Source organism: Mus musculus, chromosome X, assembly GCF_000001635.26.
Source record: "Mus musculus strain C57BL/6J chromosome X, GRCm38.p6 C57BL/6J".
Taxonomy (NCBI): Eukaryota; Metazoa; Chordata; class Mammalia; order Rodentia; family Muridae; genus Mus; species Mus musculus.
The window spans coordinates 134,398,903-134,535,050 of record NC_000086.7 but is presented as its reverse complement, the minus strand read 5'-3'; the positions used below and the strand labels follow the sequence as shown (position 1 = coordinate 134,535,050).

Sequence of the window (136,148 nt, the reverse complement as noted above, 5' to 3'; positions counted from 1 at the left end):
AACCCTAGATAGTACCAATAAAATCCCTAAGCCCATAGGTTGCTATTGCTTGAGTTGGGAAAAGAACAACAAAGGAAAGACCATAGACTTACTGAGCATATTTAAGCCCTGATTTGGGCAGTTCATTTTTATGGTCACAAATCTCACAGGACAGATCCAGCACATCCAGGCCAGGGCTGTGCACTTAATTGGTTTTCCTAAACAGCAAGTACTTTCAAGGTAATGCCTAACTTTTTGACACTTAAATGAAAGGGGGTCCTCTAAAGAGGACATGAGAATATTCAAAGGGGTTAGGTTAGTTACTCGGTCCATAGGAATGTCTCACTAAGGACATGTAATACAGAAGTGGCTACTACACCCAGGGCCAAGATGGCTCCTGGGATAAAGGACTTGAATTACTCTTTTAATTCTTAAATTAAAAAAAAAAAAAAACTAAAGCGATTTTGCAAATTCCTTAGTGCCTTAACCAATAAACATTATTTCAACACTTAGACCATTCACACAAGAAATTATCTAAAAAGAAAAAAGCCTGCATAACTAAACCTTTGTCTTGCAAAAAAATCAGTCTCACAAATGGAAGGCCTATCCAGCATATTCCTGACAGTCTCTTCTGTACATTAATTTATAAAAAGGACAATAGGATATGACAAGTCAAGGCTCCTCAAGTATTAGTCAAGTACCCCAAAATAAAGGGCTGGTGAGATGACTCAGTAGGTAACCAATCCTAAAGACCTGAATATGATCCCTAGGACCTATGTGGTGGAAGGAGGGAGAGAGCAGACTCCTAGAAGCTAGCTTTCAAACATAGACTTGTGTGATGATTTGAATGAGAAAGGCCCCCATAGACTTATAGATTTGAATAGTCACCAGGGAGTGGAACTATATGAAAGGATTAGGAGGTGTGGCATTGTTGAAGTGTGTCACTAGAGGTGGGCTTTGAGGTTTTAGAAAGCCCATTCTAAGCCCAGAGTCTCTCTTTCTGCTCTCTGCAGAACCTGGTAGAGATCGCTCAGCTACTCCTCCAGCACCTTGTCTTCCTGTGTGATATGATGCTTCCCAGAATGGACTAAGCATCTAAAACTGGGAGAATGTGCGATTACATGTTTTCCTTTATAAGAGTCGCTGTGGTCAGGGTGTCTGTTCACAACAGAACACCGATTAAGACACCATGGCATGTGTGCACCTGTTCTCTAGCCTGTGCTCACTCGCTCCATCACTCTGCCCCTTCCTACCCCACCCCATCTCTCTAAACTCAAATGAAAGCTGGCTTGTCCAGTGCTGGCAATGGAACTGAAAACTTTCTGCATGCAAGGCAATGATTCTATAAGGCTCCATCATTAGCTCAACTCTGGTGTGTGTGTGTGTGTGTGTGTAGGTATAACAAATTCAGTACTTTGTGAATACTTACTACCTAGTTATTAATTTGAAAATTTTAAAAACGATTTATCTATTTTTATGTATATGAGTACATTGTCGCTATCTTCAGACATACCAGAAGAGGGCATCAGATCCCATTACAGATGGTTGTGAGCCACCATGTGGCTGCTGGGAATTAAACTCAAGACCTGTGGAAGAGCAGTCAGTGCTCTTAACTGCTGAGCCATCTCTCTGGCCCCTGAAAGCTTTTTTTGTATAGTATCTGCTCTGGTATTCACTATGAAGCTCAGTCTAGCTTTAAATTTAAGGCAGTCCTTTGGCTTCAATCCCTCAGTGCTCAGATCACAAACAAACACTCTTTCTTAGCTCTTAATCTGACACCTGTTCTTTGGTGTTTTTGAGACAGTCTCTCTGTGTGGTTTTGACTATCTTAGAACTCACTATATAGTCTAGGCTGGCTTTGAACTCACAAAGATCCTCCAGCCTCTGCCTCCTGAGTGCTGGGATTAAAGGTGTATATAATATGAAACATTTTGAGCTTTATATTAGCACCCCAAAATTTTCATATTTGAGATTTCTGGATTGGGTATTTCTGTGTATATACTTATGTGTATTGAAACGATAACATTTGAAACATCTGGAAGAATTTTGAAACATTTCTGGTTTCAAATATATCGGATAAATTAATACTCAATCTATATGTTGGAATCTATATGTTGGAAAAAGCACAATTGTGTTTTCTTTTTATTTTTTGAGACAGGGTTTCTCCGTGTAGCCCTGACTGTCCTGGAACTCACTCTGTAGACCAGGCTGGCCTCGAACTCAGAAATCTGCCTGCCTCTGCCTCCCAAGTGCTGGGATTAAAGGCATGCGCCACCACTACCTGGTAGAAAACACATACATTTTACTGTAAGACAAAAACTGGGTTCAAATCTACTCAACATCTGTGCGACCTCAGGCAAGTCATTTATCCTCTTTCACAGGAACATGCATGCAGGTGTGTGTGTCCGTGTGTCCTTGAGTGTGTACACATATGGAGGCTAGAGTTTAAAATTATGTTTCTGTATCATTCTCTAGCTTATTTTGGAGGCAGGGTCTCTCACGGAACCCAGTCCTTCATCTTGGCTAGACTGGGTGGGATCTGCATGTGTCTGTTGCCCAGCACTGGGGTAACAGGCACACACTTCCATGCCGGGTGTTTATGCTCACACTAGGGATCCAGACTCAGATCCTCATGGTTGGGCAGCAGGCAGTTTACTGAGTTATTGCCCAGGCCTCATTTAACCTCAGTCATCATCAATTCTGTCCATCACCTATAAGTCTGAGCTAATTATACCTACCTCACTTCAGTGTTGTAAAATGAGATGGCTTAAAAAGCACTTGGCATGCTGATTATTATCTGTTGTTCGGAACTGAGCATCTTTTAAAATTACTTTTATTATTATTTTTTAATTGGATCTTTTCTTTTCTTTTTTTTCTTTTGCTTTTTGAGACAGGGTTTCTCTGTGTAGCCCTGACTGTCCTGGAACTCACTCTGTAGACCAGGCTGGCCTCGAACTCAGAAATCTGCCTGCCTCTGCCTCCCAAGTGCTGGGATTAAAGGCATGTGCCACCACCGCCCGGCTTGGATATTTTCTTTATTTGCATTTCAAATGTTATCCCCTTTCCTGGTCCCCCCCCCAAAAAAAAACCCATTCCCTATCCCATTCCCCCTCCCCCTGCTTCTATGAAGGTTTTTGTTCCCTTACCCATCCACCCATTCCTGCCTTTCCCTGCCCTCGAATTCCCCTACACCGGGACATCTATTGACCCTTCACAGGACCAAGGGCCTCTCCTCCCTCTGCTATGTATGTGGCTGGAGCCATGACTCCCATCATGGGTACTCTTTGGTTGTGGTTTAGTCTCTGGGAGCTCTGGGGAGTCTGGGTGGTTGATATTGTTGTTCTTCCTATGGGGCTGCAAACCACTTTAACTCCTTGGGTCCTTTCTCTAACTCCTCCATTGGGGACCCTGTGCTCAGTCCTATGGTTGGCTGTGAACTTCTGTATTTGTCAGGCTCTGGCAGAGCCTCAGAGGAGAGAGCTATATCTGGTTCCTGTCACCAAGCACTTCTTGGCATCTACAATACTGTCTGGGTTTGGTGACTGTATGTGGGATGGATCCCCAGGTGGGACAGTCACTGGATGGCCTTTCCTTCAGTCTCTGCTCCACACTTTGTCTCTGTAACTCCTCCCATGGGTATTTTGTTCCCTCTTCTAAGAAGGACCGAAGTACTCACACTTTGGTCTTCCTTCTTCTTGAGCTTCTTGTGGTTTGTGAATGGTACCTTGGGTATTCTGAGCTTTTGGGCTAATACCCACTTATGAGTGACTGCATACCATGTGTGTTCTTTTGTAATTGGATTACCTCATTCAGGATGATATTTTCTAGTTCCATCCATTTGCCTAAGAATTTCACAAATTCCACTGTGTAAATGTACCACATGTTCTGTATCCATTTCTCTGTTGAGGGACATCTGGGTTCTTTCCAGCTTCTAGCTATTATAAATGAGGCTGCTATGAACATAGTGGAGTATGTGTCCATGCTATATGTTGGAGAATCTTTTGGGTATATGCCCAGGAGTGGTATAGCTGGGTCCTCAAGTAGTACAATGTCTATTTTTCTGAGGAACTGCCAAATTGATTTCCAGAGTGGTTGTACCAGCTTGCAATCCCACCAGCAATGGAGGAGTGTTCCTCTTTCTCCACATCCTCACCAGCATCTGTTGCACCTGAGTTTTTGATCCTAGCCATTCTGACTGGTGTGAGGTGGAATCTCAGGGTTGTTTTGATTTGCATTTCCCTGATGATTAAGGATGTTGAACATTTTTTCAGGTGCTTTTCAGCCATTTGGTATTCCTCAGTTGAGAATTCTCTGTTTAGCCCTGTACCCCATTTTTAATAGGGTTATTTGGTTTTCTGGAGTCTAACTTCTTGATTTCTCTGTATATATTGGATATTAGTCCCCTATCTGATTTAGGATGGGTAAAGATCCTTTCCCAATCTGTTGGTGGCCTTGTTGTCTTATTGACAGTGTCCTTTGCCTTACAGAAGCTTTGCAATTTTCTGAGATCCCATTTGTCGATTCTTGATCTTAGAACGTAAGCCATTGGTGTTCTAGAACTGAGCACCTTAAGATTATTTATTGTATATGTGTAGAGGGGTGTGTGTGTGCACATACACATCTCTTGTTGAGGCCTGCCCCTCTCTAGCATAGCTGTAGCCATTTTTGTTCCATTACCTCTTGCTATTTCGTATTGTTTCTGTAATATGCCTGCCAGTCATTGACACAGAAAAATAACTTGACTCAGAGCAGGGTCATACTGCCCACATACCCTGTTATATTCTCTTGTGTTATGAGGTTTTTTAATCTTAAGAAATTCTACAACTATAAGCTTCATGTAGGATCCATCAAACTAAAGGTCAAGAAAAACTGTTTAAAATAGCTTGAGTCAGGGCTGACCACCAGGCATTTGCATCTGAGCCCATCGTGGTTTGTGAAGTTTTAGCCCTTAAAAGCCCTGAGAAGTGTCCAGTGTGTGTGTTCAATAAACCATCCCTCTCTGGCTTAGATCAATGTTCATCGGGTTTGCAGGGCAACTCCTGAACCACAACACTTTCTCTACATGTGTGTAGATCAGAGGACACAAGAGTCATTACTTATTTTAGGTATATGAGTAGCCATCTCCAGACACACCACAAGAGGGCATCCTATCCCATTACAGATGCCAGCATGTGGCAGGCAGAACTCCATAAATTCAAGTCCAGCCTGGTCTATGGTTCATTCCAGGATAGCTGGGGCTGTTACATAGAGAAATCTTGTCTTGAAACAAAACAAAACAAAACAAAAATTATCTTTTTTAAAAAAAAGATTGTATTTATTTATTATATGTAAGTATACTATAGCTGTCTTCAGACACACCAGAAGAGGGCATCAGATCTCATTACAGATGGTTGTGAGCCACTATATCATTGCTGAGAATTGAACTCAGGACCTCTGGAAGAGCAGTCAGTGCTCTTAACCTCTGAGCCATCTCTCCAGCCCCCAAAATTATCTTGAGATACTAGAGAGATTTCTCAGTTATTAAGACTACTTGTTGTTCCTACAAAGGACCTAAATTCAATTCCAACTATCCACATGGTGACTCACAGCTATCTACAATTCCAGTTCCAGGGAATGCAACACCCTTAGTGTGTAGAAGAATTTTAATCCAGCAACATGACTGTTGCTGTGATCCAACTGGAATGACACACTTTTAATCCTGGTTGGAATATAGACACCCTTAGTATACACCTTAAACCCATTCTTAGTGATCTAAGTGACAAATCAGAGAAAGATTTGACAGAATAAGCCAGAGATTGGATATGCTCAACTCCTGTGAGAACAGAAAGGAAAGAGAGGCTACTTAAGAGCAGTGCCAGGACAGAGTTAGAGTTGATGAGTTCAGTGCAGTTCAGTTGAATGCAGTGGAGTTCAAGTGAGTTCAGCTGAATTTGGTGCCATTCAGTTGAATGCAGTTCAGTTGAGTTCAGTGCAGTTCTTTCTGTTCAGTTCCGTGGAGTTCAGAGGCAGTTTCCCAAGCAGAGAAATGCAATTAGAAGCCAAAGGAAGGTATTTGAATCAGACAGCTTGGAGAGGAGTTTGAGCCAGAACAGCTGAGTTAAAAAAGAGTGAGTTTATTCAGCAATAAGTCTAGGAGGCTGAAACATTCTAGGCTTAGGTTAGTAGACAGAGGTTGGAAGCTGAAGCCTTTAGGGTCCAGGTTTACAGAAGATTAGATTGTACAGAGGCTAGAAGCTTCCAAGCCTAGGCCTAGGGATAGATAGAAATGCTCTGGGCTCAGCCCAAGCCATGTATTCATAAAGCTTCAGCACAGCTCTCATCTCATCCCTTCCTCTAAGAAAATGAAACCAAAGTTTACATTGGTGGGTACCAGGTACACAGGAGGTGCACATACCTACATGCAGGCAACCCTCCCATACATATATAATGATCAATGGAGAGTTATTGGAAGAATTTAGACAGTGGAGAAATACATAATATTTCCATTTCAATGATTATGCAAAATTATATATATGTATATATGTGTATATATATATACACACACACATAATTTTTATCCATTCTTCACTGCTGCTGAACCCCCTTCCAACTTCATTACCTCTTTTTTCCCATTATTAGTATTAGTATTATTAGCATTAATATAGCAGTAAACCCTTTAATTTGTGCTAATCATACGAGTATGGGTATGGGGCCATACACTGGGGCCTGAAAAACTATCAATAATGGATGTAATTCATGCTTTTGGCTTGTTTTTTTTTCTTTTTTGTTTTTTGAGACAAGGTCTCATGTAGTTCTAGACTGACCAGAAACGTGCTCTGTAACCCTAGGCTGATCATGAATTCCAGATTCTCCTTTCTCTATCCCTCAAGTGCTGAGAATACAGGTGGATGCCACCATACCTGGCGCCATGAAGGTTTTTAGGACTTGCTAGAGACATCTAACTTGAAGTAAATGAAAGTTCCCCAGGAGCCCTTATGTATCCATTAAGAAAGATCACTTTAGCAGTAATACAGAGGTCGGAGTGGAGAAGAAATAGTAATAAGAGTATTTTACAGGGCTGGTGAGATGGCTCAGCGGGTAAGAGCACTGACTGCTCTTCCGAAGGTCCTGAGTTCAAATCCCAGCAAACACAAAGTGACTCACAACCATCTGTAATGAGATCTGACACCCTCTTCTGCTGAGTCTGAAGTCAGCAACAGTGCACTTATGTATAATAGTAAATAAATCTTTGGACTGGAGCAAGCAGGGATTGCGTGGAGTGAGCAGGGTTGACCAGAGTGAGCAGAGGTCCTAAATTCAATTCCCAACAACCACATGAAGGCACACAACCATCTGTACAGCTACAGTGTACTAACATTAATTAATTAATTAATTAATTAATAATTTTTATTAGATATTTTCTTCATTTACATTTCAAATACTATCCGGAAAATACCCTATACCATCCCTCCGCCCTGCTCCTCAACCCACTCACTCCAGCTTCCTGGCCCTGGCATTCCCCTGTACTGGGCCATATAAAGTTTGCTAGACCAAGGGGCCTCTCTTTCCAGGATGGCCGACTTGGCCATCTTCTGCTACATATGCAGCAACAGACATGAGCTCTGGGGGTACTGGTTAGTTCATATATAGTGGTTCCTCCTATAGGGTTACAGACCCCTTCAGCTCCTTGAGTACTTTCTCTAGCTCCTCCATTGGAGGCCCTGTGTTCCATCTAATAGCTGACTGTGAGCATCCACTTCTGTGTTTGCTCGGCCCCGGCATAGTCTCACAAGAGACAGCTATATCAGGGTCCTTTCAGCAAAATCTTTCTGGCATATGCAATAGTGTCTGAGTTTGGTTGTTGTTTATGGGATGGATCCCCGGGTGGGGCAGTCTCTGGATGGTCCTTTCTTCCGTCTCAGCTCCAAACTTTGTATCTGTAACTCCTTCCATGGGTATTTTGTTTCCCATTCTAAGAAGGAATGAAGTATCCACACTTTGGTCTTCCTTCTTCTTGAGTTTCATGTGTTTTGCAAATTGTATCTTGGGTAGTCTAAGTTTCTGGGTTAATACCCACTTATCAGTGAGTGCATATCATGTGTGTTGTTTTGTGATTGGGTTACCTCACTCAGGATGATATCCTCCAGGTCCATCCATTTGCCTAGGAATTTCATAAATTCATTCCTTTTAATAGCTGAGTAGTACTCCATTGTGTAAATGTACCACATTTTCTGTATCCATTCCTCTGTTGAGGGACATCTGTTTTTTTGGTTTTTTGTTTTAAAGAGTATTTCACTAGTTGAGGGAAGAAACTGCTGGAAAGGATTATGGTAGAGGTGAGGATGTAGAAGAGAGGCAGTACCAGGAAGAGAAAGCAGTTCTGAGAGAGAGACATTTGGAGTGAGGTAGAATGGGGAGTGGGGATAGAAAAGGAAATAGGAGCTGGGAAGTAAACACAGCCACCCAGGAACCTGATGCAGGAAGGTTGCACATTCAAGGTCAGCTTGAGCAATGTAATGTAAGCCTGTCGCAAAATAAACAATTTAAAAATGGCTGTGGATATAGCTCAGCGGTCAAACAAGTGCCTTTCAAGAGCATATGCACTGGTTTCAATCCCTACTGCTGTGAGAAAGAAAGTGGAGGAAGAGATAGCTGGAGAATAGTGTGCCTACATGAATGGCTAGACAGGGAGATAATAACCTGATTAGTTAATCAGGCTGAATGGGCCACATGGAGTTTCCTCAGTTCTACTCACTGGGTAGCCCCTGAAGTTCTTTAGTGCCTCCTCCAAATTAAGAAACATGCAAACACCTACATTGAGAAATACTTAATGGGTAACTCCCAATGGTTTATAAAATATTTATTTATTTATTTATTACGTATTTTCCTCAATGACATTTCCAATGCTATCCCCAAAGTCCCCCATATCCCCCCCCCCCCCACTTCCCTACCCACCCATTCTCATTTTTTTGGCCCTGGCGTTCCCCTGTACTGGGGCATATAAAGTTTGTGTGTCCAATGGGTTTATAAAATTTTAACTGGAAAAATTAACAAACAAGCCAAGAACAAAAATGGTGAACTATCAATCACTGAATTTTTGTTTTGTTTTGTTTTGTTTTGAGACTGCCTCTTCTATGTCCCAGGCTGGCCAAGGAAAACCATGAATTGCTAATCCTCCTGTCTTGATGGCTCAAGTGTTTGGATTACAGGCTGGCATCACCACACCTGATTCATTTGACTTTTAGCATTTTATTTTGATAAAGAAGGAAGACTAAAAAGAAAAATAAACAGTTCAAAGTATGCAGGAGACCTTGGCATTGGTTCTCAGTGCAACAGACAGAATGTTTTAGAGTATTTCAGATTCTCAAATTTCAAAGTAGATATATATGTTCAACCTGTGTCATGCTGTCTTCAGCTATTTGTTTGGCTGTAATTCCTCCTGTAGTTGTATTTTTTAAAAAAGTTTTAGACTACTTGATACACACTGTGCCTGGTCTGACTTACTAATGTAGTAGTGTCCTACTTTAAATCCAATGTGGCCTGGCATTGCTAGACACACATTGCTGCTATGAAGCAAAGATTATCAACACCCAGCCTACTTATCTTTGGAACAGCTTCTTCTTTTTTTTTTTCCATCCTCATGTAGATGGAAACACCCTGTCTTTAAGGGTTTAATGTTTCCACGTGCTTTCTGATTTTTCCTTCCCTCCGGCAGGTCTTAAGGCCATTTGCTTTTCTTCAAAGCTGCCAACGCTTTCAGGTTCTTCTTCCCATTGTACCATTACCCACACTTCCTCCTGTTCTCTAAGAATCAGTGACTCTTAGCACTTTCGTCCCAAGTCCATTTCCCTTCATAAGGGAAATCTCCAAGGTTTTGCAAACACTTCTAATAGACAACTCTGGTTCACATTCAATTAATAGGAATCCTTCTCTGGAGCCAAACTTGGTGGCACATCCCTGAAATCTAAACACAAGGAGGCAAGAGGATCTGGTGTTCAAGCCTAGTCTGGCTCACACAGCTTTGATGTCAAGCTTGGCTACAGAGTGAGACCCTGTCTTTAAAAGACAAGCAGGGCAGGCTAGATGGCTCAGAGGGCAAAGGCACTTGCCATACCAGCCATGACAATCCAAGTTCAATCCCTGGATCCTACTTAAAGGTAAACAGACACAACTGACAACTACAAATTTGTCCTCTGACCACCAAGTGCCCATGGGGGGGGGCATGATGCCCCCTTACAGTAATAATAAGAATTTTAAAAGCAAAACAAGACAACAACAGGAACCCAGATCCTGAGTAGCCCTTTTCAGTCTTTTTCTTTGTATGGGTTGTCATTAGAATTTCCCACTAAAATCCGAAGTCAGAAACGGAGGGAATTCCTGCTCACACTGATAAATATGAGTCTTTTTGGCTCCATCTACTGGTTTGAAGTGTTATCTCTTTTGAAAACACTCTCAACAGGCACATCCAGAAATAGTGTTTGTTGGGGTCTGGGAATTGCCACTCAAACCATATGTATATCAATCTCAGTTAAGCAAGAATGGTTTCTTGAATGCACACCATGATATTGGACGTCCAGGACCACAAGAAGGAAAAACCTAATTATGGCATCAGTCTGCCTCAGGGCAGGTTTCTTATTTGAAGTACCTCCCAGGTTCAAAAGTTGGAAGGCAAGCAGGGAAGTTGTACAACATTTTTTGACTAACTGGACAAAGTATTGTCAGCTGTTAAGCTGATTGGTCCTGCATGAGGTAGGAGGGTGGTGGACAGGTGGTGAACGGGGATTTCAGAACATAGAGATATCAGGTTAAGAGTAATTCAACCAAAAATTTTTGGCTCATTAGTAGCATTCTTCAGTGTCAGTTAGAGTACTAACTATGAACTTAATTCACCTTGTGAGTAACGTGGAGTCTGAATACAAAATGGCTGCAGTCATGTTAAAAGGAGCAGGCCTTAACAGTTTTTCTATGCTCTTGATACTCCTTAACCTAATTAAGTCAACATAAAATCAACCACAATACTCGAAACAGTTTAAAGACATGGAAACCATTGCAAAAAGACTGGAGCCAGGAAGTAAAAGTTCCTGGCTTTATCTCAGATTTGCAGCTGCTTATAGAAGACCTGCCATGTTGACTGTTTCTCCTTGCTGTAAATGTGCTTGCTTCTGCAATTTGAAAAGCCTTATCTTCTGTCACACAGGTGAAGTTCTCACTCACAGTCCTTGGTTAAGGAGGCTATAATTTGAACCCACCAACGGCCAAAGAGGTCAGAAATGATGTCGACTAGTCCAAGAGACCGTGGACCAATGCTCAGGGTTGCTTTTGGAGGTTATTCACTTAAGTTCCTGCCAAAGTGAATGCGTTCTTTCAAGCATCCATTCAGTCCCTGATGCCTGTTCTGAGTATGGCCTTTTCCATTCCCGTTTTCCCATAACAAAGAGAAAAGTCATTTATATTTAAAAGAAGTAAAAATGATATATGTCACTTTTTATTCTCACCAATTAGAATGTACCGCCAAGATTTTGATATCATCCTGTTATGCATGGATCTGAGGAAACAGGTACTTTTCTTCTATTACTGGTGGGATTGTTATTGGTACTCTCCATGGTCAGTATATCAACTGCATTTGACAGGTTACAAAGGTACACTTTACATTCTAGAATCTAACCTCTAGGAATTCATCCTGTTAGTGTACCCATGTGTGAAAACTGACATATAGTAAAGTTTATAATGCAAAGGAATTGTACCTAACTCCTGGGACTTTAAAAAAAGTAGTACTTAAATAATCTTTGTCTTAGTTTGCTTTCTGTGGCTGTGATAGGGACCCTGAACAAAAGAAACTTCAGTAGGAAGAAGTTTATTTTGCTAATATATCTTGAGTCACAGTCCATTGAACAGGAATTCAAGGCTAGAACCTGGAGTCAGAAAACTTGAGAAGGACCACCAGCCAAAGGATATCAACATACATAGTGGAGAGGGACCCTCCACATCAATCATTAATCAAGAAATTTTCTGTAGAATTGTTCATAGTCTAGTCTGATGGGGACATTGTCTCAATTGAGATTCCCTATTCTTGGATGACTCTAGCTTGTGTCAAATTGACAAAAACCAATCAGAACAATCCTGTATTGAAATACTGAGATGTTATACAGTAACAAACATATTTAGGAATCTCTTTATATATTAATATAGAATAAACTCTAGTATACCAGTACATATTTTACATTAAAATGCTAGGGATCAATGTCTTGGTAAGTTACTATTTTGTATAAAAATGAAGACTAAAATATATATCCATTTTCATGAATAATCATAAATGATCTCTTGAAAGGTATTAATATTGTTTGCAAATGGAGAAAGGAACCTAGCTGGTTGAGGGTAGCAATGTAAAGTCCACTTTATTATATGGTTTTTGTCATACTTCAGTTTTTAAAAAAGATTTATTTATTGTTATATGTAAGTACACTGTAGCTGTCTTCAGACACACCAGAAAAGGACGTCAGACCTCATTACAGATGGTTGTGAGCCACCATGTGGTTGCTGGGATTTGAACTCAATACCTTTGGAAGAGCAGTCAGTGCTCTTACCCGCTGAGCCATCTCTCCAGCCCCCCATACTTCAGTTTTTTAATAATGTAATTGAATTAACTATTCAAATTAATATAATAATTATTCTTACTTTCATTATTTGTGGTACTGGGATTAAACCCAGGGGTCACCATGCAAGGAACACACTGAGCACTAAACTACACCCAAAGACCATGAAGACGTATAAATTAGGGAGGGGTAAATGCCTCAGTCCATAAAGTACCTATTGTGTAAGCTCAAAGACCTGGGTTGCAGTTCCTGGCACCCCCATAAAGACCCAGATGTGGCCATGCACATCTATAACCCTAGCAAGGTTGGGAGGAGGCAGGTGGATCCCTGGAGATCATTAGTCAGTAGGTAAGCACTCGGTTCAGTGAGAGATTCTTGTCTCAGATGATAAGGGATCCAGCTGCCTTTACCTCCTGAGTGTTGGGATCAAAGGTGAGATACAGCATGCCAGGCCATTAAAGCAGTTTTTAAACCAATATTCATATAAATAGAATCACAAAAATCTAATCCTTCTGAATACTGTGTTATAATATAAATCAGTTTTGCGTGCTTTATCACATAGTTTGGTTATAGGAGTTTTGTGCATTGCAAACATATATATCATGGAACAGGCTAAGTACCTGTGTTCAGATTTTAAGCAGCAATCCAGACTTATTGTGTATGTTTAATGGAAAAATGATTCTGCTGTATTATGGTCATGTGATCTTACATATGAAAAACAGACAAATAATTTGGTTTGGGGAGGGGGGATTGAAAAATATTGAAAAATAGACATGTTAAGGCTTGCTATGCACACTCCAGTGGAGTTTGCTTGGCAGGCCGAGAGGCCTGGGAGCACTCACAAGGCAAAGAGTTTCATGGAAACTCACCTCCTGGAACTTTGGCGTTCTCATAGCCCGTATACTCATACCCTATCCCTGCGTTAGTCTGGTGTATGGATCCACGTGCTCTCTTTTAGTATTATTTTATTATAAGTGCCTTTTAAGATTGAATTCTGACATAGCTAAGCCTTCACCAGTGTTTCAATGTCCTAGAAAATGCTTGAAGCCAAGGAGCTTGGAAGAGATGGTGAAACTAATTAGGCATTACAAAGAACAGAGCTAGAATAGCTCAGGGCTGGTCTGCAGAGTGATTACTTAGGACAGTAGCCAGTCTCACCCAAAATAGGTGGGTTTACCATGTAAAAGTTAGGGAATCCCACTGAGACAGGAATCTTCACTACAGCCAGGTATAGCAGACTACATTGCATATTAGAAGCAAATTGGTGAATTCTTCTGACAAATGGAGATTCTCCACAGATACTTAAAAGAACAGACAAGTTACACTCATACAAGAATTTATCAGGGCCTAGGAAATAGGGGGGTTGCGGTATTGCATTATTCATGAGAAGGTGTGCTAGAGCAGAACCCCTGGTGCTAGCTTTCACAAGGCTCAAAGGAGTAGCACTAATTGTGCTTAGGGTGTGAAATCTTTACCTGTCACTAAGCTGACCCTAGGCAGGACTGCTTTATCTTTACTGTAAACATTTACCTGGTTCCTGTAAGTCCTTTTGAAGTCATTCCTTTGTTTTGTGTCAGGCAACTTCAATGTACTTTGCCTGCTGTGGCATCCTATCCCCTTTATTTTCTGTATTATATAAGACTGGTGTTCACTTTGTGACAATGCATTCAGATTCTACACAACCTCGCATGTTGAATTTGTCTGTCATTTTCGCCAACTCCTTGCCCATCTGTACCCAGAGACCTGTCCTAGCAGACAAGGGACCGAGAGGGTCTGCAGCAAAGACTAACAGAATTTAATTTTAAAAAAATTTCAATTATCAACTATATGAAATGTTTTCTAATTAAATTGTCAGTTTTAACATAGATCAGCTCTAAAACCATATAAATTCACATAGACTCAGTAGGTTGTATTTATACATTTAATCAGTGTGTGTGTGTGTGTGTGTGTGTGTGTGTGTGTGTATGTGTGTGTGTGTATAGCAATAATAATTAAGGAAAAAGGCAATGAATTTGAGAGGGAGGGGAAAAGATGGAGAGGAGTTGGATGAAGGAGAGGGAGGGGAAATAATAGATTAAAATTTAAGTAAAAAAGTTATGCCGAGAGACTGCCTTGGCCTTTAGATGCAACAGTACTGGGTGGGATGAAGGCTAAAGACTGATGATCCCTGGCCTTATAATCTTACTCTTTGTGCTTTTATAAGTGCTGCTATCCTTTCTCTTACTATTTTGGGCTTTTTATAAGGGCTGGTTTCTTTCTTTGTAGCTCTTATTATTTTTTTATATTTTTTTAATGTTATTTTTCTAATAAGCACAGGTTTCCTTTCTCTCTCACTCAAGAACCTCTCCCTGGCCAGGCAAGAGGCTTGGAACTCATTAACTCTGTGAACCAGAGAGAAAAGAAAAAAAGAAAAGAAAAGCATTAAAATACTTTACACAGGCAATATGCACACTCAGACACACACACACACACACACACACACACACACACACACACATACACACACACACACACACACACACACACACACCCTCTCACTCATGCACACACTCTGGTCGGGCCCAACCACCTGTCTCATCAGCTCCACTTGTCTTCATGCATACCTGTCTACATAGACATATACCTACACATGTATGTATAGACAAACAGACATATACATTTGGTGGATGGGGCAGAGCCCCAAAGCCACATTTGATTCCTTCACTCTGGCCTTCTTACACCGTTGTAGACAAAGGTTCTTTAGAAGATTCCCTCATAGATAAAATGTTTACAGAAAAGGGGAGTTACAGAAAGACGTTGATATTAAGTTCAAAGCAGTGTTTCATTCTATAAGCCCATTATAATTTCAAAGCAACAGTTTCAAATGTTCTTGCTTTATCACAGTACACACCTGTGGCTTCATCCTTGGATCTGAGGTAGAGTGAAATGTTTTTCCTTGATCACAAATTTGCCCCAAGCCTATTTCTCCTTTTAGTGTAATTGTGGAAGTGCACTGTATTCCTGATCAGGCAGCCTTTACTTACCATTGTATGATGGGTGGGTACATTCTACTTTGATTCTAACTTTATTATATCTTTCTGGCTAAACAACTAAAACCATCTCTTAAGACTGTCTCCTAAAATGATTTGAACTAACTCAGAAGTTCTATAAAATCATTAGTTCATCTAAACAGTATTAATTTTGAAAGCTCGTCTTCATACCAATCTGCAGGAGATTTGCTCAACAGGGTGGGCTGATGCCCAGGATCGTTAGGTTATGCAATAGTGACAGAGAAAGGCACATCAGCAACACAAAGCACTCCTGGGATAAAAATCTCTGAATGCCCTGCAATTCAGACCTTACCCATCACAACCATGCAAAGTGGTGGGGTGGGCCATCTCCTACATGACCTTTTAAAAGGGCAATTATAACTAGTTGGACAGTTTTTTATTACTTACTTGTTTTTTTTTGTTTTTGTTTGTTTGTTTGTTTGTTTTTTGTTTTTTTCGAGACAGGGTTTCTCTGTATAGCCCTGGCTGTCCTGGAACTCACTCTGTAGACCAGGCTGGCCTCGAACTCAGAAATCCACCTGCCTCTGACTCCCAAGTGCTGGGACTAAAGGCGTGCACCACCATGCTCAGCTTTGTTTACTTATTTCTTGAGTCAGGCTCTCACCCTCACAGATCCCAGATTGGTCTTGAAATCTTGATTCTCCCAGTCCCAGATATTGACCACTATGCCTGCTTCAGAATTTACTAAATTTACTAAATTTTACTTTCCTGACTTCAATGGGGGCAAACACATCAAATATATTTTATGAATATAAAAACTTAGGTCTAGGTAGAATTCAGGATAAATTCCAGCAATTTGATATGATTTTAAAAATATTTTTTATGTGTATGAGTGTTTTGCTTTCATGTATGTATACCATGTATGTGCCTAAGGGCTACAGAGGCCAGAAGAAGGCATTAGATCTCTTGGATCAGGGGTTACAGTTAGTTGTGAGTCACCATGTGGGTGCTGAGATTTTAACAGTTTGTCTGCAGCAGCGGGCAGGACTCTTCCCTGCTAGGCCATCTCTTCCCCCTTCCTCTTCCTTTTCTCCCTCCTCCCCCTCCTCCCCTCCTCCTCTTCTTTCTCTTCCTCCTTATCCTTGTCCTCCTCCTCTTCCTCCTTCTCCCCTTACTCATCCTCTTCTCTTTTTTTGTGAAATAAGTTCTTGCTATGTATCTGCAGTTGGCCTGAGACTCTCTATATAGACCAGGCTGGCCTTGAATTCAGAGAAATCTGCTGACCTCTACCTCTGGGGTGTTGGGTTAAAGGCATGTACTACCTCACCCAGCCTGGTACAATTTTAATGCAAGTTGAACTCCAGAGAATCTAGAGAATCATGGGGTTGAGGATGGGGTAGGCAGAGACAGGTGGGTCCCAGGAACTCACTAACCACTCTCCAGCCAGCCAGCCTAGCTGAAATGAGAAAGTTCAGGTTTAGTGAAAGCCTCTGTCTGAAAAATAATACAACACAGAGAGCCAATAGAGGCATGTAGACATAGACCATACCATTATGTTATGATAAGGAGTGTTTGCTTTGCTGGCAGTTGAAACCTTGTGAATTCATACATGGTAGGTACTCTACCACTGAGCTTTACCTTCCACCCTTGATTTTATTTTTAAGGTGATAGGAAAATAGACATCAAAGTATTTAAAGTGTTTTTAGATAGATTATAATTATATAGGTTCTGATCACTGAAAAAGGGAAAGATCTGGTAGATTAAAATGTGCTTTACTGTTTATTTATTTTTTATGTAAGAGGGATTGAGCATGGGTGGTGGTTTGAATATGTTTGGTCTCCATAGGTTTATGGGTTTCAATGCTTGGCCTTAGGGAGAAGCACTATTAGGAGTTGTGGTCTTATTGGAGTGGGTGAGGCCTTGTTGGAGGAAGTGCATCCTTTTGTAGGCTGGTTTTGAGGTCTCCTATACTCAAGCTCCACCCAACGTGGAATCAGAGCTTCCTCCTGGTTGTTTGCCTTCTGTTGTCTGTGGATCAAGATGTAAAACTCTCAGTTCCTTCTCCAGCACCATACCTGCCTACATGCTGCCATGCTTCCCACCATGATGATAATGGACTGAACTTTGAACCAGTAAGGTAGAGGTACAATTTCCAGATACACAGGGTAGGATCTCGAGGCTAAATGTAAGTATTAGGAAGAAACAAATGAGTATGACCAATCACTGAAACTTCACATACAACCTGCTCATTTCCATTTTACATTACAGATTCATTTCCTAGAAAGGAAATAAACCAGTCATTGTTTAGTCTCCATTATCAACTTAAGACAGCACAAATTCAGAAAGGGTTAAATGAACAAAAGGGAGTATTTATTATATAAAATGATGGTTATATTACTAAGAAAAATAACATGCTTTTTATGTAATTAATAAGACAATCTCAAAATATGATGCACAACTGTTCCTCTGTGCTCATGGAAGATTGGCTGTTATCCTTTGTAAATAGTAAAATCCATGATGCACATATGGTTGTCATACTATATTATACTATAGGCAGGAGGCAGGTAGAGGCAGGAGAATGAAGCATTCAAAGCCATCTTTAGATAAATAATGAGTTTGGAGTTAGATGAAATCCTGTGTCAAAAAAATAGGAAAGAAAGAAAGGAAAGAAAGAAAGGAAGGAAGGAAGGAAGGAAGGAAGGAAGGAAGGAAGGAAGACATATAGACAGACAGACTACATAGTCTTGAAAACTAGTTTTAGAAATGAAAACAAATATTTAAAATTAAAAACTCATCAAGTATGGTGGTCAGTGCCTTAATCCTAGCAAACTTGAGGCTGAGGCAGAAGGATTGCAAGTCCAAGGTCACCCTGAGTTATACATAACAAGTTCCAGACTGACATTGCAAGAACTTTGCAAAAAAAAAAAAAAAAAAAAAAAAAAAAAGACAAGAAAAATAACAGCAAACAAAACCTGTTAGAAACCCAGTGGTTATAGTAAGTTACATAGCAAGTGTGGCCAATCAGATACAAAATGCGGCATCGATAGGAAACTTAAAAAATATGAAGGAAAAGTAAAGAGAGGACTGTGAGAGGACACATGAGAGAAAAGAGTGATATACAATGAAGTGATAGCTGAGGTTGTACCAGAAGTATTAAATTCATAATGCTAATGTTCAAATTCAAGTATGAACCCTGAGCACAGAAAATACAATTAAATCCACATTTGGGCAATTTGGTGTGTCTTCAAGACATCAAAACAAATTAGTATGATAATAATTGATATTTTCTGTGTGCCACCATTCAAAGATTGTTATTATTACTACTACTACTACTATTATTTCTCACTGTGGTTAGTTTTGTGTGTGTGTACACCACAATGTGTGTGTGTGTGTGTGTGTTATATGTGTGGAGATCAGAGAACAACTTTTGGGAATCAGTTCTTTCCTTTTAATCTGGGTTCTTAGATTCAAACTCAGTTTGATGGCTTGTGTGGAAAGTGCTTTCATCCAGTGAACCAACTCACTAGCCCAAAAGACAATGATTTTTTAAAAGTATATTTATCTATTAATTTTATGTATAGCACCAAAATTTCAAAGCAAAAGCAGAATAGTCTTATATATACAGCCCTGTGTCCTCCTTCTCTCTTAACTCCTCATTTTCGTTAGAAGCATTTCCCTCATGATAGTCAGCAGGAGCAGCAGCGAAAGCATCAACATAAACAACAGCAGCTAATAGAGCAGTGCAATTATGAGCTTGCAATTTCACATTAAGCTTGGTTTGAATCCAAGATCATCACTTCCTAGAGGGATGGAATTGGGCTAGTGACTTGCCCTTCCTTGCTCTGATTCCATTTCTAAATAGAAAACCACTCCATTCTAAAGTTATTGGGAATCACTATTTATAAGACTATCTCTTTTGCACTTTGCTAAATACACATATTATCTCATTTAATTGTCATAGAAGCTAAGAAAAAAGTGTTCTTGCGCTTACTTAACAGATGAGAAATATGAGTCTTAGAAAGACTGTTAGGCCACAGCAATAATCTTGATTTCAGATCTGTCTCTAAAATCTATGTTGTTTCTGGGCATAAGAGCACACACTTGGGCTGGTGAGATGGCTCAGTGGGTAAGAGCACCCGACTGCTCTTCCGAAGGTCCGAAGTTCAAATCCCAGCAACCACATGGTGGCTCACAACCACCCGTAATGAGATCTGATGCCCTCTTCTGGTGTGTCTGAGGACAGCTACAGTGTACTGACATATAATAAATAAATAAATCTTTAAAAAAAAAAAAAAGAGCACACACTTGTTATTCCAGTACTTAGGCAGAAGTGGGAGGGTATCCAGTCCTAGGCCAGCCAAAAACAAGCAATTTAATAAAAACTTATGAATTTATTTATTTATTTATGTGTATGAGCATATTTGTTTGAATACATGTCTGTACCACATGTGTGCTTAGTGCCCACAGATTGCCAGAAGGTGGCATCTCTCCAGCCCCAATATATATGTATGATATATTATATATGAATATAATATATACTATTATATGTTATATAATATGTTATATATGTACAGTATATTACATACATGCACACATCCATCTATATGTATATCTATATATATTTGGGAACAGGGCCTCTCTACATAGCTGCGGCTGTACTGGAACTCACTCTGTAGACCAGGCTGGCCATCCTACTACTAAGGTCTAGCTGTTACATTCTTCACAGGCCTTAGCAAATGAGTCGAATTATGGACTCATCCTGCTCTAAAGAGGTGTAGTTGTTTTTAAGGACTTAGTAGTATTGAGTTTCCATTTCTGAATTAAAACAGTGGCTAGATTCCTTTACAGAAATGGTCCTACAAATCATAGAGGCTTAGTCTTACTTCTCATGAGGCAAAGGGGGACTATGTATGGTTTTCTTGATCCCCCTGGCTAACTAGTCTGCTGTTGGTACTGGCTGGACCTTTAACTCTCATTAGGGTGGGTGTGGCCTTGTTGAAAGAAGTGTGTCCCTGGTGGTGGACTTTGAGGTTTCAAATGCTCAATTCAGGCCCATTGTCACTTTGTCTTTCTGCTGCTTGTGGATCCAGATGTAGAACCCTCAGCTCTTTCTCCAGCACCACGTCTGCCTGGACGCTGCCATGGTAGTGACTCTTCAACCACTAATCACAAGTGTATGAAAGTTAGGTTGATGTTTTCTTTGTAAACAATCACCTATTGATACCTTTTTTTTTTTTTGCTTTCTTTTTCAAGCAGAGTTTCTCTGTGTAGCCCTGGCCATTCCAGACCTTGCTCTGTAGACCAGACTGGCCTTGAACTCAGAAATCCACATGCATCTGTATCTAGAATGTTGGGGTTAAAGGCATGTGTCAGGACGCCCAGCTCCCTTTACACATCATTTTCGTTAAAGATGTTTGGTTTCCTTTTTGTATATCACAGTTCTATATTATGTTTATTAGATGTCATGTTATATATGATACATTATATGTTACATGTTTATAGAGACATCAATATTATATTTATTTATGGGGATGTTAAGCAACTTTGTCACAGACATTTTAGATGAAGATTTTATTTTCAAACCGCTTGAGAGTTGCAGAAAAAAAATGAAGATATCAGAGATGTAGCTCAGTGGTATGATCCTTGCTTAGCATATACAAGGCCCTATGTTAGATTCACAGCACTGAGATTTAAAGAAGAAAGGAACTTTGTGGTGATACAATTGCTAATCCTGACTATCAAGTTGATTGGATTGAGGGGTAACTCCAAGGTTAGAAAAGTACATATCTGGGTATCTATGTATGGTTATTATAGGGATGGGGAACAGAGGGGGAAAGAGCCACCCTAAATGTGGATGGCTGTGCCCAACAGGCTGGAGACTTGGATGGAACAAACATGGTTCAAGAGGAAGCTAGTTGGCACACAGGCTCCAGCAGTCCTCAGCTCTACAACTTGCTTTCTGCCCTTGCCCACGGCATCCAGTGCTAGTTTCTTCAGCTTTTCACTGCAGACTTTTCCAGTGCAGTGGTAATCCTGCTGTGGAGTATTCACCGGAAAAGACTGCTTGGACATGTGTTTAAACCAACAGTCTTTATTAGTTGAGACCCCAGTGGAGCCCCAAACCTTTCTCAAGGTGAGCATTTTGGAAATTGGCATAATTCAGTTAATAAGAACAGGTATTCCGAAGCAGAATTACAGAAGCCGGGAAAAGCAAGGTTTGAACATTCAGATATTTTCCCAGAATTAAGGACTTTGATAGATTAGGTTTTTTGTTTTTGTTTTGGCTAACGGTGTGTGGCGTGTAGTTCCTACTACCTGGCTTTAAACTCCGAGTGGACTGTATTACTAGACCTGTGTATGCAGATCTGCATACCCACGGATCCATAGATGAAAGACACACACACACACACACACATACACACACACACAGACACACACACACACACACACACACACACACGCTTATTTTTAATATGCATTAGCTCAATGGCCAGGCTCGTTTAAGCCTTCCTTGGCTCCTGTGCCTTTCTGTTCACTCCCAGCTCAATACCCTAAATCTGCCCTCAGCTTTAGTTGCTCCTAGCTCAGCACCCTAAATCTGCCCTCAGCTTTAGTTGCTCCTAGCTCAGCACCCTAAATCTGCCCTCAGTTTAGTTATGTTTCTAACCTGCCTGCTCACCCAGGTCCAGCTGGGGAAGTGGCCAATGGCTACTCCACCCTTGATCTCATATGGCTGGTGGCTTTTTCTTCCTCCAAAGCATGGCAAATCTTCTTCTTCTTTTTTTTTTTTTGTATCTCTAGCCTGACTGAGGGAAAACTGGAAGTCCCTCCTTATTCTGCCCAGCTCATTGGCTGCTAGCATCTTTATTGCTCGATCAAGAACCAATTGGGGAACAGGACATGCATATTCTTGATCAAGGCATCAGAACCACTCCCTAAAGTGGTGTTCTCTGCATGCTGTGTTCTACAGCCTGAATGGTTCTTCCATCATGGAGTCAGTTGTGCTAATATCTGAGGGCCTGTGACAATTCTTAGGGAGGTTTTCAAGCCCTCAGCCTCAGATTGTGACTGTGTGATTGGTTTCCTTGTCTTGAGACTTCAAGCTTTTTAGCCTGAACATTCACTGGATTTTCTGGCCCTTCCAAACATACAGATAGCCATGGTTGGGCCCTCTGGAATTAAATCATGCAAAACGAATGTGCTGGCAGTTGTGGGGAGACCATCGCAATGAATACATCCCTGTTATTTTAAGGCATAGGAGTTTGACTAAACTTGGTAAGATACATCTTCAAAGACAAAAAGAGTCATAAATCTGAAGTTACATTTAATAATATGTATTAGTAGTAATACTGAAATTGTTATTTAAAAATAAGTAAATGCACACTTACGATGAAATAAATAGGTTAATATCATGAGCAACTAATATTGTCAACATAAAGAAGAGATACAAATGTAATATTAAGTTGGACAAGTGTAATCCCGGCACACAAAAAGAGTTGAATCCAAATGTATAATTTTAAAGCCAAGAATTACAGCTTGTTATCTGAGTACCTGTGGAGGAAGACCAGGAGGATCTTGAGGCCAGTCTGGGCTACATAGGAAAAATTAAATTCCGTACGTTTACTCTGAATGAGAAGTAGCATTATGAAGTGTCTCATACCTCCCCTACTCAATTTTCTCTTTCTGCATCTATTCGGTTTTGGAGACAGCTTTGTTACATAGGCCAGTCTGGTCTTGAACTTGATCTAATCCTCCTTCCTCAGCCTGCAGAATGATAGGATTACAGATGTGCACTACTATACTTGCCTCTTTAGTTTCTCTTTCTTTTAAAATTTTATTTACTATTTTGTGTACTTACATGTGTGTATGCCTGATGTGTGTGTTTGAGAAAGAGATGATAGATAGATAAATAATAGATAGATAGCCCACTTGAGCCATGGAATATATGTAGAGTTTAAGGCCAACTACATCAGTAGATAGATGATAGATAGACAAATAGATAAATAGATTGATGGATGGATGGATGGATGGATGGATGGGTGGATGGATGGATGGATGGATGGGTGGATGGATGGATGGATGGATGGATGGATAGGTAGCCCACATGAACCATGGAATACATGTAGAGGTTAAGGCTAACTCTCCGGAGTTGTGTCTCTCCTTTCCCGATTACATGGGTTCTGGGAATTAAACCCAAGTCACTAGGCTTGCTGCGCAAGTGCTTTTACCCCCTAAACCATCTCTGTTTTACCTGCTGTGCCATCTTGGTGGCCTTTATTTTCTCTTTCTAAATTTATGCTTGCTTAGATTTCTTTCTTCTTTAATGTAACTGGATTTCCTTGTTCTCTGCACTATAATAACCACAGATCTACAAAGGTTTCACTGTGACCATTTGGGATTGGAATACTGAATGGCTGAGAAGCACCTGAAGAAATGTTCAGTATCCTTAGTCATCAGGAAAGTGCAAATCAAAACAACCCTGAGATTCCACCTCACACCAATCAGAATGGCTAAGATAAAAAACTCAGGTGACAGCAGATGCTGGCAAGGATGTGGAGAAAGAGAAACACTCTTGGAAGAATCAGCATATTATCATGGTGTGTCTTCCTTTTTATTAGATATTTTCTTTTTTTACATTTCAAATGTTATCCTCTTTCCTAGTTTCCCCTGCAAAAATCCCCTCCCCCCCAACCCACCCACTTCTGCTTCCCTGTCCTGTCCTTCCCCTGTACTAGGACATAGAGCCTTCACAGGACTATTGATGATGACTAGGCCATCCTCGGCTACATATGCAGCTAGAGCCATGATTCTCACCATGTGTACTTTTTAGTCCCTGAGAGCTCTGGGGGTACTGGTTAGTTTATATTGTCCCTCCTATGGAAGTGCAAAACCCTTCAGCTCCTTGGGTACTTTCTCTAGCTCCTTCACTGGGACCCTGTGCTCTGTACAATGGATGGCTGTGAGCATCCACTTCCATATTTGTCAGGCACTGGCAGAGAGCCTCTCAGGAGACAGCTTTATCAGGCTCCTGTCAGCAAGCACTTGTTGGCATCCACAATAGTGTCTGGGTTTTGACCCTTCTTAGAAGTGGGAACAAAATACCCATGGAAGGAGTTACAGAGACAAAGTTCAGAGCATAGACTGAAGAAATGATCACCCAGAGACTGCCCCAGGTGGGGATCTGTCCCATAAACAACCACCAAACCCACACACTATTGCAGATGGTGTGTCTTCTTATTTCAGAGCAGTACATGTCGTGGTATGCAATAGGCTATACCTGCAATTCCAGCACTCCGGAGCTGAGGCAGAGGATAGCAAGATACTGGCCAACTTGGGCTATGTAGATAACTCCAAGTCACCCCAAAGCTTTGACTACACAGTGAGACATTATTTCTAAAAAAGTCAAAACCCAAGTAAAAATGAACATTTCTTTTCATGAGTTTAGAAATTATTTTTATTTTTATAAAACCCTTATAGTGAGATTTTTATGGTTTTCTATATACAGGCTTCTCCCTTTTCAGCTCAATTCATTTCAAGGCATTGCTATTGTTGTTTTTGATATGGATTGTCACATAGTCCAGGATTGTCTTGAATTTTCTATAGAACTAAAGATGTCATTCAATTTTTAATATCCTGGCTCCACCATATCAGGCTATAAGGCACTTTATTTTATTATTTTTGAATATTTATTTTATTACTTTAAGTTTTAGGTCTGGAGAGATGGATCAGTTACTAAAGGCTAGGCTCACAACCAAAAATATTTAAAATTATATGCTTGTGTGTGTGTGTGTGAGGCATTGGGCTGCCTGGAGCTACAGGTGGTTGTAAGCCACCTAGTGGTAGGTGCAAGGAACTGAATTTGGGTCCTCTGGAAGAATAGCATCGATTTTAGTCTCTGGTCTCTCTCCAGTCCCCTACGAAGCTTTTTTTTTTTTTTTTTTTTTTTTTCCTGCTTTATAGTGTAGTAGTTTGGGGGGAGGGTTGCAGGTGTGAATAGTTCTAATACAGAAGACTACTGTATTTGGTTTTTAAGTGTATTTGGTTTTCTATGTATATAGCTATGCACAATCAAAATTGAAATAGGGAGTAGAGATGGATTACCAGTTATGAACGCTTGCTCTTGCAGAGGACCCAGTATCCATAAGGTGGAGTATATCCTCCAGTTCCGGAGGCTCTTGAGTCCTGTTTGGCCTTCATGTGCACCAAACATGCAAGCGATCAATTGGTACAGAATTCACATTTTAAAAAGAAATAGGTAGCAACTCAGCAGTTCCAGTGTCCCACACTGGTTGCGTGTGGGTCTGGAGCAGCTGTGGCCAGATGCAGACTTGGCACCCAGTTCCATAGAGATTGTGTGGTTCCCGAGGACAAGGGTGTCTGCTCAACACAGTGCTAAATCCAAGCCACCTCCTATACCAGTCAAACCAGGGCAAAAGTTAAAGTCTTCAGAGTTCTGAATACTCTTGGACCCCAAATTCCAAATGAATTGTACTTTGAAGTAGGAGTTTGTATTTAGGGACAGAGATACTATCTCCATCTCTGACAGGAATAACACCAGATGGCAGAGAGACCTGCAAAGGTAGGCAGGATCCATTGACAATCATGTGGGTGTGGACAGTTTCCACAAAGCCACTGAAGACACTGCCCTGTATTGGGCCTGACACAGGGGTCACAGAGATACGGAGGGGAGTGTTGTTTACTCAGCCAAATGTCGGGCTGAACCAACAAAACAAGCCGGGAGGCACAGCTCTGCAAGGGGCTGCCGGGAAGGAGTAGACAGACATTGTCTCGTTGCTATTGGGGAAAGGGGGAAAGGGACAGACTTAAGCAATAAGAAGCTGGCCTCTGACTCGGCCAGCAATGCTGCCTGTGCATCAGTTATGCAGACAGAAGAATCAGGGGCAGTTGGGGTTTGACGTGAAGCTACACTGAGTGCTGCCTTCCCTCCCAACATAAATCTTTATTAATTATTTGGGAATTTCATACAGTGTATCCAGACCACCCTTGCTTTCCATTCCTCCCAGGTCCACTCTCCTACCCTTGTGCTTCCTCACTCCTCAATATCCCCCGAAGTCCTGTTTCTATTGCCCACATACTCACTGGAGCATGGCCAAACTCTCACAGGTCAGCCCCTTAAAAAAAAGGAGGAAACTTGAATCGTGCACCGCCTCTGCCCCCTATTCCTCCTGGAAGGCCACCAACTGTGAAGAACTCAGACTGATTCCTTCTAGAGCTGCTTTGATTTCTAAACTTCTTTTGCTTTTGCCATTCCAAAACCTTGGTTGGTTTGCCCGAAGATTTCTCGATAGCTGTTCTTTTTAGAGTCTGTCTGAAGGGGGCACTGTTACGGCATGATCTGTGATGAGTTAGCGCCTATGTAAGGGGATTCTTGCCTGTGGCTAGCCAATAAGCAGTGGCTTACTTCTATGTTCATCACAACATAACAAGAACAGATTATTTCTATTTGCCAAGCTAAAGAAAATTTAATAGTTTTTTTTTTTTAATCAGGATTTTGCCTGGTTGGTAGCTCAGTATCTGGGAGCTCCCTGGGGTCCAGGTTAGTTGAGACTGCTGGTCTTTCTATGCGGTTGCCCTCCCCTTTAGCTTCTTTAAGCCTTCCCCTAATTCAACCATGGGGGTTCCCAACTTCAGTCCAATGGTTGGGTGTAAGTATCTGTCTCTGTCTCAGTCAGCTGCTTGTTGGGCCTCTCAGAGGACAGCCATACAAGGCTCCCATCTATAAGCACAATATAGCCTCAGTAATAGCATCAGGCCTTGGTGCACCTCCCCCCTCCAATGAGATGGATTCCAAGTTGGGCTGGTCATTAGACCGCCTTTCCTTCAGTATCTTCTCCTTTTCTTGTCCCTGTGGTTCTTTTAGACAGGAACAATTCTGCGTCAGAAATTTTGGCTGTGGGTTAGTAACAGGTCCCTACACTTGAGGCCCTGTCTATCTACTGGAGGTGGACTCTGAGTTCTCTCTCCCCATTGTTGGGCATTTTGGATAAGGTCACCCCCATTAAGTCCTGAGAGTCACTTCCCGAATCTCTGGTACTTTCTAGAGGGTCCCTCCCACCCCTGAGGTTGCATATTTCCATTCATTCTCCTGGCCCTCTGGGCTTCTCTTCTGTTCCTCCCCAATACCTGATCCTGTTCCCTCCTCTTCCCCTCTCCTATCCAGGTCCTTCCCTCCCTCTGCCTCCAATGAATACTTACTTCCCCCTTCTAAGTGGCATTGAAACATCCTCACTTGGACCTTTCTACTTGTTACACTTCTTACGGACCGTGGGTTGTATCTTAAGTATTCTTTACTTTTGGCTAATATCCAGTTATCAGTGAGTACATACTATGCATGTCCTTTGAGGTCTGGGTTACCTCACTCAGGATGGTATTTTCTGGTTCCATCTATTTGCCTGCAAAATTTGTGAAGTCATTGTTTTTAATGGCTGAATAGTATTCCACTGTGTAAATGAACTACATTTTCTGTATCCATTCTTTGGTTGAGGGGCATCTGGTTTCTTTCCAGCTTCAGGCTATTACAAATAAGGCTGCTATAAACATGGTGTAGTGTGTGTCCTTGTGGTATGGTGGGGTGTCTTTTGGATATATGCCCAGGAGTGGTATACCTGGGTCTTCAGGTAGATGTATTTACAATTTTCTGAGGAACGTCCACATTGATTTCCAGAGTGGTTGTACCGGTTTGCAATCTCACCAGCAATGGAGGAGTGTTCCTCTTTCTCCACATCCTTGCCAGCATGTGCTGAGTTTTTGATCTTAGTCATTCTTATTGGTGTGAAGTGGAATCTCAGGGTCATTTTGATTTCCATTTCTCTGATGGCTAAGGACTTTGAGCATTTCTACTTTTAAATTCAATTTTATTATTATCTTTTTAACTGTTTTCTTTTTATTAGTTATTTTATTTATTTACATTTCCAATGTTATCCCCCTTCCTGCTTTCCCCTTCGAAAACCTCTTATCCCATCTCCCCTCCCCCTGCTTCTATGAGGGTGCTCCCCCACCTGCCCACCCACTTCTGCCTCCCCACCCTGGCATTCCTCTAGGCTGGGGCATCAAGCCCTCACAGGACCAAGGGGCTCCCCTCCCATTGATGTCAATAAGGCCATCCTCTGCTACATATGTAGCTGGAGCCATGGGTCCCTCCACGTGTACTCTTTGGTTGGCAGCTTAGTCCCTGGGAATTCTGGGTGGTCTGGTTGGTTCATATTGTTGTTCTTCCTATGGGGTTGCAAACCCCTTCAGCTCCTTGGGTCCTCTCTCTAACTCCTCCATTGGGGACCCTGTGCTCAGTCCAATGGTTGGCTGCAAGCATCCACCTTTGTATTTGTCAGGCTCTGGCAGAGCCTCTCAGGAGACAGCTATATCAGGCTCTTGTCAGCAACCACTTCTTGGCATCCACAATAGTGTCTGGGTTTGGTGGTTGCATATGGGATGGGTTCCCAGGTGGGGCAGTCTCTGGATGGCCTTTCCTTCAGTCTCTGCTCTGCTCTTTGTCCCTATATTTCCTTCCTTAGCCATTTGAGATTCTTCTGTTGTGAATTCTTTGTTTAGCTCTTTACCCCATTTTTAAATTGGGTTATTTGGCTCTTTGGAGGTTAACTTCTTGAGTTCTTTATATATTTTGGATATCAACCCTCTATTCGATGTAGGGTTAGTGAAGATATTTTTCCCAGCCTGTAGGTTGGTGATTTGTTCTATTGACGGTGTCCTTTGCCATACAGAAGCTTTTCAGTTTCATGAGGTTCTGTTTATCAATTGTTGATCTTAGAGCCTAAACCGTTGGCATTCTATTCAGGGAACTTCCCCCTGTGCCAATATACAGGCTGGTCTAAGGCCCCTGGCATATAGGTAGCAGAGGACTGCCTGGTGTGGCCTCAGTGGGAAAAGATGTGCCTAATCCTGGAGAGACTTGATGCCCCAGGGAAGGGAGAGGCCTGGTGAGGGGGCACCCTCTTGGAGCCAAGGGGGAGTAGGAATGGGATAAGGAACTGGGGGGGGGCAATAGCTGGCATGAAAATAAATAAAAATTTAAAAAGATATAAGATAAAATGGTTAAAATGAAGTATAACTATCATTGAGCTGAGCAGAAGGCATGATTGGCTGCTGTCTAGTTGATCACCAAGGCTTCTGCTCAGACAGACTGACATTAATTCAGGCTAGTAAGTGAACTTGATTTGAATACATTCTTAAGTATTTTAACAGAATCTGTACCAGGGATAGCACAAACTCTAGGCTGCTTCTTAAGATAAGTGTGAAGTAAATGCATATTGTGTCTGAATAATCCTGGCTATTATAATAAATATTTGGGACCAGTAAAGAACAACAAATTGGGGCTGGAGAGATGGCTCAGCAGTTAAGAGAATTGACTGCTCTTTCAAAGGTCCTGAGTTCAAATTCCAGCAATCACATGGTGGCTCACAACTATCTGAGATCTGACACCCTCTTCTGGTGTGTCTGAAGACAGCTACAGTGTACTCACATATAATAAATAAATCTTTTTGAAAAAAAAAAGAACAACAAATCAGAAAGGAATCTTGTACATTAGGGTTCAAAACTATGACCAAATTCTCTGATTAAATCAATAAAACACGATTAAGGTATAAGAAAAAAATTAGGATAAAAAGTTCTTTAACTTGGAAGCTGGTATTGGGACTGGGGGAGCAAGGGATGCAACATGGTGCATCTCGGAGGCCTGCTGACTGGCTACCTTCTCCGGCGTTCCTCCCGGCCGAGGCGTGGGCACAGAGTGGCGCCGACGCCTGCGAGGCCCAGGCAATATGTCAATATTGAGTGATCCCAGACATCAGAGCTCTGTAAGGCATGCTGATATTGATTGCTTCTTTGCCTCGGGGATTATAAGAAATATAACAGACCTCAAAGGAAAAACAGTGGCTCTTACAAGTAACCGTGGCACAGGAAAGCCACCTTTTCGTCCTGGTGCTGACACCCAGCTGGAGTGGCAGTATCACCGGAATAAAATCCTGAAAGGAAAAGCAGTTGTTCAGTGTAGCAGCAACACAATTGGACACAGTGAATGATGTCATCAAGAAATTGTGACCATTGCTGGGAATACCTAATGCTGAGGACGAGTATCAACTGTGGTTCTCTTCTTACCAAGAAAAACCACCATGGCTACTCCTGGGTAATAATTAGAAATCTACAGAGGCATTGACTGGTTCAAAAAGTTGTAACTCTAAATTATTAAAGTATTTGTTGTTGTTGTTCTTTTAATTTCTTTAACTTAAGGACTGGGATATTTTTGAGTGGGATTTTCAAGGAGAAATGAATAGTATAACAACAAATCAAAATTCTGAACAGAAAATTGTCAGCTATTTGGACAAAAATAAAAATAAAAAAAATTAACATTCGCAGGGGGCGAGCACTTTAGCAGGGGGAGATGACAGGCTTCTGTGCTCCCTGACAATGGCCTAGTCACCTGAACCTGTGTGGTAGTGAGGGGGTGCCCCATCCTTGTGGTCCTCTGCTAGGAAGTGCCACGGAGTTCCTCGATACCCACAGCACCATGGCCTCTATTACCTCGCTGTCCATGTGCCCATTATGGTGAAGACTGAGAAATCCTGCCAGCAGAACCTGGCAGAGCAGAGCTCTTCATCTACAGCCCAAACAGTGGAGAGTTCCAGGGACACAAGCCACGAGGAGGCTCTGACCTTGCTCTTCTATCCAGTGTTTTGGTTTTTAGTAGGATTTGATTGCACTTTTCTCTTTCATAGTGTCAGCCCATGCTACAGGCTCTGAGTGTTGACATTCCGTAAAACTGAGAACAGATTTCTAGTCCAAGACTTAGGAGTTTTCTAAAATCCTTTTCTACCTTGGAATATACAGATAGCATTTCTGAAGCACTTACACATCCAGGGTTCACTGAAGCCATTCAGGATTTCCTAAAGCCACATCATTTAAAAGAACAGAAAGTTTGGAGCTGAGACGAAAGGATGGACCATCTAGAGACTGCCATATCCAGGGATCCATCCCATAATCAGCTTCCAAACGCTGACACCATTGCATACACTAGCAAGATTTTGCTGAAAGGACCCAGATATGGCTGTCTCTTCTGAGACTATGCCCGGGCCTAGCAAACACAGAAGTGGATGCTCACAGTCAGCTATTGGATGGGTCACACGGCCCCCAATGGAGGAGCTAGAGAAAGTACCCAAGGAGCTAAAGGGAACTGCAACCCTATAGGTGGAACAACAATATGAACTAACCAGTACCCCGGAGCTCTTGACTCTAGCTGCATATGTATCAAAAGATGGCCTAGTCGGCCATCAGTGGAAAGAGAGGCCCATTGGTCGTGCAAAATTTATATGCCTCAGTACAGGGGAACGTTAGGGCCAAGAAGTGGGAATGGGAGGGTGGGGGAGTGGGTGGGAGAGCGTGTGGGGGACTTTTGGGATAGCATTGGAAATGTAACTGAAATAAATACCTAATAAAAAAATAAAAAATAAAAATAAAAAAAGAAATGTGTGTTGAGAAGAAAAAAAATGACATGAAAGAAAAGTAATAGATTATTACCTCTGATTTCCTATTATGCATATCTTATTATCCACTTTCTTGAAAAAAGCATTGCCCTACAGAATTTTCTGTTCTAATGGAATATTCTATAGCTTTGCTGTCTCACATAGTAGATATTAGACACATGCGGTTATTGGGCACCTGCATGTATCCACAAAGTTTCTCTCATGGAGGAAGATAGTTGTCTTTAGTACAGGTTTCCATTCATGTAATAAAACCCCATGACCAAAATCAACTTGTGGAAGATGGGGTTTATTTCAGGGCAGGAGATCAAGGTAGGAACCTGGAGGCAGGAACTGATGCAGAGGCCAAGAAGGAGTACTTGTACTTCAAAGTTTTTTTCAGCCTGTTTTCATATACAACCCAGTACCTCCTGCCCAGGGGTGGCATGGCCCCCAGGTAGCTGGACCCTCTCCCATCCATCATTAATCAACACACTACACTTCTGTTTACTAGGCTCTTGCAGTGTTGGCTTGATCCACCCTTTTCTTTGTCTCCATGTCTTCTACCCAGCCCACAGATCTGCCATCTTTTTACATGATGCTCCCACATAAAACACAGTCTGTCTCCAAGGCCTTGAAGATGGGGCCTGGGAGATCAGTGACTTAACACTGTCACTGAACTTTGCCATTTCTCTCTTGGGCATTTTTCACCAGCCTGGTGGTGCACTCTAGAATGATCCTCTGTCATAATCACGCTCCCACAGTCATCCCACTTTCTTTTTTGTTTGTTTGTTTCTTTTATATATATATATATATAAAATTAGGTATTTTCCTCATTTACATTTCCAATGCTATCCCAAAAGTCCCCCATACCCTCTCCCCCACTCCCCTACCCACCCACTCCCACTTTTTGGCCCTGGCATTCCCCTGTACTGGGGCATATAAAGTTTGCAAATCCAATGGGCCTCTCTTTCCAGTGATGGCCAACTAGGCCATCTTTTGATACATATGCAACTAAAGACAAGAGCTCCCGGGTACTGGTTAGTTCATATTGTTGTTCCACCTATAGGGTTGCAGTTCCCTTTAGCTCCTTGGGTACTTTCTCTAGCTCCTCCATTGGGGGCCCTGTGATCCATCCAATAGCTGATTGTGAGCATCCACTTCTGTATTTGCAAGGCCCCGGCATAGTCTCACAAGAGACAGCTATATCAGGGTCCTTTCAGCAAAATCTTGCTAGTGTGTGCAATGGTGTCAGCGTTTGGAAGCTGATTATGGGATGGATCCCCGGATATGGCAGTCTCTAGAAGTCATCCCACTTTCATGGAGCTTATCATTTTGTTGTTGACTGGATTTCTGTACTGTCTCCACTTGAGCCTCTGATGCCATTGTTCCGAGGCCAGCTTTGCACAACCTGACTAACCTGTCCAAAGTCTCCCCAAAAGACATAGTTTCCTGTATCTCTTCAGCTCTGCAAGCCATTAGTCCTGCCCAGACTGTCACCAGCAGAACGCCTGCTTCCCAGGATACCCTTCGGAGAAGGGAAGTGTGATTGTTTATCAGATGAAATGGAGACCAGACTCTGGATTACCTAAGAGGGCTTTATTTTAAAAAAAATTCCTTAACCTCAAGAAGGCAGCAGAAAAGTTGGTGGGAAAGAGACTTAAAAAACATCTAAGAGCCACCTGGCAAAGAAAAGTTCACAAGCCGAGCCTAAGGAGCACAGGAAGCTTCCAGAAGCTGCACAATACTTCTTCTGCCAGACCATTCCCAACGGAGCTTAGTCTTGAGGACCCCTTGGCCTAGCCCAGAGGCTCTAGTGCAAGTTAAGACCCGCAACTGTCAGACAGGAAAACCATATGAAACCACAAGGTAGAAGCAGAACCAGAGAGTGGGGACATGGAAGCTTCCCCCATCTCTCGTTTCCTAAAACTCTTTGTCTTCACCATATGTCCTTCCTAGTGCAAGAACATGCTATTCTGTGGAGACTGGGTTCCAGAAAGCAACCTGTCAGTAACGGGCAAGGGAAAGTGTTCTAGGCCAAGCTTCTTCCCCGGTTGGCTCCATGGTTAAGATGTCCTATGTATGGTGTGAATGCTGAGTGTGAGGCTAAGCTGAGCTTAACATAGGAGCACTAGGAGTTTTCAGGGCCGAGAGTGGAAGCTGCTGCCAAGTTGGGCAAGGTCAAGGCCGGACGATGACTTCCAAAGCACAGTCTGTTCATGGCCAGTTACTTTTCACAGAATTAGCACGGTCGTGTACCTAGCATATAAAAGAAAATTTAAGTGGAAACAATTTTGTGAAATAAAAGACACGTGGGAGTATTTGAACATTTTAAAAAGAAGAACAAGGAGGAGGAGGAGGAGGAGGAGGAGGAGGAGGAAGAAAGAAAGAAGGAAAGAAAATGAGCCACAGAGTTGCCTGAAGACCAATCTTATGGAGGCATTTTCTCACTTGAGAGCTCCTCTCCCCAAATGACTCGAGTTTGTGTCAAATCGACAGAAAACTCTCCAGCACAATATTAGAATACAGGCAACAAGGAATCACCTCTTCCACAAAACTGAAATAGTGGAACAGCTGCATGCAGTAGTTAGTGGTCGTTGAATTCAGCAACAGAGACATGGAGACCCAGTGAATTCCAGAGCTCTGGGACACAACACAGCAAGAGAGAGTGTAATGTGATAGGACTTGTCATCTGGCACCCTGGTTAAGAAGGGGAAATATCTTCCATTGGCAGAAGGGAAAGTCAGAGGAAACAGGGTTCCAGAAAGCTCTGCTAGTGCAGTAGCTGGCATCCCAGCTAGGGAATTTGGGCTCACTCAGCTGGATATCTTTAGGGCAGGATATGGTACAATTCCCATGTTGAAAAGGCTACTATTATCTGTACTGCTTTGAGGGTCAGAAATCTCTGCATCGTCTCATCTCCAGGATAACCCAGTGACATCAGTGGTTGGTTGACTTCCTCTTGAAACAGTCTTGTCTTCAGGTAGTGACACGAGTATAAACTGGCTGGAAATTCTGTGCTGTAAGGGATGTGACTGGTGATAGAGAGGGATGTAGAACCACTGGTTTCCTGGGTGTGCCAGCCTGGAGGAAATAGGATCAGTATTCAGATTGTCCCACCCCCAACACGGAAAGCCTCAACAGTACTTTGGGAGCACTTTGCAACTCTTTTTTGTTTTCCCTGTCTTTGGTTTGAACAGCTTAATAAGCTCCAGAGAGAATCTCTGTCTGCTGCAAGCCAGATAAATAGAATTTTAACTAGATTTAGCCACATTCCTTTCTGCCGGATACTAGGCAGTTTTGAAATAGAATAGGAATTGCCACAGTCAACTTTCAAGTGACCTATGGTGAAGCAGTGCCTGGCATGTACCATGCTTGCCTTCCTTCCCTTGCTGATTTACCCACCTTGGCTGGGAAGAAGATCTTTCTTTCTTTCTTTCTTTCTTTCTTTCTTTCTTTCTTTCTTTCTTTCTTTCTTTCTTTCTTCCTTCCTTCCTTCCTTCCTTCCTTCCTTCCCTCCCTCCCTCCCTCCCTCCCTCCCTCCCTCCTTCCTTCCTTCCTTCCGTCCTTTCTTCCTTCCTTTTTCTTTTTAAAAGATTTTTATTTATTTTCTATATGTGAATACACTGTCACTGTCTTCAGACACACCAGAAGAAGGCATCAAATTCCATCACAGATGGTTGTGAGCCACCATGTGGTTGCTGGGAATTGAACTCAGAACCTCTGGAAGAGCAGACATTGCTCTTAACCGCTGAGCCATCTCTCCAAGCCCGAAGATGTTTTTGTTTTTGTTTTTGTTTTGTTTTGTTTTTTAAAATATCATTCCCCCATTTTTTGTGTATTTTATTTTACTTTTATCCCTTTCTGCCATTCTCCTGCCTTTGTATTTAAATCTTTTCTGCGGTGTTACAGACCAAGCCTAGGACCTTCTGTGCACTGAACAGGCTTTTTTTCTAACGAGGTATATACTACTAGCTCATTAGAGAGGAATTATAGCAAACTCTATACTCAACCCATTTCTGCTCAAACACTGGTAGATACTTCAGCTTAAATAATAGGAAGGCAAACTCCCTCACTCATGGATTCTTTTACAGGTAAGGTCAACTATGAGGAAATTGGGTATAACTGTAAAGCAGAAATCAATGTAAAGCAGCAGAGAGAAATTGCACACTTTTTTTTTCAGTGATACCTTAAATTCCTTTTCCAAAGATTTTAAATTAGCATATGTTAATTATATATAACAGCATTGAACTATGGGACAGTTGTTATTTCTTTTCTTGTTTGTTTGTTTGTTTGAGCTTCTCTGTGTATCCCTGGCTGTCCTGGAGCTTGCTCTGTAGACCAGGCTGGCCTTGAACTCAGAGATCTACCTGCTTCCACCTCCTGAGTGCTGAGATTCAAAGCAAGTACCTGAAAGGCCATCCTCACTTTACATTTTTTTATGTTTTGTCAATTTTTATTACATAAAAATTTAGCAGTATAATATATTGACTTTTTATTTTTTTAATTTTTAAATTATTTTTATTACCTAATTTTAAGGTATTTTCTTCATTTACATTTCCAATGCTATCCCAAAAGTCCCCCATACCCCCCTCCACTCCCCTACCCACTTCTTGGCCCTGGAGTTCCCCTGTACTGAGGCATATAAAGTTTGCAAGACCAAGGGGTCTCTCTTTCCACTGATGGCCGACTAAGCCATCTTCTGCTACATATGCAGCTAGAGACACGAGCTCCGGGGGTACTGGTTAGTTAATATTGTTGTTCCACCTATAGGGTTGCAGACCCCTTTAGCTCCTTGGGTACTTTCTCTAGCTCCTCCATTGGGGGCCCTGTGTTCCATCCAATAGCTGACTGTGAGCATCGACTTCTGTGTTTGCCAGGCACCGGCATAGCCTCACCAGAGACAGCTATATTAGGGTCCTTTCAGCAAAATCTTGCTGGTGTATGCAATGGTGTCTGCGTTTGGAGGCTGATTATGGGATGGGTCCCCGGGTGCAGCAGTCTCTAGATGGTCCATCCTTTCATCTCAGCTCCAAACTTTGTCTCTGTAACTCCTTCCATGGTTGTTTTGTTCCCAATTCTAAGAAGGGGCAAAGTGTCCACACTTTGGTCTTCGTTCTTCTTGAGTTTCATGTGTTTTGCAAATTGTATCTTATATCTTGGGTATTCTAAGTTTCTGGGCTAATATCCACTTATCAGTGAGTACATATCATTTGAGTTCTTTTGTGATTGGGTTACCTCACTCTGGATGATGCCCTCCAGGTCCATCCATTTGGCTAGGAATTTCATAAATTCATTCCTTTTAATAGCTGAGTAGTACTCCATTGTGTAAATGTACCACATTTTCTGTATCCATTCCTCTGTTGAGGGGCATCTGGGTTCTTTCCAGCTTCTGGCTATTATAAATAAGGCTGCTATGAACATAGTGGAGCATGTGTCCTCCTTACCAGTTTACATTACACTTTACATTTTTTTTTAAAGATTTATTTATTTATTATATGTAAGTACACTGTAGCTGTCTTCAGACACTCCAGAAGAGGGCATCAGATCTTGTTACAGATGGTTGTGAGCCACCATGTGGTTGCTGGGATTTGAACTCCTGACCTTCGGGAGAGCAGTCGGGTGCTCTTACCCACTGAGCCATCTCACCAGCCCTTTACATTTTTTTAAAACAAAAATATTTTAAGTTTTTATTCTTTAAAAAAAATCCAAACATGTATTTTCCAAAAATACACCATGATTAGCTTAGAAAAGTGGGTACCTATCAACAAAGTATTTTCTTTTAACAGAAATTTACCCTCATAGTATCTAAACACTAAAGATTTTTTTAAAAGTCAGAATCTAGGGTAAGTCAAGGAAATTTATTCCTAATGCATGCTCTTCTCCTCTGCATTACTCCTGTTTGGTAACATTTGATCTAGTGTAATTTCAAACTCTGACATCTTTTAGCACCATTTTGACAAGGTCATCAGATCCTAGAAGTGTACCATTAATGTCTTTCTCACGCTTCATCACAGAGTGAGTTCTTGATCCTGTACACGTACCCACAAGCTCTAGTGGCAAGAACAGCCGTAAGTTAGTGGTTGAGTTAGCCACCATGGCCATTCCAGAAGCCCACTTCACAAGTGTGTGTGTCATCCTCACATAAGGATCATGCCATTCTTCTCTGTGTTATTCCAGTTTTAGCATATGTGCCGCCAAAGCAGGCTCAAATTGTACATTTTTGTTTCTTTGCTTGTTTGAAATACATTCTGGTTGGGCTTGAACTTGCGGCGATCTGCCGGCTGCTGCTTCTCCACTGCTGGCATTAAAAATGTGCACTACTGAGCTTGGCTCAGATTACATACCTTCTGATTGCACTATATTTGTGTGGGCATTTCCATTGGCTAAATCTACATCCCATAACATTGTATTGTTGACAAGAGTAATGTATGTGCCAGGATGGTGTCTGGGATTCAGACTCCAGACTTCCAACTTTGCATAGGAATATTTGTGTGTGTGTGTGTGTGTGTGTGTGTGTATGTGTGTGTGTGTGTGTGTGTATCATCAGAGGACAAGTGCTTAAATCCTTCACTATAACTGGTACATTTTATATCAGAAACTCAATTATCAATGCCAATATCAATAGTCTTTGGAAACTCCTATTACCTATTAGAGGCTGCCACTTCTCTAATTAAAGAACTCATAGAGGGTACACCCCACAAGCACTGTTGTACTTGCTTGAGTAATGAGAGTATATCCATTCTTGCAAGACCTACATAGAAAGTGGTCTTGTAGACTTCAGAATGGTGCATATTATTTTCAAATTTCTAATCACAATCAAAGATGCCATGAGGAATTATACTAGAATACCCAGATAGGAATCATTTCAGCATTATACAACAAACCAATATCCCAGATACATTGTCTAGGAGAAAAACACTTACTCGGAAGTCGGCCACATAAGATCGGAAATGGGAGCTCAGCTGGTGCACAGAGTTCAACATGTAAGCACCAGAAATAATAAGAAGAAAGCAATGTGGAAATTCCTAATGTTTACTCTTCTCTAGTAAATGACTTGAAAGATGTTGAAGCAGTTGAAGTACCTGATACAATTTTCAAAAGAATGATTATTTTAAAACTAATTGAAATCCAAGAAAGTATGTATATGTAGATTAATGAAGTAAGGATGATAAGGCAGGGTATGAATGAGGAATTCATCAAAGAGAAAGAGATATTGACAGAAATCTTGGAAATAAAGAACTCATTAAGTAACCGAGAAATTCAGTTTAGGGGCTGGCAAGACAGTTGAGTAGATAAAAGCACTTGCTGTAGACTCTGGAAACCTGAGGTGGATTCTCAGAACCCACATAGGGGTAGAAAGGAGAATGGAGTCCAAGAGTTACCTTCGAACCTCCACATTTCTGTTCTGCTATGCGTGTGCACCACTGTACAGGCCCCGGGTGCGAGCAACCCTTAAGTAGGGCCACTCAGGCAGGTCCGTGCTAGAAGCAAGCCCAAGATGACCACCAGATTGGTACCATGGGGACTGGACAGGGATAGCCTGAAATGATCATCTCTCGGGAGTCTTATAGGCCCCAGGTGGGGCAGATCATGTCCAAGATGACCCCTGTCTGGTGCCATAATGCATGAGCAATAGTATTCCTGAGGGTGTGAGCATGGGAGAGCTGGCCCCACCACTTGTCTGCCCTGGGACAGCATCAGTGTGGGTGAGGGAGAAATGCGCTCCCTTCTCACTTACAACAGGCAAAAAAGCTGGCCCTGGGATCATGAGAGCAGGGTAGCAGGCCCTGCACTTCACATGGGCAGCACAGTAGGACTGGCCCTGGAAATGGGGTTTGAAGGTAAGCTTGTCCCCACCGGTGTGAGAGCAGGAGAGCTATGCCTGCCTCTTCTGTGCTACTCAGTGGTGCAGAGCAGGGAGAGCGGCCCTCCTCCCACCTATGGCAGGTGGAAGACCTGGCCCTGATGAGGTCATAAGACTGGGAGGACTGGCCATGGCTCGCTCTCTCCAGATGCATCATTTGGGAGAGCAGTCCCTCGACCTCTCCTGAGCAGCAAGTTAGAGATAGCTCTGGTTTAAAGGACGTTTCTGAGGAAACGGCCCTAAGGGCCTGACAGCTAGAAAGCCTGTGGGCTGATGAACTCAGGTACTTCTGAGGCCCAGATCCTGGGTTTTGAGGTAGCCCACCCCAACATTGACCCCATCAATGAACTGCTGCACTGAATGAAGAAGGGATCGGTCCTACAGATTCAAAACTACTGGATCTCTATGACACAGGGCAACAACAGGATAACTGAGAGGCATCTCAGTGAGGTTCCAGTCTCCATAGAGAAGCAGAAGCCAGAGGCTTCAAACCAGACCAGTGACTCATTGCAATGAGCATTTGCAAGCAGAGTATGGATACAAGGGTAGACTGTGGGACACACTGTGATAGCTACAGCTTCCACAATGAGATTTTGTTTTCTCTGTTGAGGGGGGATTGCAAGGGTGGGGGGGTGGGTGTGAGGAGATGGGGAGACGAGTAGGATTGAGGTGCATGATGTGAAATTCACAACCAATTAAAAGGTTTTTTGCCAGGGACTCCGGTGGAGTCAGCTTGACAGATGAAAGTCTGAAAGCTTTCTCATGAGGAAAAAGTTTCAAGGAAACTTACTCCCGGATCTTTGGCTATTTCCCTAACCCATAAAATTAATTTTCCAAATCCACTTTAGTCTAGTGTATGGATCCACGTGCACTCTATATAGCTTTACCTTATAGTAAATGCCTTTTAAGGTTGTATTCTAACATAGCTAAAGCCTTTTCCCAGTGTTCTTAGATTCCAGATAGCAGCAAGGAGCTTAACCCATTCAGTAAACTATTAAGCACTTGCCATTTTACTCAGCTGTTTACAGATAGAGACTAAAATTCTCACTGAGATAGAAATTCTTATTACAGACTACATTCCATGCCAAGAGCAAATTAGTATACTATACTGAAAATGGACAGTCTTCAGATATAGATAAGAATTAACGAGGCCTAGAGAATTTTGGGGTCAGTGACACTACATTATTCTTGAGGCGTGTCAAGAGTTAACTACCCTGGGGCTATTAACAATTAGTGTAAAACTCTTGCCTGGCAGAAAGTGCTAATCTCTAATGTAAACATTTATCTGGTCCCTACAAATTCCCTTTGTAGTCACTCCCCTTGCATCTGTGCTAATCTCTAGTGTTATACATTTATCTGGTTCCTTTTGAAGTCACTCCTTTTGCACCTGGAAAAATTCAATGTGCCTTGTTCTGCAATTTATTCTGTATTATAAAAGTCTGATGCTCGACTGGAAAATTACATTCAGATCCAACACCATTCTAGCGTGTTTGACTGCTTGTCACTACATCTTATCTTGCCCATCTACTCTAGAGACTCTTTCCTACGCAGGCACAAGGGACCAGAGGGCTTGCGGCAGTTTTTTAAGAGTTATTTATTTATTTTATGGATATGAGTACACTGTAGTCCTACAGATGGTTGTGAGCCTTCATGTGGTTGTTGGGAATTGAATTTAGGAACTCTGCTTGCTCCGTTACAGTTGGCCCCGCTTGCTCCTGCCCAAAGATTTATTTGTTGTTATACATAAGTACACTGCATCTATCTTCATACGTACCAGAAGAGGGCCTCAGATCTCATTACAGGTGGTTGTGAGCCACCATGTGATTGCTGGGATTTGAACTCAGGACGTCTGGAAGAGCAGTCAGTGCTCTTATCCGCTGAGCCATCTTGCCAGCCCAAACATTATTTCTTTTTCTTTTTCTTTTTCTTTTCTTTCTTTCTTTTTTTCTTTTTTTCTTTTTTTGGTCTTTAGAGACAGGCTGGCTGTCCTGGAACTCACTCTGTAGACCAGGCTGGCCTTGAACTCAGAAATCTGCCTGTCTCTAGGGTTTCTTTTTTTAAATTAATCATTCCATTCGTTTATATCTGAAATGATATCTCACTTCCCAGTTACCCCCTTCACTGACCCCCCCATCTCACATCCACCCTCTCCTCCATCCCCTTTGCCTCTGTGAGAGTACTCCCCCACCCACTCACACTCTCCCGCCCCACCGCTCCAGCATCCCCCTATACTGGGGCATCAAACCTCCACAGGACCGAAGGACTCCCCTCCCATTGATGTCAGACAAGGACATCCTCTGCTACATATGTATCTGGAGCCATGGATCCCTCCCAGTACACTCCTTGGTTGGTGGTCTAGTCCCTGGGAGTTCTGGGTGGTTGCAATGTTCTTCCTATGGGGTTGCAATACCCCCTGCTCCAGTCCTTCCTCCAGCTCTCCTACCAGGTTCCCTGAGCTCAGTCTGATGGTTGGCTCCAAACATCCACATCTGCATTGGTCAGTTGCTGGCTGATCCTACCAAGGATAGAACCTGTAGAGACCACTGCCAGTAGATAGGCACGGGCCCCCAGTCGAGGGATGAGACTACCCACCCATCTCAAAATTTCCTTCAGTCTTTGTTCCATTTTTTTTTTTTTTTCGTCCTGGTTCTTCCCTTGGACAAGAACATTTCTGGATTAAAAGCTTTGAGATGGGTGGATGGCCCCACCACTAGACCAGGGGCCACGCCTATCTACTGGGGGTAGTCTTTACAGGTTCTATCTCCCCTTTCTCTGCGCATTTCAGCTAAAGTCATATCCACTGGGTCCTGGGAGTCTCTCGTTTCCCTGGAGTCTGGGACCTCCAGTGGCTATCCCAGTTCCTCATCCCTCACTGCTGCATATTGTTATTTGATTTCCTGACCCTCTGTACCTCTCTCCGTTCCTTCCAGTACCTGATACTGCCCCCTTGTTTCCACCTGCTCCTCTCTCCCTTCCAGGTCCCCCCCTCCACCTACCATGATCATCCTGTTCCCCCCTCAATGCGGGACTGAAGCATCCACACCCTGGTCTTCCTTCCTCCTAAGCTCCATATGACCTGTGGGTTGCATCATGGGCATTGTGAGCTTTTGGGCTAATATCCACTTATCAGTGAGTACATATCATGAGTGTTCTTTTGTGTCTGGGTTACCTCACTCAGGATGAGATATATATATATATATATATATCTCAAATAAAATATCCAATAAAAAAGAAAAAGAAAATTATATATTATATATATATAATTTTCTTTTTCTTTTTTATTGGATATTTTATTTATTTACATTTCAAATGTTATCTCCTTTCCCAGTTCCCTTCCAGAAACCCCCTATTCCATCCTCCTTCCCCTTGCTTCTGTGAGGGTGCTCACCACCCGCTTACCTACTCCTGCCTTCCCACCCTGGAATTCCCCTAAACTGGGACATTGAGCCTTCACTGGACCAAGGGCCTCTCCTCCCATTGATGTCCGACAAGGCCATCCTCTGTTACATATGCAGCTGGAGCCATGGGACCCTCCATGTGTACTCTTTGATTGGTGGTTTAACCAATCCTGGAAATTCTGGGAGATGAGGTTGGTTGATATTGTTGTTCTTCCTATGAGTTGCAAACCTCTTCATCTTTTTTCAGTCCTTTCTCTAACTCTTCCACTGGGGACCCCATGATCAGTTCAATGGTTGGCTGTGAGCATTCACCTCTGTACTTGCCAGGCTCTGGCAGAGCCTCTCAGGAGACAGCCATATTAGTCTCCTGTCAACAAGCACTTTTTGGCATCGGCAATAGTGTCTGGGTTTGGTGTCTGCATATAGGATGGGTCCCCAGGTGTGGCAGTCTCTGGATGGCCTTTCCTTTAGTCTCTGTTCCACTCTTTGCTCCTGTATTTCCTCCGGTGAGTATTTTGTTCCCCCTTCTAAGAAGTACCGAAGTATCCATACTTTGGTCTTCCTTCTTCTTGAGCTTCACGTGGTCTGTGAATTGAATCTTGGGTATTCTGAGCTTTTAGGGTAATACCCACTTATCAATGAGTACATACCATGTGTGTTCTTTTGTGACTGAGTTACCTCACTCAAGATGATATTTTCTAGTTTCATCCATTTGCTTACGAATTTTATGAAGTCATTGTTTTTTTTTCCCCAAAATACTAAAATAGCCCATGGCATAGTAATTTAGGACACAATATAAATGACATATACAGTCAGGTTCCCCAACTCTCCCATGGCTGTTTTTAACTCTGTCTTGGGTAGGGAGGCTTTAAAATGTCCACTCTTTAAATGACCTTTATTAAAGTTACCAAACCACAGAGGGAGGGAGGGTCACTTTGGAAGAAAAACTTAATGTAAAAGAAATCACAAGTCCTGGGCCGGTGTAAAGGAAAACGCTTCATTGCTTCGTTTGCCGTCTGTGTTCTGTCGGCAGGAAAGCCTCAAACTCTTCTGTAATTGTAAATTATCCTAAATTTAATATTGCAACTTCTCCAAAGTGCCCCCATTAAAAACTGCAACTCAGGCGGAAGGAGGGAGGTATGTGAGAAGGGACCTCTGGCTGCAGGTCACCGAGTCAGTACAGTGCAGAAATGGCAAGCAAGACTCTTCATGACCGAAGCAAGGCTTACAAGAAGTGGAGGACATAACCTACAGGCCTCCACTTCCATCAGATGGCCAGAGGTGAGCTGAGGCAGGCGGCACCCGGACACTAGCCCTTAAGGATGGGTCTCCATGATTTAGAACTCTGTGATAAAGGTTCCTGTCTGATCTGATACTGAGCAGATCAATCATTTTCCCGGGGAGGGGGTTCCCAGTTCTGGGCATCTTTCCGAAACGATTGAGAACATGCTCGAAGACGTCCCTCTGCATCAACCACCGAGGTGCGTCTGGTTCACAGGAAACAACAGGAACTGAACGGCTGCAGCATACGCCAGACTTAATGCAAAAGAAACTGTAAGACAATCTTTATTAAAGTTAATCTGCTATTTTTATTGTTCTGCTTGAACCTTAACTATGGCATCAGAGACTTGCTACTCTGGAAGATTGCGGAGCCAGTGACCCTACGACTATCTGCGGACCATCTGAATTACTCGAGAGTTTTCTCATCTTCTACTGTTTCCTCTGAAAGCACGGGATTGAAACAGTCAAGGGACACACGCCTCAGCTCGTCTTCTGGGAGAACTTTATAATAGAGGTAAGCATATGGCAGCTGGCACAGCTCAGAGTATCGCTGAGACAGTTCTGACCAGGTGCCTAGCCCCTTGGGGACAGCACTTAGTGGTTCACCTCTTAGGAATCCCACTTCCCTCGGTTTTGGATGGCCTGGCCATCCTGACACCCAGGACTCTCCTTTGAGGTACTGTCCACGGTTGTCTGTGGCTCTGGGCTCTCTTCCTGGCCAGTCACTTCCTAGTGCATCCCCGATGCCACGGGACATCCCGGCTAGTTGTTCTTCTGAAGGAGCAGGGGACAGAGCCACAGCCTTGCCGAGGGAGGCTGCTGGGGTTGAATTTCTCCCCATTGATCCCTTCAGAGACTGAAGCACTTTGAAGCCACCATAACGCAGGAGGCTGGCCTTGCTCTGACCATGCTTCATTTCTGAGGCTGCCGCCGCGGTGGCCCATGGCTATCTGCTACAGGCTGGTCTGTCCAAGAAGGCACAACTGATGGGCTGGGGTTCCTCTTCTGACTTCTTTTCTTAAGGCCACATGCTAGTTTGTCCGGGTCACCTCCTTGTGACTGCTTGGCCAGGCAGACATCCAGGGTCCCTCTCCCAGCCTTCATGCTCTGTGCCCTTTGATGCAGTGAGTTGGGGTGAGGCCTATCAGTCAAGGATGGCCTTCAGTGGATCTCAGTGTGAACCTGCAGACGCACGTTGAGCATCATGGAAGCCAGGATGTAGAGGTAAGGAAAGTTGATGCGCAGCCACCAAGCCAAGTCAAAGAAGATGAGCAGCGTGCAGGTCAGCCCCTTGCAGAAGACCCCATTGGAGCGGGCGGCGGCCTAGCGCGACAGCCAGACCCGACAGAGCCATCATCATATAGAGATCCGTGGCGCCCCCACTGCCCGCCCGCCCTCCCTCTTCGCGCTCCGTCGCCCAAGGCCTCCTCCCCAGGGCCGCTGCTCAGCGCTCAGCGATCTCAGGGAGCAAGGGAGACCACGGCAAGGCTGGCAGGAGGGCGGGGGAGCCGAGTCTGCGCGTCACTCTCCGGAGGCGACTCCGCCAGCTACCTAAGTCATTGTTTTTAATAGCTGAGTAAGTAGTACTCCATTGTGTAAATGTACCACATTTGCTGTATCCATTCCTTTGTTGAGGGACATCTGGGTTCTTTCTAGCTTCTGGCTATTATAAATAAGGCTGCTATGAACATAGTGGAGCATGTGTCCTTGCTATATGTTGGGACATCTTTTGAATAGATGCTTAGAAGTGGTATAGCTGGGTGTTCAGGTAGAACTACTTCCAGTCTTCTCAGGAAAGGCTATATTGATTTCCTAAGTGGTTTTACCAGCTTGCAGTCCCTAAAAGTTTTTTTTTAAAGAAGTCTGCTGACCATTTCAGCAGAACAGCTTGACCACCAGCTATCCTCACAGCCAGAGGCCCGCTCCTTGTAAAATTTTGCTTCTCGAAGTCCATTTTGCCTGTGACAGTTCCTTTTTCCTTTGTGTTCTCCCACCACTCTCTTGCCCTATAAAACCTCAAACTCCCATTCTGGTGGGATTGTTCTTCCTCTCTTAGAGACAGCCTGGCAGTTCGTACCCTCAATAAAGCTCTGCCTTTTATTCTCAGTGTGGCTCTCATGGTCTTGTTATTTCAGTAAACCTTACGAACAGCTCATGATTTTGTTCTGTAATAGGACACATATTTAGCCACAAAACAAGCTTTAACAACAACAAAAATGATTAGTGAAATAGTACCCTATACATTGAAACTGATCAACACACTTGAGACAATAGTGGGTCATTTAAAAACATAGGCAGAATATATCCATACTAACAGGGTACATGAAAACAGTACTAAAAGGGAAGTTTATAGTAAAGAATGTCTACATTTAAAATGCAAGTAATAACCTAATGATGTGTCTCATGGACTTAGAAAAGAAGGAACTAATCAAACACAAAGTCAGTAGAAAAAAAACCAGATAATAAACATAGGTAGAAATAAATGAAGTAGAGACTAAAATACTAATATAAAAGATCAGTGAGCCGGGCGGTGGTGGCGCACGCCTTTAATACCAGCACTTGGGAGGCAGAGGCAGAGGCAGGCGGATTTCTGAGTTCGAGGCCAGCTTGGTCTACAAAGTGAGTTTCAGGACAGCCAGGGCTATACAGAGAAACCCTGTCTCGAAAAAACTAAACAAAAAAAAATCAGTGAAACAAATATTGGTTATTTGAAAAGATAAATGAGGTTGGTAAACTATTTTCTATAGTAACCACAAGAAAGTGAGAGGAAAGATCTAGATGAATAAGATTAGAGGTGAAAAGGAAACATCACAAATGACAACTCCCCTGGACCCCTAGGAAAAATAAAAAAAAATACTGGACACACAAAAGCCACGCATAAAAGCCACTAGAACTCAACCAAGAGATGACATTTTATACACCTAAATAGATTAATAAAGAGCAGCAAGAATGAGTAAGTTATAAAGTCCCCCCTCCAAATCCAGGACCAGATGGCTCCACTATTGAATTTTACCAACCTTAAAAAAATTTTTATGCATGTGTATATTCGTGTGTCTCTCTGTGGGTGCTCACACATTTATGAGGGTACCTATGCAAGTCAGAAGACTGTACCAATTAAACTTCAGTTATAAATGTATCACGTAAATAGAATCAAGGAGAAAAATCACATGGTCATCACGGGTGCAGAAAAAGAATTTGATAAAATTCAATATCCTTTCATGATAAAGACTCTGGGCAAATTACATATGGAAGGATTATAGATCAAAGTAATAAAGTATACAGCCATACAGCAAAAGTGCATAGCTGGTACTATTCTGAGGGGGGGGGGAATGGGAAACATTTCCTCTTAATCAGGAACAAAGTAAATGTGATACTGTCACCAATCAGCTCCTACTCAAAAATAGTAAGAGAAACCGTAGATAGGTAAATTAGCAAATGAAACTAAATAAAAGGCATTCAAATAGGAAAAGGAAAGTAAAATGACCTGTTTTCAGATGATATGATGCTATATTTAAAGCACCCAGAAAACTCCAGTAAGCGATTTTTAGAACTGATAATAGTTTGAGTGAAGTAGCACAATGTAAGGTCAGTCACACAATAAGCAGCAGCTTTTCCATTCACTAGCATGATTTCAGAGGGAATGAAATCAAGAAAGCGATTCTATTCACAACAAACGCAAACACATCAAAATATTTAGGATGTGAAAGATGGCTACAGTGAACATTTATAAAAACATGAAAAACACAATTGAAGAAGACACTTGAATGGCTGCTAGGGTTCATGTGTTGGAGTTTCAATACAGATCAAATAGACGTACCTCAAAAGCACATATTCTTTCATATGTGGACTATAGAAAAGAATGAATGAGTGAGAGAGTGAATGAATACATTACTTTCATACAGAACATACCTTGAGGGGCAAAACTCAAGTGTAGCTCTAGGCCCAGCAACAGAATCTGAAGTTATTATTATTATTTTAATTTAGCCTAACAGAAACTGACCAGAATATGGTATGTATATGTTTGTATTCTTATTTATAATCTTGGGGTGAGTGTAGTGACACATACCTTTAATCCCAGCACTAAGGAGGCCAAGGCAGGCAGATCTGAGTTCGAGGCCAGCCTGGTCTGCAGAGTGAGTTCCGGGTTAGTGGGTGACTCATAGCAAGAACTTGTCTCAACAAAACAAAAACATCTTAGGGCAGGGATTGGGGCTAAAACAGGACAACAAAGAGGAGACTGATCTAAGGAGTGATTCCATAGAACAGAAAGATGCCCCGGAGTGAAAAAGTAGATAACTCTTTAAATCTCCAAGTTTAGCAGGATGTGATGGGTTTGCTAACTGACTTCTATTGCACATGAGTCCAGCATGAAGGAAAAAATCCATTACACCATTTCCTATATTTTGGAGTACTTTATAACTGGGCCATTTTGAGAGGAAATCTATTGTCTGAGCAACTGAGAGCGCCTAAAAGCAAGGAGGGAATCACATGTCTGAGAGCCTTGGGCCATCCTTCTGCTGGTGTCTGGATGGGAGATGGTCACAAAAAGAAGTCATGAGGAGAATATCATCCTCGTGTGGGATCCTGCTGAGTTTGAGCAGCACGGAGCAGAGGCTGTGGCAGACAAGGAAGGAGACAGACTTTGTCAGTGACTATGGAGCCTGAGGGGATAAGCCTGGGCCTGGGAGACTGCTGTCTGCAGAGCTGACCTCCCTGTCCTATGTGACTTGCTGCTAGTAGCACTGAGATCTATGATCTCAGATCAGGCCAATTCCTTGATTCTGCATTCCTCTGCCTCTTACAGGCTGGTTTACTGTTGGGTCTGATAGCATGGACACCAGCAGATAGAGTTCTCAGTTGCTTGGATTCTCTGCAGGGCTTGGTGGGCTTGTTTCTTCCTTACCCCCTCTATACTATACCTCCTATAGCACGGAACATCAACATTTGTTACTCCTGGTAGCACAAATTTGGGCGGGGTGGTGGTGGTTCTTGAGCAAGTGGGGAAAAAGTTGGGGCTGTGTGTGTTAGATGTGGCTCTAGTTTCCCATAAAAGAAAAGCTTCTAAACTGACTGTAGACACATCTTTGTCTGCTCAGGCACTCAATCTGTAAACATTACCAACATGTGAAGTGGGAAAACAAAAGAAATAGAAAGGACTTCAGCTATGAATCACTACACCACTAATAGACTCTAACATAAGAAGACTCGAGAAGGCTCCTGACCGCCTGGAGCTCCTGGGGCCTGAACCACCAACCAAAGAGTACACATGGAGGGACCCATGGCGCTGGCCACATATGTGGCAGAGGATGGTCTTGTTGGACATCAGTGGGAGGAGAGGCCCTTGGGTTTGAGGGTGTTTGATGCCCCAGTCTAGGGGAATGCCAGGGTGGGAAGACAGGAGTGAGTGGATGGGTAGAGGAGCACCCTCATAGAGGCAGGGGATGGGGGATGGGGGATGGGATAGGGGATTTCCTAAGGGGAGACCTGGAAAGGGAAAAACATTTGAAATGTAAATAAAGAAAATATCCAATAAAAAAGAGTCAAAAAGAACTGTCTTCAGTGACTTGTGGGGTTTTTCCTCATTCATTCATTCATTCATTCATTCACTCATTGTAATATTATATTCAGTTTCTAAAAGTATCCTTTTATGTTTCTCTTTTGGTAGCCTGCAGAGTACTGTCCCATAACAAAGGCATTAGAACATAGGAGTGAAGGTTCTATGTAGGCCCCAGATAGTCTTCTCCATGTTCAATGAGTTGTGTGGGTGTTGCCTTTAGCAACAGGACCTGAACAAAATCTTTAATATATAATCTGTCCTGCCTGCAAAACATACTAGAGCAATGGTGGCCCAAAGCTTGCGGGAGTGACCAGCCAATGTCTGACTTGACTTGAGGCCCACTCCATGAGGTGGAATCCATACATAACACTGCCTGAGTGGCCAAGAACCAGAGAATTGGTATCCCAGAGACCTAGGGAAAAATCAAATAATGCTGATCTTTTTTAAAAAAATGGTAATAGTGAAATGACTCCTGATGATATTTGGCTATACTCATAGATCAGGGGTTGATTCAGACATCATCAGGGAAGCTTCCTGCAGGGAAGACCCATAGCAGGAGAGGGAGAGGGAGAGGGAGAGGGAGAGGGAGAGGGAGAGGGAGAGAGGGAGAGGGATGAGGGAGAGGGAGAGGGAGAGGGAGAGGGAGAGGGAGAGGGAGAGGGAGAGGGAGAGGGAGAGGGAGAGGGAGAGGGAGAGGGAGAGGGAGAGGGAGAGGGAGAGGGAGAGGGAGAGGGAGAGGGAGAGGGAGAGGGAGAGGGAGAGGGAGAGGTTAAAATACATAGCTCTAAATGAATGTCTCCATCAATTCTCTCCACTCAGATCTCAGAGAAGCCCATGGAAAAGAAAGATAGGGTGTAAGAGCCAGAGGTGATGAAGGTTACCAGGAAAACACAGCCCTCTGAAGCAATGGAACAAGGCTCATATGAACTCACAGAGACTGAAGCAGCAAGAACAGCTTACACAGGTCTGAACCAGGTCCTCTGCATGTGTATTCTAACTCTCAGCGTAGTATTTTTAGGGGACTCCTAATTGTGTGAAGGAGCAAGTCTCTGATTCTTGTGCCTAACCTTGGGGCTCTTTTCCTTCTGTTAGTTTGCCTTGTCTCCCTTTGATGTGATGGTTTTTGGCTTATTTTATAGTTTATTTTGTTATGCCTTGTTATTATTTCTTAGAAATCTGTTCCTTTCGAAGGAGAGACAGAAACGGAGTGAATTGGGATGTGTGTGTGTGTGGGGGGGGAGGTTGGGAGAATTGGTAGAGGAAACTGTAATTAGGATATATTGTATGTGAAAAGAATATATTTTTAATTATAGGGGAAATCTTTTAAAATTTTTATTCTCTTATTACCTTTATCTAATTTTCCTTATATATTTCCTTACTTTGTAAGAAGACTTTCAAATCTCTTTCTGTTTTCTCTCCCTTGCTTTTCCCTTTTCCCTTTTTCCTTTAATCTTGCCTTTCTCTTTCTGTATTCTCTCTGTGTCCCTCCTTCAGCTTACTTTTAAAAAAATGTCAGTACTTTACCTTTGTTGATCTTAACTTTCCAGCTTATTCTACATAATTACTGCTTCTTGCTTTTCTACGGCTAATAGTGAGGTACTAGTTATCCCTCAAGGATATTTATTTATTCCATTTGTGTGTGTGTGCTCATGGTGGTGTTATAGAAGTTCCCGTCTTATGTTTGGAGCAGTCCTGAGGATTGAATGCATAAAAGAAAGCTGGCCACCAAGGAGATTCACATAAACAACCAAGGAAATAGTCATTCCAACAGACACACAAAGTAGAGCAAGTAAACAAGAAATACAGGAGCAAGAGACTATGACCCACCCCACCTTTCATACTCTGAGAGATGAGTCCAAAGGCAGTGAAATCGGTGAGATTCAGACAAAGAGCTGCAAAGCCTGGTTTCCAAATGACCAGTGTGGGGCTAGACAGCTGTCTTGGTATTTGGTTAGAGGCACTTGCTACTCTTATTGAAGACCATGGTTTGTTTTCCAACACTCAACAGGAACCTCGTAATCATCTGTAACTTCAGTTCCAGGGGATCTAATGCCTTCTAGTCTCCATGGGCCCTGCATATATGCGGTGCATTTCTATAGATTCAGGCAAAACATTCTTACACATATAATAAAATTTTTGAAAAATAATAATGAATAATTCTTCACACAGAATTCATATAAATAAAAGGATGAAGGGAATATATTAGTTGAAGAATTAGATGAGAGTTAGTCATGTAATTCAGTAAAGGTAGATGCTGATAAAACAGAGGACATAAGAAATGAAATCATAATATATCAAATAAAACCTTAATGTTTATCACCACTGATAAGCCAAGCCAGAAAAAAGAGAAAAAAAGCCAAGCCAGGCAGGAGAAAAATACATCAGCGAATGAAAACAGAGTTGAATTATTTTATTTTTATGGTAGTGTCGTGTGACAGACTCTTCTTGTGAAGAAAACACACACGTCACGAGTGCACGTCACGAGTGCACACAGACACACACTCCACACACACACCCCTACTCAGCCTGGAAAGGGAGCTCACCCACCACAGACAAAAGTTAGGGTTGTACCAATGTTTAGTTTGGTGAACCATGAGGTAGGTGTGTGTGTGTGTGTGTGTGTGTGTGTGTGTGTGTGTGTGTGTGTGTGTGTGTGTTTGAGAGCAAGTTTGGGCATGCAGCCTGCATGCCAGCAGTATAGGTGAGGGATCAGGGATAATTCAAAAACAGCTGCCTCACTGAAAAGCCCACCCAGACATAGATGACCACTTGGGAAAAAAATGCAAACCTCCTCTACAATCTAAACATTCTATTTTTCTTTCTGCAGTTTGGCAGCTCAAAGTCTCCATCCCTAGTAACTGTTTACTTCGCTATTGTTGATAAGATTCCTCCAGAATCGTCCAAGCTTTTGTTCACCAAGACTTGTGACCTTTGGTTTATCTCCTGTTTTCCCGGTGAGGTAAGGTCTGTGAGCCTCATGATCTTCTGGATCAAATGTTGCAATCTGGAGGAAATGTTGCAATCCCTAGCAAATACCATACAAAAAGCATCAAACTAAAGGAAAAAACAATTTGCTATCCCAACATCCAACACCTGGCATGCAAGAGATCAGACAGGGGTGCCAGGGTACAGACTAAAGGCATAGAAAAGTGATTCAATAAAATCATAGAAGAAAATTCCCCAGACCTAGGACAAGAAAGTATTGCAGGAATTTAGAACCCCCAAATGGCATGACCAGAAGAAACCCTCTCTGCCTCACATGATAACTGAAAATGTTGAGACTATTGGAAAAATAGAATACTGAGTGTGGCAAGAGAAATGTGGCAAGTGCCTTACAAAGGAATTACAACTGATTTCTAAACCCAAAGTCTCAAAGTCAGTAAAGCAGGGACTGATGTATTTCAATCTCTGAGAGAAAAGAAATGTCAGTCGATCATATTATAACCAGGAAAGCGACCCTTAGGTGGATTGAGAAATAGGGACTTTCCAGGTTAAGCACAAAGTGATGTGGCACAGAACAGCTAACCTCACACTGCAGGATTAATTTGAAGAAACATCACCCAGAGAATGGGGGGGGGGGATGCACACAGACACGCAAGCACTTCACAAAGAATACATCTCACTAGAAGAGCCAACAAATGAGAGATAGAAAGAATCAAACTTTATTAACTCGGTGAACCAAATAAATCACCAGGATGAAGGGGGATTATTAGTTCATAACATTTAATTAAATCAACATGAAAAGTCTCAACTCTCTGGTTAAAATGAAAAGATGCGTGGGGCTGGAGAGATGGCTCAGCGGTGAAAAGCACTGACTGCTCTCCCAGAGGTCCTGAGTTCAATTCCTAGCAACCACATGGTGGCTCACAACCATCTGTAATGGGATCCGATGCCCTCTTCTGGGGTGTCTGAAGACAGCTACAGTATACTCATAAATACAAATAAATAAATATTTTTTAAAAATCTAAAAGACGCAGACTGCAGGCTGGGGCCTGGCAAGATTGGTTAGTGGTTAAGAGCACTGACTGTTCTTCTAGAGGGCCTGGGTTCAAATCCCAGTACCCACATGGTGGCTCATGAACAACTGTAACTCTGGTTTCAAGGGATCCTGCACCCTTCTCTGATCTCCACTGGCACCAGGCACATATGTATGCACACACATACAATCCTGGAAGTTTGAAACTACTTGAGGGAAATGGAAGATTTGTAATATAGACACAGGAAAGAACTTTCTAAAAAAGACTCAAATAGCCAACAAAATAATGTCAAGAGTTGACAAATGACTAACATAAAAATCCAAAACAGCCAGGCGTGGTGGCGCATGCCTTTAATCCCATCACTTAGGAGGCAGAGGCAGGCGAATTTCTGAGTTCGAGGCCAGCCTGGTCTACAGAGTGAGTTCCAGGACAGCCAGGGCTACACAGAGAAACCCTGTCTGGGGGGAAAAAAAACCAACAAAAAAAAATCCAAAACAATTAGTAGAGTGAAGTGATAGCTTTAAAACGGGAGAAAAAAATTGTCAGCCATTATCCAGTATATGGAAGGAACTCAAGACTTTAAATACTACAAGAAAAGCAACAACAACAAAAACAGAAACCAATAAATAGCAAAGGAACTAAACCGATACTTTTAAAAATGAGCACATTGAAATGGCCAGCCAATAAATACATGAAAAGAGCACATAATCTTTAATTGCCAGGGAAATGCAAATCTAAACCACATTGCATCTCAGTGAGAGTGCCTAGCAACAAAAGAAAATATATACTGGCCAACTCAGGAGGCTGTCAAAACAATTTAAGTTCAAAGCTTTCCCAAGGTACAGAGCGAGTTCAGTATCAGCTTAGCAACTTGGTTAGACCATGTCTCAAAGAAGAAAGTAAAAAGCAGCCGGGACAAGCAGTTGCATGTATGACGACCTAGGTTCAATTCCTCTGCACTGCAATAACAAGGAAGTGCCAAATAAAAACTCAGCTTCAAGTCAGGCAGTTGTGACACATACCTTTAATACTAGTGTCCAGGAGGCAGAGGCTGGTGGATTTCTCTGAGTTCAAGTTCAAAATCAGCCTGCTCTACAGAGACAGTTCCAGAACAGTCAGGGTTACACAGGGAAACCCTGTCTCAAAACAAACAAAACAAACAAACAAGAAGATTCAGCTCTGCTGAGCAGAAGTAGAAGAACTGAATTCAAAGTCAGCCTGAGCTTCACAGCAAGTCTGAAATCCATGTGAGCTATATAGTTAGTGAAATTATGGCTCAAAATGAGAACACACACACACACACACACACAAACAGGAACAGCAAATGTTGGAAAGGATGTAGGGGAAAATGAACCAAAACCCTTATATACTATTGGTGGACATGTAAATTAGTATAGCCTACAACATAGAATTTAGTATGTAGATTCATCAAAAATTCAGAATATAATTATCATATGAGCCAGCTATATAGTTTGAGGTAAATACCCCCTAAATTCAGGTCACTTTACTATGGCTTTACCTGTATGTTCATGTTACTGCTATTCATAGTATCCAAGTGTTAGAGTCAGCCCATAAACAGATGTATGCATAAAGAATGATAATACAATATAGAATTTTATTCATTCTTTTTGTTCACTTTTAAAAAGAACAAAATTACCTTTTTCACATAAAAAATGTACAGAAATGGAGATATCATGTTGCACAAGATAACAGCCTGATAGACAAGTATCTTGTGTTTATGTGCTTATTTGCATATATGGAATTTAGGAGAGAAAAGGGATGTGGAAGGAAAAGGGGGAGTGCCGGGGTAGTAGCCCAATGGCACTTGCCTGGCATGTGCAAGGCCCTGGTTTACTCCCCAACACTGCAAAAAATAAGAAAGGAGTTATTTTAAAATAGCTTAGAATAGAAGTAACAAGCTCAGCAGTTATAAGCACTTGCTGCTAAGTCCAATGACCTGAATTTGATCCCAGAACCCACACAATGGAGCAAGACTACCAGTTCTCAGCAGTTATCATCTGACCATATGAGCACCATGGTACACATGCTACCCAACCATTACATAAATGTAAAATTTAAAAAACACACACACACCACAGTATCTAGGGTATATAAGGAACTGCAAAAATTAAATACCCAAAATGAAATCACCCAATCAATAAGGACCAATGCACTGAACAGGTAATTCTCAAAAGAAGGAATACAAATAATCAATATTTGATAAAGTGTTCAACATCCTTGGCCATCAGGAAAACACAAATTAAGACTGCACTGAGAATCCATGTCACCTCATTCCAAATGGCTGCCACCAAGGAGACAAACGTTGCAGAGAAACCCTTTAATTCACTGTTAGGGAGATGAACTAGTGTGGTCACTACAGAAATCAGTAAGGATGTATCTGTAAACACCTAAACCAGAAATGCCATATCATTTGACTATCGTCCTCTCGGATCTATTCCTGAAAGACTAAGTCAACAGATCATAGAGATCCTTGCATATCCATGATTACTGTTGCATTATTCAAAACGGCCAGGATATGGAATCAACCTAGATGCCCATCAAGAGATAAGTGGATAAAAATGTGGTACATACACATGAAATGGAATTTTATTCAGTCATTATAGAATGAAATATATTTTAATAAAAATGAGATCATGGGATAATAAAATGAAGTCACAACATTTACAGGAAAATGAATGTGACTGGAGATCATTAAGTGAAATCATCCATACTCAGACAAATATCTCATTTTCTCTTATAGGCAGAAAACATAGATTTAAATTTGTATATAAAGGGGCTGGAAAGATGGCTCAGCAATTAAGAGCACTTGCAGAGGACCTCGGTTCAGTTTCCAGAACTCACATGGTGACTAACAACTGTCTGGAACTTCAGCTCCAGGGAATCTGGCAGGCGCCAGACATACACGTGGTGTACACACATGCAAGCAAAACACTCATATACACATAAAAGAAAAGAAAATTAAAATTGCATACATGTATTTTGTGTTTGGATATGCATTGGGAGTCATTAAAGTGGAAAGGGGAAGAAGAGATCTTAAGAGAGGAGAACAAAGAGTAATGGAGTATATGAACTAATGGAGGGAGAGACTATATTGGGCCAAAGAAGGGAGCCAATGGGGGGTATGGGGGAAGTCAGAGGGGAATGAGCTAATGGAAACAATGCATAGTGACACACACTTATGGAAATGTCAATATGCTAGCCAAAAATTTATTTTTTAAAAAGCTCAATAAAACTTACATTCTGCTCTGAAAAAAGTAAAGGGGAAAAAACAGGAGAGGTGAGATGGGTGAGGATACTAGAGAGGGAGAATATGATCAATGTAGAGAAACTCACATTCAAACTATTAGAATGCAACCCATTACACCATGGACAATTACTGTGTTACCAAAATAAATTCTCACTTAACACTTTCTGGAGTATTAAACTTCTAAAGAAGCTGCTACTGCAATCTCTTCTACCCAAGTCTATTTCATCAGACATTTTTGCTAGAGCACTATTCATCTAATATTTATAGCGAATTGTCTTTTTTTTAAAGAAAACTTTTGAGCAGTTTTCAGTGTAATTTAGTGTACATAAAAATAGGAACAAGGAGCTGGGCAGTGGTGGCACATACCTGTAATCCCAGCATTTGGGAGGCAGAGGCAGGCAGATTTCTGAGTTCGAGGCCAGCCTGGTCTACAGAGTGAGTTCCAGGACAGCCAGAACTGCCCGGAGAAACCCTGTCTCGAAAAACCAAAATAAATAAATAAATAAATAAAATAATAATAATAAAAAGAGAATAAAGTATAGGAACAAGGAAAGAGAAGGGTTGACACGCTGCAATAAGGTCAGTACTTCTATTTTAAGACTAATTGTGTATTAGTGTGTGTCTGTGTGCATATAAATGCAGGTGCCCTAGAGACCAGAGGTATCAGAGTCCACCATGGAGCTGGAGTTAGAGAAAGTTGTGCACAACCTGATGTGGGTGCTGCAATGTCCTTTCCAAAACCTATCTTTGCTCTTAATTGGTAAGCCATCTCTCCAGCCCCGGGTTTAGTATTTTAGAGGTAGGTTGCAAATTAGGTTTTCAGAGTTCTAGCAGCCTCCATAAAGTACATTGGTGGATTCCCAAATGCGTCAAAAGTTTCTTTTGAACTTTTAAAGATCTGAAATGTAGCTTCATTGAACATAAAAAAAAAAAACCCAACAAGTATACTTCTAGAGGAAATGATTGTACAAGTCTCGGAAAAACCGCACCCTTTAAAATTAAGCATCGATTAGTGTTTAAGCAGTTGAGAGTTTATAAAAATCTTTGCGAGGCGACGTGTCTCGTTAGTGTTGCTGTCTCTTTAAGGGAACTATTTTGCATAACGCTCGAGCATTCTGGAACCCTCTTATACCACGTGACAGAACTCGCCGCCATTTTGCACCCCCCACCGGACTCGCCCCAAGTATTCTGAGTCATGGAGCGCGGCGAGGAAGCACCCACTGAGGGAGCTCCGCCTGAGGGGGCTTTGGTGGAGGCCAAAGCCCCCGTTATTCCTGAAGCCCCCGCTACAGATGTTTCGACAACCGAAGAAGCGGGCTCCAAAGAGCCCCAGGTCCCTTCCGGCCCTCGTCCCGAAGGTGCTGGGGACACTTGTGACACCCGAGGGGCTCGAGGCCCACCGACTCCCGGCAGGGCCAAGTCTCAGAAGACCCCCCGCCAGGGCACTGCTCGCTGCCAGACCCTCGAGAGTGCCATGCGATGTGAGTGGTTTTGAACTTCTTTCTACACCGGGGAACTTGGGAGCGTCAAAAGGTCCTCGGAGGTGGGACACTTAGGGGACAAGGTAGGGCGGCAGCCCAGAAGTAATGGCCGACCGTGCTGAGAAAGGCCTGGGCCCGACCTTAGGCCTGAGGTGGCCGAGGCGGGTGGGGGGCACGGGGTGGAGGATGAGTGAGGTGACGGGGACGATGACACCCCCACAGCACCGTCGGTGGCCGTTTGGGGCCTTGGCAGGGTGGCACGTTTGTCCCCCTGTGAGCCTCGAGCAGTCGAACGTCGTCTGAGGCGGGCGGACGGGGCCGCAGCGTCCATCATGGCCGCAAGGGTCGGCCTTGCTGAGGAGGGCGCGGCCATGGCCAGGGAGTCGGGGGGGGGGGGCGCGGCACGGGGTGTGGGGGTGAAGGAGACCGGGACGCGCCGGGACGCGCCGGGGAGACGCTCGGGGAGGGGCAGTGGTGGTGGCGGACCATAGCCGCAGCCTCGCTCGGGGCAGTTTGCGGCCTGGTGGCAGTTTGAGGCCTGGTGGCAGCTTGAGGCCTGGTGCCCCCTGCCCCCCGCTCGCTCGTGGCGGTTTGGCGCCCCGACTCTCGGAGAGACCTGGGAGCCTCGCGAGGTGGAAAGGTCCGCGGCCACGAAGGCGCAGGAAGGCCCGCCCCCTCCCCGGTCGTGGCCCCAAGGGTCGGCCTTGCTGAGGTGACTCGGTCGTGGCCAGGGAGTGGGGGCCTGGGGCGCCGAGTGTTTAACATCAGAGGTGGCCTCGTCAGGCGACAGTTCTGGGACTGGAGGGCTGAGCAAGTGCTGCGCCATCTGTTTGCTGTGCGTCGCCCCCCCCTCCCCCGCGCGCGCCTCCGCCCCCCGCCCCGGGTCCCACAGGTGGCCTCAGGCCCCGCCCCGCCTCGCCCCCTGTTCTCGTGGATGACTCAGTGGTTGCGGTGGACTAGCCATCCGCTCCCGGGCTGTGAGAGCATGGGGGCCGCAGCGCGCATGCGCGCCCGGTCAGGCGCCTGCAAGGCAGGCAGCTCAGAGCCTGGAGGCTACGCGCATGGCCCGGAGACTTCGAGGCCTCAGCCCTCTGATTGACGGGCAGCCCCACGGGGGGAGGCGGGGCGAGGGGCGGGGCCTGGACGTCCGCTACCTGTAAAGCGGGGCTTTATCCGGTGCTCGGACCTCTCTGCGACTGATTCTAAGCTCCTGAGTTAGGATCTCAGCCAGCAGAGATGTCCAAGAAGCCCCGGCCAGCAGCGGCAGGTGAGTCAGAGGACCACCAGGCCCCGGGAGTGTGGGAAGTGTCTCCGCGGCATCTTGCCATGGCCAGGGCCACCAACTGGAAGGTGTGAAGGCTCTCATGGCTTTGCGGGGGGGGGGGGGATATATTTTCAGCGTAAATGAGCAAAAGCGGGAGGAGCGGAACTTTTCCGTTGGGTTTCCCCAAGAAAAAAAGATGGGACCGGGCAGTCTCCAAAGGGTAGCACATGGTTGTGCGCTTTAAAATAATGCAGAACCAAGTTTGTGTTGCCTGGAGCTTTTGGGCTCCCTGACTACACCATTCCAATTGTCCCGCTGAAGGGAGATAAGCCAGATGTGAGAGGTGGACATTGATTCTGTTCATTTAGTTAGGCATCTGAGAGTGCCTCGTGGAATTTTCAAAAACAAATTAAGAAAAATGAATATTTCTAGGGGAGGGAAGTGGATTTGTGTTCTTTAACATATAGTTCTTTCTGGTTTTTTAAACTACTAAAACTCTTCTCAGCGAGGCTCTTTTTTCCCCTTCTCTCCCTTTAAACCTTTTTGCTGGGGCTATCAACAAGGAGATACTTTAAAATCATTTTTAAAGAATTCATAGTTTAATAAAGTTTTTATTCTGTAAAAGAGGAGTTGCCAAAAAGGCATTAAGATGAACGAAAATCCCTAATCTTAGTTCGGCTGAGAAGTCTGAAAGATAGGACTGACCTGATAAAATCTTGCTTAGCTAGCTCCTTTATTACATTCTGTGTTTGCATTCCCAGTCTTAAGTATTTTCTGTTTTCTCTGCTTTAGTGGTATATTCAGCCCCAAGGGTTATTTCATTTACTGTATACTTCTAAATTGTGCCCAAGTATGTATTAATTGTGCAAAAGTTTTTCATTGACATTTTCACATATGTATCAGCAGGGGAGCTCTTGAGCTAGCTGTGAACTGTGCACGCATGCCTGCAGGTACTGCAGGCATGCAACCTAGAGGCTGTGCACATGGCCTAGAGGCTTCGAACATGGCCTAAAGGCTTTAAGGCTGGAGTTTGACTGGCAGCCTCAGAGAGTCATACTGCTTTTGTTTTTCATTGCTTATATATATGCATATATATATGTATGTAAGCAATAAAAACAAATAACTATCAAGAATAATGCATTCTCTAGCCTCTTCCTGGGTGTCTTTCTGCACTCTGTACTTTCTAATAACTTCTAAAATTATATACTAAGGGATTGACTTTTAAAATATTTTTATTAATTGAGCATTCCACATAATGTATTTTGATCATATTCATACACCTCCCTCAACAACTCTGAGATCCTTCCTTACTTTCTTACAGACCTAAATTTTTGATCTATTTTTCTTTGCATAACAGTAGGTGGTAGTAATGAATAAATAAAATCAGATTTTTAGGTTCTATTCATACCACTCTTTCAAGGAGTTTATGCCATAAAGCTAGTGTCCGTGGTCTGGATATGGAAGGATGGAACTCCTTTCTCCCAAGGGAGGGCTGAGCCACTGCAGTTGAGCCATAAAAAAGCTTCTTGCTATCCCAGGATCAGTCTGATTACTACTGTTGGTCTATTTGGGTGACTTAAATATTGAAAATTAAATCTTTGTTCACTTCAAATCAGTATCTACATATAGGTTCTGGGTTAATTTCATTCTTTAGTTTGCATTCAGCCCCACAGAGGTCATTTAGTTTGCTGAAATTTACTATTTTATTTGATAGTTGTTTCACAATAGCTTAGTTATTTGTTCATCAAATAACATCGTGTAATTTGGGTTGACTTTAGAAATGATAACACTTAGAAGTCAGGATGGCAAATAAAGTATATGCACATTTGTTTTCCATGAGAATCATGGGTAAGTTCTTATGGAGTATTATTAGTAATACCAGAGATGACTATCAGAGTGAGAAAGAGTTTTTAATGACTTGTTTGTTTTCTTTGTGTTTTTTATGAACTAAAAAACAAGCCATGAGTGTAAGGCTTGAATGTCATGACGTTGAGGAACAGTTTATATTGCGTCTGCCTCCGGTAAGTAACTTTTATATCCCAGAATACATATCTTCAGTGCAAAAGTATAGTTCTGCATAGATAACATTTGTATTTCAGGCTATAAAAGATCAGAATATTTGCTCTCCATAAATCATCTTCTATCAAGCAGTCCTATTATAGTGCATATTCTTCTCACAATATTTCTTTTTTCCTGTACATACCGTCAATCATGTGGGTTAATTCCTTGCCAAAACAACTATGACAATTATGGATCATCCAGTCACTTACTATAAACATTAACAAGCAATTTTTTGCACAGCCAAGGTAAGACTGCTCTAAAACTCTTTCTGTCATCTCAGAAGAGGTGGTTGGAGGCATTACCACTATGTCACCTGCAAGTTCATCACCAGGCCAGCTTATCACACTCATTTCAGTATTGTGCTCGAGTCTCTTTCCCCACTGATAACCATGGTCCAGCATTATTTCATTTATGAGATTATGATAGAGATGGCCAGGAAGATATTATTCAATTATAGTTAATTAATATAGCTAGTAAACCATAGCTAAGCCTTTCCAACAGAAGGATAGCAGGAAGAAGTGAAACTGAAAAGCTAGGAGAAAGAAAGCCCCAACTGTAGTTCCTAAAAGATAATGTGCAACTTCAATTGACTACATCTACCTTGACTTATACAATGTATGGTCTTTCATGGTACACAACATAATTAATATTTGGGAAGTGTAAGGCTTTATTTAAGGGAAGACTTGCCTTGAAATGTCTGTCCTATTAGCTATCACTTACACAATCTTTCTGATTTTTAATTTACCTCCCTTTTAGGAACAAGCTTATGCTGTCAGGAAAATTATACATTCTAGAAATGCTGCTTGGAAGGATAAACTAAAAATTGACTTTTCTCGTAAGTAGTTAATATTAATTCACAATATATTAAACAATAATTTGCTACAGATTGTTATGCGCCAGACACTGTACTAGGCATTAGAGTTCTGAAAAAAGAATAAAATATGTTATTTTTCCAAAAGGACTAGGTGCATCTTCTCCTTATTGAGGCTAGACAAGGTTTTTTGTTTTGTTTTGTTTTTTTGTTTTTGTTTTTTAAAGGAATGTATTTAAATGAACGAAATTTACTTTTGGTGATGACAAGAAAACAGTTGCTATCTTATTCACCTTTGCTATCATTAGAAAGAAATTTACTTTTTAACTAGTAACGTACAATATGGAAAAACAAGCTATAGATACTCTTCTTTTTCTAGAAGTTGCTAATCGAATATTGATTTGTAGCCTTTAAAGAAATAGTAAGTTTCATTGAAGAGATTGCCTGTCTCACATAAGTCTTCATTATTCAAATTCTTGGAGATCAAAGAGTCCACTGAAATGTCAATCTTTTCTCTCCTTTCTCTTAGCTGATGGCCACCATGCGGTTGTTCAAGTAGACAACGTCTCACTGCCTGCTAAACTGGTTAATCTGCCTTGTGTTATCGGAAGCCTGAAAACTATTGACAGAAAGACATTTTATAAGACCGCGGATGTTTCTCAGGTATGATTTTGTGAGATGTGGTCTCATCTATCCCAGGTTAGCCTTAAACTCAGTATGTAGTTGACTATGACTTTAAACTTAAAATCATTTTGTCTTCAACTACCAGATGCTGGGCTTCCATGCATGCCTCTCTATACTCTTGGGTTGTACTGAGGATCAAAGCTAGGGCTTTGTGCATGCTAGACAAGCACTCTACCGACGGAGTGATTTCCCGAGATCCACAAAGCCTTGTTTGCTTTGCTTTTTAGTGCTCATGCATGCTAGGCAAGTGTTCCACCTGATTTTAAGCTATATCGCCACCACTGGGTGTGATTTTTAAAAATCTTTTCGTTCTTATAGCTTTTGTGGAAATCTTAAGTCTCTGTCATGATTCCTACTGCATGGTAAATGCTCTGGTTTGGTATCTGTTATTTAACGTTTCATTCCTTTACTTTTACAGACTGATGCTCCCCATTTGCCATTTATAATGACTCTCATTAATTTAAAAATAGGAATGGCTAAGATCCTTTTCTGCACTTTCTACTAAAGCAGTATGTTCACTGAAGAACAGCCGGTTCTTACTCATCATCTCTGATGCTGCTTTCTGATTTGCTCTCTAATCAAAATGCATCTTATACTATACCTTCTGCAGTGGTAAACTCTAGGTCAAAGTTGAATCTACATATCATGCTGCAGGGAGAGAGGGAGAGAAGAGGGGGCGGGAAGGAGGAGAGGATGGGCAAGGGATATAGTACAGAGAATCTGAGTGCACAGTGCTTAGAACTTGGCTCTGGGAAATGCTTGGAGAGACTTCGGGGCTCCAGATTGATGGTGGTATGATCGTGATTTACTACTAACCCATATTTGGACAATAATCAAATTCTTTGTCTTTGCTCAATGTAGATGCTTGTATGCAGTCCTGAAGGTGAGCCTCATTCTCCTCCTGAAGAACCAGTTGTCTCTACTGGTCCTACTGTAATTGGAATTAGTGAAGGGAAGGCAGAGAGAAAAAAATATAACTGGAAGCATGGCAGTAAGTCACCGTTGCTCATTCTGGCTGACTACAATGACCTCTTGCATTGCAATTCCCTGTTAACCAGGGACCTTTTACCTGGTTCATTAAACTCTTATTTTTAAAGAAAGAAGTCATTCCACAAGGAGGACATAGTTCTTTGAGGAATTTGTATAGGTATAGGACAGTGTTCAGTTATATGGTCTGTTTCATCATGTTTTTATTTTAGTTACTCCACCACTTAAGAATGTCAGAAAGAAAAGGTTCCGGAAAACAACAAAAAAGGTTAGTCTCATGCCATTTATGATTCTGTGGGGTGGATTAGAGGAGGACTGTGAGAGGGAAAGAAAGGAAGCGAATCGCTTGGGAACTCATCAATTCATTTATATGTTCAGTAAACAGTTCCTGCCAGATGAGGTGCTTCCTACCTTTAATCTCTAATAGCACCTGGGAGGCTAAAAGAGGAGGGTTGTGAGTTTAAGGCAATCCTTGGCTATAGAATGAGACCGTGTCTCAAAACTGTAAAAAAAAAAAAAAAAGACTTAAAAATATGCAAAATCCACAGCATTATGAGCTAGCAGTTGGGGCAACAGCAGTGAATAAAAAGAGACCCAGTTCTTTAGGTTGCAGGCTCATTGCTAGGGATTTAGAAGAATGGTCAACTTGACATTTCAGCTCCTGCGTTCAGTTTAAAGTCTTATAAAGTCTATAAAGCCAGGCAGGTTGTTTCTCAGCACTTGGGAGGCAGGGGCAGGCAAATCTCTGAGTTCAAGGCCAGCCTGGTCTACAGAGAGAGTTGCAGGACATCCAGGACTGTTACACAGATAAACCCTGTCTTGAACATAAATCTTAATTTCTCTAAGATAAATGCCCAGGAGTACTGGTAAATCATATTTTAAAATTTTTAGATTTGCATTCATTTAACTTAATGCACACAAATATTTTGCCTGAGTGCACATATATGCACCACATGCGTGTCTGTTGGATGTCATGGAACTTGAGTTACGGGTAGTTGTGAGGCACAATAAATGCTTGCTGGGAATTAAACCCAGGTCCTCTGTAAGAGCAACAAGTGCCTTTAACCACTGACCCATCTCTTTAGAGGGTTTTTTTGTTTTTGGTTTTGTTTTTGTTTTTTTTATACAATCCCCCAAGTGGAGTGTTTGGGGAAAAATACTCTTCAGTTAGGGGTTTGTAAAAATGTATTTTTGAGACAGGATTTTTCTCATGTAGTACAGGCTGGCGTTGAACTTGCTGTGTGGTCACAGAGACTTGAGCTTCCTCTACCACCTCTCCAGTGCTGGGATTACAGGCATGCACCACTCCACCTTGTTGTCCATATTATTAGGGATTAATACCAGAGTCTTGTGGATGTTAACCAAGTCTCTTACCAACTGATGCATTGCATGTCTCTTGCCAAAGTGCATGCACACATACTTGCATGCATGTGTGTGAGACAAATGGGGGTCACAGAACAACTTTTGAGAATCCATTTTAAGTATCAAACTCAGGTCATCATTGATAGCAAGCATCTTAATGCTGAGCCACCTCACTAGCCACATACATTTTTAGCTTTATGGGAAACTGCCATACTGTTTTCAGAGGAAATACCATTTTATATTTAATATATGAGTGGTCCAAATTCTCCACCTCTCCTACCGGTGTTAGGTCTTCTCATTATGTTATTTTATTCGTTCTGATAACTGTATAATAATTTAATTGTGGTATTCTCATTGTACATGCATAGTTTATTAATACCTTCACAGTTGACAGCTTGGATTTTTAGTCCTCTTTACAAGATATAACAGATTTTTAGTTTTGCTGAGACTTAAAAACAAGTATCCTGCCTTTTTGGTTAATTCTAAGGAGTCTTTGTTTACCCTAGATACTGAAGATTTTCTCATTCATTATTCAAAAGTTTTACATTTTATATTTATGCCTGCAATCCGTATTTCAGGTTTAGAAAAGCATGGGCTTTAAGTCAAGATTATCCTTCTGTTCTTCCTTCTCTACTCTATCACTCTCCTCTTCCACTTATTTCTTGGGAATATATGTATGCTATTGCTTATGGGTTCCTTATTCTTTTTTACTGATCCATGCATCCATCTCTCCATGGATACTATAATGTGGTAAGTCTTGAAATTGGAAAGTTGATTGCTACTACTTCATTTTCCCTCAATAGTGTTTTAAACACTTTAGAATCTGTATCCTTCCATATGAATTTTAGAATAAACTTGTGTATTTCGACAGAAAACCTTGCTAGAATTCTGAAAGAAAGTGTGTTAAATTTGTAGATGAACTTTTCTAATTTATGTGTTAACGTTGGCTTAATAATCTGTCAGTGAATGAAATTTATTTTCTACTAAATAAAGTAGTTAAATATAGTTGTAGAGCGCTTTAAGCTTCACTTAAATAGAACAATCAAAATATAACATTGTTCTTTGTTGTGTTTACTACATAGCTCCCAGATGTGAAACAAGTGGATGAAATCAACTTTAGTGAGGTACAGCGTTGGTCATAATCTTCGTTGTTTACTTTAATATGATACACACATATACATACATCTGCTGGATTTTATTCATTGAGTAATGATTTAATATTCAATAATAACTTCTATGTGAAAAGAGAAACCGTTTTGCTAGTGATACCATGACTCACAGACTTCTTTTTCACCCTTATTTTCATTTCAAAAGGTATTCCTTGGAGTTCAAGATTCAATTGTCCAACAATTGGTTGAACTAATGGGATATGTCATCAAAAGCCTTGTTTTATATTTGTGTCATGCTGAATTAATTGCTATAGAGTACTTGCTTAAAATTGTATTCAAGGGAGAACATGTAGATAGGTTCTAGTTTTTACAGGAACATTTTCATAATAAAGATGGGACAAGGAAGTCTGGGAGATTTGATTTTAAACCAAATCATTTATAAGTAACTAATATTGAATTATTGCTCTTTTCTAATATGAGTCAAGATAAATAATAAAACATAAGTGCTTGGAATCTTTCCCACAGAGTTATAGAAAGATAAGATTAAACATCTCAAGTGATTTAATTGTGAAAAATGAACTTATTCTACAAAAACAAATTTTGAGTAGATTCCTTGCTAAATAGCACTATTTAAGTAGGTCTTGAATTGGATAAGCATCTTATAAGGCCCAATATATATATAGGAAAATATATAGGAAAAGGGTATTTACATAAAATAGCATGCTAAATGACATTACTGGTATTTTTCCTCCACTTTGCTTCAGTACACTCAATCTCCAAGTGTGGAAAAAGAAGTGAAGAGACTGCTCTACTCAGATGCTGAAGCTGTCAGTGTCCGTATCCTTTATAGCAAATACTTTTCTTACAGTCTATTTCATCATGTGTAAATGTGCTGACAAATCGCACCCCTGGTTGGTATTTTTGCTTTGTGTGATGCTGCAGATCCAATTCAGAGCCTTGATATGCATGCCAGGTGAGCCCTGTTCTACTAAGAAGCATGAGATGTTTAATCTTATCTTACTTCAAGTATTTGAGCACCAGTTTTGATGTTTATAACTTAGGATTTTTGAAATGTGATTTTCTAGCTAGAAATGGTAAATACAGACAACTGAAGTATTTATGTGTGTAATTTAATATAAGGAAGTTCTCCACACTAGAAATGCAGCGACAATAATCCAAATTTGGCCTAGAGTAAATATTAAGAGCACTTTTTAGTTAAGGAGCACTTCCCTTTCTACTGTGTTCTTTCTCTCCCTTCTTCATTTTCCTTGACTACTATCGTCTCAGGCTGGGAAGTCGTTGATGATGATGATGCTAAGGAAATAGAAAGTCAAGGGTCCATGCCAACCACTCCAGGAATCTCACAGATGGGTGGTGCTAGTTTATCAGGTAATTTATTGAAACAGAGGAGGAGCTTCAGATAGGGCAAGTGTTAACTGTGTGAAATATCCAATCACAAAAAATGCCTTTGTCCTTCATCCCTATTGGTCCTCCTGTGCTTTTAGGGTTTTTAGGTTGGAATTCTAATCTCCTATATACCCTGGTATTCTATTTCCTATGAGCCCTTAGATTCTCTAGGGATCTTGATAATTGAATATATGAATGACTGTTAGTGTCTGATATTCCTTGTCCTTATTTTATGAAGGTAATGATCTTTCCATAGGAACATAATTTATAAAATTCACTGGTTGCCCAGTGAATTTGATGATAAGGTTATGATCATTTGAAAAGTGTCAGATCAGTTCAATTTTCCCTTGCTTAAAATCAATAGACTATGATGTGTTTCGGGAGATGATGGGTGATTCTGGCAGCAACAGTAATGATGTGGAAGAGAAGAGTAATGAAGGTGACGACGATGATGATGAAGATGAAGATGATGAAGACTATGGAAATGAAAAGGAGGAGGAAGAGACAGACAATTCTGAAGAGGAGTTAGAGAAGGAGCTGCAGGCCAAATTTAATGAATTTAGCCTCCATGAAGCAGACCAAGATTACAGTTCAATAAGTAAGTCAGAGGAGAAGACAAAGAAACTGGATAGGGTGGGCGGCAGTATTATAATATGCTAACTTTTGATGGGCATTACGTGCAGTGCTTAGTTTTAAGGTCCTTGGACTTGGACTTGATGCATTATTTAAAATTATATCTATAAACAAAAATCCTCTCTCTACCTCTTTCAGCCATGGCAATTCAGAAACTGATTTTTATCAAAGAAAAGAGGCTCCAGATGATTTATAAAAAAGCCCAGCGACAGAAGGAACTCCTCAGGAAAGTGGAAAACTTGACCCTCAAGGTAAGTTCTTTTTAGCTGTCAGACTCATAAGGTCTTCCTTTTACAGGCCCATCTGTGGTTTCACTCACCCTGCCATCATGGAGTTTATTCACGAACCTAAACAACTTCTTAGAATCATCTATTAATGTCTATTAAAACATCCCTCTTTTATTTTATCTGAGTAATTTTTAAAGTTGAAGCAATTTTAGGGAGAAATAGGACCAGGTGTCCTGAGATAATGGCCAATATTGAGCAGTTACTATATAAACAGTGCATCCAAGTTATGTATAACGGTTTCTGAAACACAGATACTGTCACCATTCCCACTTTATAACAAATTCAAACTAGCTGGGCGTTGTCGTGTATGTCTTTATCCCCAGTATTTGGGAAGCTGAGGCAGGTGGATCTCTGAATTTGAGACCAACCTGGTCTATATAAAAAGTTTCAAATTGGCCACGGGTACACAGTTAGACCTCGTATCCCCCCCCAAAAGTAAGAGAAAATAGAATTAAAACTTCAAGAAGAACCACAGTAATCGGCAATATATAGGCTAAACCTTTTGTTTATACCAAAAAAATATGTTTGTTTCAGCAAAAAGAACCAATTTAATTAAAATTTTTATTTTTAAATTTTTCATCTGGGCTGAAACAAGAGCGGATTATTTTATTTTTATGGATACATTTTTCAGGGGTTCACTGAGAGGAAAATATATTGTTGTGTCCCATTTGATCCCATCTTGATAGTAAGGTGATTAAAGCAGTAAGAGAATCCTTTTTTTAGGTTTCATTTGTGTGTGGAGCAGTAGTTGTCAAAGGGAAGCACCCTGACACAGAGCTAACCTCAGCTCGGCTGGAGTCCTTTAGAATAGCCAAAGTTAATATCTATGGATACATTTTGAAAGATTCAGATGTTTACAGATAGGTGACATTGTGTTAGGACTAGTAAGGTTCTGTTCTAGTGAGGAGAAATGGGAGAGGGATCTACAACAGATTCCTAGTCTGCTTCTTTATAAGTCATAGCCAAAGGATGTGTACAACACTAAGAAGGATGCAGCATGTAGACATTTCACCCATTTATTATAGGACAAGAAAACATGCTTTAGAGAGTACATAAAATAATTTAGGATTGCGTGGTAGTTAGGGGGGTAGTTTTATGCTCTAGTTTTTCTCAAAAGAATGTGCTTCCTATAATTTATAGTTTTCTTATCAAATATGTGACAAATTGTGTTTTGTGGTTCTCTCTTCCCATGAGATACATCTTTCATCACCGATAATTTTTTTCAGAGACATTTCCAGAATGTTTTGGGGAAGCTTAACATAATGGAAAAAGAGAAGTGTGAACAGGTAAGAAGGATATTTTAAAATAAGTATTTTGCTATGAAGAACTCACCTATCTCTAATCTAACTTCAGGCTGTATGTCTCACAAGAACAGTATACTCTGAGTGAGAAAGCAGGGTAGATCAAGATCCTTTCCAAAGTCTGTTCATTCAGCCGTTATTGAATACCTGTGGAGTGACACACAGGGTAGCATAGGAAAGGTGGGTTTTAGTCTTAAGTGTGTTTAAGGAACTCCTTGCTGAGTCTGAAGGAGGAGAATCAGATATAGCTTAAGTTTTTATTTTAAAAATTTATTATACATGTGTGTGTGTGTGTGTGTGCGCACTCTCATGCATATGTATTTGGAGATCATAGGACAACTTGTGGGATGAACTGTCTCCATCCTAAACTCAAACTCAAGTTTTCAGGCTTGTGTAACAAGCACTTTTAACTTCTGAGTCATATGGCAGGCCTAAGCCCTAGACATTTTTAATGAGTTTTTGAAATATCTCACAAGGTCCCAGGCCCCAGGCCACACCAGACCTAAAAGTTGACTCAGAAGAACTTAGAAGTCACATTTTATTTAACTATTTTTCCTGTTGCTAGACATTTGATTTGTTTCTACTCTTTGAGTAGTAAAAATATTATTGCTGTTACCATTTACATATGAGAGGATGTATTTTAAAGGACTAAGAGAGACTTAGATCAGTTACAGGGTGATGGAGGAAAATAAAGTATTAAAGAAGATATGCCAGGTTTCTAACCCAAATGGCTGTTATTGAAAGCCACAGAAGAATTAAAAATAGGAAGAGAAGGGAGAAATGTGAAATAAGCTAACTTCACAAAGCTGTATAGATAGTCCACACAATCCCCATTGTAGAACAGTGCAGGCAACGACTTTAAAGAGACTGAAGCTTATGTTCTGAGGATGGTTGTAACTAGAGGTACAGGTACTACTCATTGTCCCTATTTCTACAAGGCCAGAGGCACTCTTATATTTTGTGTCTTCCTTCTCAGCAAATCAGATAATCAGATTCCAAGATTATGGTGGTATCCACTAAACAATTGCTTTCACGCATGCTCAGTAGTTAGTATTGAGAACTGCCATTTCCACCACAGAAATGTAGCGGTAAGCCTTACTTACTAAAGATTTATTTGGTGCCCACTGTGGTGCTAAATTCTTCAGGGAGTTTGAAATGTTTATTGTCTCTGGCTTCAGCTGGGGAAAGTCATGAGAGTTTAGGGATTTTTTTGCTCTTTTTAATCTTTAAAAAGTAGTTTAAAAAGTTTTTCAGTGTACAGAATAATGAGCTTCATGACATTCACACACACATACACATCAGCATACCTTGTGCCTCCACTACTGCTCTACATATGGCCTCCCTCCCCTCTCACTGGGGAGGAGGAAGGAAGCCCAGCATGACTAGGGGTTTAAGGGAATGAGGGCTCATGATTCTCTGTGAGAATTAGGAAGGATTTGGGGGTGGGATAGCATTTGAGTGGGACCCCATATATATGTAGGATTTTAGAAAGGAGAAAGGGAAAAGAGGACATCCTGTGACACTGGAGTATGCACGATAGTTCAGAGGTGGTGAGAACAAGTGTAAGAGATACAGTTCTGGGGAGAGGACCAAAGGGCAGGGGGGAAGGGGAGTGTATGAGGCAGGAAATACAAGGTAAGTACATGGTATACTTGAAAGAAGTCTTCATGAAACTCAGCACTATGTACAATGGACATACAACAAAAAAGAAATTAGAGTTTAAAGTTTTGGTATAGGTCATAAAGAGACATCAAAGGTTTTTTTTTTTAATTCTGGGAAGGAACTCATAAGAATTTTTCTTCCAGCACTACAAAAATATAAGTAGAGAAGCAAGGAACTAGTGGAGAGTTCAAAACAGGACTCAAAAACAAGCAACTGTAGAAAAGGTTGAGAGATGTCTTCAGAGGAAGAGTGTGAAAGCCCACAGTGTCAGGGAAGGCACACTTAGGCTTCTAGCCTATTTAGACAAAAAAAAAAAAAAAAAAAAAAAAAAAAGAAGAAGAAGGAAAAGGAAAGGTTACACTTTGAATTAGAGCTCAGAAAAGTAGGCAGGTTTCTCCATGTTGCATGGCACTAGCTCTGTAAGCAACAATTTTATGTGTGTGGGTGGAGTATAAGCATATTATTTCATTAAGGGGGTAATTACTCCTTCCTTTCTTAAGATAGCCTTAGGTGAATTAGCCTTCCTGAGGAGTGTTATCTTGGCTAGGTGATTGACTGGCCCAGCTGGATTAATTCTTAAGGGAGTAGAATGTAATAAGATGCTGATTGGTCAGGACTCTGAATTGCTACATGTCTCCTAACCTGGTAAGGAGCAGCAAATACAATTGGTCAGCTGTGAAAAAGCATATACATACGAGTGTGTGTGTATGAGCAGGCTGCATGTACACATGTAGGAGTGTGTGTATGTTACATGATATACATGGGAGGGGCTGGAAGGGTAAGGGGTAAATGATGTAATTATGATCACAAAAATTTATTATAAAACTTAGTGAACTCATTTTGAGAAAAGACTATGCTACTTGTTTTTATCATCTGACTCTTACAAACTGACTACAATCATATTGTTTCTTTTCTTTTTACCATGAGCTATGACCTCAGTATATTTTTCATAGAAGCTCAGATTCTTAGCAGCAAACGTATTCAGTTTTTGAGCATGTTCAATTTTAAGCTTCCCTTTATAAGTCTGGAACACTAAAAGACAATATGGTCACAGCATTGTGCTTGAGTTCTCCATGGTGTGACTGTTCTTTGGAACACCGTGACACTAAAATGCCAAGTAACAGTTGCTTTTTGGTCTTCTGGTTTGTGATCTGAAACAGTGAGGAATTCTGTCATGCTGAGGGGTTGTTGTTGTTGTTGTTGTTTTTAATTTGTGTGTCAGTTTATGGTTAACTTCTTTTAGGACAGTTTCTAAATGCTGGATATATGTCAACACTCTAACACCGTCTGTGGATGGGCTGCACTCCTATGCTTATGAGTTGTATCTAGGGACTGGTCACTCTAACCAGAACCCTTTACCTTCTTAACCTATTTTCATATTGGGGACATTGTCATTGAAAGTTAAACTTCGTATGAACCAGAGATTTTAATATCAGAGGCCACATAGCAATAATATGTTCTGTTCAAAGAACATTTAGATTTATGTTTACAAGAAAGAGTTAAACTATAATAGTAGGCCACGTGGGGACCCAGCTCCAGGCCCACTGGGATCCGGCACCACCACGAGTTGACTAGTTCGGAGTCCAGACGGGAATACTAGTCAGTAACAGTTGTTTCCTTTGTTGAACTATCCAGTTTTTAAATGGATAGTTTGGTTTGAAGTGGAGGAACTAAGTTAGAAATGTGGATGATTTAGGCAGCCTTAATACCTTGAAACAAACTACCTGAGTATTATTTACATCTCAAAAGTCACACAAATGTGTACGGAGATTTTTTTTTTAACCTTTTAAATATTCTTCAGGTGGGTTTGTACATGCTTTGAAATGGTAAAGAAGGAGCTTTGTCATACTTTTGAAATTGTAATGAGGGATATTTATTTAAAAATAAAGTTTGGAATATCAGGAAAATAATCCTCACACAGCTTTTATAATGTTTCTCCGCTCCTCTCTCCTTACAGATTTATCACCTCCAGGAACAACTGAAATGTTTCCTGAAGGAGTAAGGAAAGCCTCAGCCTGGCACACCAAGTGGATTCACCCTCCAGATGAAGACTGGGTGGAACCACATACTTCTGTCCCTCTACTTTATCTTAAACAACTTTTATTTGTTGAGCATTTTTCACTAAAGTAAATTTAAGGATCACATTTATATAGGAGACATATATAGAGGGAGTTATATAAATGCATAGGTTTAGAGACCCACATGGGATGTTGTTTCTCTTTGTCAATTTGAGATTAAATGTGTGTATTTCTTTATCTCTTACTCTATGGTACCATGAGATCATTCAGCCGTCCTTGTCAAAGGTTTAGGCTAGAAAGATACACAGCTGTTTTACATAAGTTTACTTTTCAAACCTGGTTTTAAGTATTTCTTACAATTTTGAAAATGATCAAATTGTCAGCTGGCAATCCCAGCAATTTAAAAGGCAGAAGCAGAAGGTCAAATTGAAGGCCAGCCTGGGCTGTATATAAGACCCTGTCTCAAAATAAAATAAACTGAAAACCATGAAAACGTCTCTAATTTCTAACAAGGGTTGGGCCCTGTCACAATGATTCAAATGCCTACCTCTCAGCAATAAGTACTAGGTTGTGCCCTGCCTTTCTCGAGTGAAAGGCTGCTTTCCTGCTCACTGATTATTTCTTGCCACTTAGCTTTGCTCTATGAGTAGGCATTGAGGGCTGTAGCTGGTTGTTATTCTTTAGCTAAGAGAAGAGTTAGAGCAAAGATACTACCCTTATTCTAAGTCTTCCCATTGTAACTTCCCTAAGAAAAGATTGGTAAATCTAGATTCCTGTAATGCCTATGAAGACTTCCTTAACAACTCTGGATTTCATAAGGGGTTTTTAAAGCTATGTCATTATGGTGTTCTTGTGTGTGTGCTTTAAGGAAAAAATGTTTATTTTAAACAAATGGCTGTGCTTGTAATCAAACTCAAGTACTGTGCCACTAAGCTAAACCTCCTACCCCCCCCATTGCTCTAGAAGAATCAGACTCATATTAGAACACAACGGTAAACTCTACCCTGATCCATTTAGACCACCAAAACAAAAATACCATAGTTTTCTTAATTTATAAGTAAAACTAATTTATGGCCCCGAGTCCTGGAGGATGAGAAATGTAATATAAAGGCATCAACAGATGTGGTCTGACCCCAGATGGCATTAAACCTGGTTTACAGATCATGACTTCTAAGCATCTTTTTCATGGAAGAAGGAGCAAAAAAAATCCTCCAGGTCTGTTATAAAGGGTATTAATCAGGCCTTCGTGACTTAATCACCATTCAAAAGCTCCACATGTTAACTTACTGTAGGTATATTGTAGGTTGGTAATGTTTTAAATAGAAAAATGTTGGGTAGATACATTCACAATGTAACACTTTCTCTTTTTTTTAAAAGAAATTTTAAATTTATTTTATTTATATGAGTACACTGTAGTTGTCTTCAGAGACACCAGAAGGAGGGCATCAGATGGTTGTGAGCCACCATGTGGTTGCTGGGAATTGCACTCAGGACCTCTGGAAGAGCAGTCAGTGCTCTTAACCACTGAGCAATCTTTCCAGCCTGTAACACTTTTTGATAGAAAATGACACAAGATGCCATTAATCTATTAAAAGAGTCCTTGGGTTACAAAACAGCCTATGTCCTTTTGAAGGAAGCAAACCATACCTATATAACACTGGGAGAGTAAAAGGATAAAATAAAGAGTAATACAGACTAGCAGCTCCAGTGTTTAAATTCAATATTCATGTAATAGAAATGAATACATGGTTGCAATTGCAGCCCTACCATTTGTCTTGTAGGTAGGTCACCTCTTTGAGCATCCATCTCGTTATCAGCAAGACCCCAGCCTGCTTCCAATTGAAAAGGTGATGACTGCTCTAAGAAAGGTTAGTGCTCTATCCCAAATAAAAACAAGCAGTGGGGAGAGAACAGTGAATCAGTGAATATAGGTGGGTCCTGGGAAAGTGGGTCAAAGACAGCCGGAATGCTAAGGGCAAATAAAAGGATGTAAGCATGTCCAAAAAGTTATGCTAATATTAGGACAGAAGTATAAGAAGTTCTTAAATAAAAAGATGATACAAAATTGTTTTCTAGAAACCTAGAACTGAAGAGAAGGATAATGAGAAAAGAAATTCTGTGTCAGGATAGGCCAAGAGGCTGAGTTTGAAAGGGAGATGGACCTTCCAGGTCAGCCAAGGTGGAGGACTGGGACAGAAACATCTAAGTCACACCGCTAGACTGCCGAGGAAGGATGGCACATGTGCCACAGGTGGCATTGAGGAGTGACACATTATCAAAGTCTCTGTCCAATACTGTAGCTTGAGAGGAGTCAGAACTGCTGAGAAGCAGGGAAGGAGGTCAGACAACACAAACAAAGATAAACTTGTATATCTTGAGTGCCCTTCTGTTCTCTCTAGTGACACTTCTCAGTGTCACCCATAGGGACTTGCTTTACCACTGCTTTCATCACAAAGTCTTTGCTGTCATGACTCTCCAAACCTTAACATGAGTATATTAAGATGTGTTTACACAATGACACCTTATGAAGTTCTTCTTTGCCACAGCTTGCTAATTATTTGACATTATAGTCCTGTGGTCTCTAATAGGGTATCTGCTAGCCATGCCTAATATATAGCTACCCATGATTGATGTGTCTGTAAATAAACATTATATGATGAATTTCTATAGAAGTACTTGGTGCCGGGTACCCTGAAATCTTACACCATCTGCCTGGGCCATGAACAAAGCTCAGTGGCCAGCTGGCTCAGGTCTTGGTGGAACACCTTGTGCCTTTCCCAGAGTACATGAAGTGACTTGTAAAAGTGACTACAAAACTGTTTACTTGCCTTCCTATCTACGGAGGCTACCATGATGCAGTGTCTCCTCTGTCGTCCTCATTTTTAAGAGGGTGGAGAGCTTTCTGCTTCTGGACTCCAGCTATAGGGCATAGGCCTGCTTAGCTACAATATAGCATTGGGAACTCAGCAACAGGAGGTATACCACCTTACACGTCATCTGATCCCTTTCATTTGAGCATCATCCGTTGAGAAAAATGGACCTGGGGAGCTGTACTGGCTAGTTTTGTTTCAACTTGACACAGCTGGAGTTATCACAGAGAAAGGAGCTTCAGTTGAGGAAATGCCTCCATGAGATCCAACTGTAAGGCATTTTCTCAATTAGTGATCAAGGAGGAAAGGCCCCTTGTAGGTGGGACCATCTCTGGGCTGGTAGTCTTGGGTTCTATATGAGAGCAGGCTGAGCAAGGCAGAGGAAGCAATCCAGTAAAGAACATCCCTCCATGGCTTCTGCATCAGCTCCTGCTTCCTGACCTGCTTGAGTTCCAGTCCTGACTTCCTTGGTGATGAACTGCAATATGGAAGTGTAAGCCGAATAAACCCTTTCCTCCCCAACTTGCTTCTTGGTCCTGATGTTTGTTCAGGAATAGAAACCCTGACTAAGACAGGAGCTTATAGCAATATTCCATTATTGTTGTGTCTCTGTAAGTAACTGTATAGATCTGGGTATCTTGTCGTATCACAAGCTGACATTTTTGACTATTCCAAAGACTCAGCAAAAACAAAATATTCCCAACAAGCGTTTAAATTAATAATATTATTAACTGTAAATGAATAACTCGAAGGATAGTATTCGTTTGGTGGGCTAAAATATTAAACGTAATTGCCCCAATTTATTTTTACTTCTTTGACATGCTTTAAAATTTTTTTAACTATGGATTTGATTCACATTTGTACTGGATGGACACTATTGCTATGAACTGTCAAAGAATGTCAAGGTGCCGATGAAGGACTGACAAATTTATTTTTAGCATGAAATGGCAGTAAATAAAATGATCGTCATCAGTTCATGGGGATATTTTAATGCATATATATATATATATGTTCATTCTCCACAATTTCAGTGTAAAGGACAGAGCTTAACTGTTGGCAGTATTTCTGTGGCTTCTTGACCTATGCTCTTTTCTGTCCACTCCAAAATATTGGAAGAGGGCCGAATGTCATGATCAGAGAGAATAACCAGAGGACCCAAAGTAAACAAATACAAATTTATTCTTCAAAGCAGAATTCAAGGATAAAGTGGGAAAAGCACCACAGTGAGTGGCAACTGAAGTTAACCCATTTGCTCCTAGCCCCCTTTATCCCAAACTTTTCTACATTTGCATGCCACCCTTGACACCTCCCCAATCCCCTGATTTCTGTCCTTGTGATGTGTTCTTGCAGTCTGCCTTTAATACTGCCTTGGGAAGAGCAAGGACATTCAGCAGGTCTTCTTCCAAAAATGGCGGCTAAAGGAGGAGAAGGACACTGGGAGAGGAGCCCTGGCTTTGACTTTTTCCCCTCTCCACAGTCACAAGTGTTAAAACAGTGAGGAATTACTGAAGTATTTCTTTGTCCCAAGTCCCAGGTTTCTGCAGGGAGGCCCACAGATTGGGCTATCCAGCCGAGGAGCTAAACTTTCACAGCCTTAGGGCAATGCCTTAGGTTCTCTCCCAGGACCGTTCCTAACTTCATTGGTTATTTGTCAAAGTACCAAAGGAAGTTGGATGGAATTAATAACAGAAAATAGTCCACAACTCTGCCGCTGAAAATGTTGCTTTCAAACAAATGTTCTAGTCTGAAGCTGGGGACTGAACCCCCAAACCCTTAAAAAACACATATCCCAGGAAGGAATGGTAGTCCTTAAAATTAATCGGGTGGTAAAAAAAAAAAAATCTCCCAGGCTTTGCCTCTGCCTTGCCCCTTGGTTTGTTCTTTCACTATTGTGGCCTGCCAGAGCAGTTCATAAAACACCTGAAATCTCAATCAGGTTTCTCCACTGTGAAGTACTGCCTGAGCCTGGGCCTTGTGAGAAACATTGAGAACCTTGATTCTCACCCTTGCTTTCTGAAGAGAAGGGCACATGTCCGCCTGGGTAGAAAACTCTCTATGGAACTACATACCACAGCCTTATGTCTTCTAGCCAGTCAGCCTTCCCTAACAATTGCCAATCAATGTGAAGGCACGCTGCTTGAGCCAAAAGCACACCTACCCTCTCACTGGCTTATTGTTCTCTATCAAATTCTGTCCAGAATAAATTGCCTACACTATTTGATGACAAATCCAGTATACACATTCCTCATCACGGATGCTATCTCATAAGTCCAAAGGTTTTCCTTAGACTCTAATCCAGCAACTCCTTCACTACCTTCAACTCTAGGGCTATACATTATACAAGAGCTTCAGCATACCACATACCCAGTAACATAGAACACATTTTACTAAATTCAACCTGTGTGAATTCACACCGTCCAAGGAGCCATTTTCATCACTGCAGGCAACTTGCCTACATATGGAGCAGTGACTGCTACTGGATCCCTAAGCAATAGATTCATTTGGAGGCATTACAGGTAAGCACAAGATGGCAAAATGCTGGTGACTCCTTTAGTGAGACTTCAATCTTGACCTGCTGCTTCGGTCTACATCCAGCACAAATCCTACATAACAAGATCAACATCTTTTCTACCAAGTCAGTTCTAATAAAATTGTCACAGACCTGGGTGGCCTCAGAGCTCAAGTAGAGGTTTTAAGCAGGTCTCTTAGATTGTTTAATAGTGTCTGTGCTCCTAAGGCACAGGGAGGCACATGCTTCATAGTTTCTGAGTCCTCTGTTCCACAACAAATTTGTCTGAACTCTGCCCACAATCTAGGCTCCTACAAAGATGCCTTATTCTGACTTATGACTCAGTTCTGTGTTTGATGCTAGCCTTTAAATGCTCGAAATATAAGCAGATACCCAGTACTTCCAAGAGACCTCCAGGCATGAAATTTGACCCTTGGATCTGTGGCTTGGTTGGGGAGAATGCAATCCAGGCTTTTGGAGCCAAGCTACTGCTCTACCTTCCTGGAACAGATCAATCTAGATTCCTAGCAGTTCCATGTGTTTGCTGTGGCTTGGTTTATAACACAGAACTCTAGAAACATCTCACTCTCTCCTGACTGATGACAACCACTGCATACTGTAAGGCCATGATTCAGACCTTAGGACCTAATAAGGGGCATAGGATGCATTCTATGTCTTAGCCTGGCAAAGGCTAACATATGCCCTTTGTACTTCCTTTTTGTAGAGTGGGTAGAGCTTGGGTGTGCTCTATTTTGGTTTCTGAATCATTGTTTAAGGGTGGTAAGAAATTTTTACCCAAGGCCCAAGTCTCAGTGGAACAAAGTCTGAAATTAGTGAAGAGAACAGAATGCCTCTCCCTGTTAGATGTCTCTGTGGCTAGATCTTCCTTGGATTGGTCTAAAGGTCAATTTACCTCAAATATCAGTGTAGAGAAAAGCATCCTAAGGGCACAGCCAGGATGCCTTCCTTCATCTTTCCGCTAGAGACTGAGGCTAACAAAGAGCAAGGCAGGACACTAATTCTTTAAGAACTATTAGAATTTAATATGTGAGTAAGGCTGGGAGAGCACTGATGTACAGTATATATGTAGAATTATGTTATATATATGTATATATGTGTGTGTGTATATATATACACATAAACTCAAAATTTAGTCCATTGCAAGGCTCTGGGGTGAAAGCTCTCCTCGGTAGAAAGTAGTCTAAATGCACTCTGCCTCTGCTCCACGTTCCCCAAGCCACTCTTTCCACATCCACACTCTACTTTGAACAGTTGCTGGACAGAGGAGTCAGAGTATATACAGCCTAGGAAAAGTTAACTCATTTTGAGGACTGGGTTCACCTTTCAGTGTTAGCAACAGTTTTATGTGCAGGAAGACCTTGCTGCTATTCCATCTTGGGTGGAATGTGGCCAGTTTTCTGATTCAAGTCTAGTAGCTTTGAAGCAGAGATCATTATTCAGGCTGGTCAGTTGGAACTTTCCAGTGAATATCTGGGGGCAATCAGCCATCTCACCCAGTCCAACCTATGCTATCACATGGTTATGTCCTGGAGAGCGTCAGGCCCATACTCCCCTAGGATAGAGGGTTTCTTTTCCTTTCTCACACAAGACAGAGAGAGAGAGAGAGAGAGAGAGAGAGAGAGAGAGAGAGAGAGAGAGAGAGAGAGGCCTCTTTGTTGAAGAAGCTGCCACTCCTGCTAGCAGATCAGTGAGGAGAGACTCAGAAAACCAAAAAGAGTGGCTTCAGATGGGTTTCCAGAGCATCTCAATGAGTCTCTTGGGATGCCAAGACCATCAGGAAACAGGAGCATGGGGAAAGGGGATATAAAGAAACAAGTATTTCTTTAATGTTTCCAAATATCGGGTGGAAGCACATCTACAGTGAATTGTTCCTTCACCAGAGAAGCTCTGGTATGTACTGTGGCAGGATAAATCAAAGACACGGGAGGAAAACACCATGTAGATAGAATGAGAGTTGAGAACTATGCTCCGGAGCTGAATTAATAGGACATAAACTGCCCAGACTTCCCAAGGGGCATTTTGGAGGACTATCTCAGTGATAACCATTTGTCTCTTTCAGTTGAGCCAGAGGGTAGGAATAACCCTTGGGGGAATCAATAATTCAGGACCTTGGGGCCATTAGTCTTTCAATTCTATGATTCCATGAAGAAGTGAAAGGGACCAGTGGGCACTGCTTAGCTCTGCAAGGTAACTTTCTGCTCCTTATCTGGGTGACAAGTGCCTTCGTCTGGGCTGCAAGAGCAGACTAACATTGAGGGACAAGCTCAATCTTAAGGATTATCGAGGACATTTCTAGAGTCAGAGGAAGCACACCTCTCCTCCCCTCTTCCCCGACCACATCTCACATACCATTAGATCTCTGCTGCTGCCCCAGGCCCAAACATCTCTGGCTGAGGAACGTGGGGCCAGTGGTTCCTGGAAAGTTTGGGCAAAGGTTAAGGGAAGGAAGGCATTGACAAGAATGGGGAAAGGACTATGAGCTACAGGATGGGGCTCTGACTCCATCAAGAGGCCAGCAGAGTGTTTGCAGTCACATCAGAGCTTCGCACACTGGGGAAGGCATGGCGGAGCTTCTCCATGATGTCTTCTAAGCATAGGCTGACATCCTGACTCTTTGACCCCACATCATCTAAGTTAGAAGAGAGAGATTTGGAAAGATATTTTGAGATTTCCTTTATAAGAAGGAAGGCAAGAGGCTGGGGTAGGCTGAGGTAGGCTTCTATTAGCTGAACAGTGGATTCAGAGTACTCATACCCTCCCATTCAAATGAGTACTATGGAGGAGACACTCACTAGACATTTGTAGAAGAAGCATATGAGAAAAACAGTCAACAGATCAATTACACACAACCCTAGCCCCAGCTCTAGTAAAACTTTGGGAAGGAGAAATGGCTGGAGGTTCCATGGGGGAACTTACCTGCAACCTCAGTGTCTGGAGTAGTCTGTCCCTTCTCCCGGGGATGACTGCCTTCTGACTGGCGTGGAGAGGAAGCTAGGGAGGAGCCTGCAGAGCCATTGCCATCTGATTCACTGGGTGGCTAGCAAGAGGGACGAAGTAATTTAAGTGGCTTTGTCTTCATGGCCTCATTCTTAGATCCCAGCACTTAAAACGGAACCTTAGAGACTCTGTGCCCACCCTTTTGCCCTGGGTCTTTTAAGAAGCTTTTCACAGCGCCATAAACTCTGCTTTCCCCCTTTATGAAACCCTTTAGATTGTTCAACTATCGATTAAATTCTTGTTTTAACAACACGAGCCAAAGGCTCCTGGTTCTTGTAAGAGTGGCACAGCACCTAAGGGTCTTTTGCTGCCATTTTAACTACAATTAGGCTACTTAGAGCCCGATTTTTTTTTCTGGGGTTTCATCATTGTACACCTGATCCTCATGGCATAGCAGATGTTAGAGAACTCCAGGAATTCATTAGAGATTGTCCCTGGAAATAAAGGGGCCAATGACACACATGCCATAAGAGAGCAGAATGGGGGGGGGCTGACTGGGAGAGAAGGACAGAAACTGGAGGGGGAAGGGCACAGAGAAGGGAAATGGGGAGGAGAACAGATGAGAACAAAACATGGAAATACAGATGTACAGAGGCCAGGATGAAAATAGTATTTTGAATGTGAATTTAAAAATCAGTTAAACCGGGCTTAATCCCAGCACTTGGGAGGCAGAGGCAGGCAGATTTCTGAGTTCGAGGCCAGCCTGGTCTACAGAGTGAGTTCCAGGATAGCCAGGGCTACACAGAGAAACCCTGTCTCACACTCAGCCCCCCAAAATCAGTTAAGAAAGGAAAAAGGCTGTTCTTTGGATAATAAAGAGAATGAGGGCACTGTCAGTTGCATATGATGCCAAGGACAGATAATTGTGATTATCTGATTATGTGCTATATTCCTAGTATCTTGCTGAATTCTGCACATACATTATTTGATTTTAGGATGGTTACAATCCTATGATGTTGGTACTGTTACTTTTTAAAGTGTTTACCTATTATTATTACTGTGTGTACATGTGTGTTACGTGCAGATGCATTTATGCTATAGAGCAGATGTGTAGGTCACAAGACAACCTCATGGAGTTGGCTCTCTCTTTCCACCTGCATGTGGATCCCAGAGATTGAACCCAGGTTGTCAAGCCTGCATGGCAAGGGCTGAGGCAGCGGAGCCACCTTGCTAGCCCCTTTTAAAATAGATTTATTTTTATTTTTATGTGGGATAACTGTGAGTGTATGTCACATGTGTGTGGCTACTTCCGGAGGCCAGAAAAGGTGCCGGACTCCTTACCCCTGGAGTTACTCATGGTTGTACACCAACCTACACAGTGCTGGGCAACCAAACTCTGGTCCTTTGGATGAGCAGTCTTCACTTCTGCTGGTATTATCATTACCTCTGTTTTACAGATAAAGGAACTGGGGCCAAATAGGGGTAAATGACTCTCTGAGCCTCCACAGTCACTACATTCAAGCCCAGGCTGTCTGACCCCAGAGCTGCCTGACCTCCCAGAGACAAAAAGGGCAAATTGCAACGAAAGAGCCCTTTATTGTAAAACTATTTCTCTTGCCAAACATGTCTAAATCTAAAAATGCCACATTTTGGATTGTGGGTTGGTATCTACATGTGCACAAATGTGGGTACATTTGTGTGCATTGACATGTATACGTATGGGCATGCATGTGGAGGCTAGAGAACCAACCTCCTTGGCCGTCAATCCTTAGGTGGCGGTCACCTTTCTTTTCTGTTTTCATTGCTTTGTTTTGAGAGACAGGGTCTTTCATGGGCCTGGAATTCACCAAGTAGGCTAGGCTGGCCAGCAAGACCCAGAAGTCCATGTCCCGGGCACAGAAATTCCAAGTGTGTGTCACCACACTGGGCTTAAAAAATAAAATAAAACAAAACAAAACAAAACAAAACAAAACAAAAAAAGCCCATGGTCTCTGCAGATGCAGCTCAGGTCCTCATGCTCGGTGCTACACTGAGTCCCTTTGGTTTCAGTTGGTTTTTGAAGTTTGCTCTTTTAATACCAAATTCCATTGGGCTGTGAAATAGAGCCTCCTTAAAAGTCCTTAAAAGTCCAATAGGTAGCTTGAGAGTGACACACAGAGGCAGTGTGGAAGTGAATGGGAAGCGGGCTGGTTAAGGATGTATCCATTCTGCCCACCTCCTTCTTCCTCCCGTCATCCCAATTGCCAGTCAGCTCTTCCCAAGAAGTTGACTGACTGCCACATCCTAGTGGCACTTTCTCTTTCTCTCTGCTCCAACCCCAGCTCTCTGTGCCCTCCTCCGGACCTGGAGCTGCCCTGGTTCTGTGGCTCCAGCCTCACCTGCAGGAGCAGCTCCCTCAGGCGTTGCAGCTGAGACTCGAGCTGCTTGTTGTGGTCTTCAAGGATCTGCATGCGCGTCTCCAGGCGGCTTTTGTGCTGCCGCAGGATCCTGGCTTCAGCCAGAAGTTCTTCATTGCGGTGGTCTGGGGTGGCTTCAGCAGAGCCCTCAACCAGGGTAGGTGCCTCGGCTGCCTCCTCGTGCTGCCATTTCAGGCGCCTCAGCTCTCCCTGGAGAATCCTGCCATGGACATAGACGCCAAGACCTAAGGCTTTAATGGAGTCAACTAGCTATCCAGTTTCCATGGGTTCCCTCTTTCTCATGTGTGAGGAGGTCTCTGTGACCTCCCAACCCAATCCCTGGAGACGCTCGGCTTGAAATGGCCATGGCCACTTCCTCTCCAGCCTGCCTGACATTTACACTGCCATCCTGAAGCCTCAGAGCAGTGAACTGACATTTCACAGAAGAAATGTCTTAGGGCTTTGATGCTTTGGGGATTAATTTTGACCTTCAAAAGCAGGTAAGAACATGTTCTGCAAATAAAAGAGGCATTAGTGCCAACGGCTTACCTATTACCCTACTTATAGATTTTTAGATTCTCAGCGAAGACATAGCATAAATAAAGAGATCACCTATCCTGCTGTCTCTCTCTAGCCCTCCAACTGGACCTGTTTTGAATATTCATAATGAGTCATCAAGGAGACACCCCAAATTCAGGGATTATCACTTTCTGTTGTTTAGGCGAAGAGAATCGTGTTCTTTCCAGCATTTCCCAGAGCTTGCTCTCTGCTGCTTCAATGTGGCGGTTCTCTGACCTTCCCTGGAGAAACCAGGCCTTTGCTCATAGTTCACTCCATTGTATAACGATAGTTTGTCCTCATGTTCACAACTAGTCCACAGTTCACACCACTGCAGTGCCCTGCCCTTCAAGTTCAACAACGCTTAAATGGATCTCTCTCCTATTCAATGTGATGGGCTTACACTCATGGCGTGCTTTCTCCGGACAGTGTCGTTTGCTGGGAAAGTTTCTAAAAGCTTACTGTATGTTTGTGCATTTATCTTTCCAGGACTGGTGACACACACTTTGCACACTGGTCCTCACCTGCACCCCAGCACCCGAGGAACATCGTTCTAAGACTTGCCATGCCAAGGGTGGTGTGGAGACCAGTGATACTAATATCCCCGACAGCTGGTTAGGAATTGAAACCCGGGCCCTCCACACCCAGGAGTGAGGTGAGGCCTTGCATTTTTTCCAAGCTTTGCCGTTGAGTCCTGTGTACACTCATGCTTGAAGTGCACTGCCCTTAGAGACTCTGCCTTCAACTCCTGTCAGGCCCATGCAGCTACCTCTACTTCTGTGGAGACTGATACCATATGTGGCACTTTGTCTCTTCTGCTTCGGAAATGCTGGATGTAGGGTCATACACACACACACACACACACACACACACACACACACACACACACACCGGGAAAATTTCACTCAGTAGCAAGTAGTTCTTTCTAGTTTTACTGCAGAAAGTTTTGTTTTGTTTTGTTTTGAGAGCAAGAACAGGTTGTATTCTCATCTGCATTTTTCTAGTGTTCTCTCTACGTGTATCTAACAGGTACTCAGAAAAGTCAGGGTTATATTACGAGGACTCAAACAATTATTAGAAGAATCAACCTTGATTAACCCTTACTATAAGGACTGACACATTCTATGCTTGATCTCATTTGGTTTTCAAAAGAAGCCTGGCAAGTTGGCCTCATTATTACCCCTATTAAACAGCTGAGAAAACGGAAGCTCATAAGTTGTAAGTGACTTGATTCAGGTTACATAGCACATCAAGTGTCAAGGTTAAAGCTCAAGCTGGCAGCCTCTGGCACCCACACTAATTTACGACGTGACAATACCTACCGGTTCTCATCTTCTAAATGGGCCAAGATCTTCTCTAGCTCCCCCTTGCTTTCTGTGGCCATGCTGCATGGAGCCTGCTGTCCAAAGGCCGGCTCTCGGTCTGTGATGGGGCTGGAGTGCCGCAACAGGTACTGGTCCTCATCGCTGCATGGGTGTGGACAGAGGAAGGGAGGTGACCAGGTGTTGAACACAGAAACAAGTCAGGGAGCCGATTCTCAGATCCCAGCTCAGACCCCAGGAAATGTATACTGGCCCATTTACTTTGCAGTCACATAAAGAAAGCCAGGCATCAAGTTCAGGCTTTAGGATGTTGAAAGAGTGTCTGAGAGAGGACTGGGAGATATTTCCAGGATGTTAAGGTTTCTGGGGTCTTCTCGAGTATAATGAGACAATCACCTTCCCTTCCATGCTGTTTCCCCCTCTACGTGTCTTTCCTTTCTCACCTTCCAGAAGGATCTGGTCCCAGTTAGGACCAGACTGTTTGTCCATGTCAGCAGTTCCTAGACTTTCTTTACAGGCAAGGAACCAATCTTACAGTGGCAAGGACTCCCTCTCTGTCCTATGGCATCAGACCTCCCTTAGGCCATATTTGAGTCAAGTCTCTGTTTTCTCTTAGGGCTTCTGTAACATTAATGGGGTTTTCTATCTGGAGCACAAGATGATGGCTCCTTTCTGCAGCTTTAGACAGGAGCCTTTTTTTTTTCTTTTTCTCTTTCTTCAAAGTTGGGCATGGAAAGATGCTATCATGTGATATGAAGGGGCCTTGGTAGATAGCTCAGTTGACAGATGAGAAATTGCTTCTCTTCCTAAAACACTGTCTTCAGGAAGCAGCCTTGCTGCCTCAGGGAATCAAGGACCCTAACCACCATCCTCCCATTCTCTTGATGTGATACCATTCCCAAACAGTGGCAGAAGGATCCCAAAGACAGCTATTTCTGGAAAATTAGCAGCTGTGGAAACTCACATGCTATCATCCGGGGACAGGCTGTCATTAAAAAAGGAACAATTTTGACTTTCCATCTCAGCAAGCCTAGAAAGACAGAGCCATAATAGGAGAGAATGCAGGATGTGGGGTCTGCTTCCAACCCCAGCACTCCAATGGCACAATAGGATCACTGGCTTAGGAAGCTGCCCCACACTTAACACCACTAACGGTTGGGCCTTGTTGGCCATGGTACATTCCACTTCGAACCTCCCTGGCTCATTCTAATTCTCCCTGTCCTTGGACTTTCCACAGTTCCCACCCACTTCTCCTTGTTCTTCATATAGTCCCCACTCCCACTGAAAGGCAGTGGTACCTGCTGGCAAAATGTTCAATTCGAGAGTGTGTGTCAGCGTGTGGCAACATCGGGGAAGAAGCAGGTCTGAAAGAAAGCATCAAAGATTCAGAGGACCAAAGGCAACTGAAAGCCCGTCTCCTCCCCCACCCTCCCCACTCCATTGCCAGGATGCTAATAAGATACAGAGAGTGGATCCTACTCTATCGCTCAGGCCAGAATCTAGGTCAGACTTAAGCTGACCCGCCCTGTCGCTGGTGGTTTTCACCTGAGAACATTGTCCAGCTCATCTGTGACTCAGCCCTTTCCCAGCAGATAGGTGAGCTGGATAAGGTCACCCGGGGCCTCTGCTCAGCTACTCACGTCTCACTGCAGTCGCTCTCCAGAACTGACTGCACGGGCAGATAACCTCGCTGAGGGTGTTTGCTGAAATACTGCTTGGAGCGGAATTTATTCTTTAAGGTTGTGGCAAAGTCCCTCATGTTTTCACTAGATGTGGTCTGCAGGGGAGACAGGACAGAGAGAGCCACGCTAGTGACTTCCAGATGTTGGATCTTTTCCACTAGAGCACAGAACATCTGGTATCCCGCTGTTTTTCGTGCCTACCATATCCTCCCAATTAAAAGAAAAAAGGTCTCAAAGAAGACAACCTAACTCTCAACACTGGCTGCCTCTGGGAAGGTAGACTGGAGGGGTGAGGAGAAAGGAAGACTTTCATTTTCAACTTTGAACACTCCTGTCTGCATAGTTTGAATCTCTTACAGAGAGCATGTAATTGCTACATTTTAAGGAATCTTTTTTGTTGTTACACTGTTCAGGATTGTTCAGGTAATCCTATTGTTGAAAGCTCATGGGTTTGTCACTGTTAAACACAGAAGACAGCATCTCAGAGCAGGTACCCTGATCTTCTGGTTCATACAATCTTCCCATCCCCTTTTCTATGGAGTCAGCTGGAATCGGGCACCCCATAGTTCCTTATTCTCTACATTCTGACTAGTTGTGGATCTCTGCAACAGGATCCATTAAGACAACAGCAGCTGACTGTCAACACAGACAGGGGAAATTTCATAGTTCCATCCCTAGACGAAGAGCTACAAGGGGCTAATGCCTGCTGAGATAGAAAGGACCATTCTTCTCCAGGAACAAGCCCCCATACAGGCTAGCCAATCCCGAGTGGTCAGCTCTGGACACATGTACATAGTAGCAAAGCTAAATGGATGTAGTAAGTTGTATATACATGTGTGCATACATATGTTTGTATGTATGTTTATAGATATGTATATTTTTTATAAAATACTCATTTTCTATTTTATACATCTGGGTGCTTTGCCTGCCTAGCTGTGCCTTGGAACTGGAGTGACAAACTGTTGTAGGCAGCTTTGTGAGTGCTGGGAATTGAACCTGAATCCTTTAGGAGCAGCAGTGCTCTTAACTGTAGAGCCATTTCTCCAGCCCAAGTGGACTGTGGAGAAACAGGTGTGTGTGTGTGTGTGTGTGTGTGTGTGTGTGTGTGTGTGTATACATACACATGTATATTCATGTATATTCAACTAACAATAATTAAAGAAGAGACCGTGCATTTGGGAGGGGGACACAGAAAAAGTTGGAGGGGACAGGAGTGTGTAGATGTGCTGCTGCTCATGTATTAAGTTCTCAAAAGTAAAATTATCATAAAAAACTTTCTCTTTATAAAATTTGAAATTTGATTTACTTTGTGTGTATGGAGGTCAGAGGACAACTCACAGGAGTTGGTTCTCTTCTCCCAGCACGCGTGTTCTCGGAATCAAACTGCAGTCATGAAGCTTGGCACACTTACCCTCTAAGCCATCCTGCCGCCCCTTTCCTAGAAATTCCAGGACTGGGGAAGATAAACAGGAGGCAGAGGATTATCAGCGTCTTCTGTTTGCCCTTTATAATGTTTTGTGTAAATGGGAATAAAGGAAAAGTAATGGGCATGGCCCCTGCTCTCTCTTGCTCACACATCCCTTTGCTAACATAATTTGAAAATAATGCCTTAGAGAAGTGGATTGTGGAGAAACAGTTTAAAAATGGAGAGGTGGGGAGGATAGAAAGCCAGATGGACTATACTCAGAGTTCTGCAAGAATCTAATGGAACAGCAAAGTATAAAGATGTTGAGGGAGGGGCAGGAAAGATGGCTCGGCAGTTAAAAGCTCTGCTGTTTCAGAGGACTTGGGTTCAATTGCCAGCACCCACAAGGCTGCCCACAACTATTTGTTACTCCAGTACCAAGGGACCTGACACTCCCTTCTGGCCTCTTCAGGCACCAGGCATGCAAGTGGTCCACAGATATACATGCAGCCAAAACACCCAGATCCATAATATACAAAATGAACAAATCCTTAAAGATATTGAGGGGACAAGCTCAGGATGCCACACATGTAGCAGCCCTGTGACTGAGTTCAGGGACATTGACCAAGATGGGCTCAGGTAGCTTTGAAGAGAAGGCTGCCCCTGGAAACCAAGTACAATTTGGGAGTACAGGTTAAAAGCGTATGTCTCTCCTTTTAATGGACTGTGTAACTTGAGCAGAGACTTTGGTACTGGCATGAAGGGTAGAAAAACATGACAAAGTAGAAAGAAGAGACCTAGATTCCGTGCAGGAGCTATACAAGAACGGAGCCAGGAAACTCACATGAGCAAGAGAAAGGGAGTTACCTGGAATCACCTTGCTCCCCCACCCCCACCTCCCAGGGATATTTTTCTGCAGCAAAACAGTTAATGCCAATTAAAGGACTAGGGTTCAGAGCGCTCTAGGCAGCTATGGCCCCAGAGTCAGAAGAGCTTTAATAGAAGAGTAGAGGGGCCTGAATCCTTAAACCAGTGAACCCCTATTGTTTGGATACCACTCCATCAGGAGAGCTGACTCCTGTGTGCCAATGCTGTGCCAAGAGGATCAAAGCCCCTCCCACCTGATGCGGAGGGTCCATACCGGTGTGTAATACTCCATGATGGGATAGTGGAGCTTGTTGCCTTTGCTGGCCCTGCCGGTCAAGAAGCAGGTCTGGCAGATATCCACGTTAAACTGTTTCAGACTCCGGTACCTTGGGGGAGAGAAGATAAATGGCCGTGAAGATAATCCAGTGTACTACAGTGACTTCACCATTCCCACAATCCAAATACACACAGAGAAGGAAGTGGGGCTCAACCCCAACAGGTGAATAGCCTTACTCTACAGACCACAAATCCTGCATTAAACCACAGGTCCCAGATCCTAGAAAGTGTGGAAAAGGGCATTGTGTCAGCCAGGTCTTAAGGGGAGGATGCAGGTAGGAATAAACACCTCACTGTGGGTAGCTTTCTAAACAAGGATGGTCCCAAAGGTCCCCTCCCTACTCTGGAGAACTCAAACCTTCCATATGAAGGCAATTTATTCCACAGCTGTGGTTTAGTTGATTGAAGGTTCTTCATAATAATTGATTTATGTTTTTACAGAATATAGAACATATTCCTCCCCATCTCCTTTTAAAGGCAAGCTAAACTTCCCTAGTCCTGGTAGCATCAAAGAGTGAAGTGCCTAGCCTTAGGTAATCCAATAGATATCCCTGGGTTTTCAGCTAAATAGCTAGGTTATCTTGGGCAGTCACATCTCACTTTGGTGTGTAGTTTACTCAAGTTCTAAAAAGCAGAGTGTTTGTAGGGACAGTTATGTTAGTATTGTAGGGACAGTTATGTTAGTACTCTAAAAGGCTAAAAGGCTGACTGGATTGAGGTTGGGACTCAGTGCTTGCCCAGCGTTGCCCAAGACCCCGAATTTTATCCTCTGCAGCAAACTCAGAAACTTTAGGCATTTTATGGGAGCAGTTAGCTTTGTGGAGGAAGAAGGAAATTATAATCCGAGAGGCTTCCAATGAATTCCAATAAAGTTTTATGCCTTAAGCTTATCCCTGGGTATGCACAGTGTGCTGCAGTCTGTCGACACTGTAACATATTCCATCTATGAGGTTGATAGTGGAGAGGAATGTACAGTTGACTTGCAAAAAGCCCCCATGTGTTATGTAAGTTGGTTTTTTATTAGGAGTTCATAGTCACTCTCAGCTGCATAGCTGCAGGTTGTCCATGCCTCTGAGGCTATTTACATCTATGGGACTGCTTGGGTCTCCTTTATGTGACATGCTGGCCATGTTTGTTCAGGCTTTGCTGGCTAAGCATCTGGTAATCCACAAATCCATGATAGAGCATTGCCTACAGATCTCAGGTTTCTAAAGATTTATTTACATACGTATTTTTATGCATATGGGTGCTCTGTCTGCATGTACATCTGTGCACCAGAAGAGGACATCAGATCCCATGAGAGATGGTTGTGAGCCACTGTGTGGGTGCTGGCATTTGAACTCAGAACCTTTGGAAGGGCAGCCAGTGCTCTTAACCATGGAGCTTTCTTTCCAGCCCCTCAGGTTTTTAGATCAGGGATATGTGAGCGGCATGGTAGAAATGTTATAAACACTGCATGTGAGTTTGTGTCTCTAACACTGCACTGGGATCTCTTGTGTGTTGCCTAGTGGTCAGCTGTGTGCGTGCTGGTGCGGGGGCAGTATTTATATCACCTTATGATATAAATCAATTTTTCTTTTCTTTCTTTCTGGGGAGTTGATGGTGAACTATATACGCTGATACAACATTTAGTATATAGATTATTTTTTATAACATTTATTAGCTATTTTAAGAAAATGTAGTACTTTTTATTACAACTAGAATAAAAACCTTTTCCTTTCTAATTTTTAGAAGTTAAACATTTTCAATAAAAAGGTTACAATACCACACCATAGATAAATCATAAAGCAAAATAAGTAAACAATGCTGTTTTGTACCCAATTTTTGTGTCCCATGACATTTTTATTCTCCCAGAAATTATTGTATCCCATACCTGAACCCTTTGATGGGGCACTGTCTACAGATAGAGCACTTGGTTTGATGCTTCACTTGCTCAGCGATGGTGACCCGATGCAGAACAGCCAGCCACACCATAGACTGGGGCTCCAAGTTGACCCACTCCAGGAATTGGGAAGCTTCAATGACTGGCTTGCCAGTGCTCTAGAGAAATAAGAAACCCAGTGAATAGAAGGCCAAATATCTTGCTGCTTGAGTGACAGCCGGCATCTGGTGAAGCCGGAGAATGAGCACTCTTCCCCGCAGGACTTCCGCTCTATACTCCAGAGAACTGTTGGTTCTGTTGCCCCATCTCAACAAAGCTCCTGTACCTCTGAGTACATTGCACCCAAAGCTGAGAGGCTGGTCTCCATCTGTTCCACTCACCATCCCTTCCATCTTACTTCCCTCCCTCTTTGAAGCTACAGGTCCATACTTACAAAGCGAAAGCAGCTACGGACACTGGGCTCCACATTGCTGCCCCCAAATGCTGCCACTTCACCCAGCTGACGGGGCACTTGAATGGCTTCATGAAGCAGGGCACCGAGATGGCGTTGATCACACTGGCTGCCTGAATTGGCTACTTGGCTGAAGAGATCTGCTGGGCCCATCATCGACAGTAGCCAGACCCAGTTTAGGAATGACCAGAGAATGGTACATGGAAGAAGAAGCAGAAAAGGATGACAGAGAAAGAGCATACTGCACTGTTGAACTGATAACTTGAAAGAAAGCCCAGAAACCCATCCCCTATCTCAACTCCCAAGGGTTTGAAAAAGAGCATTCCTGAGTTTGGGTGGGGGAATGAGACAGACACAAAGAGGGCATCATCAATGAGAAAGGATGGGAGGGGAAAAGGGCAGGGAGGGAGCGAACAGAGGAGAGAATGATAAAGAGACAAATACAGGAGCACAGGAGAAACAAATGGATATCAATGAGGAGGCAGGGGGTGAGAGAGAGAGAGAGAGAGAGAGAGAGAGTGTGAGAGAGAGAGAGAGAAGATCAGAGAAGGGGAGAGAGAGAGAACACAGACAGCAAGCAGACAGAGCTAAGTAAGGGTAGTGCCAGATGTGGATGCTACAGCACTGGGAAAGCAGTTGCTTCCTTGGTGTGGAAACACATGCTGGGCAGATTTTCCCACCCTCAAGAGAGAGCAGCAATTCTAGAACCTCCTCAAGGCCGAGCCAGCAACCTTAGCAAACCCCTCAACATAAAATCTATTGCTTCAAACCTCACCTACGTCCCCAGAAAAATGCACCTGGGGACTGAAAATCATCACAAGGTGACCAAGTACCCCTCTGCTGAGTCACAAGATGGAAACTTTGCTGATCCTACCGTCTCCCTCCTTTCTCCCCTTGCCACACCCCTCCCCCACCCAACATCACTGCAGAGGCAGGAGTTGTACTCACACTGAAGTTTTTCTTTCACTTCCGTGCCACACAGGCATGCGATGCCAGTCTTAAAGGACAATGCTCGCATCTTTCCACTGCGACCACTAGGTTTAAAGGGAGAGATAGAAAACATATCTGTGTTATAATTACGTGTGAATATATGTGAAAGGTTAACGTCTTGGCAGTCTTTTCTCACTGGCCCATGCTCTAAGCTGTCCTGATCCAAGTATAGCATGGGAACAAGCTCTTCCCACCAAGGCCAATGGAGATGCCCCATTGGATTAATTGGGCAGGCTTCCAGGACTGAAAGCCTTTACCTATCAAAAACATTGAGGAGCCAGTTGAGGCTCATGTCTACACACAGTGGCACATTGACCAGGATGCCTCTTTCCTCCTCCAGTCGTTCATACAAGGCAGTCAAGCAGTGAATGACCTCCACCACATCCATCACATGTTCACTGGCCTGCAAGTCATGCTCATTGAAGATCTCCAGAGCTGTAGTTAAAGTTACCAGATCCACTGGAAAGGAGAGAAGAAAAGGAAGATGGAGCCCAAAGAAGCAGCCCAGGGCTCTGATGAAACAAGGCTATGATATCACCAAATATGGTATGAAGTCCACACCAATCATTGGCAAGTCGGCCATAAGCTTGTCCTTTACCACGACTCCCATCCTACGGGATAGCAAGGCACCAAAGGTCACCCCAGTTAACATAGCACACCTCTGTATACATAGGTTCTTTCACATCTGTTTTGAGAACACAGTGAGATGTGAATGAGTGCACGTCCTGCACTGTATTGATTCCCGAGGAGTCATTTCCCACTTGAAGTTTCTCTGTTTGCAAAGGTTTCATCTTTTAAAAATAATTTTGGAGGTACAGAGGGCGGATCCCTGGGCCTTGCTCATGCTAGGCACTCTATCACCAAGTCAAACCCTCGGCCCAATATCAGTTCCAATTGAAAACAGATTTGTTCAGGAGCCCTGTTCTAGGAAGCTTAGACCTGGTCACAAAGGGTGGTGCATGGCTGGTTGAGTGTGACATACATCAGGAAGACATAATTACTTGTGATGCTGAGTCAGACTAGCTAGAGCCCTGGGACAGAAAGATTACATGAACAGTACTCCTGAGCAAGGCCAGAAGGGACAGTGACACGTCTGCAGTATGCCGATGAGTAACCACGGAAACTTGCTTTAATAGTTCTGTTGCTGTACCTAATAAGCCCAAGATGGCAGACCATGAAGCAGAGACTGCCTGCTGCAAAGCAAAGTTTCTTGATTACCCAAGCTGGATGGGGGGGGGGGAACGGACGGACGGGGGGACGGACGGACTATGGTTTGGATAGCTGTGGGGTTTCTTTGAAAACAAGCCTGGGGCTTGGGGTGAATGGTAATATCAAGCTTTCTCAGTCAAGATGTCCCAGCATTTATAGTGTCCCCATCAAAACAATCAATAGTTATGGCCAGGGCGGGATGAAAACGAGAAGCAGACAGGTGGGGAATAGGAAGAAGGGGGCGAAAGCCATGGGAAAGAACAACTGAAGACGTACGGCGCAGGGCCTTCTGGACTCTGCGGAGCTTCATGGCAGTGCGGTAAGCTGAGAACTTAATGTTGTTCAGATCGGCTGCAAAAAAAAAAAAAAAAAAAAATGAAAGAGACTCACTTAGGTCAGAGAATTGTAAAATAGAACAAGTGCCAACAAGGCTATGTATGAACGAGAGTTGTTAGTGGAAGTGTGCACTGATGCGACCACACAGGGAAACAACTTGGTATTGTGCAATGAGGTGCAACACATCCGTCCTGCTATCAAGGTGCTATATAACCCACAGCAGTGATGTGCAAACATTTTTTTTACAAAGAAAGAAATGTATTTTGTATCATGATCTAATATATACACATTATAGAAAGCAGTTCTTTACTAGATTTAATACAAATAAAACCATAAAATTAATAGCAAACCTGACCCTTGCTAAGTGTCCATTGATAGCTCCCAGTCTCTTTCAGCTTTTGCAGAAGATTGTTATCACATGCTGAAATAATATTATGACCTCCATACTAAAAGTATGCCCTGGAAACCCTCTTGCACACAAGTACCAGAACCCCTCAGCAGTGTTGTTTGCATATGGTCACTCTAAACTAGAGACCTATGTGCCTATCAGGAATAGAACAGGTAAAGAAACGCTATATTCAATGGTATCCCCTACAGCAGTGGAAATGTTCTAAGTGTAGTCACATGGATAAACCTGTGACATATGCTATATTTCTCCTAGTAGGCAAAGATATGGCATGAAAGAGTCTCCCTCACTGCAGCTCAGAGACTGCCTTTCAAATCAGATTATACTTCATGTCTTCAAGCATAGCTCCCTAATGATGTTAAAATGGTCCAGGGGGAATGGAGAATATGCTGTTGAGGATGATGCAGAGGGGCTGTTTTATCCTTTTAAAAAACCACCTTATTGAAGTACAAAGGATGTGCAAGAAGCTATATGTGAAGTGACAGTTAGGAAGCCAGTATTTAGTGTACATAGCTTGATACGTTTGATGATAAATATACATTACCACAACCTGTATCATAAACCTACCCATTGCTACCGAAGTTTCCTCCCAACTTCTTATTTATTATTATTACTGTTAGTAGTGGTATGCTGCTGGTAAGAATACTTAATATAAAATTATTCTCTTAGTAAAACTTGACACATAAAAAGAGTACTGTTAACGATACACACTGTGTCATATAGCAGATCTCTAGGACCTATTCTTGTTGCATAATTGAAATGGTGGCCTGTGGCCATTGCATCTCTTAGCATAACATTCTTTGGGTTTATCTACAATGTCTAGATGGTATTGCTTTAAGATTAAAGGGTAAAATTCCATTTTGTGCATATGGCACATGTTCTTCATTCATTCATATACTGATGAAATACACAACAAAGACAGAATTCCACCCCATATAGGAACCTTGCATTCTCACCTAGGGTTTGGTATAACTCAGTCATCTTAGGATGGTCCCAGCATGTGGTCTGAGCCTGGTGGCTACAAACAAAAGCATCAATAGCACCAACATCACATTCCCAACTTCCTTTGCTCACACACACACACACACACACACACACACACACACACACACACATCAGTTAGTAAAAGGCAGGTTTCAAGAAGCAGTACAATGCAAAGATAAACTCTAAAGATCCTGATACACCAGAGTTCGCCATCACCCGGGCAGAATCTTAGTACTTCTTAGAAGTTGGAGGAAACATTAGACTAATCAGGGGAATCTCAATGCACAAGAAGTGACAGAAGGACAGGAGATGGAGGGGCTAGGCAGGTGACTGACCAGCTTCTGGTTCTGATGACCACTCACTTGATGTAGTAGGGGACTTTATTGGGAGAAATTGCTCTTTCCCAGGGAACTTGGACAGAAGCTGTTAAAAAAAGAAAAAAAAAAAAAGTAAGGTGGCCACTAGTATTCTTCAAACATCCTAGCCATTCTCAAATTAAATTTCTTCATTAGATTAATTCATTTCATTTTATGTGTTTTGTCTGCATGTATGCATGTGCACCACATGTGTGCTTGGTGCCTGTAGATATCAGAAGAGGGCATTATATGTCCTGAAACTGGACTTAGAGATGGTTGGGAATCATCCTGTGGGGGGCTGGTAATTGAATCTCTGTTCTCTGCAAGAGAAACAAGGCTCTTAACTGCCTCTCCAGTCCATTTTGGACATTCTTAAACTCTATGCTTCCTCAGGTTAAACACAAAAGGAAATAACATTCACTTCCAACTGTTAACAGTTCCCAGGGCGTGGCATTAACAAGCAACACATGTTTCTTGATGCAAGAGCAGGGGAAGCGGTTGTCACTAATGGCCTATGGAACGAGAAGCAGGGCTAGAACATGAACAGGAATGCTTCATAGCCCTAGTATTTTCCCTGAGAAGGCTGTCATTTTTACCTACTCAGCGGCAGGTAGCTGACCTGCTCCTGTAGCTATTTTCTCACAAGGCTTAAAGCCTTTCCCTAAAATGCCAACCTTCTCAGATCTGTGGGGCAGAGGGGGGTGATAGTGCCCATTTATCTCTTATAAGGAACTCTTTCAACTCTGTTTATATCACCGAGATCTTAACAGGAGAGGCCCAGGTTACCTGGCTCACTCACTGTAATTTTCCTGACTACAAGACTCCTCAGCAGATTTAGCTGTGTGGAACTGGCTATAAAGGCAAAAATTTGAAGCATCTTTATTGAGCTCCCCCTATGTGCCAGATACTATGTTCATGCCTTGTGTCCACATCTAAGTTCCCTTTCTGCATATTTTTGACATCTCCATTCCTACCTTCTTGGTCTAGGCCAGCATCACCCATTCACATGGATTATTTCTGCTCCCACTCTGGCTCCCAACAATCTTACTCTGAACATCATACTGATATGTAAATCAGATCATGTCACCCCACTCCTCAAACCCTATCAAAAATCCTCTGTTGTGTTTGGAGTAAAATCTTCAGTTCTCACGTTTACCCACAAGGCTTTCTGTGCTCTAACGTTTCTGCTGTTTCTGTTGCTTTCTTCTCTATAGGTCTCCTTGCTGTTCCTCAGCACACATCCCTGGGCCCCTGCTTTAAGGGCTAGAAATTCTGCCTAATGTGCTTGCTCGGCTATCCGTATGGTCCTTCTTCCATTGCCTTTAGAGCTCTATAAGCTGCCACCTTCTCAATGAGAGCTCTGCAGTATCTCTTCCCACTAGCCACACGGGCTCCATTTCCACATTGCCTTTAGGACTCTGTAAAACTGTCACCCTCTCAGTGAGACCTCTGCAATGTCTATTCCCTTTAAGTCTAGTCTCCCCTCCCCCCAGGCATGCCTTCCTTGCTTCAATATTTTCCATAGCACTTGTCACAAATTTCTCTTATACCTGGCTACTTACTTGATTATGATCTGTTTCTTCCACTAGAATATGAGTTTTCCAAATCTAAGGATTTTTTTTTCCACCAGCATGGCCCCAGTGCCCAGAAAAGTACTTGGCTCACAATTAATACTGTTGCACAAATATGCTTATTTAATTTTCAAAACCTAAGGAGCTAGAAATCCCTCCCCTTTAGGTAGGAAAGGTGAGCTTCAAAAGATTACACCAGTTTTTCAAATTTGCACAGCTCTTAGGCTGAAGCACAGTTGCTCTCTGACCGGGGAGGCTGTTCTTCTAACCACCCCACCACACAGCCTTTTCCTTATTGCTTCTTGGATGCCAAGACATCCTGGACTCCCAATGGATCCCTAGCAGACAACAGTAGATTTTCTTGGGGAAAAATGGCTGAGGTTCTGCTTCACGCAGTCTAGTTTGATTCACATACTGGAGAGGAAGTGCTGTGACCCAGGCCCAAAGTCCCGGTGGGCATCCTGGAGTTGCTTAAGCCTCTCAGCCACTGACACCTATGGGAAGAAGAGCGGGTTACTTCTAGCCACTCACCGTGGGATCCTCAGTTGCCTCCAAGAATCTTTCTGAGCTCTCTTACAAGGCAGCCTTTCTCCTGCTCCAATATCATCTGTGGTCACCCAACTCCCACCCTCCTCCAGCACCGACAAGGATCAGAAAAGCCTTCTTAGTTATAAGCCATATTAGTTCTTCTCTCCAGTCTAATCGGTGTGTTTAAATCTAGACAAGCCCCTCTCATTCTTCTAGTTCAGCCACTACCTACAGCTTAGAAGTTGAGAGGCTTATTCTCTGACCCCTAACTCCCTACTATTCTTTTCCCGTGTAGCTTGCATTTCCAAACCATTGGTATTCTTTGGGCCTGCATATACTCCCCTTCCACCCTGACCCACAAGCTTGGCCATACCAAGATGCGCCCCCCCCCAATATCATTTCAGCATGCTCCTCTACCTGGAGCTGTTTCCACCGGATGTTGATCTGTTCCAGAGCCCTGGAATTCTCCATTGACAAGTGCACATCAGAGATGGCAAGCTGGTGGGCCAGATCATTCACTAACTTCACCCCATCTTTCACAGGAGAGAATTCTTCTTTGAATAGCTAGAACACCGGAACCCAAGTGCCACAGCAGACAGAGTAGGGAAGAGGACACGTTACTCAGTCACCGGAACTCTCCCCTTTCCATGTACAGGGTTAGTCTCAACAACACTTCTTAGCTACTTAGCCATTTGTGCAATAAACTAAGCCATGTGCGGCCACTGGTTTTATCCTTTTCTTCTATTCATTTCAGAAAAGCATAGAAAGAGGAAACAGTAAGACCGAAAAGACTATAAACAAACTAGCCCCCAATCCAACCCATAACTAAAAGATGCTCAGCTGAGGCCCAGACCAGCAACTAAGTCTCGGCAGAAAGAACACTGGCACTGTGAAAGGACATCAGGTCTCAGTCAGGGTAGGATCCTTACCTTGATGGCTTGGATATGCTCTGGGAGGGAATCAATAAAGAGATCTCCTATGGGCTCCCACGTGGCTCGGACTCCCTCTGCTTGGGTCAAAGTACTGCTCAATTCCTCCATTGCCCCTTGGATCTCCAATAGATGTTCCAGAGTATGCTCAATGTGGCGATGCTGATCTACACAGCGGGCTGTCAGCTTCTCCCACAGCTCACTGGCCACTGTTGCCTGCTTCCATACAAAGCGACTAAGGTTTTGAATCCGCTGTCTGGGGGAGGTATCTGTGAGGCCAACCAGGAAGACAAGACAAGCTAACTCAGCAGAGGCAACTCAGAGAAAGACCAAGGCATACTCCTCCTCTTTATACAATGCTTGCTTGTGGATTTGGGGATATTGGTGTGTGTTTGTATACATAGATTCATACTTACATATACATTTCCATGGTTGCACTCCTTTTTGCACATTCAGGGATTTAAAATTCCATTACATTTGTTTATGCATTTATACATACTCTGAGAGTATGTGTGTGTTCCACAGTGTTTGTGTGGAAGTCAAAAGACAGTGTGCTCGAGTTGGCCCTCTCTTTCTACAAGGTGGCTCCCTGGGATGTAATTCATGTCAGGGTCCAAGGTAGACACCTTTCCCAGCTGAGCCAATTCACTAGCACCACATTCAGAGATTTTTCTAAAAACCGCATATCTTAAGATTATTATAGAATAGCTTTTCAATATAAGTAATAATATCAATATTTCCTCACCCTTTCCTAAAATGGTTCTGTCTTGTAAACTGATAGTGTCATATTCCAAGCAGGATTTTGGCATTGGCCTAGTTTTACCGGTATTCCTTTTTGTACATGTGCATACATACTCATTTATCTTTATGCAATTTTATCAAATGTTGTTTCATAAATCCACTGCCACACAAGACCATTTTAGTTCCTCCCACTTTTACATTAAAGTTTTCTCATTATTAAATGGTGAGGTAAAGAGCGAATAAAGTAGTTTAAGGCCGGGTGTGGTGGCGCACACCTTTAATCCCAGCACTCGGGAGGCAGAGGCAGGTGGATTTCTGAGTTCGAGGCCAGCCTGGTCTACAAAGTGAGTTCCAGGACAGCCAGGGCTATAAAGAGAAACCCTGTCTCGAAAAAACCAAAAAAAAACAAAAAAAACAAAAAGTAGCTTAAGAATTGCAGTGACCGTCAGTCATCTAGTCTTATTCATATCCCACTGGGAAATGACTTAGGCCCTGGTGTCTGCTAAAATCCAAAGAAAGGAAGGTTGGGTTTTTTTGGTTTTTTGTTTGTTTGTTTGTTTGTTTGTTTTTTGGAAGCCCCAGCTCAGGAGTCTGGTATAATATATAATATTCCTAGCTTTTCTACTTCTCCTCATTTTTAGGTTTCCTCTTTGTCTCTCAGACTCCCTGTTGAGAGAGGATTAGTCTACAGTTCTAAGCTTCATGGAACTGCCTTGTTCTCTCTGGAGCTTGCCCTACTCAGGGCCCACTGAGCAGCAGTTTATGTACTAACTGACCTACGGAGAGGCCAGAAACAGAGACCGTGAATGGAATCTACAAAAGACTCCACTGATGAGGGCTTCTTTTTTAGTCTATTTACTTCATGTGCCAGGGCTGAGGAGTCTTTCTGAAAGGGGTTGCTAGACCACCACTCACACTTCACTTCCATGGATACCGTGCTGGCAGTTCATTGGAATCTACACAGAAAGTGGCCCTCCCTATTAAGTCAGGCCCAGATGTCACCAGGATCAGAGGTGATAAGCCACCATCGATTTGCATCTCAAAAGTCACTACCAAACTTCTTAGGTTTTAGTTGCTGGCTGTTATTAGTATTGCCAATGTCCCTCCATGTTGGAATAAAACAGATTATTTCCTAATGTTTTCGATTTATGCTACTTTTACTCAGTAGTATCTTCACAAACATGAAAACATAGGTGCGGATCACATGGATAGTAAGCACAGCCCTGGGTTGTCACTCAGGTCATAAACAACATTCCAAAAGGACACACTGCTCTCATTTCCTGAGGTACTTCAATTCACTTGTGTCCTTCTCTCTCTCTGTTCCCCTGCATCTCTGTCTCTTTCTTTCTCTCCTTTTCTTTCTTTCTCTTTTTTCTTTCTCTCTCTCTCTCTCTCTCTCTCTCTCTCTCTCTCTTTCTTTCTTCCTTAATACCTCATGACAAGGACACACATGACACTCTGAAGAGCCACATTTAGCTTCGGGCCGCATGCCGGTGAGCCCTGCTTCAGGCTCTTTCCTTTTTCTGACAACTAACTGTGACTCTCGCCCTGTCTGACTTTGTCCTGAGTTCCAGCTGAGACAAGGAGCCGGTGAAAGGCACAATGGCGTTTGTTTAGTAGTACCTACAGCTGGGAAGGAAGTGGAGGTGGACAGGAAGGCCACCTACCTTTACTCTCAGATTGAGACTCCTCTAATTCTTCAAATGGATGCTGGGACAGAAAAGCCTGGGCGGATTCAAGCACAGAGGAGATGTAGGGGCCCTTAGACTTGACTTCTTCCATGAAGGCCTGTGAGAGATAACGGCCGAGTTAGCCTTTCAATCACTTCCATTTTCTCTCACAATCAATAACCTTTCTTCTCAAGGTAGCTTGCTCCCATGGCCTTAACAGAAAAAAATATGTATGTATACACACACACACACACACACACACACATATATATATATATGTATATATATATATATATATATATATATATATATATATATATCAGTCTTCCCTATAGGCAGAAAATAACTCTAATGCTAGAAAGTCTATTTAGTGTGCAATGAGGCCAGCTATGCCACAGAGTAGAAAGCATGTGGGGTAGAGCTTAGCTTTCCAGAAGACTTGGTGTAAGGACCAGCTAGGGTTTTACAATTAGCTCGAGGCCAGCCTGAGCTATACAGGAAGTTTGAGGCTATATAGGAAGTAAAAACTTGTCTCAAAAACAAAAACAAAACAAAATAAAACAACAAAAAACACCCAGCCAAAATCCTAGATTATAGCAGTCATTTTCTGATTATAGAGACAATGTCATGGAAATATTTCACAGTTCAGGAAACTGTAAAGCACAAAATGAAAAAGTTAAACACTATTGACGTCTTGTTGAATTTCCCTCCTGTGGCATCACTGTATATTCGCACACATCTATCTACATTTTTATGTAGCTGAAATCCAGAGTTTTATATTTCGCATTTTCAACACCATATTATATCCATTTGTCCATGCTCTCCTTAGAAATCAAGGCAGTTTTAAACTGGAGGACAAGCCTAGACTCATTCTGTGAAGTGCAAGCCCCAGACTAGGCCTGCATGCCTATTGCTTTAGGTGTCTGAGCAGAACTCAGGGCCTGTCTGTCAGGGTACTGGGAAAGGGGTATTTCCTGCTTAAAGGCTCCACACCACACTTCCAGGAGTCTAACTTACTGCATGTGTCTCCTTCTCCTGTTGTACCAGGGCCACATCCCCTTGCAAGGGGAGCTGAGCTGACAACTCCTCATCCTTTTGGCTGAGCCAGTCAATAATCTCTCGGAGCGGGAGCTGAAGTTTTCCACTGAGGTCTGAGAAGGCCTCTAGGCGAGCGCTGCACGTAACAGACAGTAAGACCAGCGATTCGATCATCTTTTTAAGTAGCAGAATTTATTTTTCCTAACATTGCATGCTTGAATGAGGCTTTCATACAAAGGAACTGCTCTAGCTGAAGTGCTGGGAGGCCCAGGAGCCCTTCCTTCTTATAGCTGCTCATAAATGTTCCCAAGGTCCTACTGCATGGAGTGTGGTGTTATAAGCAGTGGTTGAGAGCTATCCTATATTAAAATGGGTTAAACATCACTTTGTGGATCTTAGTCACTTCAGCTGCATGCCCAGCATTGGGCCATGAAGGGTAAGAAACTGAACAAGTGCATTAGGGGTGACAGCCATCTGGCTCCCTTCTTGCCCAGGCGGAATCCAAATCATATCAATTTGCTCAGCCGCCCAGGATGCCCTGTGCACTAGAGAATGCAGTTGGTGGAAAGGGCAGGGTGGATGGTTGAATACAGCCATGAACATGAGCAAGGATGTACACACATCTCAGCAGTCCAAAGGGACTTAAACAATGACGGAAACATTGGCTACAGTTTGGGAAGAGAGAAGAAATAGTTTGTATTCTCTAATCATATGTCTGTTTGCTCCCAATTCCCAAATAAAATATGAGCTAAGGTGTAATAGGAGGAAGTTGGAGGCTGGCCAAGCACGACTTGGTGCAGCCACTAAGCCCATTCCTCTTAGTTAGCACTAACAACTATCTTTGTCTACTGCTCCCCTATACCTGGCGGGGGGGGGGGACCTTTTTCTAAATCACAGTGCAAATTAATTCTTACAACAATCTTATGGGGTGCGGGTGCACATGACTATTGTCCAAGGATGTTCATAACCACAGACTCAAGGGATTGACATGGTCTATGATTTGAAATCTGGGTTACATGACTCTACAACCTGCATTCTCTCTGCTTTTCTTCACGGCCTCACCTCATCACACACACACACCCCCAAACCCCCACAGAAGCTATGGGTTTGGGCTTTGATGGTAAGAAGTGGAGATTTTTTTAAAAAAAGAATGAGGCATACACAGAAAGGCAGAAAGAAAATATTATGTAGAAGTTATCTTACTAAGTTGTACCTACCCAAGCTGATGACCCATGGATGGGAGGGGTGGGCATAAAAAAGATGCGAGTGGGCTGCAGATGAAGCTCAGTTGCTTGGGTACTTGCCTAGCACGAATGAAGTGTGATTCCTACGCCCACAGAAACTGACCGTGGTGTTTTACGCCTGTAATCTGACTACTTGGGAGATGGAAACTAGAGGAGCAGAAGTTCTAGGCCCTCGGCTACATGGTGACTTTAAAGGCAATCTGCGATACATGAGACACCATCTCTAAATAAATAAATAAATAAATAAATAAATAAATAGTACAAAATTCAGCAAGGGGATGAGAGTCCACAGATGAACCCCTCCGAGGCTAGGATGATCGCTTCATTTTTGTCTACATATCAACACATTTAGGTTTAGAATGCATTTTCACGTGTTATATAAATGTACAATGCAATACTGTGAGGTAGGGGGGACAGATATTATTTATTCCTCCATGTACTTCGTTTTCTTTAAAAAAAAAACAAAAAACTACCACCACCAACAACAACAAAAACCAAACCATCAAAGCCAGGCATGGTGGTGCTTGCCTATCAACCTAGCACTGAAGAGGCAAAGGAAAGGTGAGTCCAAGGTTCAAGGTCAGCCTGCACTCTACAGAGAGATCCAAGATAGCCCTCACTGAACTCTCAGAACAGAACAAAACCAAGTGGAAGCTAAAATTCTGAGAACTCAAACAACTTATTCAAGATGACACACCTACTTAAAATAGGTTCAAAGAGAAATACTCTGACTTATAACCCAGGTTTCTTCCTCTAGTGCCACAGAAAGATGGGGGAGAGGTAGAGAGTGAAGCTGGGGGCAGGGGCCACACAAACTGCAACAGCAAAAGGAGACCCATATTGTCCCAGCCAATTCCTAAAGCTGCTGTTTCTAGGGGTTAGTCCTTACCGGAGGTTGTGAGACTTCTTTTTTATTTCATTCCAACACAGATTCATGGCTGATGGCTCCAGGGGCCCGGTGGCTCCAACAGTCCCGTTCAAGAGCTTTGGACTTAGGCAGGGATCCCCGGCACCATCCCAAGGTGGAGCAGGGATGGTGACCGCAGCTCTAACCTGGACAGAAACAAAAATTGTCTGTGGTTCCTGCTGAGATAAGTTGTGGGACACGAGTGAAGGAGATGAGAAAAAGCCTGGTCCCAGGGTCCTGAAATCCCGTCCTGTTTTGTGCAGGTGTGTATTCAAGGGTCTGAGGTGCAGAAGGACTCCAGAGCTCACCCATGGACGGGTCTTCTCTCGGAAAGTCTTGAGTCATAGATGTGCCGAGTACTGGTGGTGTTATTTACCTCCTGTTAGACAATTTCCTAGGATGACCATGCAAGTGGGCTCCTGCGTCCAGTAAGAATCCAGGTGGGATTTGCCCAAACATGAACAACCACAGCATTCAACCTGAGCTACAGGCTCAGTCCACAGGGGCTCAAACTTTACCCAAGCTTTGGAAAATACAGCTGAGGGGCTGCCCCACAAAGATTCAGAGAAGAAGCAGAGAAGCCAAAGGAAGTGGCCTATTCCCTATATCCTACTTTCCAAACGTATGGAGGCCTTTGAGGTCACCCCCTCCCCGAGTTTTAACTCACACTTCAAACCTTGCTCAAGAAGCCCAGAAAGCTTCCTAAAGGGGTGAAGGTGACTATGGACTGAGAAAGAGCTAAAGGAACATTCCGAATTTTGCACTAAAAATACCCTGACCAGTGTCAGCAGTCAAGGGATACAGTCTTGAAGCTTGCTCAAGTGTAGCTTGTGTTCTCAGCCTCATTCTTTACTGTTGCTGTCCTGGACACTGGTGAGGCCCAGTAAGAGTACTATTGGGTCTAGGGTCTAGTTGATCAAATCGCCCATCATGAGCACAGTGCTGGGAATTCCCAGCCAGAGGGCAGTAGAGGGTGGAAGGAAGGGAATTGGAGGTAGAAATCTCTTTCTGAGCTGATCCACCCTACCTAAGGTGACCTCTCTGCCTGCCCACAGGTCGACCTGCTGCTTGCCTACCTAGCAGACCCTTCTAGCGGCTGGGACTCCTCAATTCTCCTCATCTTAAGATCATACTTCTTACAAAAGCCTCCAGGCAATTAGGACACCAGCCATCCCAGAGTGAAACTGCAGCTCATGATCACAAGGAAAGTGAGGGGGCTGCCAAGTTCTGGGGGACAAGCTGAGAATTCAGTCCCTCCTTGCAGCCTATGTGCTGACCGTACCTGTGCTGCCTGAGGAGTCCATGGCAGGATCAGGGCTGTCCATGGTTTTCCCTCAGCAGGAATCTGGACCTCGCGTCTGGTGAGTGCAGACAGGCAGAATCTTGAGGAGCTCTGAGCGAGCCTACTCTGGGAGACAGGCAGAGCTGAGCCAGGCCAGGAGGCAGGGGCTGCTACCCTGTTTGTTTACTGACCCCCCAGGAATCTGGAGGGGGCGGCCATGTCGGAGCCTACCCAGTGAATCAGAGCTTTGTTGCCAGGAATTCCAGCTAGTTCCCAGGCTGGCAAGGACAGGCAGGAGTGGGACTGGGAATTCTATGGTGCCAAGGAGGGGTGTGGAGAGGGCAGCTCCTGTTGACTAACTTTCCCTTTCTATGGAAGACACAAAGTACTCACCGCCTCCAGACCCAGCCCTGCTCTGAAGTGGACAAAACGATAAGACAAGTTCAGCAAATAAAATTATTTCCCGAGCTCATCTTCCATCAGGCTTTTTTTTTTTTTTTTTTTTTTAAACAAAGCCTGATGGAAGATGAGTTCGGGAAATAAGCCTTGCTCTCAAATAAGTGAGCCTCCTCGGGGGGGGGGGGGGCAGGGAGGAAGGTGTGTGGCACACCTGGGGACAGGGCCATGGACTGCTGCATCGGGAAGCTGGAGTAGCAAATGTATTTGATTATCTTCCATGAGGTCAGAAGGGTCACTGGAGGTCACTGTGAAAACAAGGGAGTGCTTCACTCTGCCTTTTAGCCATGACCTCTATCCCCTAAGGACAGAGTGACTGGCTCCGGGGCATCCTTTAGGCCTCTATTATGAGGACAGGAAGACAATGAAATGTAGCAGCTCTGCGCAGAAAGCCCGGGATGGAGACACTCCTGTGTCAGCTTGTGTTATACTGGGTGGGACGGAGGGAAGCCCTTTCCACTAAGCCACTGACTGAGGCGCAGTCTCTCCTGGAAACGACCACGGTTTTCCCTCTTCAATAGGTTTGCCCGGAAAAAAAAAAGGTTAGCATTCCTCAGCTCAGCCCCCACCCATGAGCACTTTTGGAAAACAGCGTGTTTATACCAAAAAGGATTCTGTTGCCATCCTTATTTATCTCCCACAGTCATCAGGGCTTTCCACAGTTCCACATTGTTTCCATGCCGAGGTCCGCCTACAAGAATAGCTGCGACAGCTGCCTGACCCTTTCCAGAGGCCCGAGTGGAGCCAACTGGGATGGCTGGAGGATGGTAGGGGATGACTCGCCAAGTGTGGGGAGCGGATCCTAGCTACAGGCATCACTTGTGTTAGGAATATTGGGCTAAAGCCAGTGTCACAGAGTCCTTTGGACCGGGGAATGCCCTGGAGTTGGAAAGAGTGCTTTGTGACCCAGCGGTGACCAGGCCATCCTGATTGGGCTCTGAGGAAGAACCCACAATGAGCTGAGTGCCATCGGTGTTAGCCTTTCATCTTCTGCATCACTCTTTCTTCTTCCTGACCCCCATCCAGCTCCCACACTGATCTCTAGAGCCCCATTCCCCTGCACTGCCCCTCAGATAGTTTCTAGACAAATCATGAAGAATAATGGTTTTCTTTCCCACAAGTTGCTTTCTCTTTCTGGTTTTTGTGGCTATGATGTTTGCTGTTCATGCCCCATCTACAGAACTCTTTATCCATACCTCAGATCCTCGAGACAGCAATCCTACATGAAGAAAACCTACATGAGAACGGGAAAGAGGGACTGCGCCAGGCCATTCACAACTGCACACCGAAGGCCCTGTGCATTCTGCCCATCCAGGGAAGATCTGTTGGGTTAGGGAGGCGGTGGGCAAAGGAAGTCTTTAAGAAAGACTCAGGCCTCTCAATTCCGACACTGTGAGAGCCACACTCTAAGAAAGAGGCAGATTACCCGGAGATACTAAATGCCTTTGAGAATATATTAGAAGCTGCAATTCCTCTCTGGTTATATGCAAAAAAAAAAAACAAAAAACAAAAAAAAAAAAAAAAAAAAAAAAAAAACAAAGACTAAGAAAGACCTGACCTCGATCACTTTTCTCTGGCTCTTGAATTATTTAGCTTTTCCCATATGATTCCCATAACACTTGTATTCACTGTCTACTGCTCGTGTGCTTCCATTCTCCCTATAGATTCACCTACTGTTCTGTGCCTCTACAGATGACTCAACACTGCAGTTCATCTGTGACTCTCCAGGACACACAGCACTTCTCTACGCCAACACAGTCTCTAGACCCAAAAGCATTGCAAGAAACCCTAAAGAATGCCTATGTCTCCTCCAGACCCCCTTCTCATTGTCAGGAAAGGTGCTTTCTTTCTTGTTTTAGATTACTACCTCTTATTCATCTACCAACACACACACACACACACACACACACACACTGTACTATCTGGTTTTGTGTGTCAACTTGACACAGCTGGAGTTATTACAGAGAAAGGAGCCTCCCTTGAGGAAAGGCCTCCATGAGATTCAACTGTAAGGCATTTTTCTCAATCAGTGATCAAGGGGGAAAGGCCCCTTGTGGGTGGTGCCATCCCTGGGTTGGTAGTCCTGGGTTCTGTAAGGCTGAGCAAGTCAGGGGAAGCAAGACAGTAAGGAACATCCCTTCATGGCCTCTGCATCAGCTCCTGCTTCCTGACCTGCTTGAATTCCAGTCCTGACTTCCTGTGGTGAAGAATGAGGAAGTGAAAACTGAATAAACCCTTTACTCCCCAACTTGCTTCTTGGTCATGATGTTTGAAAAGGAATAGAAACCCTGATTCACACATGCACACACACACACGCACATGCACACACGCACGCATGCACGCACACACACCACCACCATCACCATACTCCTAGAGAAGAAGAGAGAGGCAGGTACCATCCAGGAGCTCCAAGAAAGACTAAGAACTTGAGAGGCGAGAGGGGGGAGGGGGAGAAGGAGAGGGAGAGGGAGCACACCCAGGCCTAGGCCATGTCTTAAAGAATCACATTCTTTGTGACATCCTGGGACCTATAACCTTCAGAAGGTTAACATGGGATTGGCCCCCATTAGACATAGTGAGCCCTTGGGTTGCCCAGCCCTTCATCCTTCTTTGCTGTATGTCCCTCATTAACTACCTCATGGCTGATAAGGGATGTGCTGCTGCAGGCTCTGTGCCATCTAAGGGTTTTCATATACACACGAGTTTCCTTGCACCTTAGGAAGTCTTTCTTGCACAGGCCTCTCTTTCACTAATGGACACTTACTTACCTGAGGCTGGGGACAGGTGTTTCGGAGGCTGCTGCTGTGATGAAACCGGTCAGCAGCATGCCACTCATGACATCGTGGGAGGGTGTAAGGGCATCCCTGCATGACCAAAGGTTGCATCAGAACCAAGGCTCATGGAGGGTGGGGATTGGCAGCAGACCAACTGTGGAGCATCAAGCACCTGGAAGAGTAATAAGCAGGGATTTAGAGTTAAGACTAGGAAAAGCCGCTGGAGTCAGCACCTCCTAACAGCTGCATGAATCAGCTAGCCATGAGATAAGTATCCACAGCTAACTGACCTCTCCGATAGGCCAGTTATTGTATATTGTGTGCTATACATTGTTACGTTACTGTGCTTTGTGCTAAAGACACCAGGGTGGATTACTATGATATAGGCTGGAGAGGCCGCTAGGTAAGCTAATAATTATAATAAAATACTCATGTGCCAAATACTATAGTCAAGGCCAGCCTAGGATATGGGGGAACAAAGTATATCCAAAAGCACCCAGCTTCAGAAAGACTGCATTTGAGGGACTCTGGAGATAGATCAGTCAGTTAAGTGCTTGCCATATAAGCCTGAGGACTTTAATTTGATCCCCAGAACACACAATTTTTAGAAAGGTGTGCATGATAGCATGTGCTTAGAATCCCAACACTGGGATGCCAGCTAGCCAGCTTAGCATACTTGGTGAGCTCCACACCAATGAGAGACTCTGTCTCTCTCTCTTTTTTTAAAGGAGGCTCCTGAGGTTGAACTCTGGCTTCCACAGAAATGAATGCACTTAAGAGTATGCTCCTGTACATACACATACATCCACCTGCACACACACACACACACACACACACACACACACACACACACCTGCACACACACATACACACACACACCTGCATATACACACACCTGCACACACACATACACACACACATACACACACACACACACACACACCTGCATATACACATACACACACCTGCACACACACATATACACCTGTGTGCACACACACACATACACACACATGCATGTACACATACCTGCATACACACACACAGACACACATACACACCTGCACACACACATACACATACACATACCTGCACACACAACCCACCTGCCCACACACACATATACCCACCTGCCCACACACACATACACCTACCTGCACACACACACACATCTGCACACACACATGTACACACACACACCTGTACACACACACATACACACCTGTGCACACACACACCTGCACACACACACACATATACACCTGTGTGCACACACACCTGCACACATACACACATACACACACATGCATGTACACATACCTGCATACACACACACACACACATACACACCTGCACACACACATACACATACCTGCACACACAACCCACCTGCCCACACACACATACACCCACCTGCACACACACACACACACACATCTGCACACACACACACACACATGTACACACACACTTGTACACACACACATACACACCTGCGCACACACACACCTGCACACACACACACACATATACCTACCTGCGCACACACACACTTGCACACACACACCTGTTCAGACACACACACATACCCATCTGCACACACACACACACACCTGCAAACACACACAAATACATATACAGACTACAAAGAAACTGCTTTTAGGATAAGGCAGAATAGTTTGTCTATTTAGAAAAGGAGATAAAGGAAGAAGGGCATTAATTGTTGACCCATCTATTTAAAGGCTGATGTCAAAAAATGGCAAAGCATATTCAGGTATCAGTGAGCTCAGTATAGCTAGAGTTCAGGAGACACAGAGAGGGAAAAGACATAGTGCCTGCTCCAAGGAGTTCATATACAGAGAAAACAAACAGGGAGAATAAAGACCATAAATTGTTACATGCATTAATATTAAAAAGACTCAAGAAAGAGATGAGGACGAGGTGAATTGTGCCCGGTCACATCAAGAAAATTTCCCTAGAGGAAATGTACTTTAGATGAATCATGAAAGAGAAGTGGGATTGCATTAGGTAGAAAGGATAAAAAAGAATGTTCCAAGCTGAAAAAAAAAAAAAAAAAAACCAAGCTAGGCGCCAGATTGGGCCATGTCCTGAATGACAAACAAAGGATTCTAGCTTTTATCTTGTAGACAACAGGGAGGCACTGAAGATTTTAAGCAGGAAAGTGACATGGCCAGATTTTCCTCTGCTTGCCTTGTGTGGTGATTCTCCCAGGGGAAGAGCAGGCCGAGAAGCTAGCATATAATAAATAGGTAGGCAGGATGCATGAGCAGATAGTGAGGTTTTCAGATCCACTGAGGAGGTAGCATGTTTGGGACTCAGGGGCCAATTGGATGTGAAAGGTAAGGGAGGTGAAGGAGTCAGAGTGTCTAATTTGGGAGATAGATAGATAACATAGCCAACAGCAAGAGCAGGAATACAGAGGAAAGAGGACATTTGGTATGGTGAGGGGTGAGGAAAAAGTTACACAGTTATACTGGAGTCATTTAGTCATATGTATCTGGAGTGTTGCATTTTGAAAAGAAAATGGATGAACAAAAAAGTAGATACACAAACCAAATGATGGCTTCATAAATGTATACAACATGAGGAGAAGCAGCAACGATGCTACTTGCAAATAATAAAGGTAGTCACTTTTCATGTGTGGCCAAAATAGTCCTTCTTCCAAACGGGAAGAAGCAATAATCTTTGATTCCTGGTGGCGATGATTAAATGGTGGCCATTTTAAGACTCTATTTCACTAGTTCTCATCATTTTATATATAAAGGTCCCTTCCTAATATGAAAGAAAGTCTCACTTCACCCACTCACACCCACTATAGTAGCTGTACTTTTAGAACTTCCAGAATGAGAAAACCACTTAACACATTTAGACATCTGTGGACTTCTTGCATCAAGTACCCTTCTCTGTTCTTCAAGGGTCCATGGCCCCAAGATGCAGGACTATTACAGAGTCTGAGGTTTATAGTACAAAGGGTACTTTCTCATAGTTTAAAATCCTTGGCAATTACACAACTACACAGCTTTCAACCCACAAAGAAATTCCCCAAAGGATGACTGAAAATATGATTCCCCCAATCAGATACCAACAGGAAAAAGATCACTCAGACGAAATGTAACGTATTAAAATGGATGTCCAGCCTTTAATCCCAGAACTTAAGAGGCAGAGGCAGGTAGAGCTCTGAAGAGTTCAAAGGTAGCCATTCTAAAACGCTTTTTATTTTTGTTGAATTTATAAGTAGTTCAAGTAGTTCATGTTCTTAAAATTCAAAAGCCCCACCCCCCACGATGCCAGCAATTGAATCTAGGGGTTTATGCACACTAGGCAAGCTCTCTATCACTGAAACACATTTTTAGCCCTTAAAATACTTCCATTTGAAATTTACTTATTCACTTACTTGTAGCACTGGAGGCAGGGCCCAGGGCCTTTCAAATGCTAGGCAAGAGCTCTACTACTAAACCTTCATGTACACTCTTTACAGAAAAGCTGGAAAATGTGAAGTGAATTGTAGGTTGGATCTGAAAATAAGCAATATTACCGCAACCTAGAGATAACCATTACTGACTGATTGAAAGATACAGTACTTGTTCCAGGTGAGCTGGAAGACACGTGTGGTGACTTGAATAGGAATTCCCCCCTGAGACTCACATGTTTGAATGCTTGGCCTCTAGGGAGGGGCCTTATGAGGTGTGGCCTTGCTGGAGGAAGCGTGCCACTGTAGGGAGCTGGCTTTGAGATCCGAGAAGCTCAAGTCAGTTCTCTCTCTGCTGTCTGTGGATCAAGATGTAGACATCTCAGTTCCTTCCCTAGCACCATGTCTGCCGGCAGGCTGCCATGCTTCCTGCCATGACAAGAATGGATGAAACCTCTGAGACTGTAAGCCAAAGCCAATTAAAGGTCTTCATTTATAAGAGTTGCCCCAGTCATCACTATGGCGACAGGAACTGGTCGCCTGTAAGCAGGCGAAGGAGAAGAGTCAGACTAAGGAAAAGCAGCTTCTTCCAAAGAGAGAAGATGTGCTTTAGAAACCCATGGAGGCAGCGAGTGATAGCCCGGAAAGTGCAGAGACAGTGAGAGAAACGCGCCAACTAGAGATGCTCTAAACTGAACAAGCTTCTACCATGAACTTCAGTGATGAGGGGAAGGCAAGTGGAATTCCCATCCCAAATCCTTTGTTTTCCCCTCTCTGCATTGTCTTCCAAAGAAGGCTGTTCAATCAAAATATCTCCAAGTAAAATTAAAGAGATACACAGAGAGCAGGTGTGCAGAAATTTAAAACAAACAAACAAACAAACAAACAAACCATGAAAGAGCAAGGCAACCTGACTCATTCCCCGAAGCTCCTCAGTTACTGACTTAGAAGATCAAGGAAATTCGTAAAATGTTAGGTAGATTTCAAGAGTTAACCAGTCAAGGTGATCAGTGACTGACTTCAAAGAGACTACAAATAAGCACACGATTCTAACCGAGACCCAGGCAAGAAAGAAGTGATATGAAAGAAAAATTCAGCAAGGAACTTGGGATTCGGAAACAGGAAAACAAAATAGAAATGTTAGAAATGGGGCCAAAGAGATGGTTTAGTGGTTTAGGGGCTTGCCAGAAAGTCTGACAGCCTGAGTTTCATCAATGGGAAATATTCAGTAGATGGAGAAAATCAACCCTCAATAAATTGCTCCCCCACAATAAACAAACAAACAAACAAATGTATTAATGAAATGTTGGAAATGAAAAATAAATAAATCAAAACTTTAAAAATAGTGAAAAACATCACCAACTCAGCACAGCAGAAGAAAGACAAGGTCAACAAAACACTACAGTTACAAACAAACACCAATAAGAAAAAATGCTCCAACTGGTAATAAGGACACATTCTCTACTATGTTCATAGCAGCCTTATTTATAATAGCCAAAAGCTGGAAAGAACCCAGATGCCCCTCAACAGAGGAATGGATACAGAAAGTGTGGTATATTTACACAATGGAGTACTACTCAGCTATTAAAAAGAATGAATTTATGAAATTCTTAGGCAAATGGATGCATCTGGAGGATATCATCCTGAGTGAGGTAACCCAGTCACAAAAGAACACACATAAGCCGGGTGTGGTGGCACACACCTTTAATCCCAGCACTTGGGAGGCCGAGGCAGGCAGATTTCTGAGTTTGAGGCCAGCCTGGTCTACATGAGTTCCAGGACAGCCAGGGCTATACAGAGAAACCCTGTCTCAAACCCGCCCCCCCCCAAAAAAAAAACACACATGATATGCACTCGCTGATAAGCGGATATTAGCCCAGAAATTTAGAATACCCAAGATACAATTTGCAAAACACATGAAACTCAAGAAGAAGGAAAACCAAAGTGTGGCTACTTCGTTCCTACTTAGAATGGGGAACAAAATACCCATGCAAGGAGTTACAGAGACAAGGTTCAGAGCTGAGACTGAAGGAAGGACCATTCAGAGACGGCCCCACCCAGGGATCCATCCCATATACAACCACTAAACCCAGACACTATTGCTTATGCCAGCAAGATTTTGCTGAAAGGACACTGATATAGCTATCTCCTGTGAGGCTCTGCCAGTGCCTGGCAAATACAGAAGTGGATGCTCACAGTCATCTAGTGGATGGAACACAGGGCCCCCAAAGGAAGAGCTACAGAAAGTACCCAAGGAGCTGAAGGGGTCTGCAACCCTATAGGAGGAACAACAATATGAACTAACCAGTACCCCCCAGAACTGTGTCTCTAGTTGCATATGTAGCAGACGATGGCCTAGTAGGCCATCAATGGGAGGAGATGCCCTTGGTATTGCGAAGATCATATGCCCCAGTACAGGGGAATGCCAGGGCCAGGGCCAGGAAGCAGGAGTGAGTGGGTTGGGGAGCAGGGTGGGAGGAGGGTATAGGGGGCTTTGGGGATAACATTTGAAATGTAAATGAAGAAAATATCTAATAAAGACTAAAATAAATCAAATAAATAAAATATAAAAAATAGTACATAATACTCAGGAGGCAGAGGCAGGCAGATTTCTGTGAGTTCAAAGCCAGCCTGGTCTACAGAGAAGTTCCAGGACATGTAGAGAAATCCTGTCTCAAAAAACTAAAAAAAGAAAAAAAATGAGCATAACCTTAAGTTCCAAGAATTCTGGGTCAAAACACCAAAGCATAAGCTAGGAGTTGAGACAGAAAACAGAGCACACCGAGAATCTATGAATAAGATAACCACACAACAATCCCCAATCTCGAGAAATCAATGCAAATTCCAGAGACATTTGGAACTTGAAATAGCGTGACAAAGTAAGACCCTCTGTGGCATACTGAAGTCAAGAAGCCAAAAATACAAACAAAAGAAACAATTTTAAAAGCTTTAAGGAACACTACCACTTCGTACAAAAGCAAACACACCAGAAAACATCTTGTCTCTTATCAGCAACCCTAAAACTAACCAATGGAGGAGAAGAAGATACTTCAAGTGCTGAATCTAAGCAACTTCTGGAGACCCAATCAAAACACGATTTCTAATAACTGCAGAGAGGGCTGTGGCTGAGGTCACTGGTTCTGGCATCCAGAATGTAATCTACACTCTTTAACTACCAACTATGTGGTCTGGAATACCTTTACCTCTCGGAGCATCAATACTCTCATCTGTAAAATGGGTATAAGAATGATACTGACCGTATGGAATTGTTCTCATTATTAAAGTCAATCATGAATAGCCACATGAATTATACTGCCCTCCTGGCAGTAGGGCATGGCTGAGTGCTAGCTAAAATCATCATCAATACTATCTCACTGAATTGTAGACCATAATTTATTTTAAGACTTGGTCATATATTTATAGTTCTTTTGCTTTAGAAGTCAAATTGCCCTGAACAACTTTATGCATAATTATAATCCTCAATATATTTCCCAAAATGGGAAAAATAAAAGCTTCCCCAAAGCCCCCCAAATACCTTTGTGCTTCACACAAATATTTAAAGCACTAGAAAAAAATTACATTGGTGTATACTACCACAGGCAATGTATGTGTGTGCCAACTTCCTAGCTCACTTGCCAACAGTATCTATTCCTGTTTTTTGATTACTTTTCATTTCCTTAATGACTTGAAATGTGGACCCACGCTGGGCAGTGGTGGCGCACGCCTTTAATCCCAGCACTCGGGAGGCAGAGGCAGGTGGATTTCTGAGTTCAAGACCAGCCTGGTCTACAGAGTGAGTTCCAGGACAGCCAGGGCTATACAGAAAAACCCTGTCTCAAAAAAAAAAAAGAAAGAGAGAAAGAAAGAAAGAAAGAAAGAAAGAAAGAAAGAAGAGAAGAGAAGAGAAGAGAAGAGAAAAGAAAAGAAAAGAAAAGAAAAGAAAAGAAAAGAAAAGAAAAGAAATGTGGACCCTCCACACCCATTTAGTAGTCAATGTAGTGTGCCGGCACTTGCCTGCAATCTCAGCATTGCACAGGCAAAGAGATATTGTCACCAGTTCAAGGCCAGCTCTTTCTACATAGCACATGCCCAGCCAACCAGGGCTATAGTGCAAAATCCTGGCTCCAACAAACACAACAACAAAACAGAATTCTTTTTAAAAAATAATGCACTCATTTTTTTGCTAACCTGCCACCAGACAAAATTAAGATAAACCAGGAATAAAAAAATTCATACCTTTTGAGTCATGGTGGCACACCTCTTTAATCTCACTGGTTTGGAGGCTGAGGCAGGTGGATATCAGTGAGTTCAAAGCCAGCATGGTCTACAAAGCAAGTTCCAGGACAGCCAGGGCTTCACGAGAAAGAGACCCTGTCTTAACTTCCTTCACCAAAAGATGATTTCATAGCTTCCAAACATAACACAGACAAAAAAAAGAATTAACCTTGTCTTGCCCCAGCATCAGGATCTGCTGTTTTCAGCCTTTTGCTCTATGGCCTTAAGTCATTCCGCCTCTCTAAGCGTCACTTTTCAGATTTGTTAGGCACTGACAATTCCGTACATGTGTCTATTTTGATCATAATTGCTCCCAATTACTCTCTCTCTCTCTCTCTCTCTCTCTCTCTCTCTCTCTCTCTCTCCATCTAATTCAACCTCTTCTTTTCTGTTTTGTCTTTTTCTTTGTTTGATTATTTGGCAGTCCTGACTGAGTTTAATTAGGGTTGTTTGTATCAACATAGATTATTTAGTGGAGCATGGGTAACTATCCAGTGACTACACCACTGAAGAAAATGACTCCTTCTCCCCCAAGCAACCAGTAACTGCCAATAATAAGTCCTCAAGGAGTTCATGATTGAAACATTCATGATTGAATGTTGAAGGGCCCCCATCTGGTGCAGGCCGTGTGTAGGCAACCGCAGGCTGTATCTTCATGAACGCAATGGCTTAAGACTGATTTTGCTATTCTGTCAAATATAAGTGTTTCAGATTGGCAGGCATCAAAACACCGCTATTCCCACTTTGTGCAGCGTGAGCTGGAAGCCTGCTAAACTGTCTCTCAAGCTCTTTTACACATAAGCCAGGCACTATGGTCAGCACTTAGGGAAGAGAGAGGAGGATGGGGATTTTCAAGTCATTCTTGAGTACAGAGCGGTTTGATGCCAGCCTGAGATGAGGGAGACTCTGCCTTCAACAAAGAAATAAACAAAAGCAAGCGGGCAAGCAAGTAAGCAAACAGAAAAAAAAAAAAAAAGATTTTTAGCATAATCTGGCAAGGCTGTCCCAGCAAGAATTATAATTTCTTTTTCAGATGAACATGCTGAAATATAACTGAACCTATCTCCAGGGCCCTTGATTTCTGCTTTGTTCTATGGTGTGTGTGTGTGTGTGTGTGTGTGTGTGTGTGTGTGTGTGTGTGTGTGTTTGTGTGTGTGTTATACAGTAAGATGACTCAGCAGATACGGGCAATGGTGCTTAATCCTGACAATCTCTGAGTTCCATCCTTGGACCCCCACATGCAGAACTGAGAGAACCAACTCCTTCAAATTGCTTTCTGACTTCCACATGCACACTGTGCATGTACAGTCATGTGTACATCCATTTAATTAATTAATTAATTAATTAATTAATGTAAACAAGTTAAATAGACCTGGTATGGGTGCATGCAAGTACAAGTGTGTGTGTGTGTGTGTGTGTGTGTCTGTGTGTCTGTGTGTGTGTCTGTGTATTTGTGTGTGTACCTTGAGATTGAGTTTTATGCATGCTAGGCTAGTGCTCTCTCACTGAGTTACATCCCTAGCTATTTTCCTATTGGAGACAGGGTTATCCTGTTTATCAGACTGGCCTTGAAATTGAGATCTTTCTGCTTCAGCTTCCTAAGTGGCTGAAATCATAGATGTGTACCACTACACATAGCTAAAATATTTTTCATAAAATTAAAAAAAACAAGAAATAAGCCAATATGGTTATTCTTCATTTGCTCCCAAAAATGAAAATATGCCCTTCTATTTGTAATAAAATATCTTTTGGACATATGTAGAATAATCTTTTATCATTGGAGAAGGAACTGAATGGCTATTTTAGAGAAAATCTCGCTTACTCCTTTGGGATTTTTTTCCCTTAAAAAATCACTATGCTTATAAAAAAGTGTATTGGGCATATACGTAAAATATGTTAAATTATTATAAGTACATCCTGATATAATCACAGACAAGGTTGAAAAATAAAATTGTAATCCACACCATAAAAATCTCATGTCACCAACAGGAAACATCAACTTATCGATTTTATTTATTGATTTATGAATGTCGGCCTGCATCTATGTATTTGTACCATGTGTGTGCCTGATGACCGTGGAGGTCAGAAGAGGGCATGAGATCCCCCGGAACTGAAGTTCCAGACAGCTATGAGCTCCATGTAGGTATGGGGAACTGAACGTGGGTCCTCTGCAAGGTCAGTGAGTGTTCTTAACTGATGAGCCACCTCTCCAGCTTAGAAATATCGCCTTTAAACTCAATATCCTTTTATGCTTTTTGAATTTTAGCAATGTAAATATATTACAGAGCAGCGACTTTCTCCCTTCTCCTCACTTTCCTCCAAGATGCCACGGGAGCCTGTGAAAGCTGGTATGAACTGTCAACTTGGCGGAAGCTAGAATCACCTGGTAGGCGGCGAGGGATTATCTAGAGTAAGAGTAGGCTGAGAATGTCTGTGAGCGATTGCCTTCATTGTGTTAATCCATGTTTTTTTAAAGACCCATTTTAACCGGGGGAGAGCCCATTCCCTATGTGGCAAACCTTGCAATGAATCAAGTGGACAAAGGGAGTGGAGCCTGCATTCATCCCTCTCTATTTGCTGACTACTGATGTGATAACGCAAGCACTTTAAAGCCCCTGTGGCCTTAACTTACCCGCTGCCTTAGTGTCTCTATTGCTGTGATAAAATGCCATGACCAAAAGCAATATGGGAAGGAAAGGGTTCATTTAGGCTACATATCTGCCGAAGGAAGCCAAGGCAGGAACACAGGCAGAGGCCATGGATGGATGCTGCCTTCTGCCTTGCTCCCTATGGCTTGATCCACCTGCTTTCTTATAGAACATGGGACTACCACCGCAGGGGTGCCACCACCTACCATGAGTTGGGCCCTCTTACATCAGATCACTAATTAAGGAAATGCCCTACAGACTTTCTATAGGTAGGCAATTTGATGAAGAAAATTTTCTCAGTTAAGAGTCTTTCTTTCCAGATACACCTAGGTTTGTGTCCAGTTGACAAAAACCAGCCAGCACTCTTTTTTTTTTTTTCTCCATTTTTTATTAGGTATTTAGCTCATTTACATTTCCAATGCTATACCAAAAGTCCCCCTTACCCACCCACCCCCACTCCCCTACCCACCCACTCCCCCCCTTTGGCCCTGGCGTTCCCCTGTACCGGGGCACACAAAGTCTGCGTGTCCAATGGGCCTCTCTTTCCAGTGATGGCCGACTAGGCCATCTTTTGATACATATGCAGCTAGAGTCAAGAGCTCAGGGGTACTGGTTAGTTCATAATGTTGTTCCACCTATAGGGTTGAAGATCCCTTTAGCTCCTTGGGTACTTTCTCTAGCTCCTCCATTGGGAGCCCTGTGATCCATCCATTAGCTGACTGTGAGCATCCACTTCTGTGTTTGCTAGGCCCCGGCATAGTCTCACAAGAGACAGCTACATCTGGGTCCTTTCAGTAAAATCTTGCTAGTGTATGCAATGGTGTCAGCATTTGGAAGCTGATTATGGGGTGGATCCCTGGATATGGCAGTCTCTACATGGTCCATCCTTTCATCTCAGCTCCATACTTTGTTTCTGTAACTCCTTCCATGGGTGTTTTGTTCCCACTTCTAAGGAGGGGCATAGTGTCCACACTTCAGTCTTCATTTTTCTTGAGTTTCATGTGTTTAGGAAATTGCCAGCACTCTTACCATAATGTAATACCTGAACTGTGAGATAAAACAAACCATTTCTCTTTCAGTTACTTTCCCCCCAAGTGTTTGTTAAAAGATTCTTTTTTTTTTCACTATGTGTCTGTGTCTGTCTGTCTGTAGGCATGTGGAGGCCACAGGGACTGGATCCCCTGGAGTTGGAGTTACAGGTAGTTGTGAGTTACTTGGTGTGGCTGCTGGGAATTGAACTTGGATCTTTTGGAAGAGGAGCAAGTGCTCTTAACCACTGAGCCATCTCTCTGGCCTCTACCCAACTTATTTTATCACCTCCAACAGGAAAAGGAAGTAAGACAAGGTCTTCAGTTGTTTTGTGGAAAGAATGATTCGGTAACTTTTCTACACCCAAATGAACAACAGTAGTTACAGTCTTCTAACTAGGCCTGGTGATGCATTCCTGGGAAACTCAGGAGTCTGCAACAGGAGTGTTGTGGGTCTGAGGACATCCTTGGTGACACAGAGAGACCCTGTCTCAAGAAAAAAACTACCAAATTCCATATATACACACACATATATATATGTGTGTGTATATATATATACACATATGTGTATATATACATATGTGGGTATGTATGTATATATGTGTGTGTGTATATATATATACACACATATATGTATATATATACACATTCTAAAGAGTTAAGTAAATGTTAATATAAAATCCTCAAAACAATCCTATAATAAAAGAGTCATTATTGTCTTCAACATGCAATGAAAACAACAGGTACACAGAGAGAAAGTAGCTTGTTTGGTCATACTGAAAACCATGTGGCAAAGGGCTGAAGCCATTCTGTTCCAGAATGCAAGTTTGTCCTCATTACATGATGTTGTCTCTGTAAACTCTAGAGCCCACAGTGTGAGGCACTATTGTCACTGGTCCCTGAGCAAGCAGAGGAGGGAGCTTGTTGGGACGATGAGAAGAGAATAACATATGTGGTAGCATGTGTGTGTGTGTGTGTGTGTGTGTGTGTGTGTGGTTCAAGTACAATATGCACATGTATGGAAATTCCATAAATTAAACACAGACTCGCATGTAACAATAATAAAGAAAATGAGGCTATCATTAGAGGTCGGGGGCGATGGTGGATTCCAGGGAGAGTAGCTAGGAGGGGCTGGAGGAAGGAAAGGGAGGAAGGAAAATGAAATCATTCTATTTCAATTAAAACATTATTTTATGATTTTCACAAGACCAAGGGCCTCTCCTCCCATTGATGGCTGACTAGGCCATCCTCTGCTACATATGCAGCTAGAGACAGTTCTGGGAGGGTACTGGTTAGTTCATATTGTTGTTCCTCCTATAGCACTGCAGACCCCTTTAGCTCCTTGGGTGCTTTCTCTAGCTCCTCCATTGGGGGCCCTGTGTTCCATCCACTAGATGACTGTGAGCATCCACTTCTGTATTTGCCAGGCACTGGCATAGCCTCACAAGAGACAAGCAGGATATGGGGAGAGTATAGGGGACTTTCGGGATAGCATTTGAAATGTAAATGAAGAAAATATCTAATTTAAAAAAGCATTATTTTAGGCTGGGTGTGACCCTGCGTGACTTTAACCCCAGAACTCAAGAGGTAGAGGCAGGCTCTGTGAGTTTGAGGCCAGCCTGCTCTATAGAGTGAGTTCCAGGACAGCTAGGGCTACACGGAGAAATACCATCTTAAAAAACTAAAAACAAAACCATTATTTGAAATACTTTTACATTTTATTTAGCTCACAGTTTTAGAAGCTATGCGGTGAAACAGGCATCACTACCCTGGTCCAGGCTAGGTCACATCATGGTGGGGCCCTTGCATCTCTCCATGTGTTTATGCCTTCCTCACCCTCCTCATTCTTCTCTCCTCCTAATAAGGCCAGTAGGCTTCGGTCATCACGGATCCACCTTAATGATCTAAACCAATCACTTTCCAAAGGGCTGGTGTTGCTTCTAATGTTTTATTAGCGTATATTTGTTTTACATAGTGTGTATATGCGTATGGACAGACATATAAATGCAACCTGCTGAGTCTGTTTTTGTTGTTAATGTGACTATGGTTTCAGGGCTGACCACTCTGTGTTGGACAACAAATACAGGGACCCATCCTGGGAGATGCTAATTTTTCTTCTCCTGGCAGCCATTAGTTGCCAGTAGTACTTTGTCTAGGGGTGGTATCTACCTTTATTTGTGAGTGTAAGGATAGTTTTAGAATGTAGTAAGGAATCATGCTGGTCTAGCAAAGTGGCAATGGGGGATTCTTTTTTCTAAGGTCCATGACCTCACTAGCCAGCCGCACCCAGGAAGCTGGCTAGGTTTCCAAAACAGGGCATGCTTCCCTCCCATTGAGTAGGCTTCATCACAGAAGCATCTCTTTACAGCAAATGGAGACCATTATAGAAAATCACAACTGGCAGACAAATAAACACACACACACACACACACACACACACGCACACGCACACGCACACGCACACACACACGGACACGCACACAAGCAAAGGCAGAATGCAGTGACTCTGTCTGGGGCAGTATCAGGCTGAGAAACCCAGAAACGCACTTAAATGCCCTTTGCAGGCCATCTGAGAAATAAATTTCTGGACTGACAAGCTACTCAGTTTGAGTCCAGAGCTTCCTCAGTATCCGGAGCTCAATCAATACTTTAAAATGAACAAATAAACTCTTTTCACCTACAACCCTGCAGTTAGAAACTGACACTATGGAGAGAGTTACAGAAATGGACAAGGATGTCCACTGTAGTGGAGCGTGAAAGAGCAAAAAATGTGCAATTGACTCAGATGTCCATCACCAGGGCACTGGTCAGTGGACTGTGCCAGAGAGGAAGCACAGTATGATGGTTAAGGGCACAGACCCAGAACCACAGTGTTTGCCTCTGCAGCTGCCTCTGCCACTTACTAGCAAAAATCTGCACAAGCTCTCTAACCTTATTGTACTTCAGCTGCTGTATCTATAAAATGGGCCTAACAAAAAGGCTTAGCATGTGGGCCTTCTCTTTCACTGCCACACTGTCAGTAGCAACACCACACTGGGAGAGGGAATGTGGCCATGCAGTCTCACCGTGGACGGAGGAGCGAAGTCTGTAGTCATGGAAAACCGCCTCATTCATTGCCATGTTGCCAGCAGTTAATTCATGCTTTCTGCTGTTTAGCAAACACTCAAGGGCCGGCTCATAGGAGATTGTTATGCAGTAGCTAAAAGGATGTAGCTTTATATGCACTGACTTATCAGACACTGTCTTGATTTGCTTTCTGCTGTCGTAATAAACATTATAACCAAAAGAACATAAGAATCACAAGAACAGGTTCTTATGAAAGGAAGTCAGGGCGGGGACTCAAAGGAGGAACCTGGAGGCAGGAACTGAGGCAGGAGCCATGAAGAAATGCTGCTTTTTGGCTTGTTTCCACTAGCTTCCTAATCTTGCCTTCTTGGACAGAACCCTCTGCCCAGGGGTGCACTGCCGACAGTGGGTTGGGCCCTCTGTGCCCAAAATGCCCTCATGGACTTGTTTAAGACCAATCTTGCTTGCCAAGGCACTTTCTCAGCAAACATTTCCTCCTCCAAGGTAACTCTAGTTTGTGTCAAGCTGACAAAAAGCTAACCACTACAGATGCCAAACGTATATATTTAAGTTAAAGAAAGCAGCTGTTAAAATAGTATGCTTGATAAAAGTCAAATTTTGTAAATGCCTTTACAAATCCATGTGTGAATACGTGCAGAAAGAAAGCCTAGACAAATATATTCCAAACTGTTTATTGACACTTTTAGGGAGCTGCAAAAAAATGAAATTCTCTTTTTGTGTTAACCATGTTTTTTTGACAAACCACTTATTATTCTCAGGATTAAAAAAAAAACATGGGGTTTTAAGGTGGACATGTGAAGGAACAAAGCAGACAACAGTGAGGCTGCACGATCACCTCCCCTCTCACGATGGGGCTTGTCTACTAGACAGCATGGTAGGAAGAGAGGAGGCACACATTCTATGTATCTTCCTAAAAGAATTTCCTGTAGTCTATAGCCAAAGCCAAGTTTCTACTTCAGATATAATTCAATTAATAAATCAGAGAAACTCCAACTGTCAAACTGGAAGAGACCTGCGAGATTAAAGCAATCCCTTAATTGGCAAATGGAAACAAGGAAATGTGTTCCTGAGGTAAGACCTATAAAGCATTTTTGGGGAATAAAATTTATTTCCCACTCAAAAGACTAAAGATGGGGCTGGAGAGATGGCTCATCGGGTAAGAGCACTGACTGCTCTTCCGAAGGTCCTGAGTTCAAATTCCAGCAACTACATGGTGGCTCACAATCATTCGTAATGGGATCTGATGCCCTCTTCTGGGTGTCTGAAGGCAACTACAGTGTACTTACATATAATAAAGAAATAAATCTTGAAAAAAAAAGCCTAAAGATACACTCCCATGGGTGATAACTTTATTCTAAGAGATAAATAACACATTAAACCTGGAACTTTCCTACACTACTAGTCAGAATGGAAGTTGGTAAGCCATTTTGGAGAGGGGATTGACAAGGTCTTTTAACAATGCCGCTGCTCAGATTTTGTGAGTGAACAATTCCACTCCAAATAATCTTCTTGACAGAAGCTTTCACCCAAACTCAAGTAACTAAGAGCTAACATAGAAGCCCTAATGGTCATAGCTACAAGCAGGAGATCTACACATCCACTAGTACAGAATGGATGAATAAATTGTGCTTATGTTCATACATGCATTATTGAAAAATGAGTGAATTACAGCCACATATTTCAACAAGGATGTATTTCAGAAATATAATATTGATTATTTAAATAAAAACCAAGTTACAGTATAATACATGGAACACCATTGGTATAAACTTTTAAAATATATGAAGCATCAGCATATGTTCTTTAAACACATACACACACATATGGTAAAGATTAAAGTATGAATAAATGAAAGGGAATAGCAAACACTACATCCAGGATACTGTGGAGTGGGGAAGCTTTAAATATGGAAAAATAGACTCTATTGGTAATATCTTTTTATACCTGAACATCATATTATGTCCAGATCATATTATCTCTCTTATGTGCTTTATGCTGCTTTGAATGCACAAAACATTTCATAACATAGTGCTTTTTTAAAATTGCAACAAATCCCATGGCAAATGAAAAGCTGATCATTTTTGGATATAACAAGACACTAAATGCAATATAATAAATACCGGGGTTGCACTCAAAATAGAAAAGATTGTTCCTCAAATCTTCATTTTCCCAGGACTACTTCCACAGGAGGGGACCTACTAGAGATCTAGCAGTTGGGCGTAGTCAGCCGGGAATCAGGGGAAAATCTTTCAGCCAGTCACTAACTATAGGAAGGAGAGCAATTTTATTAATCTCTTGGGTTTGCACATTTAAAAATACAATGGTGGAGCAGCTTGTCTTAGAGATGTTTGTTTTCACATGACTGTTTGTTTGTTTGTCTGGTTGGTTAATTTGTTAGTTAGCAGCAACTGCTCAACCCATTCCTGTAAAATGCTCAAGTGTTTCCCATGTCAAAACATAATTCCGAGTTATGCACAACAGTACTTCTCGGAGCCCTTAGCATCCTTTATGCACATTGTCACTCTTTAAGAAGACAAGTGAGTAAAAAGCATTTGCAATCCCCCACCCCACACACATGCACACACTTTAAACAGAATATATTAACATTCTCCTAAAACTATTGTCCTAGAAAAATTTCTATACTATTGTAGCTGCCAGTGTTTGGAATCCTTTGGAAGGACTGGCAAGATGGCCCAGTGGGTAAAGACACCTACTGCCAAGCCTAAGGGTCCAAGTTTGATTCCTGGGACCCACATGGTGGAAGGGGTAGAATAGATTTTTGCAAGCTGTCCTCTCATCTCCACATGAGAGTCATGGCACATGCCTCTCTCTCCCCCACACATGTACATGAAATAAATTAAAATGTAATAAAGGATATAGACTCCTCTGGAAGGGAAGACTGTGGTTCCATACTATAACACCCACTGAGTGGGCTTTCTCTCAGGGAGTGCCTTCTCAGTCTATAAGACTCTCTTCTCAGCTTCATTAATACATCTAAGCTCCTCACAGGCATTGTGGCAGATCGAAGCATGTGCGATGGATAGGCTGTGCCCTAGATGGCTTCTTTACATCTACATTTTGGGCCTATCCTAAGTTTGCTGCTTCAAGCCAAGCTCCCCTCCTTTAGGTGACAGCAGAGCTGAAAGCTGTTCCTGGTGGGAGCTCAGAGCCACACAGCTAGGGCCTAATAATCCAGACGGTCCAAGTCTCTTCCTTCATGCCTTTATCCCATAGCCAGAGTTGGCAAGAAGCAGCACTTTGAGGCAGGGAAGGAACAGCTCCATCTTCTTTCAGAGACAGGACATTTACTTCAACTTCTAACCCCGAGATTCCTTGGAACCATCTCCCTGCCCCTCCTGCCCCCACCCCCACCCCCCGAATCTCAGAAGAAGAATCTGCCGAGGTTTGTAGCTTCCTCTAGACTTCTCGGGCAGGTGATTGACTTGGGAGTCTTGAATTTAAAAAATAAAGATTCCTTTGGAAAAGTCTATAGGTGGAGATTTTCAATGCCTTTGTTCTTTTGAACAATGGAAAGGGAAGCAGAAAGGTATGTTCGTTTCCTGACAGTATGTGCCACGTTCTTGATAAAAGAGAACACTAGCTCTCCTTTGCTAAGAGCTTCTCCCCACTCGCTGCCACCTCACCTGCTTGGAAGCCATGAGGTCTGTCTTTATCTACCTATCAAAAGAAGGATAAACCATATTTACCCTTCCAGTCTCAGGCCCATGTACCAGGTTGGGGCACTTAGCCTGAGGCTAGGAGAGGCAGGGGGTGTAGAAGGAAATGGGGTATTGGACTTAAGAGAAGTAAGCTCTATTTCAAATCACTCCAAACTATGCTCTGGAGAGGTAAAAGGTGCCTCCCAGGTACAGGAGGCAGAAAGGCAATGGGAAGACAGAACAGAACAATGGGGAAAGTACCTCAGGGAAAATGAAGGGGGTCAGGAAGTCAGTGCGGGCTTGCCAGGAGCCCTTCAGCAGGGGCTTTGAGGCCTCAGCCCAGTTTACTTCAGGGAAGAACTCCTGTGTCCTGTCTCCTGGCCAGAATACTCATTTGCTCAGAAAATTGGAGGTCTGCTGTTGCCTCTCTTCTCTTTTCAGCAAATGCTTAACACACACACACACACACACACACACACACACACACACACACACCCCACACACCCCTTCCCTCTCACCAGTAAATCTACCCTTGGACAAAAAGCATGTCATTGAAAAATCTAAGATAAAGAAACACCCCATTTCTATGAGAGAAACAGACCTCTTTCCTCTTATCCATCCTTTAGATCACAATCACTCAAATTGTCTTGAGTTACTATTCCCGGGTATATTTTTCCCTTCTTTATGAATCCAATCAGTGGCTACTTCATTAGACACATTTTAAATGCAAGTTTCCCCCCAAAGGCACACGCAGGCAGACAAGAGCAGGCGGACAGACAACCCCCTTAGACAGTACCCTTGAAGCTTCCCCTATATCAGCCGGCTGAACGAGGACAAGGCTTGGAAAGAATTTCTCTGTGGCCTACCTTCTGATTCCGTCAGGTCTGCGAAGCAGGCAGTAGCTGGGAAGCTGGGAGGCCCAGGCTAGGCTGCCTCTGTGAATCAGCAAAGAAGTCCCTCAGACAGGGATGCCGACAGCTGCTGTGTGCACACTCTCCCTGTCTCTCCCTCCTCCTCCTCCTCCTCCTCCTCCTCCTCCTCCTCCTCCTCCTCCTCCTCCTCCTCCTCCGCCCTCTCCGAGCTGCTCTGTGTTGCTATGCAATCATCACCGGGACTAACAGCACCATTCCGACCTCAGGCAAAGATACCCTTGACTGGACGAACGCAGAGAGAGCAAGGACAGTTTTATAAAAGTACCAGAGCCGTGGCGGCTCGCGGAGATTTCAATTCATTCGAAGCAGAAGAGCAAAGCGGAAGAGCCTGAAAAGCAGAGGGAGAGAGGGGGAGAAGGAGGAGAGGCTTCCACTGGGAGGAGGAGACAAAAGAGCCACGGAGATCAATACAAACTGCTAAGCTGAGCAAAGTGTCTGGCCCCCCGACTTGCACATACCCAGTCCAGAGCCAAAACCAACTTTGAAGCCAGCAGCTGGCAGGGGCCCCTCAGTAGCCCGTCCAGGATTCAATTTCTGTGCCGGGAGCTGAAACACACGGCTCTAACAATTGTCATTGGTACCCAAGGTACAGTCTTGGTTGGGCACAGCGCAGTCTGCCAGTGACCTGTGAGCTCCTGTAGTCACTCCCTCCTAGACCTTCAGTGTGTGAGACTCAACAAGTAAAAGAAAGAAAAGGGACGTAGAATGATTTGAGAAAATGAAGCTAGTTCCTGGCTCCCCTCACTGACTCCCTTACTGTCACAGATTTCGTCCACACCAGCTCTCGCTCTTTCAATTGTTTAAGTTCCAAACAGCTCCAACAGATCTGGACGCAGGATATTAGATCCCTTTACCGAGGGTTCAGCACACAGCAGGCCACTTAACATACACGTGTGGAGTGAATGAAGAGTGAATGGGGGCGGGGGGGGGGGGGTGGGGAAGAGGTAAAGGCTGTCAGAAAACCCTCACCGTCATCCTCCTACCCAAAAGGAGACTAAAGCTTGAAGCCCTAGAGCTCCAGACCTTGGCAAAGGGCTCATTCTTTCCCCGCTCTGCTTCTGAGAATTGGGTGTGTATGGGAGGGCGTAAGGGGCTGCTTTGGGGTGTCACTGAACTCCTCTGAGGATGGAAACTCTGTATGTTCTGATGGCACGAGAACTTAAAACAGAAAATGCTTCTGGATTTGTGGGATCTGGGTCTGGTATTAATATGTCTAAAGTACTGAGAATTATTTCAAAGATTATCATTATTAAGATTATTATTACTATTTTAGAGTTGCAATTCCTTTATTTTGTGATTTATTAAATGACAATTTTTGTGTTTGTTTGTTTGTTTGTTTGTTTGTTTGAGACAGGATATTATGTATCCCAGGCTGACCTCAAACTTGGGTCAGTTAAGGGTGACATTGAATTTCTGACCTGCCTTTGCCTCCTGGCGCTGACATAGGCATGCAGCACTGTGGTGGTTCATGTTGGGCTGAGACAAATCCAGGACTCTGTCTTTGCTAGGCAAGCACATCACTGTATTCCAAGCCCTGAGAAAAATAATTTTAAATAATTTTAATTGAAAAATAATAATTGTTCATATTCAGTGGGGGGAGGTGTATGTTTATATTGTAGAGCCACTCCTGCTAACTAATATAGTACCATGTCACCAACTTACCATTTTTTCTTGGTAAAGGCCTTTTAGCACTTTGGAACAAAGTACATTATCTGTGCTCATATTATTATTATTATTATTAATATCATCATTAACGTTTTCAATATGATCATTATTTAAAGTCTCTGTTAAGAAAAAGTGGTGTGTGTGTGTGTGTGTGTGTGTGTGTGTGTGTGTGTGTGTGTGTTTCAGGATGAGATTTAAAAAGCTGGGGTTGCACCAGTTATTGGGGCACAGTTATGAGGCCAGCTTATTCTACAGAGTGAACTCCAGGACAGCCAGGACTACACAGAAAAATAAAACAGTCTCAAAAAAACCAAAAGCAAAACCAAAAGCAAAACCAAACCAAACCAAACCAAACCAACAACTAATAAACTAACAATCGCTCTCCAACCCCCTGCAAAGAAAAAGCCCTGAAAGTTACTGGCTTCAAAAATGGCTAGAAATAAAATGCCTGATCTCTTCAAAGCAAACAAAATGGGAGCTAGCTGTCCTTCCCCAAAGCTAGCTATTTAATTCTTATCCTGTGTGTGAGAGAAGTTTGTCTACATATATGTGTGTGCAGCACATGTTTGTCTGGTACCAGTGGAGGTCAGAGGAAGGTGACAGATTCCCTAGAACTGGAATTAGGAATGGTCATGAGCTATTTTGTGGATGCTGGGAACTGAATCTGGTCCTCTGCAAGAGTGGTAAATGCCCCTTAACCATAGAGATATCGGGCCCCTTGCCAGGTACAAGAAAGGTCACTGGTTTCTGGCTGGAGAGATGGCTTGGTTGGTAAAGTGCTTGTTGAGAGCATCAGGACCAGAGTTGGATTTTTCAAAATCCGCGTAAAACAGACCCAGGAGGTAACAAGCTCCAGGAAACAAAGCCATGGGAAAACAGGTGGCAGAGACAGTCAGATCCATAGAGCTTGTTGGCCAGCTAACCTGGGCACTTGGCAAAGTTCCAAGACAATGAATGACCCTGTCTGAAACAAAAAGTGGAAGGCACAGAACCCTTGTGATTGTCCTTTGACCTCCACACAAGGACCCATCCCTATCCCCCCCACCCAAACATGCAGAGATACACTCACACTCACACTGTGTGGATTAGGTTTGTTGTTGTTGTTGTTGTTACTGGTTTGTTTGTCAACTTGGTACAAGCTAGAGTCATCCTAGAAAAGGGGAATTACAGTCGGTAAAGGAATTGCCTCCATCACACTGGCCTGTAGGGGAATCTATGGGACATTTTCTTAATTAATTATTGACGTGGGAGGGCTGAACCCACAGTGGGAAGTGCCATCTCTACGAAGGTGAAGCTGAGTTAGATTTAAAAAGCAAGCCATGTAAGCCACGGAGAACAAGCTTGTAAGCAACATCTGTTCATAGTCTCCACTTTAGGTCTTGCTTCCAGGTTCCAGCCTTGGCTTCTTTGACAAAGGACTGCAACACGGAAGTCAGATAAACCCTTCCCTTCCCAAGTGGCTTTAGGTCATGATCTTTTACCACAGTAATAGAAAGCAAACCAGAACAGACAGACACCACCACCACCACCACCACCACCAAAAAAAAAAAAAAAAAAAAGGCGTGGCTGGTTTCCAGGGGAGCTTTTGAGAACCTGTCTGATTTCAACAAGGATACCGTCAACCAAACTTTTACTAACCAGCCAGCACTGCCCAGGCCTGATTGTGCGCGTGGTCATGGTTTTTCCACGACCTTCAGACCAGGTGCCTCAGGAGTTCTTTACAACTGACTAAGAATGACTTTGAAGAAGTGATAACCAGAAAGAAGACCAGAGGGAACGTTCTGAGACTGTGTTTGGGCTGGCATGGTCATAGAATAAAAACACAGAAACACAGTAAGGGAGCCTGATTCACTGCTAACCCTCGGCACCAACCTCACTAGCACACCCCGGAGAACCACAGCCAAGGTCTAGAAGGAGGAAGATGGGGCAGCCTGGTGGGGTACGAGATCTTTACTTCAATGGCACTTGGACTCATCTAGGTCGCAAGAAGCCCTTGTAATAATCCTTTGCATTTCTCTTTTCTGTTCCTAGTGCAAGCATTCAGACTGCAGATGCAAAAAATACTGTGCCGGTCTCAGTGAAAAGAAAACCCATAGAGTTTATCCTGTGGGTGCAACAAAATGCTTCTCAAAATTCCTTTCTCACAGACTAGTATAGCAGAAGGGATCTTTCTTCCTTGCTTTTTAGATTAAGGCTTCTGAGGGTTCCTTTGAGACAGAAAACATTAAACAGCCAATGGCTGGTGTCTTCTTTTTCTCACTGCTGTGACAGAACTTTTGACAAAAGCAATTTAAGGATGGAAGGGGCCTAGGGAGATGGCTCAGCAAGTGAAGGTATTTGCAGCCAAGCTTAGCAAACCTAAATTCAGTTTGGAGACCCTGTTGTGTTACAGTTTCCTCTGAGATCAAACCATTCCAGCTTGCAGCAAAACTCTTCAAACAGGAAGGTAAACGACTCAAAATAGCTTCAGGAAGTCCCTGAAACTGAACAGAGTGACTAGAACCCTCCCTGCCAGGGCAAGCAGAGGCAAGTTGCCAAAAAAAAAAAAATCTCAGATCAGCTGAGCTGCAAAGAAGACTCTGGAAGAGGTTTAGACCTCTGAGGTCCCCTGTAGAGCCGCCTGCAAGCTGTGCAATGTGCTGCCAGGTTCCCAAATTTGTGAACTGTCCCCCCCCCCCATGCCCGGCTCTGTGACACAGCTGTCTTTGAGTCATTTCTGCTCCTGTAAGCAACCTCACCCATAGTTCTCTAAGTAACCCCAGTAAAATTTATCGGTTCACTCGGTTAGATTCTGGTGATATCTGTACTTTGGTCTGTTGTGGATTCTCTATCTGGGGTGAATAGATGTGTGTGTTGTATCTCTTCAGAGAAAGTTTTGTCACATAACAGACCCACACAATGTGAAGGGAGAACTGACTCCCTCAAATTGTCCTCTGACCACCATATGTGTGCTGTAGTTTGTGTGTACCCCCTTACACACTAAATAAATAAATAAATAAATAAATAAATGTAACAAAGGAAGCCTTAATGTTGGCCCACAGTTTAAGGATATGGTCCATTATGGCAAGGATGACATGGGCAGCAGGACTGTGAAACAGTCGGTCCTCTTGTGTGCACAATCAGGAAACAGAGCAATGAGGACTGATGCTCAACTCACTTTCATGGAGTCCAGTCCATGAAATGGCACTGTGTCCATTTAAGATTGACCCTCTTCAGGTAAGCCCATTAGAATGTCTCTCACGTACATATCCAGAGGTTTGTCTCTTAGGTGACTCTCACATCTAAACATCACTCTCAGAATTCTCATATTTCCTCTCCCTGTTCCTTTCTCTGTCTCCATTTTCTTTCATTATCTTCAATCCCTTCACTGCCTTTAACTCTCTCCTTGTTGCCTAAAAACATGAGAGGGTCTTGTGAGGACTCTTGTGATCTGGGAAGTAGAAATCACATCTATCTACTAGAGGAAGTCCCCCAAAACATCCCATGTACTTCACACACAGCCATGCTAATACTATGTTACTTACAAGCTGGAGTGAAGAAACCTAATCAAAGAAGAGAACTCCCAGATTTCAGGCAAGGCTGAAAAGTGAGAAGCAGGACAAAAAGAAAAAAAAAACTGGAGAAGACAAAAATAATTGTAAATTGTCATTTATTATCTGTACAGTGCCTCCTGACATACCATTCCATTTGTATAGAAGGTATTCCCAAGGAATGGAAATTGCATGCAGTCAAAATGATACAGAGGGAAAATATCTTAATAGGGATTGAAATGGGACAAGGTGTGAGACCCACAGGAGGGAGAGATTTCCATCAAGTGTGCATGACATAGATGAAGAAAGCAACAAGTTGGGAGATAGGATGTAATATTAGGAAGATAAAGCCACAAGGCAGAGGAAGCTGGCTTTTGTCACTGGAGTTGAGGACTGATGTAAAGCGCTGAGATACACTAAGGTTCCAGTCAGCACTTTGAGCACTCTGGTGAGGTCGTCTGAACATCTCAAGATGCAGAATTCATTTTACACACTTGACTACCTCCCACCCCCTTCTCCTGTTCTTCAAGCTTCTGCTAAACCAGACCCAGCAGCTGTGGTGTTACATAACCAAATAGTATGTTCTATTTATGTTCTCAAATATATTCCACTTAGACCCAAACCACTCAATCTGCAGTTAAAGTGGTGGAAAGAACACTGAATTAGGAGTCAAAGGACAAAGGTTCTAACCCCAATTTCATTACAAAATTACTGTTAATCTTTCTGAGCCTTGGTTTTTTTTTTTTTCCTTCACCAAAAAGTAGGTAATAGCTTTCCTGTCTGGTTCACTT

The 136,148-nt window shown here is 42.8% G+C and overlaps 2 protein-coding genes, 1 non-coding gene and 2 pseudogenes across 17 annotated transcripts; 2 read left to right on the top strand and 3 right to left on the bottom strand.

Moving 5' to 3' along the window:
- Positions 1–24,792: 24,792 nt before the first annotated feature.
- Positions 24,793–26,457, top strand: Gm52424 (annotated as a pseudogene).
- An 11,677-nt stretch (positions 26,458–38,134) lies between these two features.
- On the bottom strand, positions 38,135–38,241 carry Gm23124. Its single transcript, XR_003953155.1, has one exon. It is a non-coding gene; the product is annotated as a U6 spliceosomal RNA (small nuclear RNA).
- Positions 44,039–46,129, bottom strand: Gm16410 (predicted gene 16410; annotated as a pseudogene).
- On the top strand, positions 58,546–74,935 carry Taf7l (TATA-box binding protein associated factor 7 like). Of its 5 annotated transcripts, none has more exons than XM_006528610.4 (13): positions 58,546–58,860; positions 62,084–62,145; positions 62,942–63,020; positions 63,526–63,659; positions 64,542–64,563; positions 64,880–64,935; positions 67,112–67,153; positions 67,903–67,975; positions 68,426–68,527; positions 68,910–69,143; positions 69,317–69,429; positions 70,692–70,751; positions 74,386–74,933. In XM_006528610.4, the coding sequence occupies exons 1-13, from the start codon at positions 58,575–58,577 to the stop codon at positions 74,428–74,430; spliced, it is 1,308 nt and encodes a 435-aa protein (XP_006528673.1). In that variant the 5' UTR covers positions 58,546–58,574; the 3' UTR covers positions 74,431–74,933. The 5 variants fall into 5 exon arrangements, with proteins under 5 accessions (XP_006528673.1, NP_083234.2, XP_006528674.1 ...); NM_028958.4 differs by having other exon boundaries at positions 58,561–58,860; positions 64,542–64,671; positions 74,386–74,935; XM_006528611.4 differs by lacking the exon at positions 58,546–58,860 and adding an exon at positions 60,012–60,127 and having other exon boundaries at positions 64,542–64,671.
- Positions 74,936–78,476: 3,541 nt separating this feature from the next.
- Positions 78,477–130,927, bottom strand: Drp2 (dystrophin related protein 2). 11 transcript variants are annotated; one of them, XM_030251216.1, is made up of 24 exons: positions 130,428–130,602; positions 130,097–130,165; positions 111,098–111,275; positions 106,574–106,737; positions 104,420–104,576; positions 103,400–103,520; positions 100,992–101,260; positions 100,480–100,626; positions 99,950–100,028; positions 97,970–98,030; positions 97,580–97,641; positions 96,158–96,232; positions 94,930–95,131; positions 94,631–94,716; positions 93,665–93,822; positions 93,223–93,389; positions 91,288–91,399; positions 88,700–88,836; positions 88,358–88,423; positions 88,024–88,089; positions 87,060–87,203; positions 85,162–85,399; positions 82,763–82,883; positions 78,477–82,475 (listed from the first exon to the last, which is right to left on the bottom strand). In XM_030251216.1, the coding sequence occupies exons 3-24, from the start codon at positions 111,212–111,214 to the stop codon at positions 82,351–82,353; spliced, it is 2,874 nt and encodes a 957-aa protein (XP_030107076.1). In that variant the 5' UTR covers positions 111,215–111,275; positions 130,097–130,165; positions 130,428–130,602; the 3' UTR covers positions 78,477–82,350. The 11 variants fall into 11 exon arrangements, 9 of the variants coding, with proteins under 9 accessions (XP_030107076.1, XP_006528559.1, XP_030107077.1 ...); XM_006528496.2 differs by adding an exon at positions 107,874–107,994 and having other exon boundaries at positions 130,097–130,553; XR_003952997.1 differs by adding an exon at positions 107,874–107,999 and having other exon boundaries at positions 93,665–94,716; positions 94,975–95,131; positions 130,097–130,589.
- Positions 130,928–136,148: the final 5,221 nt, after the last annotated feature.

Bases quoted from the DNA above. Each gene is read 5' to 3' on its own strand.
- Taf7l (NM_028958.4), top strand. From the start codon at position 58,575: ATGGAGCGCGGCGAGGAAGCACCCACTGAGGGAGCTCCGCCTGAGGGG. The intron at 69,430-70,691 runs GTAAGTTCTTTT...AATTTTTTTCAG, and splicing joins TGGAAAACTTGACCCTCAAG to AGACATTTCCAGAATGTTTT. The intron at 70,752-74,385 runs GTAAGAAGGATA...CTCTCCTTACAG, and splicing joins AAAAAGAGAAGTGTGAACAG to ATTTATCACCTCCAGGAACA.
- Drp2 (XM_006528496.2), bottom strand. From the start codon at position 111,165: ATGAGTGGCATGCTGCTGACCGGTTTCATCACAGCAGCAGCCTCCGAA. The intron at 100,627-100,991 runs GTAAGGATCCTA...CCGGTGTTCTAG, and splicing joins AGCATATCCAAGCCATCAAG to CTATTCAAAGAAGAATTCTC. The intron at 85,400-87,059 runs GTAGGTATTGTC...TGTCCATGGCAG, and splicing joins CATTTAGAAGATGAGAACCG to GATTCTCCAGGGAGAGCTGA.